Source organism: Callospermophilus lateralis, chromosome 15, assembly GCF_048772815.1.
Source record: "Callospermophilus lateralis isolate mCalLat2 chromosome 15, mCalLat2.hap1, whole genome shotgun sequence".
NCBI lineage: Eukaryota > Metazoa > Chordata > Mammalia > Rodentia > Sciuridae > Callospermophilus > Callospermophilus lateralis.
Genome location: NC_135319.1, coordinates 67,579,106 through 67,722,641, shown reverse-complemented (window position 1 = coordinate 67,722,641; position 143,536 = coordinate 67,579,106). Strand labels below are relative to the sequence as shown.

General features: G+C 47.7%; 1 protein-coding gene across 10 annotated transcripts; it reads right to left on the bottom strand.

Moving 5' to 3' along the window:
* Positions 1-46,247: 46,247 nt before the first annotated feature.
* On the bottom strand, positions 46,248-124,335 carry Pax2 (paired box 2). Of its 10 annotated transcripts, none has more exons than XM_076834377.1 (11): positions 124,230-124,272; positions 120,557-120,725; positions 119,622-119,819; positions 93,163-93,248; positions 91,463-91,582; positions 85,799-85,867; positions 66,389-66,564; positions 64,065-64,191; positions 49,091-49,192; positions 46,843-46,929; positions 46,248-46,369 (listed from the first exon to the last, which is right to left on the bottom strand). In XM_076834377.1, the coding sequence occupies exons 1-11, from the start codon at positions 124,270-124,272 to the stop codon at positions 46,248-46,250; spliced, it is 1,299 nt and encodes a 432-aa protein (XP_076690492.1). The 10 variants fall into 10 exon arrangements, with proteins under 10 accessions (XP_076690492.1, XP_076690495.1, XP_076690496.1 ...); XM_076834378.1 differs by having other exon boundaries at positions 46,312-46,388; XM_076834379.1 differs by having other exon boundaries at positions 46,312-46,388; positions 120,557-120,722.
* Between the last annotated feature and the right edge of the window lie 19,201 nt (positions 124,336-143,536).

Genomic DNA, 143,536 nt, shown 5'->3' with positions numbered 1-143,536 from the left:
CCCCATGCAAGAGCCAAAATTCAGGTCTTCTTGCTCACCAACTTCCACCCCCATCTCAAAGACTCGAAATGCAGGCCGCTATTGGGCTAGTGTTATGAGTTTGAAGGGCCCTTATCTTATGTTTAATCACCTCTTAACTGTTGATTTTTAACCAAGGGCTTCTCTGGGTCCTGTAAGGGATGTTTGCTTGCCCTTTGATCTGGTTCTTTGATATCCTTTGTGAATTCTTTCAGCTGAAGAGGGCTGTCCAATCTGACACACTTATTCATTTGACAAACATCAGTGGCTGTTAAAAGGAACCTATGCTTAATTGATGATTTCCATAAAGGGTGGGTTTTCCTAAAGTGGGGTACACTTTTATTAACCAGAGGCTGGTAAATTGTCAGTTACCTGCATCGGGAATGAGTCACCTAAATGGTAATCCAGAGTTGCTCTGATTGGAATCTAAAGTTAACCCCAAACTAGTAAACTTGCAGAGGCAAAACTTAAGACCAACATCGAATGAAGAAGATTCTCAGCAGCTCCCAGTCCTGAAACTTCTTCTACCACTGATGGATCCCTGGCTTCTCCTGGTGACACATGTGCTTGCTGAGCAGGGACACTTAGGTGTGATGTGAGTAAATCTGTGAGAAGTCAAATGACCCACACACAAGGGGGAGAGCGTGCAGACCAGCATGCATGATGTCATCACATCCTGGGGCTACCCATTTCTACAAGTGGGTCTTCCCCTGCATGCGGACTGTCACCCATGTGAGTGGTCTGTCTGTGTGTGTGCCTGGGAGTGCATATACCCACTGAGAGAGGTCATAGCCCTTTTCCTGCTCTCTGGGGGAGGGATCTGGAGGCCAAAGAGGTTGGGGAGTAATTGGTTTTGGCATTTCCTACCTCCGCTGCCCGGGAAGCTTTCTCTGTTTCATCTTCAGCCTGATCAATCCCTAGTCATGTGCCTTTCCACATGGACGCCCCCGACCCCCCAACTCACTATGCTCTCGGAAACTTCGTTAGTGCCATTAATCTGCTGACCCAGGCAAATCACCAACTCTTCCTGCAACTCAAGCTTCTCACCCCTCCCCTGAGGCTCCCCGGGAGGGGTGGGCTCACTCTTCCCTTCCTCTATTTACCCCTTTCTGTTTGATGCCCCCATCCCATCACTCCTCCTTCCTCCTCATTCAGGTCTACACACTCACTGCTTCCCAGGTCTTTTACCACATATGTGTCCTAGCACTTTGTGTGTCAAGAGGCTAATCCATGTCTACCACCAGCCTAACAGGTCCCTTCCGCTTGGTTCTTAGTAGCGGAGAGTGTGGGGCCAAATTCTGACTGTAGGAAGAAATGAACATGGAAGAAAGAAACTAACACATAGTGAGTGCTTACTGTGTGCCAGACTCTGTGCTAGACACCTTTACAAGGTTAGGTTTTTGATTCTTGGAACCCAAAAGGTAGGCCCTAATTCTCCCATTTCAAAGATGAGGAAAATTGAGGCAGAAGAGATTAATGACTTGTTAATGACTAGTAGAGCTAAGATTGGGACTCGGATCTGCCTGACTCAAGACATTCTTTCAGCTATATAGAAAGGAAGAAGACCTCCATTCTTGAGCCAGGTTCTAGGTATTCTCCCCCAAACTCCCCATGTAAAAAAAAACAAAACCTCTTTTTCCTCTGCTTGAGCCAGATTTTCAGGTCAGTGTGTTGTCTATGTCCTCTTCCTTTCAGATTAGAAAGGGCCCATGGTGCCCAGCCCCCTGCCTGGGGCCCCAGGCTGCATCCGGGTGCCAGGATACACCATCTTGGCTGGCTCCAGGCCTCCCAGGAGAAGGCTCTGCTTCTCCCCTGGCCTCCATGGCTGATGTGCTGGGCCCATTGTCCAGGCAGGAACAAAGACTGCAGATTTAAGCCGAGTGACCAGGCGGCTCTGCCAAGCAGAAAAGACCGCCCCCCCTGGAAGCTGGGCCCAGCCGGGGGTTAGGAGGGGACCTGAGAGAAAGGGGACAGGGAACCTTTGAAAGTAACTAATTAAAGAGTCTTTGCCTGCCCCCTCCCCCTGGGCGCCTAATCTCTCTGGGGCAGCAGCCAGACAATGTGCCCCTCCACCCTGCCCCCCTCACCCGAGTTTTAAAACAAGAGACAACTTGAAGTTAATGAGCGCCACCTGACGGGGGTCCCCTAATGAGAGGGGGCTGCTGGGCGGCTCACACATTCTCTGGTTCCATGAATAGCTCCCCCCACCCCCTGAGTTTTATTCATCTAGGGCCAGGGGCAGGGGGCAGAAAGGAAGGGGGTCCTGCTCAGCCTGGAGCACGTGGACAGTGGCTCAATGCAGGGAGTGGGACCCACACCCCCTCCCCCACAGCAATGCCCAACTCTGAAGCTAAGCCTCCCCAGTCTTTGGCTTGAGCTGGATGGAGGCTCAGGGTCAGTCCTATATCCAAGGCCCTTAGACACTGGCATTGGCTGTTGGCTTTTCCCAACAGGGCACCGAGGCAGTAGAGGGATGGATGCTTTGGGGCTGCTGTACTTGGTGGTGGGGGCAGGGATCAAGGGTCATTTGGGAATGAGACAGAAAGACTTTCTTGCTTATTTGGACCTTTCTTGGATATTTGGACAATTTCTCCATTGCTGCCTCATCCATCCTGACCCCTGCCTGGTTCCCAACCTTGAAGCTCACCCTGTCTCTTGCTTCCCCAGATCTGCTCCCTCATCTCTGATCTTTCCTTGTCATCAACAGTGGTTCCTCTCAGACTCAGTATCTTCTGTTCCCAGCCTGGCTAGGCAGCTTATCAGCCTTAGGAGACAGGCCCAGTCAGCTCCCTTGAGTAGGGTTTGGGTTCCACCACTGTGAGTGTATAACATCACGTGGGTGTGCAACAGTCTGGGGAGTGAAAAGGTTTGGAGCACTTTTGAGGAGCTGGGGGAAATTGAGACTGACTCCAACTTTCTGCCCTCATCAACACCCCTACCTCAAATAGCTATCCCTAAACCCAAGACCCATCCCAAACCCAGCTCAGCCTGCACTGGAGCCTGGGATGAGACTCATTGAATGAGACCTGACCTCAGATGAGGTCTCTGGGAAATGGGCCTAGGGAAGTCTGGTCTTTGTTCTCAGACCAAGTGATGACCAGCAGGGGCTCCTTGGAGTGATGTGGTAGAATTCCCCCAACTATCCAAAAAAGGTAGGAGCCGAGGGGGTAGCATTTGGAAGGCCCAGGGTGAACTTGAGTTGGAGGGGAGGAAGGGACCAGACAGCATGGGGGTCTCCAGCCAGCAGCAAGCCAGGGACAGAGGTGACTAATTTCCCAACTACTCATGGTGAAAATATCACATTTCATGCTTTGTTGCCGATTCATAGAAAAATTCTATTAAAACTGGTTGGATTATTTATACAGTTTAAACAAATGATGATCAAAGATTTTACATGTTTTGAAAAGAACCTAGATTATGCAGCCTGCCTGGGGACTCACCCAGAGTGTGGTGGACAAGTGTATCAGATGTGTAGGTGTCTTGGTAGGAGTGGGTTGGGGATAAGATTAGCAGGTAGGCTTGGTGGCCTGGGTTGGGGATGGCTATAGCTGTTCTTGCCAGCAGGGGGCGCCTTCCCCCAGTGTTGATGCCCCCTCCTTCTACCTAATCAAAGTCCCACAGACGGGCAATGATTTCATGTCCCTTTTTGTTTGGTCATCCTTCCTCACAATTCTTGATTCAAACTCCCCTAAAAGTGTAGTTGTGCTGAATTGGCATTTGTGGGACCGTGATTGTGCTGGGTTGGGGCTTTGCCACTGAGTATGCATAACACTTGTCTGTATGTCCAAGTCCAGTATCTTTGTATGGGTGAGTCTGGCATTTGTGAATGTGGCAGGGCACGAGGGCATGTCTTTATTGGTTTGTCATTTACCTTCCTCTTAGTCCTGAACTGCAGATCATTTCGTCCTTCAGGCTTGGCCTGTTGCTCCTTTTGCACTTGCACATGGGTCACACCTCTGTAGGGGGATGGTTTTTGAGAGGCAGTTGTAGTGGCTTAGTTAGGGGTGGTTGGCAATGGTAGGTGGGTGGCAAAAAGTACAGGTCTCCTTTCTGACCGACTTTGGGGGATCCCAGCTTAGGGGGCATGGTTTTCCCACCTCAGCTCTAAAGGACCCATAGGAACCTCTTGAATCTGCTCAACCCCCACTACCCCAGCCCCTCCAAGGAAAAGCAGGCTAAGTGGTTGACTTCCAGTGGAGGTCAGTCTAGAGTCCCATTGTGAAAACTCAGAACTTGGAATCTAGCTCAGCTCAGGGAGTTGGGTGAGCGGAGTTGGGAGGGAGGGCTGGATGGTGCCTGGGGCAGGGACAGAGCGGCCCTGCATCTGGTGCCCGTGCTCCCTGTCCCTGCCTACCAGGTGGTCCTGCCTCAGCAGTTTTATTACCCATAGGGAGATAACGTCCTGCGGGGAGGCAGCCTGTTCTGGAGGGGAATGTACCCCCCACACACGTTCTAGCCTTAGGGGTCAGGCCAGGGCCTAGCTCAATTTCTGGTCAGATGGATCCTGAAGGGAACTAACTAGTGTCCCCCTGGAGAAGCCATGGATAGTCCTGGAGCTTCCTGCATAGGGAAGGGCAGAGAAAGGGAAGGGCAGAGAGAGAAGAGACAGGGTCAAGGGAGAGCTGGGCTTCCTTTGAGAGGAAAGAGGAGGTTTGGTGGGGGCAGAACTGGAAACAGCAAGGAATGGGGGCCTCTGCTTCCCTGGACACCCCCAACTGGGGTCAGGGAGAGCAGCAATAATTGAGAATACATAGCTTAGTGTGAGGGCTCAGTGCTGCTGATGGGTCTAGGTGATGGGAAATTTCTTCACTGCTCGGTTTGCTTATGTATTTATTGCTTCTTCCTTGAAGCTGGTTCCCACAATGACAGCAATGCCCAGGGCCTATGCAGCTAGCTAAGGAGCAAGACCCGGCCGAGGGGTGTTTAATCATCTCATCATGGAGACCCTGGTCTATTTGTTTTGTTCCCTGACTTGCTTTTCTTTTCCTTCTTTTTTTTTTTTTTTTTTATTTAGAAAGAAAACAGGCTACATTTGGAACCTGAAATAGTGGTGAGTAAAACAATCGCTTGTGACTACAGCATCCATCATGGGCTGAGGTCCTCCAGCAGCCCAGCCCAGAGGAGCCTCCACCATCACCGCTGCCTTCACCACAGCCTGCACTTTATTAGAATTTATATGTTGCCCCTATTGAGGGGGAAAATAATTAACACCCCTACAAATATATCGTAAACAAAATATTTATTAGAAATAAATAACTCATTTATTTTACATATTTCATTTCAACAATAACATTACCCAATTTATCATTTAACATTTTTGCAAGACAACTTAACGACTACTTATTAGCATTTCCATTTTTCACCCGCGCACCATAAAGCACGGGAGCTCCCCAAATGGCCTGGCACAGGCCGAGCCAAGAGCATAGAAGACCCTGGGGAGGGCTAAGTTCCCCCTGGACCTCCCCTTCTCTTATGCACTCCTGTGTATGCAGGAATGACATCCCACGATTAACACAGGTAGTCACCTTCAAACACAGGCATACTCTTCTACATAACCCAGGGAGCTGCTCTCTATAGATTAGTACCCCCAGAAGAGGCACATGCAAGTGTGCAAATGATTCCCTGCCTGACTCCAAATATTCATGTTCACATGGACCTAACAACCACACCCACACATATCCCCACACACAGGTGTGTATGCACACACATGCACAGATTCTCCATGGATCACACTCCACAATACACAGTCAAGGGTCAGGCAATATGCCTGCCTCAGATCTCACATGGGTGAGTAACGGAGACCAGCCACTTCTCCCCTCTTTCTCCACAGGGTGAGTGTGACATACCACAGAGGCCCATGTGTGGGATCTGAGACCTCTCCAATTCCCACCTGTGCCCCTTGGGCCTCTCTCTTTGCCTCTCTTCTGTTTCCCCTGTTGCAAAGGTTTCCTGAAATAAAGTCCCTAATTTGATTCCAAACTTCTGCTTCACAGCGGGTCATCCTGAAGAAACTGGCCTGGGTCTCTCCATCCTTCAACCCCAGTTGTGTTTTCTTAGAAAGAAGAGTGTGAGGACCTGGCTTCTGGGCTGTGAATTCAGGCCTGGGGACATGGGGTACACAGGAGGGATTTGGATCTAGTGAAGTGAGGTCAAACTACCTGATGATATTCATTGTATTTAAGAGTCCTACCTACCCCAAGTCAAGGCCCAGCCTGTCCACTGCCTACTTCCTTCCACAGGACAAACACTCTTCCCTGCCTACAGGAGAAAAGAAGGGAGCAGGGAGTACCAAGTGACAGTCTGAGCTTGGGCACATCTCTCCATCCTTTTACCCTCAGCCCTGATCTGGTGACCTTATATGTTTATGGAATCAAACTGTAGTCCCTACCTCCAACCTCTTCTCATTCCCTAAACGGTACACCTTCTAGTGTATCTGGGTGCAGACAGAGGGAACAGATGGGTGCACACCCCTCAAGGACACACATGGGTGAACATATATGTGCACACGTGTATGCCACTCTGAATTCTGCCCAGGCTGACTCATGCTCCACCCCCAACACCAGCCACAACATCTGGGAGATTAGGACTTGTTTGGGTGTTGAGGGCCAAGGCTGAGATGTTCCCTCTGATTGTGGTGTGCATAGCCTCTCTCTCCTCTCTCGCTGGGAGGTGCATGGAGGTGGGAGGCTGGTGCCTGGCAGGCCGGGGCCCAGGAGGCAGGGCAGGGGGCCCTTTAGAGTCAGCTTAGCTAGGGGCTGGGGGCAGGGCCCAGGGGGAGCATACACAATGCTTGGAGGTTGGAGGGTCTGAAACTGGAGACTTTAATAAAAGCCACTGACAGCAAATAAAGCTGCCAGGGGAGTCCCATTACCCACAACAAGGACCCTTTGTGAACCAAGCAGGGCTGAACTGACCCTTCTCCACCAGCCTGGCTCCATCCCACACACCCTGGGCCCCATCTCCCTGCTTGCAGGCTCCGAAGCCTCCTCCCTTCTCACCCCAGTCCAGCTCAAGGTCTCTCTAATGCTGAAGGAATCCAGATGGATGCTGCCAGAGACTGGAAGTCCTTCTCTATGTCTACCCCTAATTGCCTTAATTTCTGATGCCACCAATCTTTGAATGTTTTGTCCTCTTGATGAGTGCTGAGTGAATTCACTCAGGAGCACCTTCTGTTAAATGCATGTGGGAAACGGAGTCATGGTGTGGATTCCACTCACCCTGTCTTGTGGAGCCAGACATATCCATGGGTGGCCTGATCCTGATGCAGACCCTGATATGGGTCTTGACCCTGACATGGGTCTTAATACTAACTTGTTTTTCTCTGGGTCCTGACGCTGACTCCAGTACCATGGTAGATTAAGGGGCTACTGCCCTGGAGTCAGGAAGACCTAGATTGAGTCTGGAAGCTGCTGCTTCTCAGTTGTTTGGCCTTGAGTGAGTCCTTTCTCCTCTCTCAGCCTCCAGTTTCCTCATATTTATAGTGGAACTGATCTACAAGGGTTCCTCTGAGGATTAATGACCTAATAAGTATACAACTTACAATCTTAAGAGTACCCCATTTTGAAACCAAATTGTGACTTGAACATTGATTTTCATGTGCGTTCTGAGTTCTTCTCTGATGTCCGTCCTGACCACACTATTGCTAAGTGAATAGGAGGCTCAATGACTAGTTAGCTGTTCAGTGCAAAATGGAAGAAAAGAATGCGACACACTCTAACCTCTGACCTCAACCAAGAAGTCCACTAGTTGGTGAAGGGTTTGGGGGAGCCCTATGGGGAAGAGAGAAAGTTGGGGGGTCAGAGCATTGGCCTGGAGTTTGGGGAGGCTTTGGAGGAGAGAGGGAAAGTGGGTTGGGAGCAACTGGGGACTCAGCTGTAGAGCTGGGGACCTGCACAGCGAAACTTCTTTAAGGTTAGGTGCCAAGGCAAGACGTGGAAAGGGGCAACCCATGGCGTTGCCGCTTTAAGGTCGAGGTTGGGTCTAAGATGGTGTCACCACACAGGGGTTGGAAGATGGGGTCCGGCTGGCGAACACAAGTCCCTCCCAGTCCGGCAGGAGGGGATTCTGGCGCAGGGCGGGGAGGGAGATTAGAAGGCGCTCTCAATTGCCTTAATGGGCTCTAAGAGGCGGGATCCTATTACAGCTCGGGGTGCCCCGGGGTGCCTTGCTGGGAAGACAAGCTAATCTGCCATGCAAATTAAATCCTGCCTCAAGACGCAAGGCCTGCTTAATGTGATCCATTACACAGTTTACTTGTTTATATCTAATATTGGAACAGGCAGCCCGGGCGGGCGGCAGCGGCAGGCGGAGCGGCCCAAAAGCAGGAGAGTAAATTACCAGCAAAATGAGCTTTTCCAGCCTCAGCCGCCGCCACCACCCGCGCCTGCCCGGCTTTCCGCGTCCCGGGCGCCCCCTCCCGCCCGCCCGCCCGCAGCGTCCCCTCGCTCCTCTTGCTGTCCCGCTTTTTCCCAGTCGGCCTTCCAGTCTCTTTCTTCCCTTTGTCTTTCTCTTTCTCTTCTGTCGCTTGACCAGCATTTCCGTCTCTGTTTCCGTGTCTCTTTCTCAGCTCAGTTTTCTCTGGAGTCTTTATGGCTGTCTCTCTGTTCTCGCTCCTGGGTTTCTGGGGCTCACTTTTGGCTCTTCTCTGTGTGCTCAATCTTTTTCCTGCATCAGTGATGGAGCTACACCTGTCTGATGGTGGCGCGCGGGGGGGGGGGGGGCTGTGTGGTGCTGTGCGTGGAAGTGGAGGGTGAACCCTGCAAGTAGACTGGGGAATGCCCGGATTGGGCTCAGTGAGCTGCAGAGTTACTATTTTGCTGGTGACACGATCCCTGATTATGAGGGTGTGTGAGAGTGACCTTGAGCTGTGTATCTGGGAAGTATCATGATGACCCAAAGTGAGTGTCTGGAGTGTGCCCATGAGAGTCTGTGAGGGGGCATGGGTGGGCACGTGGGATCTTCCGTGTGTGTGTGTGTGTGTGTGTGTGCGTGTGTGTGTGTGTGTGTGTGTGTTTGGGGAACTTTAATAAGCTTTTAGAGAGGTTGCTCATCATCTTCCCCACCAGGCCTTCTGCAAGGCCTTCCTGTACCTTGTGCCTCCAGGCCAGCCTCGGGTGCAGGCTTAAGGTCTCCTCCCTCCCCTTCCCTTTCTTGACCCACAGCCACTTTCTTTCCAGCTGCTGGAAAAGTTCCAAGGCTTTCAATGCCCTAAGGTCACCTGAGTGTTCACCATCCATGTCCCTGGTGTATAACACTTTGCTCTGCCCTTTCTCTGGCCCAGCTACTCACCCCCACTTCTGGCCTGTACCCCTCTGTGGAAACCTCCCTTTCCAATTGGACAGACAGAGGCCCAAGCCTGTACCTCCTGAAGAGTCAGAGGCCAAAACACATCCAGAGGTAGAAAGAAATGAAAACCAACACAGGTGAGAGACACACAGATACCCTGGCAGAGGTGGCAGACAAGGGAGACAGGCAGAGAGACCCACAGATGTGGATAGACACAGGTCAGAGGCCAGGCCGCAAGAGACAGGAGGGCCAATACGGCTGAGCATCTGTGACTGGGAACTTATGCTTAAGCTCCCAGGGGCCATGGACCTTCTACTAAAGGTCCACTTCAGGCTGAAGCTGCTTGGGGATAGAGTGAGGGGAAGAGGCTTCCCAGCTTCTGGGCTTGATGAGACACCAGCCCTGTGGTCTCATGCTGAGGAGACTTGAGTAAATGAAGCTAAACTCCCGGACTCCTGGCCTGTGGTCCCAAGAGGAGCCTCCCTTTGCAGGCAGGGCAAAGAGCGAGAGCAAGCACCCACAGCCATGGCTGTGCACAGCTGCCACTCTTGTGCCTGTCCCTGAACACACACACACATACACACACATACACGCACACATGCCACGTGCCAAGCTGGCGACTTGCCAATGAGGCTTCCCTGGCCCTGGTCCATCGCCCTGAGTTGATGCCCTAGCCACAGTCTTTATGCTCGGGACTTCTGATACCTTCACCTTCTACTCCCAAGGGGCTCGCCCCCTCCCAAGCCAGGGAGCAATTCTGATTCCTACTTTCCCAGCCCTCAGCCCTCTGGGGCTCCTGGTCTTCCAGTTGCTTCATATTCCCAAGAACATCAAAACCCCCAGTTCTTCAACTTTCAGGCACATGTTTTCTTGTCCCTGACCCCTGGCCCTGGTTGGGGTGGGGGATCCTGCTGGGTGGAGGGTAGGAGGGAAGGTGTGAGTCTGTATGTCTGTGTGGAACGGGGGCTGTTTAGATAAACAGATGGCAACAAATGGCATAAAATTATATACCCATAATGTCAGTTCATAACATTTTGTTCGACATACTTGATTTAATCGCTTAGCTGACGATTTGGCTTTTGGGCCCATATGGTGGGGAATGAAGCTGCGTGGCACCCGCTCCAATCTGGCTCTTTTATCACCGAGGCTGGGGGGGCAGGAATGGGGGGTGTTGGTGGAGGGAGGAGAAGGGATGCAGATGGAAAGAGAATGAGCCAGGGAGGGGGTGACTATAGGGACTGAAAGGGACTGGACCCCAGCAGGGTGGAGGACTTCTAGGGACTTCTAGTATGAATAGGGCCCAAGTGAGCTGGGATGAAAGGGCTGTCCCAAGAGACCCAGACCCTATGGGTACTGCTAGGACTGTGGCCACAAATCTGCTTCCACAGTCTCGGTAACCTGATACTGCCTTTTGCTTTCTTCAAAACCAGACTCAGACCCCTGGGAGTGTCTCTATCATTCCCCCCCAAAAAACTTAATAATTTGTGCATGTGCCTGTGTGTGCACCTGGGTGCGTGTGCCTGTATGCCTGTCTGCTTTTGCATATGTGCAAGGATGTCTGGGAGACTGAGGTGACTTGTAATCGATTTTGTCTGTGTGAATTGCCTTTCACTCTGACCAACTGTGAAAGGGTGTGAATGAGTGTTGGTGGCTATTTGTGACCAAGTGTGACTGAGGGGGTGTCCATATTTTATGTTTGGTGGGACTGTGACTTGTAGATTGAGTGAAAATGAATTCTAGTGGTGATGAGGTGGTGGGTGTGATGGAGTGTGACGGCATGTGTGCAACAGATCTTTGGGGCTATGGGGTAGAGGGTTGTGTGGAGTGTGGCTGAGTGTGCAAACGTTTCAAATGAACTGTGGCATACAATAGGTCCTCAAACAGTGTTGCTGAGTAAGTGCATGCAGCCATTTCCAAGAGACTTGTTCTAGGTGTGAATACTGGATAGGAGAACGCTGTATGTGTGTGTTTGTGTGTCTGTCTAGGCTCTTCAGAGAACCCAGTCTATACTCCCTGTAAACAGAAAGAAGTTAGCCCCTGCATAATATGCACTCTCAAGTGTCCTGGCTGAGGCCCCAAGTCACTGGTCACCTGGCTCTGCTGGGGACTCAGAGAAAAGAGCCAGGTGCTTCCCCACAGAGATGCCCCTCTTTCCCATGGCCAGTCCAGCCTGGTTCACTCTGCCCACTCCCTTTCCAGTCTCGGAGCTGAGCCAGCCCCACAAGCAGCAAATCTGGGCCTAAATCAGCGCCCATCACTCATGTAGCAGCCTCATCTGCCCCCTGCTGGGTGCTGCCCGCTGGCTCTGGAATGGGGAGGGGCACACACCCAGGATAGGGGCTGGCACCTGCAGAGGGTTGGGAGCCCACTCTCTTCTTTCCCCTCCCTGGGCTCCCTGTCCCGCAATCCCAACTTAGGGTCTTGCTGTCTATCTGCTCTCCCTGTGTCTCTGCTGCTGACTCTCCCCTGTGTCCTCATGATAACTTCCCTCTGCCATTTGTTCTGTCTCGGCCTTTCTTCCACACTTTGGTTTCTCCTTTCCTCTATTTTTCTCTTTATGCCTCTGAGGGTCTCTGAAGGTGCAGATCAGGGCTGGGGATGGAATGGGGGTATAGGCTCTCTCCATTTAGCAAGTCCTATTACCACCCTTCCCTGAAACCAGCAGTATTCTTTATGGCAAAGAGACCTATGGGTGGTGAGGGTGGGTGGATGGAAATATGATAGGGCTCTGTCAGGGAGGGACACACTGGCTACTCTTCACTTTCCCAGAGCAAGTGTCCCTAACACCCTGACTCCAGCGGGATGCTGTGGTTTAACCAAACCCTCAGCTCCTTCTCAGATCACTTGGTCATTCATTGATTCATTCAACAATTATGGAGCCCATTTGATAAGCCAAGTACTGGGTTAACCAATATGAGCAAGATGTTCATAGACCCTTGTCCTCCAGGACCTCACTGCATAAGGGAGACAGGCAGGTAAACAGATAAGGATGCTGGTCTTCCAGGGGTGGGAGAGAGGGTACAGTGAGGCTGAAAGGGGGCTGAATTCTATAGGGAGGAGTGTAGAAGAGAAGCTTTAGGGAGAAGGGGATTCTCAGTTGCATTAAAGAATTTTTCTACTAACAAAAATAATACTTGCTTAATTCAGAATGCTTAGAAGACATAGAAAAGCTCAAAGGAAAACAGAAATCAAATAGAACTTCTACAAACAATTTCAGGGAGTTTTGAGAGATGATAGTTTTTGTAAGTGAATGAGGTAGTGGTGGGGAAACTTGGGAATAGTGGAATTAGAGAAGAGCATTCCAGGCAAAGGTAGGGGCATGAGTCCAGGCATCATGGCAAGAGTCAGGATATTTGTGGCGGTAAGAAGACTGCTGTAGCTGAACCTGAGGGTCCCATAGGCTGGCTGAGGAATTTGGCCTTTGCTTTTCAGGCAATGAGGAGCCACCCAGAAGGGTAGTAAGCAGATGAATAGTGTGACCACATTTCCCACTTTCGAACAATTATTCTGGAAAATGGTTGGGAGGTGGTTGAGACCCAAAGCAGAAAGACCAGTTAGGAATGAAACATTAGACAATGAGAGATGACTGTGGTAATGCTGTGGGAGAGAGAAGATGGAAATCCAAGGGGAAGACAGAATGAATAGGAATGGAGACTGACTGTGGGGGTTGGGGTGGGAGACGGGGAGGAGCCAAGATTGAAGACCAGGCCTTTGGCTTAGTCAGTAGCAAGTTTGATGGTGCCATTTGATAAAATGAGAAACTTAGAAGAGAAGGATTGGGGTTGGGATGGTGGAAGGGATGAATATGCTTTTGGATGTATTGAGTGTGCAATGGAAGCATTCATGTGGAACTGTTCAGTTGTTGGTGGAAAACCAGGGTCTGGAGCTGGGCACATAGATTTGGAAGTCATTGTTCATTTCTATGAATCAATCAACAAATATCCCCTGAGCACCTATGATGGATTGGGCTGGGGATGCGGTGGTGTATGAAACAAGCTGCCCTCTTCCCTTGTGGGGCTCACAGCTATCAATGGTGGCATCTGAAGCCATGAGACAGGATGGACTTCCCAGTGGGGGACAGAGGAAGGTGCTAGAGTGCCAGCCTTGCAGGGCTAGTGGCAGGCAGCTGAGGCCTTTCCTCTTGAGTCACAGAAGGCCATCCAGACACTTGCTCCATTACCTTCTCAGACAAGCTTGACTGGATGTCTCCTGTGGTTCCTGTTCTCCAGGTCTTCTCCCTGCCAGTGTTCCATAGACGTTCTCATACATAGACTTTCTCATGTCTGTGGGGCAGCCGGCTCCCTGTGACTGTCCTACTCCGTGTGTGGTGCAGTGGAAGAGAAGTCTGACACACTCTGCTTTTGTCTGCCTTGTAGAGCTTTCTACAGCTTCCAACAGTGTTTGACAAACAACAAAACAAAACAAGTCTCCTTGTTATGGTCTTCAAAGTCCTCCATGATCTGGCCCAGCCTAGTTACCCAGCATCATCCATGGCCAAACCTCCCATATGCCCCAGGGGCGGCCTTTCCAAACTAACTCCCAAACCCTGATCAGCCCTTGCTCTCTCCTGCCTCCAAGCTGTGCCCATGCTCTTGACACCATCTCCCTTTCCCAGCCAGTCAGCTACCTTTTAGTGATTTGGCTCAGGTGTCTCCCATCTGAGAGATTTTGCTGTCTTTCAGAGCCCCTTAGGATCCCTTCTCATGGGCTTTTTTTTTTTTTTTTGCTGGATCTGAATGTTTATGTCCCCCGTAAATTCACGTTGAAATCTTTTTTTTTTTTTTTTAAAGAAAGAGTGAGAGGGGGCTGGGGATGTGGCTCAAGTGGTAGCGTGCTCGCCTGGCATGCGTGCGGCCCGGGTTCGATTCTCAGCACCATGTACAAACAAAGATGTTGTGTCTGCTGATAACTAAAAAATAAATATTTAAAAAAAAAAAAAAAAAAAAAAAAAGAAAGAGTGAGAGAGAGTGAGAGATTTGGAGAGAGAGAGTTTTAATATTTATTTTTTAGTATTTGGCGGACACAACATCTTTGTCTGTATGTGGTGCTGAGGATCGAACCCGGGCCGCACGCATGCCAGGCGAGCGCGCCACCGCCCGAGCCACATCCCCAGCCCACGTTGAAATCTTAACCCTCAAGGTGATTGTATTAGGAGGTGGGGCCTTTGAGATCTGATTAGGTTATAAGGGCAGAGCCTAGTGAAAGGGATTAATGCCCTTATAAAAACGACCCCAGAGAGCTAGCTAGTCCCTTCCACCATGCAGGGACACAGCAAGATGGTGCCATCTATGAGGAAATGGGCCCTGCTGGTGCCTTGATCTTGGACTTCCCAGCCTCTAGAATGATGAGAAATCAATTTCTAGTTTTTTAATTAGACATCCAGTTTATGGTATTTGCCATAGCAGACTGAACAGACTAAGACAGCTTCTCTTTAGGAAAACCTTATTAACTCATTTGATGATTGTCTTGCTGGTCTGATTCTACTTCCAGATAAGAAAATCCTGTAGGGTTGGGCTTGAGTTTTGTTCCTGTCTATGGTTCCAGTGCCTTGTATAATTCCAGGCACATATCAGGTTCAAAATTACAGATGGTGCATTAGAATAGACTGATGTGGAGATGGGGCTGGAGTTGGAGGTAGCTGGGTGTTGGGCAGGGGTGATGTCAGAGACAGGGCTGGAGCCAGGGAGTGTTGATGTAGAGGTGTTTGGGGTAAGGGTGGGTGTTGCAGCAGAGCTGGTGGGAGGTGGCCTGGGTGTAGGAGTAGAGCTGGTGACAGTGCAGGGCTGGGTGTCTGGGATGGGGTGGCTGTTAGAAATGCAATGTTAGATAAATGGCAACCGGGTGGAGGATAAAGGGGACTGGGTGTTGGGAGAGTAGGGGAGGGCTGATGGAGGGAGTTGGATTCAGGAGCACAGGAGAGCCCCCCTGAAACCTCTCCAGGGTTCTGACTTTTAATGCTGCTGATCCAGCGCTTCCTCAGTAGCCAGCTTCTCCCCAGAAGGAGAGAAGGAGAGGAGAGGAGACCCAGGGAGAAGAGCCTAAAAGGGTGAAGAAGGATTTTCATTATGAAGTTAATTAGCTTCAGAGCCGCTGCACCTTTCAGGACGAGGAATTAGAGGGATTTAATTGCTTTATCAGCCTTCCCTTTGATTTTCAGCAATCAGGCCGATTCCATTTAATTTAACTGCCACAGACGAGGAGAAAATTGATGCGCTCACCTGCCTCGGAGCAGAAAGAGAGAGAGAGTGGGGAAGAGGGAGAGGGGGAGCCAGAGAGACTGGCAAACACAGAGTCTGCAGATTAATGAAAACCAACAGCATTTGCTCACAATTGGAGATGAAGTGTGCCCTCGAGGTGTTTGGAGCTGTGTGCGTGGCTGCGTGTGTGTGGCTCTGTGTGAGTTTGTGTGTTCGGCTGTGTGGGAGTTTGTGACTATGCATGTTTGCGTGGGTGTGACTGTGAGTGATTTGGTTGACGTGGAGATGGGAGTGTGGGTGAATGCTGGTATTTGGCTGTAGGTAAGTGACGTTTGAGGCATGTGATTGACTGTCAAAGACTCCTGGTATATTGGAACGACAGTGTGAATGAGGATGATTGTCTCTGCCCAAGTAACCATGAATACAGTGACTATGTATTACGTAGGTAAGAACTACCTACATGTGAGGCTGCACATGTATTTGTTCATTTTTTTCAGGAAGCACAGAAAAAACTCCTGCATAGCATTGTGGAGCAAAGAGGACTGAGATGGGGTCCCTGTCCTCAAGGGTTCAGAATCTAGGGAAGGAGACAGACTGGTAAATAATGTCATGGCTATAGCATGAACTACATGGATTGCTGAGGTGGCACTGTTCTGAAGGCCTCCCAGAAGAAGTGGCTTAAAAGATAAGAAAGTTTGTAAGTAGAGAAGGAGTTGCTGAGGTTAGGATATAGGAAGGACATTGCAATAAGATCAAACAGTATGCATAGCATAAGAGGAAGTGAGGGTTGCTTAGGAGGGCAGACCCTGGAGCATAAATGACTGTGGATTGTGCTAAGAAATGTGTACTTTTCCAGTAGGGTATTGCCTGGAAGCAGCTCTCAGAAATGCTTGCTAGAAAGATTGTTCTGGCTGTTGGTTAAAAGGTAGATCAGAGAAGTCAAGATGAGAGGCAACAAAAACAGTTACAACCATTGAATACTGCAGGGGAGAGATTATAAGGGTCTGAGGAAAGAGGGAAGAGATTAAGTAGAATGGGCAGGATTCAGGAAGGGGAGAGGGCAGAAGGAGGTGCTGAAGGTTTCTTAAGAGCAAGGTAGTGATTCCTTAAGGGACATACTTGAGAAAGAACAAGGTGGAGGATGAAGGTAATGACCCAGTTTTGAATGTGTGGACTTTAAGTTGCAATAGGATGTCAGGTGGATATGGGGCTAGAGTGCAGCAGAGATGACCAACCTGAAGACAGAGAGGAAAATCCTCAGCATGTGGAGGAGGTAAACAATGCCATAGGAGCAGAGGTGACTCCCCAGGGAATGTGTTGAGATCTGGAGGAAGAAAAAGAAACAGAAAGATGATGAAGAATCAGACAAAACAGAGGAAAACAGAAAGTTAGGAAAGAGAACATGACTGAGAGTTGAGTTCGGTTTTTAGAGTTCTTGAGTTTGAGGCTTGCTATGAGACATCCATATATCTGTGTCTAGTGGCTGAATCTAGAAGGCAGCTCTCTCAGCATGAGTGAAGGCCTAGGGATGTGAAAGTTCATGCTGGAATCTGGCACAACTGATGTATAGGAGGATTGGCTTGGATGCAGATGATGAGACAGAAGTGAGTTGGGTTACTGAGGGCTTTGAAGACCAACCTACAAGTTAGTACTTTAACCTGCAGCCAGGTTCAAGTTAGTGACCATCTTTAATAAGGATATGACTTGGTTAGATTTTCAGCTGTTACTCTACATCTTAGTTTGATTTTCTCTGGAATCAGAACTTGAAACAAGGTCTTGGGAGAAGGCAGCTTATTTGAGAGGGAGTAGTAGTGAGGGAACAAGAAGAATGAAAGAGAGGAAAGCTGGTTGCCACTGTGGGCAGTGGAAGCTCAATCTTTGGGAAACCTCTATTCCTGCACTTTGGGCTGGGTGTTGTCGTGTACACCTGTAATCCCAGCAGTTTGGAAGGCTGAGGCAGGAGGATCACCAGTTCAAATCCAGTCTCAGCACTTAGTGAGGCCCTAAGCAATTTAGTGTGACCTTATCTCAAAAATACAAAAACAAAAATACACAAAAAGGGCTGGGGATGTGGCTCAGTGGTTAAGAATCCCTGGGTTAAATCCCTAGTAGTACCAAAAAGAAAGGAAAAAAAATGCACTTCAAAATTGTGCACCTCTAAAGGCCAAGAAGCTGGGTATTTATCCCATGAGGTCTCCATGGGTGGAAGGTTGTTGTTAGGACCATGCCATCCTTTTTCCTAAGCTAGGTTGTTGAGAGTGCTGCTCTCAAAATATATTAACGTAGTTCTGGAGAAACCCTGTATTGATTCTTGCAAGAATGTTGTTAGAAAAAGAACAAGACCAGTCCCTCCCTTCACTTTGGCTTTCTGTATCATCATCTCCTAAGAAACCAAGGGCAATACAGTACAGGAAAGAGAATAGAGGCCACTGAGCCAATACTGGAACTCAAAGAGCTTGTTAAGAGCAACCAGATAACAGAGCCAGCCTGCACCATAAGATAAGGTCATACTAAATTGCTTAGGGCATCATTAAGTTGCTGAGGCTGGATTTGAACTCGTGATCCTCCTGCCTCAGCTTTCCAAGCTGCTGGGATTACAGGTGTGCACGACTACTATTATTCTCCATCATCCCTAACATACTGGCTCCCCAGGTCTGTCCTCATTCAATGATGAGTGACCTCCTCTGCTCCCACAGCTTCAAATATCATCATGCTGATGAAGACTGCTGTATTATTTCACTTTCTGTTACTATAATGAGGAAAGCAATATGTCAACCCCCATTCCTTGGGAAGACAGCTCTTCCCTCTTCTCCCAGCACCCCACCTGTGTTGACTGTCTGTGATTAGAATGTGGACTCTAACTTGGAATTAACCTGATTAATGTAGTGATAGTACTTTGTTAATAGTATTTTGCTTATTGCCTGCAGCACCAAGCCAGGGCAGAGAGATGAGTGTGTAGGATCAAGGTAGAGCCTTTGGGGGTAAAAATATATACTGAGCACAATGAACCCATACCCAAGTCAATAGAAAGATTTATCACTTTATTCCTCTTTGATGCCTCTAAGAAGATGAAATGAATGGATTTTGCTGATCTCATTTTCTATTCACTTTATCCTTATTCATGTGATCATCATGTGATCTCCCACTCTTTCTCACTCCTGCATGTGGTAACACCATTGTGATGTCACCTTCCATGATATCATGCAGCCAGGGAAGCCCTTGCCAGAACCTGTCTAGCCTTCAAAACTGTGAGCTAAATAAATCTCTTTTCTTAGATAAGTTCCCAGCCTCAGGTATTTCATTATAGTAACAGAAAGTGAAATAATACAGCAGTCTTCATCAGCATGATGTTATTTGAAGCTGTGGGAGCAGAGGAGGTCATTCATCATTGAATGAGGACAGACCTGAGGGGGAGGGATGCCAGTGTGCTGGGGATGATAGAGGAGTTGCCACCGGTGCAGGCTGGCTCTGTTATCTGTTTCCTCTTAGCAAGCTCTTTGAGTTCCAGTTTTGGCTCAGTGGCCTCTATTCTCTTTCCCATACTGTATTGCGCTTGGTTTCTTAGGAGGTGGTCTGTAGGACAGCTCTGTACTTTTGTGCCAGTTTTACATAGCACAATTCTAAGGGCACAATTCTGACATAGACTTAAATATGAGTGTGAGTTGTCAGTGTACATACAAACTTGCCAGCAGTACTTGAGAAAGGGAAGGAAGAACATGGTGGTATGGTTGGTCTCTTTAGAAAGGCAACGAATTGAACCATCCTTTGCCTCTAACTATATCTAAATCCTCAGCCCTGGGTTAAATCAGAATGCAAAAGATTTCAGAAGCAAGACCTTGAAATAGAATAGGAGCAGCCCCTGGAAGAAATGGAGTTCTGAGGGCTAGGCTGTCAATCATTCAGGACTGGATCCTCCTGTCAACCCCCATTCTTTGGGAAGACAGCTTTCCCCTCTTCTCCCAGCACCCCACCTGTGTTGACTGTCTGTGATTAGAATGTGGACTCTAACTTGGAATTAACCTGATTAATGTAATGAAGGCAGGGCCGGCTCAGCACCGCCTGGTGATGAGGGGAGATGGATTGGGAGCGAAGGCGCTGGGATGGAGGCGCGGCTGTAATTGCTGCGTTTACTGCTACCTGCCTCGCTGACCCTGCTGTTTAGCCCATTAATGATGATGCACAAGCCTCACTTTCCAGAGATAATGACAGAGAATCTCAGGGGAGGGGAAGAGACCTGGGGGTGTGAAGAAGACATGGATCTGAGACTAGGACCATGGCGAGAGTGAGGGCATGAGGGGCAGGGCATAGACGCATTTGCGGAGAGAGGGTGCAAAGGTATAAGATGCAGGCTTGCTCTAGGCTCTTGCCCTTTGGCAAATTTAGAGTATCTATCCAGCACTGAGCTTTGAATAAGGGCTGTTGTAGCTGTTAGGGTGCTCTGGCCAGGAGGTCAACACTACTGCCTCTAATTCAGGAGGGTTTCTTGGAGGAGGGATCTTGGAAAGAGGAAAGAAAACCCAGAGAATGGGCAAGAACTGATTAGTGCTTTCCTCATTGCCTCCAGCACCAACCCAGGGCAGAGAGGTGAGTGTGTAGGATCAAGGTAGAGCCTTTGGGGGTGGCATATATGTACTGAGCACAGTGAACCCATATCCAAGTCAATAGGAAGATTTATCACTTTATTCCTCTTGATGCCTCTAAGAAGATGAAATGAATGGATATTGCTGGTCTCATTTTCTATGCACTTTATCCTTATCCACTTATATCTTTCCTTCCTTCCTTCAAGATAGATGAGAGCTGTCTTTTTCTGGTACACACCTGATAAGGCAGACCCCTTCCCCTCTCTGGGCCTCAGTTGACCACTCTGTAAATGAGAGGATAGACCTGATGATCAGCTCTGATATGCAATGATGCAAGATGTTGCACATCTTTATTGACACTTGCAGTGTCTCCTGGTCTCTGTGTGGGAGGAGCGCCCTCTCCGAGGAATCTGGAGGACAGTGTCTTTCCAGCCTGCACTGGACTCCATCAGAGTGCACATTCCTATATCCTCGTTTTTAAATAGCTAGTTGGCTTTGTGGACCAACAGAAATCCCCTGCCTTTTTTCCTAGGAACTACTGGCAAATCATGACACGTTCACAGTACACTGAGGCAATTGATTTGTGAAACAAATTTAGAATTTCACATTTTCCCCCTTAAATTCCATTATGTTAATTTTAGCCTATTATTCTGAGGATCCTATGAGGCCCTAATTTTGTCTTTCACCATTCACAAGTTTTACATCTTCTGATGATCTGATGAAACTGGAGGTCATTAACAAAAATAGGGAATGGGAAGAGCGGAGGGTGAAGTCATGGGACAAAACTCTTGATATTTCCTTTTGAACTTATACCCAGCTACCTTTTTGATACCTTTCTCCATTTGAATTATTGGTTCTTGGTGCACCTACAGTGGCTATTACTATGCATGTGCTCTCTATTTAGCACCCATGCACTGTTAATAATGCATTATTCAGGCCAAATGTAAACTCTGTGATGGCAAGAACCATGTTTATCCTGTTGACCACTGAGTCTGCTGTGCCTGGTGCCCTCTGTCTGAGACATAGAAGGTGCTGAATATAGAATCATTGAGAAAATGAACAACTCCTTTACAGAAATGAGGCTGGTAGTTTTGTTAGGGTGGTACAATTAGGAAAATTAGTGCATGTTACTCTTTCTGGCCTCTGATAACTGTCTTTGATGGAAGGGGTGAAGAAAAGAGATATTTGGTAGAAATTTTGGGAAGAAAAGTATGGGGGACAAGGGAATGCTTTTGGGCCAGGCAAACTTGTGTTTCAATTTCACTTTTTATTCATTAGCCCATATGATTGAAAGTGATTTCTTATCATTTCAGAGCCATAGTGCTTTCATTTGTAAAATAGGATGAATAATATCAAATCCACTTAGTTTTGTGCAACAAAAAATGAAGAAAGCCCCAGGCATATTCCTTGGTGCCATGCCTATGAATGGCAGCTCCATTCCTTTTCCCCCTCTCTTCCTCTTCCTTGTGGTGGACACCAAAACTCTCAGGGAGAAAAAAAGAGGGGTGTAAGGCACTTTATTTGTGCTTTAATATAGATAGCTCTGTACAGTCAGGGAGATCAACCTGGACTTTTAAAAAAAATTTTCTCTCTTTACATGAGTTCTGGATGCTAATTGAAGAAAAACTGAAAGATTCAGATATGCAAAATGAAAGTCACCTGCAATCCTAAACCTATATTACCACTGTTAGTAGATATGTTAGTAGATAGCATTCCAGACTAAATTATGCATAGTATATAATAAACCTTTTTGTTTTTTACAAAAATAGAATTATGTAATACATATTGTTTTAGAAACTTTATTTTTTTATTTACTAATGTATTGTGAACAAGTTTTCATGTCCATGAATATAGTTCTATAATCTACATTGACATTCGATAGATGTCTACTGGGAGAACAACTTTATCGAATAATCTCTTATTGATGGACACTTTCCCATGCTTTCTACTTTTGTGAACAACAATGCAAGGAACATTCCTGAGCCTGTATTTCTCACTCCAGTAGAGGCACGGATGATCCAGTGTGACTGCCTGAGAAGTTCTATGATGAGGCCATATTGACTGAGGCTTTGCTTCTGCAAAGAGTGACCAAGAAGAGAGACACCAGATTGACAACAAATTATGAGGAACATCTGAAAGGTGAGAGCTTGAAATTAGCAGAGGCTGGTAAAATTGCCTGACAGGGTGTGGCTAAGCAGACCCAGTATGCATCTATTCTAGAGAGGACTCTTCAGCAACTACAAAATGGGTTGCTGGAAGTCCTAACATAGAGAGCTTCACAAAGTATATTGTTGAATGAGAAAAACTAACTGCAGGGAAAAAAACACCATTTTTATACATACAGGCATCCTTCCCTTTTCAAGGAAAAAATTTAAAAATCAATAAGAAAACATGATTTCCCCTGAATTTCTCCATTTGTGTATTTGGACTCTTTGTAGGACTCAATGAGAATCTCAGTGTTGAAGAGGTCTTAAAAAAATACACCCTGCCCCCTTTTATTGGCACTGAAGATTTAACCCAGGGGAAGTTTATTACTGAGCCATATCTCCAGGCTTTTTTTTTTTTTTTTCATTTTTTATTTTGAGACAGGGTCTCACTAAATTGCTTGAGCCCCATTAAATAGCTTGAGGCTGGCCTTGAACTTGAGATCTTCCTGCCTTAGCCTTCCAAGTCCCTGGGCATGTGCCACTGTGCCCATCTCTACTTTCCTTATTTATTGTGGTTAAAAATATATATAAGAAATTTTCTATGTTTATCATACAATTAAGTGGTTTTATTACATTCACCATTATTACATTCACAACATCACCGCTATTTCAAATAATGTTCATCATACCAAACAGAAGCTATCCATTAAGTAATAAGTTCTCCTTCCTGCCAGTTCCTGGTAACTTCTAATCTATTTTCTTCTCTATGAATTTGCCAATTCTAGATATTTCACAGATGTGGAATCATATAATATTTGTCTTTTTGGTTATGGCTTTTTTCACATAGCATCATGCCTTCAAGGTTCATCCATGAGGTAGCATGCTTCAGAGCTTCATTTCTTTCTATGACTGAATAACATTTGTTGTATGTTCCTGTCACATTTTGTTTATCCATTCATCTGTTGATGTGTAGACATTTCCACTCTTAAATCCATTCCTTCAAATCAGATGTTCTGTGTGAAAATACTAACTGGGAGCTTGTTCTCCATTATTCCAAATGGGAAAAATGATAAACAGATTATGTGTCAGCTCAAAATCTCTCAGTCAATTTCCTAATATGTAACAAAGCCCAGAAAATGCCTATAAATAAATAACAAATTATTATATTGGGATGTAAAGTGCTTAAAACATTTCTTCCTGTGTACCAAACAACAAATATGGTTGCAACAAATGGTTAGTAGTAGTAAGACCTTTCTTAGTACTGACCCACCTCTGGGCTTACATCCCCTCGTCTATACATGAGTCTCACACCCTACATCTTCTTTTTAAAAAAATTTTTTTTAGTTGTAGTTGGACACAATACCTTTATTTTATTTTTTTATTTTTATGTGGTGCTGATGATTGAACCCAGGGTCTTGTATGTGCTAGGAGAGTGCTCTACTGCTGAGCTACAACCCCAGCCCTGACACTCTACAAAATCTATTCAAAATGTAGCTTGGGATTCTTCCTGTGCATCATTATGTTTAGAGTAGTATATTGAGTTTGGGAAATGCAAATATTGTACCTATTTTCCCTATGTAAACATTTGAAAAATGTTATTGTAATATATACCTATTTTATAAAGTTTGGGTATTAAAAACCTAGAGGTGTCAATGTAGTTATAACATAAAAAACAAAACATATGCTTTTATGTACATACATGTGTATAAATATATTGAAAAAATCTGTAAGAACATATACCAAGCTTGCAACAATAAAGAATGGACTAGAATTAGAAGGAGTGGCCAATGAGAGCTTTAGTTTTATCAGTAATAGTTGTATTTTGATGAAAGTGTATTTTTGTATTGCTAGTGTGATGAAACATAAATAAATAAATAATAAGTAAATAAAATGTGTTTAATGCCCAGACAACCTTTGAGATGGAAGTCATTTTGTAGTATTAACCAAAGATGGAACAAGAAGATCTGTTATATTTATTCTTCATTTTTTTCCAGAGTGTCAAGGTAAGTTACTTGAAAATCAGAAATAGTAAGAAAAAAATGGTAAGAGGTCCAAGTAAGTGTCAATGTATGTGATCAGGAATTTGCTGACAGGGACTTTAGGGAAGCCTGGAGAATGGGAGGGGTGCTATGGGGTGGAGCTGGATAGATACCACCGAATCTCCACCAAGGAGTAGACAGTGGATTTAGAAATAAAAGATTTTCAAACTTGATGTTAATTCTTGGAAAATTTTAAGAAATGATTGTTATCTTTTAAGAAATGATTTGTTATGGAGTCTGGCAATACCTCGTCAGGAAAAACACTGGGTGGAAGCCAGAAGGTGTTCTCTATAAACAAATTCCTGAAGGATAGAATGTCATGCTTCTTTCATTGATAAGGCTATTGAATGAAGAGGTTAGGGAGTGGTAAATAATATATTTTTTTTCTTTCAACAGGGCATGAAGCAGTTTGTCACATTATCCTGGTGGATATAATAGGAGAAATATAGTGTACATGATGGCCCTGCTTGGAGGATTCATAACTGGTGACTCACTGTACCCAAAGAGATGTGATGACAGGTTAAATGTCTTGCCAATAGGAGGTCTTTGAGCCTGTGACTCATTCCTGGCCATGTGATAGTTCAGTGACTCAGATGAAGATGTAGATGTCCAGCTCATCACACTTTCAGATGATACCAAGAGGAACAGGATTGCTAATAGGTTGGATGGCAGAACTGAGACTTGAAATGATCTTGACAGACTGGATTGATGATCCTACATGAACAAATGACATTTGGAGGGGTGGATGTGGAGTTCTGCAGGCAGGTTAAGAAGTTTAGAGGTGCAAATGTGGACCTGGGTGCTCTGGCTTAGGAATGAATCATGTGAAAAAGACTTGAGTTTATTTGACAGCAAATTCACTGTGAGTCAATCGCGTGGCACTGTCAGGAGCCTGATGACTCCCAAGCTGCTTCAGTAGATGGAGAAATCTGGAATAAGAAAGGTCAGTGGTCCCACTAGCCCCATATTTTGCTAGATTCAGGGATAAGAACCTTTCTTAAAAGCAATGTCCAGAGGAGGGCAACCCTTAATGGTAAGGAATCTAAACATCAAGTATTACGGGTAGGGTAACCATATAATTTATTACCTAAAATGGGGCACATTTGAGAAGGAAAGAAAGTTTTATTAATAACAGGAATGTGTAATAATCCTATCTGTAAGGTATCATTGGAGGAGCTGGAACTTTTACACCAGAGAAGAAAAGACTTCAAAAAACCAGGGTTGTCATATGAGATGGGAAACACATTTTTAAGCCCATTAAAAAAATTATTTAAGAAGGAATACCACCTGCTCATTGAAAAAAATTCAAATGATAGACAATTAACTTTGTTCTGTCAAGTGGGGATAAAACTAGTATATACCTTACTTAGTTGCTATGAGGATTAAATGAGTGCAAAATGTTCAAAGCAGAGCCTGACATAAGTTTGTAAAATAAAAATAAATAAATAAAGTCATTTAAAGGTTGGGGATTTAGCTCAGGAGCAGAGCACTTGCTTAGTGTACAGAAGGCCTTGAGTTCAGTCCTCAGCCCTGAAAATAAAATAAAATAAAATAAAACCATTTAAAGGAAAAAGTGTACTCCCTTTCCTAGCCTCTTTCATTCCCTATATGCTTCAAAAGCAACCATATTATTGATTTTTATGTATATTTCTTGAATTTTAAATTTGAAGTAATGTTTATATAAAGCAAGTATGCCAAAATCTTGATAATAGCTAAATCTGAGGCATTAGTATAAGAGGATTCACTATATTATTTTTCCAACTTTTGAGTGTATTTGAGTTTTTCATTAAAAATGGTATGTTTAGTCGGGTACAGTGGTGCACGACTGTAATCCCAGCAGCTTGGGAGGCTGAGGCAGAAGGATTGCCAGTTCAAAGCCAGCCTCAGTAAAAGTGGGGCACTAAGGAACTCAGCAAGACCCTCTTCTGCCACACGACCAGCACTGACTTCATGAAAGAAGATTCAGTTCATAAGAAATTACTAGGGAGTTTTAAATTAAAGAGACAGACTCTCATTACCTTTAATACTAGCTCCCAGACGGCTTCTCCTAGCTCCCGCCTCCAGCCATCTAATGTGGTGGCGAGGTTTACAGAAGATACTAGTGAGAGAGGGAGAACACGCCAGGGAGTGAGCTTTTATTGGGGAACAAAAAATTCCACGGAAAATCCCATCCAATGAAGGTTAAGGGGGCAGCATCCCAAGGTCAGGACAGTGGCCAGGCATGCCTCTGCACGGACAAGCCCTCGGACCTGGTAAAGGGTGGGGGATGGCTCAGACACAGCTGTGTCTAAGCGCCTCTCACCCAGCCAGGGAGGTAACTCAAATCACGTTCCAGGATGGCACCCCACACTCTCTAAATAAAATAAAATATAAAATAGGGCTGGGGAAGTGGCTTAGTGGTGGAGTGAGTGCCCCTGAGTTTAATCCCCAGTACCCCCGCCCCCCAAAAAAGGTGTGTTTATATAGCTCAAAAAAAAAGAAAGAAAGAAAGAGATATTATCTGACTACCTCCTTCCACCCCCAAATACTGGGGATTAATCCCGGGAGCTCTATCACTGAGCTACATCCCCAACACTTTTTTTATTTTTTATTTTGAGACTGGTTTGCCCAGGTTGGCCTCAAATTTGTGATCTTCCTATCTAAGGCTTCTGAGTAGCTGGGATCAGAGGCATGTGCCACCATGCCTGGCTAAGGATGTACCTGTCTTCTACCAGCTCCTCACCTTTAAGTAGTTTAGCTAAACCTTCTGGTGCATATTTTCTTATTTTTATAGGAATAACATGCTTATATTGCTATTTTTAACTTTTTATTTTAGATATTATTTATTGACTAATTAATGTACATATTTGTGTGTGTGTGTGTGTGTGTGTGTGTGTGTGTGTGTATGTGTAGTTCTGGGGATTTAACTCAGGGGCCCTCTACCACTAGGTTCCCCAGCCCTTTTTATTTTCTATTTTGAGACAGGGTCTCACTAGCACCCAGCCTTATTGACTGATTATTATGAAAGATTAGGATTGGGGTTTCTTTTTTTAGGGGGGGTACCAGGATTGAACTCAGGGGCACTTGACCACTGAGCCATATCTCCAGCTCTATTTTGTATTTTATTTAGAGACAGGCTCTCACTAAGTTGCTTCGCACCTCACTTTTTTTATATTTAATTTTTAGTTTTAGGTGGACATAATATCTTTATTTTTATGTGGTGCTGAGGGTCAAACCTATGTGCCTCACGCATGCCAGGTGAGTGTGCTACCACTTGAGCCACATCCCCAGCCCCCAGCACCTCGCTTTTGCTGAGGCTGACTTTGAATTCACTATCACCCTGCCTCAGCCTCCAGAGCCACTGGGATGACAGGTGTGTGCCACCAGATTTAGCTAGGATTGGGGCTTCTTATATCACCATCATCTATATTCACTTTATGTTTGGCCATTATCCAAATATATTCATATCACAATTGGAGTAAAATTAAATATTTCATGTGTATATATATATGTCTGTATGTGTATATATGTATATATATTTCTTTTTATTATAACTGAGCCATGTTATCATTTTCACCACATTTAATTTCTCATCTAACCTTTGTTTATCCTAGAGTTAATAATCACCTCAGTTTTTGCTAAATTTTCTAGTTACTTAATAATAATTCATATATAACAGAAGTACAAAACTATTTTTGAAGAAAATATATTGTAAATCTATTGTTAACATTTTTTTTTTATTGGTGGGTATACTTTTTGCACCTAAAATATTTAAATTAAAGGCCACCACTAACAGATGGCTCTTTGGAGTTTGAACAGATGAATTTTTAAAAGGAGCTTCTTCGAATGACACATAAAACAATGCTCCCTTTGGGAAGACCAATTATTATTATTATTATTATTTTTATTTATTTTTCAATTGTAGTTGGACCCAATATCTTTATTTTATTTATTTATTCTTTTGTGGTGCTGAGGATCAACCCAGAACCTCACATGTGCTAGGCGAGTGCTCTACCACTGAGCCACAACCTCAGCCCAAGACCAATTATTTAGCAATTCTTTTTCCTCTAGGTTTGATTCAATTTCTCATCAAGATGGTGGCTTTGTAAGCAATGTGCAAAATAAATAAATAAACAAAAAAATAAAAGGGATTTCAATTGTCATTTATGACCCCAAGCCAGACACATTTAGCCAGCAAACAACCTACATAACTGTATGTGATACACCTGATCTTGTTTCTATCTGGTACTAGTAACTCTGTGATGATGTTGTGAAGCCATCATCATGGAATTTTCCTTCTTTATCGTTTTGGGAACTTCCCTTTTGTCTCCTATGTTTAAATGTTTTGCTCGCCGAGTCTCTAGTATTTCTTTTTCTTGTTTATTCATCCCCCCACCTTTTTTTTTTTTTTTTTGGTACCAGGGATTGAACTCAGGGGCACTCAACCACTGAGAACATCCTCAGCCCTATTTTGTTTTTTATTTAGAGACAGACAACTCAGACAACTCACTGAGTTGCTTAGTGCCTCGCTTTTCTGAGGCTGGCTTTGAACTCTTGATCCTCCTGGCTTAGCCTCCTCAGCTACTGGGATTACAGGCATGCACACCATGCCAGCCATTCATTTTTTTATAAAGAATATTCTCCAGTAACTTTTCAAGAAAGAATGCATGAGAACTAAACTGGTTGGGGGGACTTTGGATGTGTGATAATGACATTATTTTCATCTCATAATTTATTCATATTTTGTTTGGGTATAGAGTTTTAGTCTTGAGACCATTGTTTCTTAAAGCTTTAATAGTGTCATTCCATTACCTTATAATTTCTATTATTGGCATTGAGAAGTCTGCTGCCATTCTTATTTCCAAACTGTCATAATTTTCCTTCTTTTTATTTTCCTTCTTTCTATTATTTGATATCTTCCTTGATGTTCTACAATTTAATCATTGTATACTTTGGTGTGGGAATTTGTAAATCAATTGTTCTAGGTATTTATAAGACCTTTTAAACTAGAAGTCCATACTGTTCATTTCTGAGGAATTTCTGGAAGCATTTAAAAAAATTTTTTTTCACTTTTATTTTCTTCATATTATTTTTCTGAGATTTCTTCTAGTCAGATGTTTAAACTTATATTCTAGTTTAAAATTTTTATATTTCCTAGTTTTCATCTCTTTGGCTATTTGTTTTCCTTTTTCCTGATTTTCTCAACTTTATCTTGAAAAATTTCTTTTTTTCTTAATCTTGAAAACCTTCAATTGAATAGTTTTACTTCTAATATTATAGATCATCTACATTAATTTCTAGAAGTTTGAAAATTATTATTTTCTGCATGTACTTTAAAACACATCCTGTACTTGTTTCATGGATGTGAGCTTCTTTATTTCTCTGAAGCTATTAATTATAGGAGTTTTAAGTTTTCTTCCCTTCCATGAATTGTCTTTAATTATTTCAAATTCTTTTTTATAGTATATAATTCTAATTATTATATTTCATGTTAGAAACTTGTTTTAAATTCTTAATATTCTTTCCTGTCCATCAATACACAAAGTAAGACACAAAAAAGATGGCTTGGAAGCTATATGTTCATGTTTGGGACATGATTAGTGATGTCACTGAAGAGTGATCAAATGGGAGACCTTCATTGCCAGTTTCTTAGAGGCCTTTTCTTCTGGATTGACCAGCTTCTTTGAAGTCTTCAGCTTGGCAGATTGGGCAAATTCAGAAAGCTGCCAACTATATCTGAAAGTCAAGATGAGGGAGACAGCTACTACTAAGTTTAACCAGCTTATTTCAAAATAACAATGGTTTAAGTATTTTTGTTGTTGAAAACTTCAAATATATAAAAATAGAATAGTATAATGAACCCAGATCCAACAATTATCAATCTGTGATCACTTTTATTCTATATATTCATTCAACCAACCTCATATACCAGATTATTTTATAGCAAATTCCAGATATTCTATCATTTAATCTATAAATATTTTAGTTTTTGCCTAAATTATAAAGTCATTAACATGTATGTATAATATGTCAAAATACACTCTGACATGTATATCTAAGTAAAAAATTTAAAAATAAAATAATTACTGAAGAAGAAAGATATTAAAATAATCAGTATCACTAGCACATCTGAAAACTTTATAGCAGCCAATAAATGTAAAGCTTTGCTTATGTAGTCCTGATCGACTCATAACTTCTCCTCCTCCTCTTTTTCTTTTTCTTCCTCCTGCTCCTACTTTACCTTTTAACTACTTGCAAGATTCAAATATAATGTAATCTAACTCTTAAGTCTGTTTCAGTCTATTCCATCCCTGCCTTTTTGTTTATTAAAGGAGCAAGTCATTTGCCTTATTGTTTCCCATGGTCTGGAGTTTTTAAATTGCATACTTGTGGTTTCTCTGTCCATAGTATTTCCTGTAAAGTGGCAGTTACATACAGAAGATTGATTGGATTCAGGCTTTAGAAAAATCTTTCCTGTAGACTTCAATTTTGTTTTATTTTGTATTTTCATTATAAGGCACCTAATGTCCTATTCTCTCTTCTTTTACAAAATTAATAGCCATGGATGATCATTACCTAGCTCCACTGCTTCGTTAGAAGTTGCAAAGTGATATTTTAATTCTATTAATTTTTTTTCATTTATTAGTTGGAAAATTTTTATGAAGAGAAACTTGTCTCATATTATTTGGTTTTCCCAAGGTACAGTTCATATAAGAAAGGTCATAGAGGGTTGAGGTTGTGGCTCAGTGGTAGAGTGTTTGCTTAGCACATGTGAAATACTGGGTTTAATCCTCAACACCAGATAAAATAATAACAAATAAAGTTATGAAAAATAATGTCTAAAAATAAAAGAAAGTCAGTAGAAAAGCTTTATTCTTTCTCTTGTTAGTTTTCCAATAATGTGTTGATTCCCTAGCATCTTTCAAAGAGCAATAAGATTTTTTTTTAAAATTATATGCTCAGGGATTTAACCATGTTTGATGTTTCAATCAATGACAGTTAATATTCTCATTAATGCTCAGTTGTCTCATCTTTGGCCAATGGGAGGCTCTAATTGCTATATAAGTCCTTTTACATGACTCTTATAGTTTTTGATAGCTTCTTTTCTTTCTGATATGACAAGACTCCTGAAGTTATAGTATGTATCATATTTTAGACCTAGAATCTTTCATTTTTCCCAAGGAGCCCTGGTTCCTTTTAGTGCAAAATAGTTCATAAAGACCACAGTCTGGGACCTAGAGGTGCTTACTGTTTCTGAGTTGATTAGTTTATTATCCTTTTTAGAGGACAGAACTACGAAATAGGTGTTTTTAAAAATAAAGTGCATCGAGAGGTATTACTGATATTTCCAAATAAAATCAGGACTATGGAGATTTTGCTAATCTTCATTGATCTACCATCTGTTTTTATTTGTTTCTGTCATACCAAAAGCCTCTGAGAACATCAATGTCATTTCTTATTTGCTTTATCAGTGTATATCCCACTAGGGATGTGTGTAGAGTCAATTATTGGATTTTAAATTACTTGAAATAGTTTCTCTCTATGTGACTATGATATCAACTCAATAGAGAGTTATGTTCATTTATTTCATTTTATGTTTTTAGTGATTACTTATTTATTTGATGTTATTGTGTCATCACGTAAAGTATTCACATAGTTTCAAATTTAAATCTATAAAGTAAGTTACACTCAGTAATATCTATCTTCTACCATGCCATCTTCACTTTGTTTCCTTCTTTCTCCAGGAGATGATTATTCTAAAAAACAATTTGTGTTTATCTTTCCATTTTATGAAATGTAATCAAATAAGCATATACATATATATACATATGCGTACATCCAAATTAATATTTTTCCTTTTTTTGGTACCAGGAATTGAACTCAGGGGCACTTAACCACTAAGCCACATCCATAGCCATTTTAATATTTTATTTAGAGACAGAGTCTCACTGAGTTGCTTAGGGCTTCACTAAGTTGTGGTGAGGCTGGCTTTGAACTTTCGATCCTCTGGCCTCAGACTTGTGAGCCACTGGGATTACAGGTGTGCACCATCACATCCAGCTCTCCTTTCCTTCTTAAATAATTGTCTACTAAATATATTTATTCACCTTAATATTTATTGGCCTTTTACATAAGAGGGAGCTCAACTTGCTCTCTGATTTGTCTCTTATTGGTTTGTCTCTTACTAGTTGATATTAGTAGATTATCATATGATTTTCTTATTTTTTAAAGCAACTACCCATTGGCAAGGGTAAAGATGTACTTTAAAGGTATATGAATCTAAGTTTGAATTTGCCCCTTTCTTGGTATGTGACTTTGGACAAATATCTCTCTGGGTCTCCTTATCTTCATTTGTATGACAGACATAATAAAACCTTCTTCAGAAGGTTTTTTATTGTGGGTAATTCAGGAACAGCACAATGCCCAGAACATGGTAAAGGTTGGATAAATATGAGTTGTCCTTAATAATGTTATGATTAGGTCTAAATTTTCTTTTATATTCTCAATTTTTAGTGATTTCACAGATTTTACAAGAGCTAAATGTGAGTTTTGCCATACCTTTTAGTTCCTGAAGGAGCAGGACCAAGTAGTCAGGCAGACAAAGCCAACAAATTTAGTTAAGAATGCTCAGACACTATTCAGCAGTCTACTTTTTTAAAAAAAAATATATATTTTATTTTATTTTTAGTTGTAGATGGACACAATACCTTTATTTTATTTTATTTTATTTTTTATGTGGTGCTGAGGATTGAACCTAGTGCTTTACACGTTAGGCAAGTGCTCTACCACTGAGCCACAACCTCAGCATGTCAGGCTACTTTTGATTCAAGCCTAGGCCTCTTCATCTTGGCCAATCCCACAGAACTGTCTTCTGTCCTACAAAGCCATCACCACTATCCTTGAATCAGCTCTTTCCTGCCCTAGGCTATAGCATCCCTCCAGAAACTGTTTCCAGACCTCTGTTTGCATCCTGAAGAAGCTTTAAACTTTCAAAGAGCTCTCTTGCTCCATTCTTAGGGTCCTGGGGCTTATGTTAAGGGCTCCATCATCTTCCTTTCCACTTTCTTGAGGCTTTATTGTTATGTGACATCATCACTACGTTTGTCATTGCATCATTATATAGGTACATCATTACTGAGTGAACATGATTACACTGTCAGGTTGTCATTTTGTTGCTGGATTCTTTGCCTCCTCAGACTCATTTCAGCCCTACAGTGTCGTGATTATATACTGCCCTGTACCATTAACCCATGGTGCACTGACTTGTTACTTCCTAGTTGATATTAGTAGATTATCATAGATTTTCTTATTTCTGGACTACGTCATTACGGCACTATACCATCACTTTTATCTTTAAGGTAATACACATTATGATAATACATTTACTGTATTATATTATTATAGGATTCTTTTACTTTACTATTATACTGATACTTTGAAATGGAATTACAAGGGCTCATCTAACTGAAATGAAAATTTAGAGGCTAGGAGATAGGGCAGAAGGGTAAATCTACCAATTCTGGGAAATTCTCAAGATCATTCACTGCTTTGAGACAATTTCTTATAATTCTATCTATGGGGAATCATGCCCAGAATGTCTACTCAATATACAAAGTCACGTTCATTGTTTCTAGTTCCAAATCAGCCTCTCTCACCTCTGCTGATGGCTCCACCAGCCTCATAGCCCCTTGGAACCCAAATCTTGGAGGCAGTCATCTTGGTCCTCTCTTTTGCACCTTCATATTCCAGTTGGTAGCCAAGAAGATGTGCTATCTCAGAGAGGCTATAACTAGGCCTCCTTGGCCCAGATACTTGGAGATGGAGCTCATCTAGTTTACTGAAACCCCCTCTGTCCCTAAAGTGATACTTCTTCATCACAGACCTTCCTTCCATAGGTCAAATTCAATGTCTTTCTCTTGTTCTCTCTTGCTTTCATCCTCATCTCTCCATCCTCCTTTCTCACAATTGTACCAGCCTCCTAGTAGTCTCCTGTCTCAACTTTCCCTTAACCACCCTGTCTATCAGCCAGAATTAACTTTTCAAATAACACGTTGAATGGCCAACAAATATATGAAAAAATGTTTAACATCTCTAGTAATTAGAGAAATGCAAATTAAAACTATACTGAGATTCCATTTCACTCCAGTCAGAATGGCAATTGTAAAGAATACAAGTAACAATAAATGTTGATGAGGATGTGGGGAAAAGGTTCACTCATACATTGATGGTGGGAATGCAAATTGGTGCAACCACTATGGAAAGTAGTGTGGAAATTCCAGGAAACTTGTAATGAAACTACCATTTGACCCAGATCCTACTCCTCAGTATACACTCAGAGGACTTAAAATCAGCATGCTATAGTAACATGGCCACATCAATGTTTATAGCAGCTCAATCACAATAGTTAAGCTATGATACCAAGCTAGGTACCCTTCAACAGATGAATGGATTAAGAAAGTATGGTATATATACACAATGAAATATTACCAACCATAAAGAAGAATAAAATTATGGCATTTTCCAGTAAATGGATGGAACTCAAGACTATCATGCTAAGTGAAATAACTCAATCCCCAAAAAAACAAAGTCTGAATGTTCTTTCTGATATGTGGATGCTGACACACAATAAGGGGATCGTGGAAGAATAGAAGTTCATTGGAGTAGACAAAGGGAAGGAAGGGAAGGGGGGCATGGGAATAGGAAAGATAGTAGAATGATTGGGACATTATTTCCTATGTCCATATGTGAATACATGACAGTGAAACTCCTCATCATGTACAATTGCAAGAATAGGATCCTTATTAGAATAAGTTACACTCCCTGTGTGTATAATATGTCAAAATATACTCTACTGTCATGTGTATCTAAAATGAGCAAATAAATATTATAGAAGATTCAATATAAAAATAAAAATACAGGTTTTTGCAAATTAAAAAATATATAACACTTTGATCTTGTCATTCTTAGAAGCAGTCCAAGAACTCCATAGTGACAGGAAAAGAGGCCAAACTCGACCTGGTCTTCAATGCCCTGTACAAGTTGGTCTCCTTCTCCTTCATTCCTCTCATGCAGTCAGTATCCAAGTCTTGTGAGCTCAACCTCCAGTAAATTCGCCTTAACCAGTTTTGGAAAGTTCCCTTTCAACCATGTATCTCCCACTCCCAAACCCCTGAACCTCAACCAGCACATGGCTCCGAGTAGAGGTTGCTTTTTCTAGACCCTGGGTTTTACTCTTCTAGGAAGTCATCCCAATGGAGGACAATGTAGCCTCTTTGACAATGTAATCTCCAGCTCTCAACAATCTCTCTGTCATCTGAACCTACCCAGCCAGCTGGTTTGGATCAGTTTGATGGGCTCATAAATTAACTGAATATTCTCTGAGTGTTTCTTATCTCTCTAGCCTCTCCAGTCTGTCTTGAGCTGCTAGGAGGGTTCTGATTCTGGGGAGCACAGCCCCCAAGTCAGGCTTGGGGGAGAGCCAAGGCAGAACTAGGCATTTACTCATCCATTTATTCATTCAACAAATATTTTCTTGTGTCCATTAAGTGACAGGTTCTGAGAATAGAGACATGGGTTCTATTCTCATGGAACTTAATATTTTGATGGAGAGACAATACAAACACCCAGGTGACATGTTGATGAGTGGGAAGATTTGGGGAGCTATAAAAGTATATTGAGGGTTAAAATGGAAAGGCTTCCTGGAAGGAGTGGCATTTAATCTGAGATTGGAAGGATGAGTAGGAGTTAATTAAGTGAATGGTAGATGTTGCAGGGTGGAAGAAGTATTTCATGTAGAGAAGTGGGTGTACAAAGGTCAGAAGGCAAGGTCAGTGGGGCTGGAGCATAGAGTACAGAGGAAGCATACTTGGGGAGAGGCTGGCTGGTGGCTGAGACTAGAGCTTATGGATTGAAAGTCAATGAAGAGTTTGGGCTTTGATAGTCCATGGTAGACCACCAGAATGTTAAGCCAGAATTCTGCCAGTCATTCTGACTCCTCCCTCTCACTCATCCCTCTCATCCAATCGGGATCTAAATCTTGAGAGTACAACCTCCCAGAAATATATCAGATCTCATCCACTTGCTTCTACCTTTCTGCCCCCATTCAAGGCTGAGCCATGATCAGTTCTGCCTGCTCTCTTGACTTTAGGCTATTGCTTGTCCCTAGTATTATCCTTGAAAATGCAAATACCATCTTGTCTGCCATCCCCCAACACACACACTTGACCAGACTTGGTATATTTCTGGGAGCCTAAACTGTCAAGATTTGGATTCAGAGGGATGAGTGAGTGGGAGGAGTCAGAATGACTGGAAGAATTCTGGCTTGAGCAGTTGAACACATAATAGTACAATTCCCTCAGACAGGATCAATGGATGAAACAATTGTGCCTTGGGTTCTAGAAGGTTGTGGATAATGATAGGGGCATACAAGGAGTTATGGTACCTAATGTGGTCAAGGGGTTGAGGAAGCTTTCCTGGTAGGCTAGCTGATGGCAAGGCCACGTCTAAGTGCGATTGGCCTTGAACAGGGAAATGGGAAGACCTGGAAGTTGGGGAAGCGGGAGGCCTGCAGACTTGGAAGTGGACCCAGGGTGGCCCAAGGCCTGGGTGACTCCAGCCTTCATTGGTGACAGACGGCTGGGCTAGGCTGGGCTGCCCTCTCCTCCTCTGATAATTAATCCCGCGCGGGGGCCGCGGGCGATGACAGGGCTGTCTAGCGTGCACTTAAGCATTAAATGACCAATTTCTGTCAGACTAACTTCCCCAGCCTCCCTGTCCCCTCCCCTACCGCCCACCCTCAGCTTGCACCCCCTCCTTCTGCTCCCTGCACTCTGAGTTTTTCAGCAACTGATGGCTCCTGGTTCATTTCTGTGGAATTAATTGGTCCCTGAATGAATTCTGTTGACAGGGCAATTTATCATGTGTTTGGGCTGACAGTGCGAGTGTCGGGGGCGGGGGGTGGGGGGGTAGAGGGGGTGGGGAGATAGACCTGGGAGGGGGTGGGATACAGGGGAGGGGGTGTGGGTGGGGTGAATATTGACCATACATAGAGGCCTGAGAAGCACAAGCCCAAGGGCTTGGGGTACCATAGAGTACCCCAATCATGACTTTATCCTTTGCTACACATTCTGATTCCCACAAGTTGGAGAGAAAACCTTAGTTTGGAGAGGACCCTCTAAACTTTGGTCTCTCCTCAACTCTTCAGTCATCACAAATGGGGGCATCTTCATTGAGGAAACTCAGCACCAACCCTACATTAACCCTCTGAAGGCTATAATGGGCCCAGGGCTCTGGGAGAGAATGAGAGAGATAGAGAGAGAGAGAGAGAGAGAGAGAGAGAGAGAGAGAGAGAGAGAGAAATATGTGCGTGTGTTCTGATCCCACTCATGCACTCAAGGAGCAAAGGACTGATTAGTCTTGGGGGTAAGGGGGCTGTTCCCCAGGGAGTTGGGCGCTCAGCCGGCCTAGCTAACAGGGGCCTAAGGGACTGGCTAATTAGGGTATTGGAATGGTTTGGGCAGGCGGGGGCATGGGGAGAAAGCTAGAAATGTAGTTGGCCCCAAATAGCTGCTTCCTTTGTTTGCCTCCCTTGGTGCCCTGTCCTGCACCCTCAAAGGCCCACTCAGATCACCATTCATTTGCCTCAATGCTTACATTCCCCACCCCAGCGATCTCTAGACAGACCTGGGAGGAAAGATAGGAGAACACAGTACTAACTTCAAGATGGAGAATGACAATAAAGAAACAAACCCATGAGTCCTCCTTCTTTAGCATTAAAAATCCCCCCCTCCCCTTCCCCATCTCCATGGACTCACCCCACCTTCCATAGAACTTTTCTGAACTTCTCCTGGCCATGGAGCTTGCCTGAGCACTTACAGTGTACAACTATGGAGGTCTAGAATGTCCAAGCAGGAAGGAGCCCTAGAGGCCATTTGCTTTTACATATGAAGAAACTAAGGCTTAGAGGGAGGAGCTTGTTGACAGTATCATGTGACCTTGTGGGTACCTTCAGCCCTAGGCTTGGAGCTGCCTCCATATATACATGCTTTTTGTTCTGCCTCTATATTGCATGTTTTTTTGTAGGGACTGGAATTTTTCCGTGGGGATGTGTGGCTCCTCCACACAGGTAGCTGAGGCTGAGCATGGGTACTTGTAGATGGACAGTCACAATGATCAGATTGTGAGGATGGGCCCAAGGTGCTGTGGAGTACAGTCAACAGGGGAGGTTTCATAGAGGAAGGGGATGTGAGTCAAGTGCAGGGCAGGATAGCATAATCTTGAGAGGCTTGGGTGCTGTGTTGTGAAGGATAGATCCAGGACAAGGGGAGCCAAGATTCTACCACCACCAGGTGTGTCCCCTGCTGCTGGCCAGCAACACACCTGCCTCCACAGACGTCTTAAAAATCCCCAGAAGAGATCCTCCAAAGTTTGCTATCCTCCCCAAGGTATGCATCCAGCCCTGCTCCCCTCCTCTCAGTAGATAAGACCCTTGTCTCCTGCAATCCCTAGTGGACCCCACGACTTCATGACCCTCATCTTCTTAGCAGGATTCTCTGGTTCCTCCCCACTCCTCAACCTTATGTTTTTACCCTTCTTTCAGGCTTCATTCCACATGTCCCTCACACTCACTCTCAACAGCAACCCTAGTCCTCTCTCCCTCCGCCCCTCTGCCATAGGCTAGCCCACATAGTCCTTAGCCTAAAAGAACTTGCCCTGGAGCTCACCAGCTCACTGACACACTGTCTTCTGTCCTCTCCCTTTCAAAAGAATTGTTTACACTCTCCTTCTATTTCCTCCTGTTTTAGCCTCATGCCCCATCTCCCACCCCATCTCCCACAGCTCTCCCTGCACCTCAGAAAGCACAGTTCTTAGAGGTCATTAGGTGCCTCCTATGCACCACATCCTGTGGCCTTTCCCTCAGTCATAGAACATCATCATCATCATCAACAACAACAACAAAAAGTTCAATTTTGTTTATTCATGAAACAATTATCCTTCTGTGTGTCAAAGGCCTGGTTATCTCTTTACTTTTTTTTTAAACTTAAATGTGGGAAAAAATTTATTACTTTCTCTCTTTCTTATACAATGTGTCCTCTATTCTGCACTTTTTTTTTACTTAAAAATATAATCTTGTAATATTTTCATGTCTGCTTCCTTCCAGAGCTAATTTAATCATTCTTGTAGGTTTCCATCATCTCCTGGTTGTACCACAGAGGTGGTCTCCATGAGCTTCCCTGCGCCCACAGTCTCTCCTTGTATCCCACTTCTCACATTAGGGACAGAACACTCCTCTAAAAATGCAGACTTATTAAACCATTTTATCTTGCTCAAAAAATCTCCATAACTCTCATACCTGTAGGGGGAAGTGTGTGTGTGTGTGTCTCCCCAAAGCCTTTGTTTAACAGGGCATTCATGCTCTCAGAACTCTTCAGGTCAGAACTTTTTTGATTGCAAGTGTCAGATATCCAACACATTTGCTTAAGCCAAAAAAGAGAGGAAATATTGGTTTCTAACCCCAGAAAATTCAAAAGTAGGTCTTGCTTCAGACCTATCTGGCTCCAGAGGCTCTAATGATACCACCAGAGCTCTTTCTCTCCTCTCAGCTCGGCTTGTCTCTGCTTGACTCTGAGTGTGACTCCATGGCTGGCAGGTGCTCTTCACCTAGTGGAGGGGAGCTCTTAGACCATCATTGCAGCTCTCAGACCAAATGAATCTAGTACCCAATAACTACCCTTCTGAGAGAACTCCCGTTGTTTTAAACTTGACGTCTATAGGCTATAGCCAGGGGAATGGGATCCTAGTTAGTCAGATAGGGATCAGGGACCCACAGGTATAGTCAGGAGCTGATGAGGATTGACAATCCCCCAAGAACTATGTAGGATGGTGGAGGGGCACTTTCCCAATGTAAGGAAGGGTGCACCCCTGATGCCCCTCCCATGGGAACTACGACTGCTGCTTTGGGTTATAAGGAATAGAGAGTCATTCAGATAATGATTGGAGTTATTCAAGGAGTTTGATGCTCACAAATCTCAAACTACCCAGCTGCAGGAGGAGCAGGAAGAGCATCTGCCCTCTGAAAGCTCCTTATAGTGACTCAGTTACTCCCTCTGTGGATCACCCTGTCCCAATGATTGAGGGCTCCTGGTTTCTTCTCCCTCACCATCCCATTTGGTTATTTGCCTGTTGTACATCTGCTGAACTGTTAACTGTGTGCCAAGCATGTGACAGGCACTGGAACAAATAGCAGTTACAGAACAAATAAAAATCTCCCCTCATGGAAGTCACACTCTAATGGGAGGGGATGGGAGATAAACAAATGAAACAAGCAATCTGCAAGGTGCTGGCAGACAATATGGAGAAGCAGGGGAAGGCAGTGGAGCATGGTAGGGGATTGTAGTGGTCAGGGAAGCCCTCTCTGATAGGTAATATTAGAATGGAGACCTTAAGGAAGTAAAGGAGCAAGTCATGGTGATGCCCAGTGGAAGAGTTTATTAGGCAAAAAGTCACGTTGAGTGTAAATATTTTCAAAAAGTACAAGCTTGGTGTGACTACAGAATAGCCCAGAGGTCAGAAGGCTCAGAGAGTAGTGTGAGCTGAGAGAGGTAATGAGAAATGGGTGGGAGTGCCACAGGGTAGGAGTATGGGGGAACAGCAGAACATGTAGAACCTGGTAGATCTATCTCAAGATTTGACCTTGAATTTGAAGGAGATGGGAAACCACCTGAGAGTTCTGAGCAGAAGAGGGGCATGATCTGCTGTACTTTTTGGAGGGTCACTCTGGCTGCTGAAAGGAAGAGAAGATTGAGTTAGGATTGAAGCAAGAACAATCAACATTTTTGGGGAGGTGAGGCTTGGACAGGGATAGTACAATTGCAGGGAGTTGGAAGTGGTTCTATTCTGGATCTAGTTTAAAGAACTGTTTGTAGAACTGATGAATCAGAAGTGGCATGCAAAAAACAAGAAGTCTAGGAAAATTTGGGTTTGGGGTTTGAGCATCTGGTAGAATGGAGCTATCCTTTACAGACATGAAGAAAACTAGGAGGCTACCCAGGGCCTCCCTGGGGCTTTGCCTCTCCTGGTGAATGGCCTCACTCTCTCCATACTTCCTAGTTCTGCTTCCTGAGAAAATGGATTGGGTCAGTGTGGATTTGTGCACAAGTCCAATTCTGTACCAGTAACAGAATCACTCATACAAATGTGAGATGACTATGGTAGAGAAGCTTCCTTAAAAGAGCTGGGTGAGTGATAGGTGCCATCCTGACATTCTCACCACAATGTCCTGACTACCAACTACTTTTAACCTTCACCTGTCACTCACCCTCCTCCCATCTTTCCCCAGGCACCTGAGATTCCAGCTACATTTTATCTGGTACATCTCTAGGCCTTCGTGTCTTTGATCCTGCTGTTCCCTCAAGATGGGACACATATTTTCATCTGTCATACTTAGTGTACCTACACCAGGAACTCTGCGGGGGTAAAGTGGGGACAGGGTTAGCAGAATCAAAATGAATTATGGGAAAGGCAATCAAAGTTGGAGAACAGGCCTTGATGGTGTTCAAGATGAATAAAGAGGCTACAGGTAGAATATGCAACTGTCAACGACTCTAGAGTATGTTTTGGGGCCTTAGGACTAATTTCAAGATAAAATCAGCACCGCAGGAGGGACACAGCACAAAGACTTCTATGCAGACCAACTACTGTAAATAATGTGACCCTCACAGTCTATTTTGGTAGGAGGGAGACCAGAAGTGACACAGAAGAAGAGGTTCCCAGGGGACCCACAAAAGTACCTTTGGGTCCCAGTTTGCTGGATTGGGCAGGGCAGAGCTACCTGTCTGGGGAGACCTGGAGGCAAAGTCAGGTGCTGGAGACCAGATGCCTGCTACATATCATGAAGGTGGTGTTCAATGGGCTACTCTGGCCTAACCCAGTGCCCTGGAACTTCTGGGAATTCTCTTGATGCATACCAAGCAATGGGAGTCATGCTGGGTTTTTGTGAGCTGAGTTCTGAGGAGGTTCTCCAAAGTGGAGTGCATACCTTTCAGGGATGCAAGATAATCCAACTGGGTGTGAGAAAAATATATTAGAACCTCTATTTCTTTTTCAAAAATATTTATTTATGTATCTTTAGTTTTAGGTGGTTACATTAGTTTTATGTGGTGCCAAGGATCGAACCCAGTGCCTCATGCATGCTAGGTGAGCACTCTACTACTGAGCCACCACTCCAGCCCCTAGAACCTCTATTTCTATTTTTATGTTTTACAAAATTCCTAATGTGTTTGTCTAGTACATTTATGGAATGTGTGAATGAGTAAATATATATTGGAACGACATGAACAGAATTCTATTGCAGATATAAGACCCCTCTTTGGTAAAGAGGGTGGAAGGTGGGGCTACCATTTGCTGAGAGGGAGAATAAAGAGGAGTCACAAATGAGGAGGGAGAAGGAAGAGGTTGAGTTTCTGCTGATTTGTTCTGCATATTCCTGAGGTGACATGGGTAAGTTTGGGAAAAACAAGGCTTCTGCATCTTGGTGGGAAGGAGGCATCTGGGAGTCACTGCCCCAGGCAAGAAGGAAGGTCACTCCTGAACCTGTCCAGCAGAGGCCCTGCTTACAGCCCTTTAACCTGGCAGCTCAGAGTTTCAAGAATGTTTCAAGTGGAAGGAGACTGAGAGGGAAACTGCTGGGGAGATTTCTTGGGGTGGAGAAGGACAGTCTCCCAGTGTGGAGAGCAGATGAAAGCTGGGGCCTCTGTGTTGGCAAGAATGGGGTAGGATAGATCTGAGAGGTTGCTGAAGGGCCTCTAAGAAATCTTTGTTGCAACAGGACAATCTTGGACAATCGTGACATCCTTTTCCCAAACAGGAATAGACACAAGGACAGACATACAGATCCTTCACTGTCATCTGGCACAAGAACAAGGTGTCTAAAAAGACAGTCTCCTCCTACCACAACCTCAGATCCACCCCAGGGACTCATAGGTCCACAGGGACAAACAAAAATCTATTCACATGCAGTAAGACATCCACTCATCACCCACCACCACCCTCCTACCCGACACAGGCGTCTGTACACGCTCTCTGGGACACACCCAGACCTCAATACAGGACCACCACTCCCAGAGGTTGCTCGCCAGGGCCTGAGACTCGGCAAGACACTGGGGTCGCGCGAGGTCCGTTAGCAGGCTCCGGGGTTCTCCGCCCGGCTGGCGCTCTCCTGGTGTAGAAGTGAATGCAGAGAGAGGCAGGAGAACCGGGTCTCCGCGGTCTCCACGCAGACTACCGGGATAGAATTGCGGCTGCGCGGCTGCAATTGCGCCGGCTGAGGAGTGGAGGGAGGAGACACACAGCACCCAAGACTACCCCCGCCCACGTTTTGAGGGCCTCAGATGTAGCGTTCGGAGATCCTGCACCCTAGTTCCGGATGCGGGGACAGTGGCAGGAGCACAGAGTTGGCCTGGTACAGATGCACAACTTCCAAGTTATCTCTGAAGTTTCAGAAACACTCCTTGACCTGAGGGCCTGGGTGGGTGGAGGAGTGCAGATGCTGAGGGGCAGGCTTGTCTTGGCCGGCCTGCTCTCAGCTGTCGCCTAGAGGAGCCAATAGTTTGGTAGGAGTCACAGAGAGGAGTTGCGGGGATCATTGAGAGGATTATTGGGGATCAACCTAGGCGAGGGGAGGCTGGTCCCAGAGACAGGGAGAGAGAAACCTGGAGCCATGGGGAATGACATACAAAATTTTATTATTATTATTATTATTATTTATTTCTCATGTGCACAAAAAAAAAAGAGAGAAAAGAAAGAAAGAAAAAGAAAGTAAAGGGAAAAAAAAGAAAAAAATAATCAAAACGAACCGACGCATTGAAAGTGGCCAAGGAGACCAGAACCTTCGGGGGACCTTTCAAAGATTAAGCCTGGTCCTTAGTCCCGGGAGCTTCTGCCCGGCCAGCCTTACAAGGACTGGGATGGGCTGGACCTCGGAGTTGGGACCTGGGCGCCCTCACCGTCCTTCTCGGGCCACAGGAGCCTGGCTGGGCGCCGGCAATTCCCTTAAATTATTTTCTCGCTTTCCCTTTCAAATAGAAAGGCTCGAAGGGGAGAGAGATCTGGGCGAGGACTCCAAGCCTTTTCGGATTTGTTCAAGGATTTTTATTTATTTATTTATTTATTTTCACTTTTATTGACTTTTGTTTCTGTTATTTCGAGTTGTCACGATCCACGGGTGAGGAGACATGCAGGGCGCATCGCCGCTACTGAGAGAGCACTACAGGGCGGGGCGGGGCGGCCCAGTCCGGCCCGGCCCAGCCGCAAGGGGCCAGCGGGGGGACTGAGGCTGCCACCTCTGATCTAGCCTGCGAGGGCAGGACGGCCGGGGCTGGGCTGGGGAGAGAGCCCAGGGAGGGGCAGAGACGGAGACCAGCGAGGCAAGGACAGACAGAGACAGAGACGAGGGGAGAAAAGCAGAAAGAGGAAGGTGGTGAAGAGAGGGGAGAGATGCACTGGGGTTGAAAGCGAAAACACGGAATTACAGAGAAATAGCCAACAAAACAGGCGAGAGGAGTCCACGGGACCATGTTCGTCATTTTGCATAGAGATTTCTTTTCTTTCGTAATTTTTTTTTTTTTTTTGTAACATAAAAATGCCCCCCTTCCCGGACGTGCTGTGCTTTAGTGGGCGTGTAGCTGTGTCCCCCCTCCCCCCAGCGAGCGGCGACTCTCACAGCACAGACAGCGGGGCGTATCTACAGGCAGGGCGGGCGACAGGAACTCTACGGGGCGGGACGGAGGGGGAGGGGTTATATACACCGGGGTTCGCCTTCACGCGACACACACCATCTTTCTACAAAGCAGCAGCCTGTTGGTATTTTTGTTTTGTTCCTTTTTGCAAAGATCATATTAAATAATTGTAGACTTTTGCGGTTCTGTTCAGTTCTTGTGGGAAAGGAGGCTAGGGGCGGGCTGGGGAGTAGGCAGCCCCCACTTCCACTCCGCGGCAGCTCGGACTTCAGCTCAGAACCGGCTCCTGCCGCCGGCAGATTGGGAGTCTGTGTCGGGGTCGGGGGGCACTAAGAGACTGCTCGGGAAGACCAGTGCCCGCTGCCGATGGAAACTGGTCCCGCGGCGGGTCGGGGAGAGCGTCCCAAGGGGCGGCAAGTTGGGGACCAGGGACCTCAGGACGTTGAGGGATGGGCAAAGGAACCTCAGGAGGGAAAATTGGGAGGATGTGAGATGGAAGTGACGCTGAGGTAGGGGCAAGGCGGGGCCGAGTCGAGTCACGTAGCAGGAGATGCCTGGGCCCTGGGGAAGCAGGCAGTCCAGGTAGAGGAAGCGCATCCTAGAGTGGGGCTTGGTTGGCGCAGGCCGCTGGGGCTGCATGCCTTGGATCCCAGTCTTGGAAGACTTGACACCCCCAAGCGCCATTCCTAGAGCCCCCTCACGCCCCCTTTTCCACCTTCTAGGGCTAAGCACACCCAGAAAGCAGGGGGCAGTCCGGCTGGCTCAGGGGGTAAGGAATTTTCTCCCAGGGTTCGGCAGGCGGTTTTCCCTTCTTTTGCAGAAAATCCGTTTTGTTCATTATTTCTTTTGCCCAGCCCCTCCAGCCAAGCCTCCCGGCGACCAAGCGTCTGAGACAGGCTGCTCCGGGGCTGGGCCGCGCTGCAGTCCGCGCTGATTGTGTGTCACAGAAATTTATCCGGCGTGTGCGGCGGCGGGCCGGGCCAGAACCTGCGGGATGGCAGGCCGGCTCTGAGACCGCTGGGCGAAACCCAAGCGAGCTGGGCCCGACCCTCCTCAAGGCGCCGCACAGTCCAGGCAGGCGGGGAGGGGCGGCGGGCGGGGTTGGGGGCGGCGGACCCGGGCCTGAGGGTCCCGCCCGAGGCTCCACTCGTCCTGTCCGGTCTTCGACGGGGTGACGTGAAGGACTGCGGGGATCTTGGGGTGGGGTTGGAATGGTAGCCGAGAGGCATCGCGTCGCGTCGGTCCTCCCTCCCTCCAGGGTGGGTGGTCAGACCGGGACGATGTGGAGGCCGAAGCTGTCGGCCTGAAGCTTGATGTGGTCCCCGCGGTAACTAGTGGCGGTCATAGGCAGCGGCAGCAGCGGCAGGGGCGGAGCCCCGGGGGGCGGCACTATAATAATAAGGGGAACCTGGAAGTTAACACAGGAGAAGAATGGGCTGGGTGAGAGGACAAACAGGAGAACAAAAAAGGAAAGAAAAGCAAAGCAAAGATTTCCCCGAGCTGGGGTCCAGCGGGATCAGGGCTGGGAGACCATGGCTGGGCTGCAAGGCCTTGAGGAAAGCTGCGTTCACCGGTCGGGAGAGGTGACGCCAGGCTGAGGACCCTCCAGGGAGAGTGACGTTGGCGCATAGCCTTCTAGTGACCCGGGAGGGAGGGGGAGGAAGGGAAGATGCAGGAGGCGCTGGCGTCCTTGAGGGATCCCAGGGACTTAGTGTTGCACTAACGAGCCTGTCCCCTTGGCAACCCAGCACCCGGAGGTTGGGTTGCCGGGAGTGGGACCCGAGTCCCGAAGCGGCCCTGCGGAGCTGGCGGGCGGGCAGGCGGACGCTCAGAGCCGCCGGCCAGCCAGGTGACGTACTCACTTAGTAAGGCAGGGTTGCTGAATCTCCAAGCCTCGTTGTAGGCGGTGTATTGGGGGTGGCTGTACGGGTTGCCGGAGAACTCGCTCCCTGCGGGAGGTCGGGGGAGTGGGGGTCAGACTCGAGCACGCCGGGGTGGACCCCCGACGAGCCCTGCAGGTGTTTTTGCCCTTCCCCCCAGTTCTGGGCCGCAGGTGTGGCAGGCAAGGCAATGGCTGGTGCAGGCCGGTCGGAGGCGGGACAATCCACTGGGTCCGCGTGGGGCTAGAGGAGGCGGGAAGTACCCATGCTCTCCAGCCCAGGCGCTTCGGGACATCCAGGAAAGGCTTGTTCTGGCCTCGGGAGAGCTCATGCGACTAACTTGGGGGTCAAGCGCTTTTCAAGTGGACACTCCGGTTCTAGGAGCCATAGTCCCAGAGGTTAGAAGAGTACAGGAGAGTGGTGAAGAAAGGCCACTGGGACATTTTGTCCCAGCAAGTCCTAAGAAAGGCATCTCAGCATGTGCCAGTGCAAGGTGGTGTGTGTGAGTGTGCGTGTGTTCGCGCGTGCGCTTGCTTCCTTTGCCTATAGAGGTTCTATACATGGGCCAAGCGGCAGGGGAAGGACACTGTAGGAGCAGGTGGGCTGCCCACTGGTCCAAGAGCAGTGAGCGTAGGTCCCCGTGGGCTGGGAGCCATCGGAAGCTTCCTCCCTCCCTCTGGGGAAGAAAGGCCAGGCCTCTGGGTTTCCCCCTCGCCCTTTCTCCTGTGTGATGACCCCAGACTGTTTACAGTGATCCCTAACCGCGGGTTAAGTAGAGGAGAAGGGGCCCCTCTCTGAGAGGGAGCTGGGGTGGGGGTGGGGGATGCAGCCACTGGAAAGCCTGTTTATTGACGAGGAGGGAAAGCATGCGTGCAGCAGGATAATGAGCTTCTGAGCTCAACTGTGACCAAGAGGAACTGAGCTATCTCCTTCCCCATCGCTAATGAAACAAGTGTAATTTCCTCATCAGCACTAGATTCTGTTTAACGACTCCCCCCTTGCCACCATGAGCTCTCTGCGGCTCGGCTCCCCTCATCCCCACCTCCCTGCAGACTCCCCACCTCCATCTCCCCACTCTTTCTTCACCCCACCTCTCTAAGACCTCCTCCAGCCTCCACCTGCTCTTTGCTAGCACCTTGCCCCCCCAAATTTTCTTTTCCCCAGCAATACTTCTATTTTCCAAAATCTGGGCAGGAATACCTTCACCCACACTCCTACTCCTGTCTATTCTGTAACACTCTGCAGCAACAATCTCCCTTTGCCTTACCCCCACCCTAAACTCTGCTTACCCAGGGCTACCCCTGAAATGCTGAGGTCAATCACCCTCTTCTATCCTCTCCCTCTCCCCCTACCAGCAAGAGTTGAACTTCAGGGACAGGGCACACAAGAGAGTTGCTAGAGGCAGTGGCTTACAGGCCTGGGTAAGGATTTCTCTCTTTAAGAGTTTTTTTTTTTTTTTGGTGTTTCTGCAGATAGGAACTTCTACTCTCTTTGGCTTCAAGCCCTGCTCCCAATCTGGGGTGAGGGGTCTGAACAGCACGACCTCCAGCTGTAGTCTTAGACCCTAAATACAGCCTTTGCCTCCCTGATCCACAAAGCTGAACCTGATGCCTCTCAGGCAAGGGGTAGATCAGCCCTGGAACAATAAGGACCTGGGTTCTTGAAGAGATGTGGTGGTATCTAGCTTGCCTCTCCAAAGCCAAAGTCATTTGTTCCTGTCCTCTGTCCCTCTTAGGGACTATATCCCTCCTTCCTCTGGTTTGGGTTGGTTCTCCTCACTGGTCTTACCCTGTGGTTTGGTGTAGACCAGGGTGGCTTTGTCTGAATGACTGACATGCCCCTGGAAATGGTTCTTGGCTCCAAGTTTCCATGGAAACCAGGACAGGCTCTTCCAAGCAGTATCAGCTGGCTGGGGCACTGAGGGTAAAGCTGAGACTGAGTGCTCCTGGGGCACAGGCTCAGATGGGTGGGTGCTGAGGAGGGGCCATGACATAAAGTGGGGTGCACAAAGGGGGAATTTTTGCAAGCTTCCTCCCTGGGTTACTCATGAGGGAGGATGAGGTGCCAACTGCACCCTCTAGGGAGAGAGGGGAACAGAATAACAGTGATTTGCAGGGAGGGGATCTTGGGTCTTACCTCACCCCCAGTCTCAGACTATAGACCACTCAGCAGCTCACTCACAATTTAATTACCCTCACCTAGATTAGGCAGCTGCAGTATTGTCACCTACCAGGCACCATTCCTGCCAGGGTGGAGGTGGGGTAGCTTCCCTGGCCAGTGGGGGGCACGTGAGGGGGATAACCAGGCAGAGTGGTGCTCGCCATGTCACGACCTGGAAAAACACAAAGGGGAAGGGGTGAGGCCTGGAAGAAAGGGGCCTGCCTCTGCTTGCACCCAGGCACTCCAGGAAGAAGAACTCCTGGAGAGGAAGGACCTCTGTGAAAACATGCACCTGAATGTGCAGGTACCGGAGTGCCTTTGAACGGGTGTGTGTATGTACAAGCGGCCAGGTGTACACCTCTGTGTAGCTCTTTGTGTCTTTCTCTATGCATTTGTGTGTCTGCCTTTGCCTGTGTCTCTGTGTTCCAAACCCAGATGGAGATGGGAGGAGATGACCTGGTTTTACTCCTTCTTCTCTGCAAGATATTAAGTTGTGGTCTCTCCAGTAGCCAAATGTCTTCTATCTCCCTTCCCTAACACACCATCTTTCCTTCAGGTTTTGAGGACATCCCATCACCAACCTTACAGGGGCTGATGGACCTTCCTTGTCTTCTACAAATGGGGCTGCAGGTGCTGGATCTGACAGGTATGGAGGGCCTAGGACCAGCAAGTGAGCTATTTTGCTGTTATTGTTTATGGCAGTTAAATGAGAGAAAATTATCCCAATTTGGATCAAGGGCTTTGAGTCAATAGTGCAAGTAGATCAGATCAAGTTCCAATGAGCAAAATCTGCTTCCCTACCAACTGCTGGGCTTCTTGGACTTCTTCCCTAGAGTCCTCTATTAGCTAGGGCCTGGAGAATGGGAAGCAGGACTTTCCTTGCCAGTGTCCTGGTGTGGAGGTAAAGTGAGTCAATGTTAGGGAAACATCTCTGGTCCATAGACGGTTCCCCTGGAACACGGCTGCATGGACTGGTTTCCCTCCTCCATTGCTATGAAGGTAACGCTGCACTCACGGCAACTTAATGTGTTCCAATCATTAATGACAATATTTGCTTCTTCCCTCCCCCATACTCCCACATGCCAGACTGCTCTATGCTCTCCTGGGGTTCATTTGTCCCCTGCAGATTCTCCTTATCCTCACCATCCAGTGCCTCATGCCTCTGTCCAGACCTTGGAAGGCAAGGCATGTACTTCTCCCAGTTCACTTTCTTTCCCTCAGTTGGGCCTTAGTTGTCATCCTTCCCATGGCTATTCTAAAGCATCTTTCTGGGGCTGGGAATGTAGTTCAGTGTAGAACATCTGCCTGGCATGTGTGAGGCATCACAGGGGGAAGAAATATTAAAGCAGAGTCAAAGCATCTTTCTTTGCTACTGTCCCCTTGAAGATGACCTCACCTCCTGTGTTGCTGAGGTGTGTGTTTTCCTGCCCCTACCTTGACACAACTGAGTGATTCATTCTTCTCTAAGAACAGAGTTACAGCTCAGGATTTTTAATTTCCAGCTTCCTACTGAACATTTTCATTAGCTGTCCCACTGTTACCTCAAATCTAACAGGAATCAAGGCTGATTCATATTATCCCCAATCAGTTCTACCAACCCTTTTATTTTTTTGTAATTCTAGGAATTAAACCCAAGGGTGCTCTACATCCCCAGCCCTTTTTATTTTGAGAATTGACTTGCAATTTTCCCAGGCTGGCCTTGAACTTATTCAAATCCTTTTGAAGACCAGCAACTCTGGGGTCATTGACATAGCCTTCTTCTTGCCCTCTCTACATGAAGTCAGATACCAGGTGTGGTTGATTTTCCTTAGCCAAGTTTGTTACATTTGCCCATTTCCATTTCCTCTACCACTTTTAAAACTCAGCTAAGCACTTGATTTTGGTTTGCGCTTGCCCAGTGGTCTTCCTTTGCTTTTATCCCTTGTCTCTACATTCTTATCCCTCCTGGCTTCTTGGCCAGCCCTCATGAATGTTGCTTTCATCACACCACTTCCCCTGTAAAAGCCATCGTTGATTCCCGTAGGCTACAATTGGAATGGAACCTCTGCCGACTGTCAGAGCCTCCCAGGAACTCTCTCCACCCAACTCTCTCAGCTCTGACTCTAAAACTACCGTTTTAGTTGGACTGTTTTCATTGTGTGCTATGAAACCTCTGTGCTTTTGCCATCCCCTTTTCTTCTTCCTCATTCACGGTTTCCCTCTTCTTCCTGCTCAAGCCTCAAAATTCCTACTATTCTACTCATCAAGGAACCATTTCTTTCCATGGTTTACCACATCATTACATTGTATAAATGTGTCATCCCTGTTATTACATATCCTGGTTTGTTTCTTCAAATAGATCATATGCAACCCAAGGGCAGGACCTGTCTTCTGCTCTCTCCTACATAGTTGGGAACATGGTAAATACTCAATGAATAATTGTTTTTTAGTTCTCTGTCTTTCCATTGCATTTATAGCCAATTCCTAATAAGGTTATGATTGTTTTAAAACTGTTTCATATATATTAATCTCCTACAAAGGGGTAAAGCTGGGCAAAATGTAATGTTTTTATCTTTTTTTCTTTAAAGACAAATTAAACAATTGTTTATGAATCCTTATAGGGTGGTGAAAGATTTGTAGGGAGAGGCTCATCTGTTGTGATTCAATTTTATCATGCCATAGAATGTTTTTCCTATATCCCTACCTAATATAACTGATATCTCACATTTCTTAAAATTCAAGAACAAATAGAGAAGAACTGCCAAACAAGAGATCACTTATAACTCCCAGGGAGGTAGAAGAATCTGTGTTTGCTTTTGTTTTGGATTTTCTTTTATTCACTTTGATTGTCAATAAAAAGTATATATCTCTTGACCATCTTTCAGTGAGTAGACCTGAAGTGGACAATGACAGCAACATTCACTTTGTAAAGAGATTAATAATATGGAACTTACTGGTCACAAAAAGCCTGAAATAGAAGAGAACTAGGGAAGATGTGGAGGTTTTGAAGCTAGGTAGTCATAGGAAACAAATTCCTCCTGTCCCTATGATGTGCATGTCTACAAAGCAGCCAGAAAAAGGAGTAAGGCTTCATCTTAACAAACAGAAATTTAAATGTATCTGAGTTCTGGGTTTTCAACTGCATGGTTCTCACAACCTGTTGCAGATGAATTGCTCAAAATCTAAGGTTTTGTCAGAAAATCTCCTCCCAAGCTTCAGGAGAGAGAAGAAAAGCTGGGTGACTTGAAAGCTGTCCCCAACTAACCCAGAGGCACTTCAATTGCAAAGTTTATTCCTTTTTCTCTTTTGCAAAGTGGTACAGCCAGGGGCTGGGGGTATAGCTCAGTGGTAGAACAATTGCCTAGGATGGGTGAGGCTCTGGGTTCAATCCTCAGCACCACATACAAACAAATAAACAAAAACAAATACATAAAATAAAGGTTAAATTCTTTAAAAAAAAAAGTGAAAAAATTGGGCTTGGGATATAGCTCAGTTGGTAGAGTACTTGCCTTGTATGTACAAGGCCCTGGGTTCAATCTTCAGCACTGCCCCCCTCCCCAAAAGAAAAAGTGGTACAGCTAGCTTGCTGAAAGTCACATACTAAACTATTAATTATAAGGCACATCTCCAAATTCTATTTTAAAAAACTGAATTTGGGAAGCACCAGGCAGCAGTTTTTAAAATGTGAGAGAAGAGGCCCACAATGGAAAAAGCATTCCAGCTTCCTAGTGTTTGGCATACAGCTGTGCTCCATTCTGTCACACATTGTCACTACAAAGAGGTGTCTGTTCAGGACCCCTGAGCCAACAAAAGTGCAAGCCGCTGCATACAAAGCACTTTCAATGGCTTCATTAGTACACAGGTGACACCTGAAGAGCAGGAAAAAATTGACCAAACTCTTCCCAGAGCCATATATTCCTCTGGAACACCATTGTCAATAATGAAAAACACATATTGCAGGAAGTTTTCAAATTACTAAGATCATCATACCATTTGCCCAGCAGCATTCTCTGAGAAAGTCTCCTTTAGTGAGGGAATATAAGTGAGTAATGGAACCTGTGCAAGGAGGAATCCACCGAGCACCTGGTATTGCAGTACTACAATGATGCAGTACTAGAATGATGGACAGACAGGAGTGAAGACAGACTCTAAAACTGTAGATGGGCTGGGTACAGTGGTGCACACAGGTAATCCCAGAAACTTGAGATTGCCTCAAGGTAGGAGGATCATGAGATTGAGGCCAGCCTGGGTAACTTAGAGAGACCATGTCTCCAAATAAAAAATAAAAAGGGCTGGGGATATAGCTTGGTGGTAGAGTGCCCCTGGGTTCAATCTTCAGTACCACAAACAAACAAATAAACAAACAAAACCAAAACCCTCTATAAGACAGCACAGCCACCTCCTTTACACAAACAAACAAAAACTGAGAAATAGGAGAAAATGGCTACACTGCAGAATGGAACGATTATAAAATATGTGCTATCCAACAGGAGACAGGAAGCAGTAAAGTATTTGCTTTGCTCACTGACAATGCCAGTAATATGAAAACAGCACCAGGAATCACAAATGGATAAAAACTCACATGTTACTAAGAGAGAATGGGGCTTTCATGTTGCTGCTTGCTTTCTAAGCTTTTAAAGACAAGAACCTTCCAGATGATTAGTTTAACAGCCTTGTTTTAAAGGTGAGAAAATGGAGGCACAGAGAGGCACAATGACTTTCCTCCAGTTACATAGCTAGTAAATGGTGGAGCCAAAGTTTGAAGCCATATCTATGCCACACTGCCTTTAATGACAACATGCAGCCAGATAATCCCCCAAAGAGCCAAAGAAAAGGAAAAGAAGTCACCTGACAGGCAAGTCTCATACCATCATGCTGTCATTAAGATGAGACAGAAAAAAAAAAGGGACACAAAGAATAAATAACTGACATGAAAGGTCTGTAATAAAACTCCATGGGGTGTAGTATTAATCTCCTTTGAGAGTTTTCTGAAAAAAACAAAGAGGCTCTTCAAGAAACAGTAGTAGTTGAGAATTTTAAAGTACTCAAAACTGTTAGATGCACTGTACTGGATGAGGATGCCTTCTCAGTTCAACTGCAGAGTCCCTGAAGATTCTAAAGCCAATTTCTACAACAATCACCACATCTGAATCAGACAGTGCACTTTTGTCAGACATTCCTTAGCAAATGGGCCAGAGCAAATCAACTGTTTTGGAGAATCTAAGAGCAGCCTCTCTTACAAATACAGAGAAAAGCAAAGCGAGAGACTTTATTAAGAAATTGGAAATTTTTAGTTATCAGATAATTTGCTACTTTGTCAAGTATAAGATCCAAGGCCAGAGTTATATTTTTCCTTGTACCTAGGTTCCATAGCATTCACTGAGCACCTACAATATGCTAAGTTCCATCCTTGATATTTTATATTATCTCATTTGATCCTTATATAAAACCTATGATGACCTGTTTTTAATCCCTACTTAATAGATGAGAAATTGAAACCCAGAGGAAATATGTCCAAGATTCACAGTTAGTAGACAGTAGAACCTAGACTAAAAAGCAAACTGTATGTACACTTGGGAACTGATTTTGGAATGATATTCTCAAATACTGTAGACCTAGGTATTTAGTCCAGGAAAGTAACCTAGGATCATGCCAAACTAATCCTTCCTAGATGAGAACATCCTGCCATTGCTTGTTTCTTGCATGTCTAAGCTTCTTTCATTTTTTTTACAGTGGGGGCTTTCAATTGGGGCTCATGGCCTGAAATGACCCATAGATGCATTTCAGGGGTCTATAGAAAGCTATTTATAAAATGGTATAGACATTCTACATGCATATCTTTCTAGGTAGATAGTTCAGATGTATTCATGATTCAAAGATTAATAATCAGCATTTATAAAAAAAATCAAGAGAACCTCTGGTGAAGCTGACTTGCTTGCAATTGCTTGAATGATAGCAATAAACAAGATCATACAGAAAACAGCACAGTGTGGGCTGGCAATGTATCTTAGTGGTAGAGCACTTGCCTATCATATACAAGGACATGGGTTCAATCCCCAGCAAATAACAAACAGCAACAACAAGAAAACAGCAAAATGTGGAGTAGCAGGGAGGCTTATCTCAAGTCCTAGCAAATGTCAGCACTCAGAAGACAGAGGAAATAATAAAGAGAAAGCTGCCCAAGAAGCAGAAACTGCTGCTCGTGATGGCTTTGGCAACAAGACTTATTAGACACAGATTTATACAGCAAAAGTTATATCCCATGCATTTAGAGATGCGTTTCCTCAGCATCTTTCTCTGAAAATGAGCACTTTTGCTATCCACTTGACACTGTGGAGGACCCTAAGGCCAGAAAACATAACTCTTGTTTTACTATCCTATCCTCAAGTTTTGTCTCCTTCTCATAAGGTGGCAAAAATGAAGACATTAGATTTCTTTGAGGTTGGCAATCTGTGCCTGCATCTGACACAAACATTTATAATACTTACAATAATACAGTTATTAAATTTGTAATTACTGCCTAAATATCCCCTACCTTTATATTTGCTATATCATTATGGCCCTTTATGACCAATCCAAGTTATATATAATACACTAAAGTAACAATTTGAATCTGTAAAAGGTGCTTTAAGAGGAAAGGGAAAGGGTTTTTACATATTTCATGTTTTTTATTTTTATTTCTCATTTCCAAATCCTCCCAAGGATTGTCCCCTGGGACACAGCTGCCAGAGTGAAGATCCCTGGCCCTGGCTCTGTTTTGGTCCCACATTAAACAGGAGGCTCAAAGTTCCAGCAGAGGGGGCTGTGCCCACAGCTCAGGGTAGCTGCTCTGGCTGATCTTGAAGCCCACTGACAGTTGGACCTTTAGTCCCTGGGGTGTCCTAGATGGGGATGCTGCCTGGATCTGCATGGGCTAAGTGAGGTCTGATCCTTGACCACCAAACAGCTGGACACAACCAGTCATCCTGTTCCCAACCCTGTTTTCCTTAGCACACAGCTGTTGAGGTGACTGGTCCAGGGCCTCATGGGAGATTTTTCCTTCTAACTCAGCTGGACCAAGGATGGTGCTGTGATCTCAAGATCCTGGGATAAGACTAGGGAGCAATGGAAAGAGGACGATTTCAAAGGGCTCAAAGGGAACTTGACTATCCATCCCCTAGGCCAACTCCCTGATTTACAGAAGAGGAAACTAGGCTCAGGGAGGGAGAAGAAATCTCCAGTGCTGTCCTCCATTCACTTCCTGATGCTGCCTTCTCTGGCTCCATCAGCAAGTCACAAGTGAAGAGTAGAGCTGGGCAGGTGCTGGTACCTAGGCGATTGGGCCCAGGCTCACAGATGGGCTCAGCACATAAGAGACCCTCATGCTGGGTGGGCAGAGGTTAAGCCTGTTTGCACAGTCTCCTGATACTCCAGGTCTCCCAGTTCCTCTCTGGCTTTATTTTGTTCTCTGAGAGCACTGAATTGTCAGCTCTAATCCTTCTGAAAGCGCAGCGTTTTTCAGGCGCTCTGTGTAAGTGAAACCCTAATCCCAAGGAAAACGGCCACTTAAGCTGCTGGAGCATTAGTCTGCTCTCAGAGCCACTGCAGGATTTCCTCCCTCCCTGCCTGCCAGCCCAGCCGCCACCGGGGAGAAGAGGGGAGGATTCCAGGCTGAAGGCATGCAAAGCCCTCTCAGAAGTGACAATAGTGGCAGAGCTGCCTTCCAAAGCTCAGGGTTAAAAAAGCACTGGCTCGTTTGTCCTAGGCTACAGCTAAGAGTGGGGGAAGAAGGGATTCTGAGAACCCTGGGGAAGGAGGAGGAGGGGTCTTCCTGTCACCTGGGGGTGGCTGGCTCTCTGGGGGTCTTGCCTAGATGGCTTTGAGGCTACCAAGACATTTCTGAGTCCTTGTTCCCAGTTTATACCTGTAACATTCATTCTGACACCACTATTGAGAATTTCTGGTAATTCAGAAAAGATTGGGTTGGTAGTGGATCTTACTTTCCTTTTCTTCTTAGAACATGTCAAATAATGGAGTAAATGGTCTTGTGCTGGAGGATCCCCGTTTTGCAGGACTCTTTGGGACACCCCAAGCATGTCTAAACAGCATCTATAGCAGCTGAGAAGTTCCTTCTCACCTAGCAAATCACAAAAGCAGTGTCCAGTGTGCTCAGACACTACCCTTTTTTAGCCTGAGTTGGCTATTATAGACACTTAAAGATTATTAATTTTTAAAAAATTTTGTGGTGCTGGGCATTGTTGAATGAAAATATTTTGATCAAATTCAGACTGGTCTCTCTCCCTGACCTCTAAATGAATTAAGACTACTGTGAAGGAAAAAGCAGTCCATTTGGAGTGCTCTGCCTCTAGGGTCTCATGGATGAGGTGGCAGGAGGAAAGATGAAGGGAGGAAGTAGAAGAAAGGACCAGGATATGGTCCAAATTTGGGCTTAGAAGACCAGGGGCTGGGGATGTGGCTCAAGTGGTAGCGTGCTCGCCTGGCATGCGTGCGGCCTGGGTTCGATTCTCAGCACCACGTACAAACAAAGATGTTGTGTCCGCCGATAACTAAAAAATAAATATTAAAAAAATGCTCTCTCTCTCTCTCTCTCTCTCTCTCTCTCTCTCTCTCTCTCCTCTCTCACTCTCTCTTTAAAAAAAAAAAAAAGAAGACCACAGAACTGCATCTTTACTAAAAGGTCCCCAAACTTTCATCCCTTCCTCATCCTCCCTGTGACTTTCCTCCTCTGGGTAACCCCATTATCAGCCTGCATGCTGCTCTACCCTGGGAAGGGCAGTTGGTCATTGCTGGGCTAGCTAGTAGACACAGATAGGGATGTGGGGTGGGATGGGGGCTGGAGGTAGGGGTGGTACAGTTTTCATTCTGCTCAAAGTTGACTGCTGTCCATAGTTCTAGAATGGGTTGGTGCCTCTTCTTTTCAACATCCTTTCTCTCTAGAGGTGGATTGGATAAAGGAGGAGAGAAAAGGGCCTGATCCAATAACTCCCTAGGCTGCAGGCCCAGGGCACCCGCAATATCTGTCAATGTCTCATTGCTATGGAAATGCCCCTATAATTAAATCAGAGTGAGATCTGGGGGCTGTAGGTCCTTGGGGATGTGTCTGGAGGCCTCGGGGATGTCTGGAGGAAGACAGCCTCTTCTCTTTGGGTATTCTTAGCCTAAATGAAGGACCTGGGGCCTATGGGTGCAGAGGAGAAGCCCTCTATCTTGGTTTGGCCTCTGCAGTAAGGGCTCTCTGGCTTGCCACATGTCCCAAGTTGCCCTCACCCTCTCCTTTCAAGGTTGGAGAGGAACTCTGATGTGTGTGCCCTAAATTCCTCCAGCTAATCAGGGGCTTTGAGCCGACAGACAAGACTAGGAGACTCCCAGCCTCCTTCAGAAACACTTCTTGGCCTTTATTGCCCTCTCCTCCCCTGAGGGGCTGGCCAAGGGCTAAGTGTTTTATGGAGGGAAATGCAGTTGCATTGGAAGGGGGTTGTTAACTACAGGAAAGAGGCAGTTCCTGGAGGTCCTCAGGACTCCCTGAGCAGGAGGAGGAGGTTTCCCAGGGTCCACACCTCTATCTACTAAAAGGCCACTTTGCTGCTCATTGCAGATGGGGGCAAGAAGTCTGAGCTGGGGCTGCTGAGAGTTGACACCCTCTCTCTGAAGCTGAGCCTATATCCCTTTCCCTGGCCTCCAGGATACAGGGGGCCAATGGTGCTGCTCAACTTTGAACTTTGGCTCACCCGCCTCCCCACCTCTGCTTAAACTTGCCGGTTCCAGGAGACCAGCACTTCTGCTGTTCTCCCTGCCTTGGGCATTTCCCTCCTGCACAGAATCCACAGATCCCCCTGGACCTTAGAGCTTCCATCAGAGTTGCAGTCTCTAGGCATTAAGAGAAGTTTCTCCCTACCTCTTGAACCAAACCACCTTCCTCCTGCCATGGTGGGGGTGTAAACTGTCCCCCCCCCCAAAAAAAAATCACCACACACTGGGAAGAAAACACTGTCCTTGTCCCTAACTCTTCAATGTTCAGACATTTTCCCAAAGAAAAGTTAAGATTCTCTGCTGAGGACTAGCAGTCTAGGAGCTTGGATAAGACAGAAAACAGGCTCTACTCTCAGAGATGCCTGAGGCTCAACTCTCTCAGTTCCTCCAAGACCCCAAAATAATGAGCTATAGGTGTGGCCTTCATTCTTGGTCCTTTTTGATCTCCATTATCACACAACTTGTTGGGCAGTGGTGAGGAAGGGACCCTGGTTCTGTAATAAAGGCAAAACTTATACCTCTTTTGAACCTTTCTAGAATATTAAACATGCTTAATTTATAGTTGCTTTTGGATAATTCTATGATCTCCAGTTCTTGGGGGTAATATTTCTCCTATGTATTGCTTTGGCTAACTTTCACTTATGATAGTTGGCATTCACATGGGATGTGTAATTTTTTATGGTGAGCTCATCTTTAATTGTAATTATTTTTTTTCTTTGTGGGAGTTCCTTGTGCCCTGGATTGTAAAAGGTCCTGATAAAGAAGGTTTTTTTTTTTTTTTTTTTTTTTTTTTTTCAGTTCTCAGGGGACACAACATCTTTGTTTGTATTTGGTGCTGAGGATCGAACCCGGGCTGCACGCATGCCAGGTGAGTGCGCTACCGCTTGAGCCACATCCCCAGCCCGATAAAGGTTTGCCAGCAGCATTTCTGCTAGGATTTCCGAGTGGGTTACTATCCTGGAAAATTTTTAATATAAGTTCTTGGCTTGGGGTTCCTGCAACACACTCATTGCAAAAAATGTGGATTCTGATCCAGGCTCAGGCTTGGGGTCTTTATTTCTTATGTGACATCTCCCCCCCCTCAACCCCCTCCATCCCTTGCTTCCCTGGGCCATTGGTCTGTACTTTCCTGGACAGAGTTGTTTCTCTTCTGTCTCTGACTTTATACAGGATAATACTCAGTTTCTAGCTTCCTGCTTCTCTTGAGCCCAAGGTCATGTTTTCCATCAAGTGTGTTACAAACCCAACTTCCCCTAATTAGGGTCTCCCTCCAGCATGATACCAGCAGTCTCCCACATACTGCTCTGGCATTGACTTTTCTGGCACCAGAAAGTGAGGTTTGGCTGTGTATTAACAGATTTTGTGTTATGTTTTACCCAGCCATGTTTGGCCAAGGTTAGCTTGCCTTGGTGGATGGCTTCTGGACATCTACCTCATTCTTCCATTACCTCTATGCCACTAAAATGAGGGAGGTGAAATCTACACTATACAAGGCTCTCCCAATGCTTGGCAGCAATGCCCACTAGAGGCCAGTGAAGCCCACTCTGTGCAGCAGCTCGGGACAGGTGTGTTCCTCAGCTTCAAGAATGAGCATAGAGGGCTGGGGCTGGGGCTCAGCAGTAACTCACTTTCCTGGTGTGTGTGAGGCCTTGGGTTTGATTCTCAGCACCACATATAAATAAATAAAATAAAGGTCTATCAACAACTAAAAAAAACTATTAAAAAAAAAAAAAAAAGAATGAGCATGGAGCTGTACAATCACTGACTTCCCTTAGCACCCTCTTGGCTCATACGGGTCCAAAGTAGGAAGCCTGGTCTCTCCTCCCAGCTGTACTTCCCCAAGCCAAAGGAGTCTAAATGCTCCAAAACATCTCCAGGAACTTTGGGAATTCTAAAACTAGTTTTCATCTTTACTCAGATCAACATTACTGCCAGGGTCTCTCTGTAGGCTCTCCATCACTACAGCCCTGGCCAGGCCCAGGTAGGGTGAGGGTAAGGTGAGAAAGTCGTGTGGAAGATGGGCTCTCATTTTTACTAGTGATGGGAGATTTTAAGTTGCAGCCACAGTTCTCACTGTAGAGGCCCTGACCCAAAGGGTCCTGGAACTGCTGAGGGGTTAGTGGCAGTCCCCTGCAGGGTCTCTTGCAAGAGTAGGAAGGTGGTGGAAGGCAGCAGCAGGCTGCCAACTTGAGGAAGCCTGGGCCAGAGTGCCCCGGGCCCATTCTCTCATCTAGCAGGTCTCTTCTTCCTTATCACTTAGGAGAGACTCGGCTCCGTTCCAGACCAGCAGCCTAGAGCAGTGGGCTGGAGAGAAGAGATGCCGCCGAGCTAGAGCAGCCCAGCGGCGGAAGGGAGAGTGGGTGATAAATTTAAATAACCAGCTTGACTTGGCAGCTTGCTGAGTTGTGATGCAGTGAAATTAAAATCTCGGCAGAACTTGCAAACACCACTCTGAAAAATCAGTCTCTCGCCTTGGTTCCATGATGGAAGAGCGGGTGGGGGAGGCTATCGGACTGAGCCCTAGCCTCTGGCAGCCACCCTTGCTTGCAATGTGATTAGCTCTGTCCTGGCCCACTGGGCCCCACTCTCCCCTCCACACAATAGTGCAGGCTCCTCTCTCCTCTCAGTCCTGACCTTGTGGAACAGCTGCATCAAGTGGCTGGTGAAGTTTGAAATCAGCCTCCAGTGCCAGGAGGCAGCAGGAATATCAATAAGGTCTGCTTTTCAGGTTGGGCCAAGGCCTTCCTGGGCCATTTCCCTCAGGACCCATCCCCAGAGGTTTGCGGCCTCTGCTGGCTGTGCTCGGGGAGAAAGATGAGCTGAGAGCTGTGATGTCGGGGATAAAGGGGGCTCCTTGAATACCTTGGCACATCCAAGCCAGGCTGTGGGCACAGGATGATCTTGCTGCTTCCTCACCTCAGCACCCACCTGCCCACAATCACCTGCCTACCAGAAAGGGCCTCCCTTCCCCTTCCACCACTGAAGTCCTTAGTACTTTCTCCTATGAAATAAGTTTTTAAAGAATCTTTGAGGGGAAATTCTACAAATACACCAAGAACCTCTCCCACACCCCAGCCCTGTTTGGAGCCTAGTTCTCACAGATGCCAACGAAATCTTTCTAGAAGAACTCACCTAAAGTCTACCTCTCCTGGGTGTCCTTGCATTATTGCTCATTGCTACCCACAGAGTCCTGCCTGAAAGCCACTCTGAGATGGCCTATCAAGTCCCTGGGCAATGCCCAGTTTCTCACCTTGACAGTACTTCCAGCAAATTCTGTTTGTCCCCATAATAAACACATCATGAATCATTCATCTTTAATAGATTATGCAAATTAGGAGGACATAAAATCAACAAAGATCAATAGCTGCAGTCATTTAATTGCCAGCAAAAACATTTTAAGAATGAGCATAATCTGCAGCCCTTTCTCGGGTAATGGCACTATTAATCCAAACATTGGATCTTGGCCTAAGTGTGAAAAAAATCATTCCCTGCCCCCAACTCCACCTCCCCTCCCCCACCCTTCCACACACTTTTCTCTTTTTGGTAATTTCCAGTTTCTGAGCGAGTTTCCCCGTCATTACCACTGGTGAACAGCTCCGAATGTTAATGGTTCTGCTTTTGTTACTCCTCGCTTGATTGAAATGTCGCATACAGATTGAGATGTTAGTGCTAACTTGCCACCTGGGAATGTCAAGCTGGGTCTGAAATGAACTTTTCTCACACTTGGATCCAGATGGATCAGCCGGAGATGTTCCCAGGCTGAGCTGGGACTGTTCCAGGGCCATGGGGGGGAGGCGGGTGGGGGCTGCTCAAGGTGGAGGCACTTTTCTGTACCAGTCCCAGTGTCCCCTGCGGCAGGAGCCCTTGCCCTGAAGATCCACATCTTTACCCTCCTAGGAAGTCCCTGCCTTTTAGACTGTTGCCTTGAGCATAGGGAAGTGTGCTGGGATTAGAGAAAAGTTTCTTGCACATTCTTTCACCAATTGCCTGGAGTGGGCCACCTTTGGGAAGTGACCACTGACCAAAAAGGTGGTCTGGCCTGGGTCAGAAGATTCAGTGGGTCAGAGAGCTCCCAAGTTGGGCTACAGAGGGCTCATGCTGAAGGCCAGTTAATATAGGCTATGTCCTGACTCAGCTGGCACAGCTAAGGTCCTCATTCCCAAAAGTCACCTCTGCAGCACTTCCAGAACTCAGCCACTGAGCCCATAGCCAAAGACTGCAACTTCTTATAGGTTGGACACAGGTGTACCAGGACACCCCTTCAGTAAGGTCTGGGAAAGCTAATAACAGGAGGCTGGGTGGCTACTCCAAACCCATATCAACCTGAGCCAAGCTCAGATCAGCTCTAAGTCACAACCAGGCCCTGTCCTGGAGCAGGGCCACCCCTGCTCCCTGTCTTTGCTTGGGCTGTGATGCTGGCTGCCTGTATCCCTGCTGCCAGGTCCCTAGGCCTCCTCCACTCACTCGGCAGGTAACGCCTCAGTGTCTCCCAATCCCCACTGAGATCCTTCTCAATCATTCTGTCTCCCAAGGAACAAACGGCACATTGGCTTTAGTGTCTCCAGAATAATTAGGTGAATTTTAATAACACCTCAATGTGTGTCTCTCCCACTTGGGCAGTCTCCTGGCCTGGAAACCCTTTGCAGTGCCAAGAGTCTTCTGTAGCCTACAACTCTGCAGCCTGGAACTTCATATGCTGGCCCTCCCCTTCATGATCACTCCAGCTGCCTCTGTGGCTCCTGATTCATGGGGGCTCCTGGTCAGAGAGCCCTTCCCCTGCATGTGACCCTACTTGACCTTAGTCTCAGTGATTTCTCCAGGAAGCAAGAGAAAGGTTGTGATAATTGTGCTCCTCTGTAGCTCAAGCCCAAAGCCACAGCCACCTGTTCTGCCTGGAGGGTGAGGAAAGTGGATCCTCTAGGAGCCTTGGGGACAGAGAAGTGTAGAGACTGGATACTGGGCACCCATGATATCCATTCTCAACAGCCTGGCCTATTACCCTCTGCATTTTTCTGCACAATCCTAACAAGAGGCTCAGTTTGGACACCTTGGGGGAGACAAGAGAAAAGACAGAGGGAGGACAGGAAAACAAGCAGAGAGAATGGGAAGCAAGCCCCTAGTTTCCACCCTTCCAGGCTGAAGTCCAGACCCTTTGACCACCGTGTTTTCTCCCCACATCTGCACACATCTGTTTAGGAAGCACCCTGATTTTTGAAGGCTTTCTCTCCAGATGCCATGTCAGGAGGCCCACTTATCACACTGGGCCCCAGATGGCATGGGCTGAGTAACCCCCACCCTCCCAGAAGCCCCCTTACCAGTCACCACAGGATATGTCTGTGTGCCTGACACGTTGCTGCCCAGCTCAGGGTTGGTGGATGCAGATAGACTCGACTTGACTTCATCAAGCCCAGGGGTCAGGGCTGGGAGGGAGTACTCGTTCCCCTGGGAGGAGAGAGAAAAGCGACAGCTCTCTATTGATGAGCACACACAGAGAAAGGGCTCGGTGTGCAGATGGGAAGGAGGAACGGGGAGCCCTCCCAGATGGGGTGGAAGGAGATAGCCGGGTGGGAGGGGGGGATTGGGAGGGGCAGACACTGCAGTGATGGGGAGTTCTGTGAGGGTGGAGTAGACCTGACATGGTGAGCCAGAGGTGCCACCTACCCATTGTGGGTGGTTTTCCCTGTGCCCTTTAGTCTTCTCTAGCACCACCTGCCTAAGAAACCCCAGGGGAAGTACAGCAATGGGGAATCTCCTTGCTGAGAGACATGGGGTGTTCGGATCCTCCTGGGGTGGGGACCCTATGGGAGGAGGGGCAAACCTTGACATGACGGCAGAGGCAGCAGTTGGGGAAGGGCCTAGTGGGACCTCCAGCCTGGCACTGGTGGGCTGGCTGATAGGGTATGGGTGCCCTTTTTTTAAAAACAAACAAAGGCAGCCCCACAGGCCCCTCGCTCTCTGCCTGTGCACTGGGGTATGAAATTGGGGAGGGGGAGAGTCCACATGGCTAACAGAAGGGTGGGAGGGGGCCAGTCATTGACTCTGAAAGGGTGTCCTGCCCGAAACACTCGGGTAATTGCCTTTTTATTGCAGCCACCGCCAAGCCAGACCCTGGAGCTGGGCAGACCAGGAGCCTGCACAAAGCAGGAAAAGTTGCTCTGATTAATATTACGTTAAATTAAAACTGATTTTCTGCTCTTTCGGGTCCGTTTTTTTCCCTTCCGCTTCCTGGCCCCCCCCAGAGGACCCCCTCCCCTCCCAGGCTGGACGGGATTGCCTCGTCATTTCCAATTCCTTCTCGTATTGATCTTCCTGTAGAAATCAGTTTTGTAATTAGCTGCAAATTAGGCCTTCTACTGGGGGTGAAGCTGCCCCCTGATTTATCACCAGAGTAATTCGCTGTGATCGGAGAGAAATTAAAATGAACTCAATTAGGCTTCGGATTTGCTTTATGGGCCCTGCTCCGAGTTTCAGGGGGAAAAATGACTGTGCTGGTGTTTAATAGTCTAATGAAAGTAAATAAAGGTTATTCATTGTAATACAGCCGGGGACTCAGGGAGGGTGCACCGAGCCGCCCGCCTCGACCGGCTCCTCCTTTGTTGGTTTATGGCTCAGGGCACCTTAAAAAGACTTTTGATTTTTGTTTTATGAAGACAAACAGCTTATGGGATGAAAGGACGGGCGGGGAAAAAGGCAAGTGGCTAGGAGCTGTTGGAGTCTTAGAGTAGAACTGTGCTGTGTGGAGACTGTGAGTCTTCGTGGATGTACATGTGTATGGGTGTACATGCACGTGTGTGTGCGTGCACATGTGCAAGCATGGCAGGCTATACTGTGTTGCAGGCGTGAGTCTGGCCTAGGCCATGTATGGGAGGGATGGTTGTGTGCCTTGTGTGTGGGTGATTGCACTAGGGGATACACTGGTATGTGGGCGGAGGTGTGTGCTAAACGTGGCTTCATGGGGCTGCTGGGGTTATGGATAAGGACTGTGGGCTCTGGGGGAAAGGGAACAAGTGGACAGTGGTGGTGGGTAAGCAACTGTAAAATGTGAAGAGTTAGAAATATGTTTCGGTGTGGTGTGTTTGGCTAATGTGTTTATGTTGCATCCCACGCTGGGTTTTGGTCTGCTCTCTGTAGGAGGTGTCAGGTGTCAGGGCAGGAATCACACTGAATGGCTGGAAACAGGAGCCAGGCACAGGTGGGCTCTCTTCCTGATCCTGGGAAAGAGGAGCTCCACAGATTTGCACAGACTTTCTGTAGGACCCTTGGAGGAGACAGGCAAAGGACATGGCAAGAGGGCATTCCTGGGTGCCTGGGCTAGGACCACAGAATGGTAGAGCTGGAAGGGACCTGATAGACCATACACTGAAGCCCTTCCCCCTACATAGATGGGGAAACTGAGGCGCAAAAAAGGGAGAAGATTTTCTGGGTAACCTTGCACCCAGAACTTATCATTTCTATTTACTGCATACCACAATGATTTTTCTTAACTATATCCCGGTGTCCTTGTGTGAGCATTTTATGCAGCACACACACGGTGCCTCCCATGAGCACATGCGGTGCTGGGTGTTCGGTGTGAGTTCTTGGGAGGCCCTGTTCTGCTCAGTTCCTTTCCACTTCTGCAAGCAGGAAGCGCCTTCCTCACCTGTTCTGATTTGATGTGCTCTGATGCCTGGAAGACGTCAGGGTAGGAAGGACGCTCAAAGACTCGATCCAAAGCCTCCAGCTGCTGCTGGGTGAAGGTGTCAGCTCGCAAGTGCTTCCGCAAACTGTCCACACCACTCTGGGAGTCTCCATTGGGGACCGAGCCCTCAGAAACATCTGAGAAACACAGGGATACTCAGGGCATTAGCATCAGGCCAGCAGAAGCCCAGGAAGAGGGGAAAAAAATGGGTGGGTACCTGGCCCTGGCCCTCAGGGCTCTGCATCCCTGCCAGAACCCCTTACTTCCAGCTTATAGATTGAAAGGGGCTGCCTCAGAGGTCTGGCTAAGGAAGCCAGAACCTAAAGAAGCTGGGAAGAGAAAGGGAGGCAGGAGGACTGGGTAGAGGTGGAGCAAGAGAGGGCTGTCTCCCAGGGTATGTTTTCCTGGGCCCCCCCTCTGTTCCCCAGCCTGGGAGAGCTTAGGGGAGGAGCTGGCTCTCAGATCCGTGTTACTGAGCCTGTGGAGAATTGAACTCGGCTCCAAGATGAATTTCAGTTCCACTGATTCCAAGGGTTGAAAATCATCAAATCTCTCAGGCCGAGTGTAACGCGGAGACTGGGTGAAGTAATTAACTGCCCCCTGAGGGAGGAGGGGCTCTGAGAGCAAAGCTAAGGTACTTGGCTCAGGTTGGGTTGGGCAGGGCTGGAGACCAAGCAGGAGGAAAGAGGAGACATGTGGGCTTCAGAGCAATCACGTGGGTAGACCACAGAGATTATGTGGTTGCTGCTGTGCCCTGGCCACTTTCCCCTAGAGAATTCTGGTTCTGGCCTCCATCAGGAGCCAGCTCCTGGGTCACCTGGTACTTGCTGTGGGTTTCCACAGGGAGCTGAGATCTGTTCCATGAAAGAAGGGCTGGTGGTGTCCCACTGGTGTCTGCTCCCTAGGGGCCACAGGTCAGTCCTGTCTCTGTGTCAAACTCTACCTGGTGTTATCACCACGCTGTTATCCATACCTCCTCTGTCCCTTCCTTCCAGGTCTCTTGGAGCTTTTAAAGTGTATGTGGACCAAATGCCTCTCCCTGAACCCTGACCCAGAAACTCCCCAGTCACTCCTTGGCTTCCTTAGCCCAAGACCAGCTGATAAGCCTTGAGCCTGGGGCCAGCCCATGCTGTAGTCCCCAGGGTATTCCTCTGGGACTGTTATATATATCAGTTTATAGGTGATTATATGATATGATATAATCAATATTGCATTATATACAGTAACACCGTACAGTATCATTTGGGAGACCATAGAAAATATTACATATTGATTAACCTCAACCTGCAGCCATCCTCCCTGGCTGGCCTTCCAGATGGAGCTTGGGGCTCTGCTTTCCTAAAGGAATCTCCTATCTTCCCTCCACACTCTACTCTGGAGAAGATGGGAAAGCGAAGAAAGTGTGTGTATGTGAGGGGCGGGGCAGGTAAGAGAGAGGGAGAGAAATATGAGAAAGCAAGACCAAGATCAAGTCGGAGGCAGGCAGAGGCAGCTTTGATAGTCTGCCTATGTTCCCTGTGGACACAAAATCTGGTAGTTGTGCTTTTTCTGTGTGTAGTTCTGGAATAGTTTTCAGTCTTCAAGGGTGTAGGCATTTCTGTGTGTGAGTTGGGGTGCGGAAAATATTTATTTTTCCCTCTTGTGAGTATTTGCCATGTGTGCACTTGTATATAATAAACATCTGGATAAATAAGGGTCTCTTTGCGTTTAAGTGGCAGAATAAGAACCCTTTTGAAAGGATGTATGTGACTGCATGGGAGTGGGAGCTCATGTTGCCCTTTTCTCCTGTGACTGCTTCTTCCACCAGGATGTGCATCACCCTAATTTGACTCACTGTAGCTATTTGCATGTTCCATTGTGTCTAATTCTCTCTTCCCGGAGCCCTCCTACCTTTTGGGGAAGCCCTGCTGCCAAGGCCAAGGGAGGCTTTGAGGGTCTTTGTGTATTGGTCAGTGCAGTGTCACCAACTGCATCCTAGGGAGTAGAATGAGCATTTGTCTGTGGGCCTGTTTATGCATTATGTGTGGGGGTGTTTCTATGTACATGTGTGGCAGGATTCAATTCCTGCCTCTCTGAGGTTTGCGTACATGCCTGAGTGTAGCTTGTCTCACCCCATGCCTGTGTGTGTGTGTGTGTATTTATGTGTGTGTGTGTGTGTGTGTGTGTGTAAAGGGCTGAACTGAAGCTTTGTCCTCAGGTCACTGGCTGGAGGAGTCTCTTTGCCTTCATTTATTCAGGGGCCCTTCAGATCTTGACAAATCTGTCACTCTAAATTTGCGAGAGATTATGGTGCTCTCTCCCCAGCCCGCAGAGAGGTGATATATGATATCTGCTGCCCCTATTGATTGCCTGATCTGGTGGCAGAGGCCGGCGAAATGAACTTGAAATGAACATCATGCCTCAACTCATTGTGCGTATAATACACTACTTAATCCCACATTTTTCAGCCGCTATGGAATTCAATTGATCAATCATGTTCCACTGATAGTACTGTTTTAGGGGTTATTGCTGCTCCCTCCACTCACTGACCTTTTTATTTATTTATTTTTTTGTGCACTCAGGCCCTGGTGGTAAGACAGGTTACAGAGGCGGCAGTGCAGGGAAGGGGAGGGCAGGAGGGGAAGCAGAAGGAAGAGGTGGCCCTGGGAGGCGGAGGCAGGAAGAAGAGGAGAAGGAAGGTGGGGGGTGGTGGGTAGCGAGAAGGTGCTAGAGAGCACAACAACAAAGTGGCTGATGAAAGCCTGCAGAGAATCTGCGCAGAGGCTAGAGGAGGCCTAGAAACTCCCAAGGGGGAAGGCAGCAGTCATGATGAATGGGGAAGGAGCACAAAGAAAGTTATGGGGGGACAAGGAGGTGAGCCCCAGGGTGAGGAGAGGGCAGTGGCACTACTGGTGGGGGACAGGGACTCAGCCCCCCACTCAGCCACAGGTCCCACAGGCTGTCAGGGGCTCTCTCCAGAGGAGGGGGTGATGCCCTGCCCTCAGCTAGGGAGAGGAGGAAGGAAGTAAGGTGAGGGGAGAGGGTAGGAAGGGCAGGGGGGAGGGAGGGAGAGGCCCTGGGTCAGAGGTGCCAGGAGCTGAAGCTCTGGGAGGAGAAGGTCCAAAGCAGAGGAAGAGCAGGAGAAGGGAGAGGAGAAGAAAGAAGGCTTCCACACCAGAAGCTGAGGAGGCACTGGTTGGGTGAGGACATTTGGCGCAGGAATGACACCAGCTGGCCCTGCTTGTGCTGACGCCTGGTGTTCAGCTACAGAGGGCAGCCTGGGGCCTGGACAGGGTGGGTTGGGAGGTACAGGTTGGAGGAGGAAAAGGAGAAGACAGGAGCAGGGAAGGATAAGGAAAGAAAGAAAACAAGGACAGAAAGAACAGAAAAGGAAAACAAAATGAAGCAGTTGACAGTGCTGACCACCTGGCAGGTCTTCCCAGGATGATGGAGAGAGAACTCAGAGTGGCACTTTCAGAGGGACAGTAAGGGAGAGGAAGAGACGGTGCTAGCCCCAGATGTTGAAGGGCTCTCTGGCAGAGTTGGGATAAAATAAAGGTGCAGGCAAATGGAGGTCTGGATCTGGGTTTCAGAGTGGGCAGGGAGGGAATGTGTGGGAGTAGATAAAATCCACTCCGAAAGATTCCCCACCTGATAGCCTCAGTGCTGAGGAGCCAGGCTGTGAGCTGCTGGCGAGCAGGGATCATCACTAATGCATTTCTATAGCTCCAGTGCCAGACATGGCACATGGTTGGTCTTCAATAAATGATTGAATGAATGAGACTTTCCTGGGTGGCATTCATAACCACAACCTGGAAGAAGGTTTCAGAACTGGCCTTCCGACTTGTGGCATCGAGGATACTCGGTCATTTGTCAGGCAAGTCCCATGCATCCCTGGCTTTCAGGGGATGCAGAAGTTCCTGCATCAAGTCCCTGGTAGACTTGTTCCTCTTTTGCACTCATCCCACTGCCTGTTAGCCTAAAACAGCATCAACTCGGGTCCCCTGGAGGCCCTTCTCACTCTGAACAACACCATCTGGCCCACCTATGGTGCCTCAAGCCAATGGACAAAGAACATTATGCTCTCAGGAGCAGAACTTAGCCTTGGAGCATCAGAGCTGCCAACCAAAGTGGGTGGCAGAGGCTGCTTAAGGAAAGGGCCCTGAGAAGCCCTCTATATTTGTACTCCCTACACCAAGAGGGCTAGAGTAAGGTGGTCATATGTTCCTGTCTGGAACAATTCCTATTTCTGATACTGTTTCCTACTCTTAGGCCATATTTTCAAGTTGCGGTCAGAAAATGTGGCTGCTATAGGTTTAGAAAGACCCCATAGAGCTAGGAAGGGACCATGTGCTGGAATAACTGTCTCCAGCCGTGGAGGACTCGGCTCTGCTCTCCTTCTGCCCCCTGCCCATCTACACTAGCAGCACCCAAGTATCAAGAGCCTCTTACATGCCATGGCCAGATATCAGAACTCATTTAATCCTTCCAACAACCCTATGAGATAAGTACTCTGATACCCATTTTATTTATTTATTTATTTTTTTAATATTTATTTTTTAGTTCTCGGCGGACACAACATCCTTGTTTGTATGTGGTGCTGAGGATCGAACCCGGGCCGCACGCACACCAGGAGAGCGCGCTACCGCTTGAGCCACATCCCCAGCCCCTCTGATACCCATTTTAAACATAAGGAAACTTAGGCACAGAGAGGTTAAGTAGCTTGTCTAAGGCCACGGAGCTAGTAAATGATAGCTAGGATTTGAATCCTGATCTGTTCGATTCCAGAGCCTGCCTTCTAAATTACTGTGCTCTGCTGCTGCTGCTGTCAAACTCAGGGCCACGGCTGAGGGCCACTGGCCTTATCTGGACACAGCCTTCCTCATGGCATTCCCAGTTCTCTGGCTGGCCACCTCCCTATACTGAGGCTGAAACCTGTGGCATGTGTGCTGGCTGAGTACAGACTGCCCAGATGATTAGGGGACATCTGGCTCAAATTCTTCATGCTATAGTAAAGAAAACTAGCTAGGTGAGTGTGAGGTGGGTAGGCCACTTATCCAAGGTCACACAACTGGGTAGCAGGACACTCGGGACTGGAGCCCAGTCTAGGTGCTCTGTCCACACCAGTGTGAGCCCACTCAAGGAGGGTGAGCTACCACAAGTCCTTTTTGGAACATTGACAGGATATAATTACATTAAACTAATTAAATTAAACAAACTGCTGAGTTAAAGCTCACATTTTCTTCTCTGACCACTTCATATTCGCTTAGTACTTAATGCAGTCTTCGTAGACCTTATCTTATTTGGTCCCAACCATTCTTCAAAGTAAGTAGGAATTAAAATTCCTTTTTTATGGTGAGGAAACTAAGACTCAGAATACCTGAGGTGCAGATTAGGTGAGGGTAAATGTCTGACTCGAGGGCATATCTGCTAGGGAGCCTGGCATAGGAAAGGTGCTTGGTAAACAGCTGTGGGCTGAACTGGTGGACAACAGCACTGCCCACACAGCCAACATCCAGAGCCGGGGCTCCCAGCAGTGGGGCCCCAGACTTCATGCAAACAAAAAGAACATAAGACCAAAGATCATCTTGACTGAAAGAACTACCACCAACATGGTGACTGTGGTTATTTCCTTCTGCCCTCTGCCCATCTACACTAGCAGCACACAAGTATCAAGAGCCTCTTACATGCCATGGCCAGACTTCAGAGCTCATTGAATCCTTCCAACAACCCTATGAGTTAGGTACTCTGATTCCATAAGCAATTTTTATTCTCTTCTTGTCTAAGATTTCCATGTTGTCCAGACTTTGTTCAATAAGCATGTACTACTTCTAGAATCGTTTATTAAAAATGTCTTGGGGCTGGGGGTGTAGTTCAGTTACGAGTATGTGCTTAGCATACTAAAAGCCTTGGGTTCAATTCCCAGCACCAAGAAAAGAAAATGTCTTTTAATGTTGATAAAAAGATCTGATCTTCTCAGTTACCCCCCATCTATTCCTGGGTTGCCCTGGAGCAGAACCCTCTTCACACCTTTCACTCTAGGCCAGAACCCTTGCACTAGCCAATCATAAATGGGGTTGTCTAGAGAGGTCTCAGCAGCTCAGGGAAAAGGGTAGTCACTGAACACCATGTCTTGGTCTAAGGCTAAGGACAAGGGACATAAGTATTATTTCTTGTGCATTTACATCTTCTGTGGATTTCCAAAGTGATCACTGCAAAGGTGAAGAGATAGATGGGGTTGGGCATGGTGGTGCACACCTCTAATCCCAGTGATTTGGGAGCTGGGGTAGAAGGATCACAAGTTCAAGGTCAGCCAGCATCAGCAATTTAGTGAGACCCTATCTCAAAATAAAAATAAAAAGGAGCCACGGATGTAACTCAGTGGTAGAGAGCTCCCAGGTTCGATTCCTAGTACAGAGAAAGAGAGAGAGAGAAAGAGAGAGAGAGAGGTACAGATAGGGATCAAGCACTGGCCAAAAGGTAGGTAGAGTGGTGGGAATACACAGAATGAAATGATGCTATTTCCTTATTCAGAAAGCATGAGGACCCCTCAATGTTTAAAAAATCTGGATGAGATGAGCAGGGCCTGCCCACTGAATCCCAGGAAGTATGATTAGGCATTTGAGAAGAATTTTTAAAAAGTATACCAAAAAACCATACTGTCAGGTATGGTGGTATATACCTATAATCCCAGCTGCTTGGGAGGCTGAGGCAGAAGGATCATGAGTTCAAAGCCAGCCTCAGCAACTTAGCAGAGGCCCTAGTGAGACCCTATCTCTAAATAAAATACAGAATAGGGCTGGTATGTAGCTCAGTGGTCGAGTGCCCCTGAGTTCAATCCCTGGTAGCTCAAAACAAAGCAAAACAAAACAAAACACATTCTAACTTCAGTTTTCTAAGCCCAAATACAAATATCTACTAGTCTATGGGGAAACTGACACTATCTGGGCTTTCACCTATATTCATTAAACCTGTTCAACTTTATGAGGCACTTATTATTTAACAAATTTTTTTTCAGTTGAAGTAACAGTCTCAGAGAAATAAAATGATTTGCCCGACATCCTATAACTAATACAGTATGTCTGACTCCAAAGCGCTCTCTATTTGGTCAAATTTGCCTTCCTCCCATGTCTTCACCATGTGGCCATCATTTATTGCACACTTCCTGTGTCCAGGCAGGCTTGAGGTACTTCACACACATTACCCTTAGAACTCACAGAGCACTTACAAAAAAGATGCCATTCGCTCAATTTTACAAATGAGGAAACACACTCAGGAAGGGTCCAAAATATGCGCAAGATCCCGCAGCTGACAAGACACGAACTTGGGGAAAGTAAATCTTCATCCACAGGCAGAAAATGACCTCAAAAAGTGGCTTGGGAAGAAAAAAAAAAAAATCACGGAGGAAGTAGAAGCAGTGGGTGGGCGGTGGCCTCTCCACCTAGGCACCTCTCCACACTACCTTCCCCCTCGGAGGGGGTCACCCCAGGGCTGACCCCCAGTCTCCCCAGCTGCCAGTTGTTGCAGTTTCAAACTCAATTGTTCTCCCCGGTACTGAGGCAAATGGAGTCATTAATTACCTTCTATCGGCTGGGCTGAGTTCAGAATGCGATCAATATCCCCGCTTGTCATTCAGGGCAGCCCGCCTGTGCAGCCCCAGCCCCACCCCCACAGCAGCAGCAAGGCAGGACCTGGAGGTCTGAGCTGCCACCCGGGGCCTCCCATCTGATTGGGAACAGGGAGTGAGGTTTAGGACGCTGAGGAATGCGGGTACTCCCCAGAGCTGGGGTGCCTTCCAGACAGGGATTGATGGAATGGGAAGAGGAGGGGGCAGAAGAGAGGATGGAGGAGGGAAGAAAAATGAAGGGAAGGAGCCTGAGGGAATGAGGAGAGAGGGAGACTGGAAAAAAGATGAAGGGAAGATGGGGCAGGGTAGGGGAAGGATGAGGGGGGAGTAAGGGAGAGAGAGGAGGGAAGGGGTGCTAAGATGCCACAGCATTCTGAAAGGGGGTCCAGAGGGCCAGGCTGAGGAAAGAGATGTGGAATGCCGCTTGTCCTAGGGGATAGATGACACACCCCCATTGCCTCCCAGATAAACTGGACAACCTAGGAGTCTGGCCTGACCATGAACCCCAAGCCAACCTTGGCAGGCATGAAGAAGCCCTCAGAAATCTGGCTCAAATCTTTGGCTTGGGGCAAGACCAGGTCTGCCCATTCCACTAACCTTGGCAAACCACCTGCTATCCTTTACCAAACCCAGCTTCTAAATGTTCACTGCTAGGGTGAGAGGCTGGGGGTGGCTGCAGCCTGTCTGACCTCAAGCTTGCTGTGCCCATTCACAACCACTTGCCTCTGGGGGCAGTAACTGCATTAGGGACCTAACATAAGGCTGGACTAAGAGTAACATCTCCTGGGTTGAATCCTAGTTTGTTGCTCACTTGCTATGTGACCTTGGACAAGTCCTGTGGGCTTCTCTGGACTGAGTGTCCTTAGATATACACAAGAGATGCTAGAGCCTCCCTCAGCAATATTAATTTTTCCTTTCTCCGTGTCCAATAGCCATCTCTCCAAACCTCTACTGCAGAAATAATAACAATAATGACTAAAGCAAATCCAGTTCCTATTATGGTACCAGACCCCTATTATAGCACTGATTTAATTCTTAGAATAACAGCAACTAACATTTATTGTTTACCACACACCAGGCACTTGTCTAAGAATTTTTTACAAATCAACTCATCTAATTTTCACAAGAAAAACTTAAGCAGGAAGCTTCTTATCTCGGAAATGAAAGTGCAGAGGTTATGGAACGTTCCCAAGGTCACACAGGCACAATTAAGGAGTGACAGAGGAAGGCCAGGCAATCAGCTTCCGGCAGCTGAGTGCACTCCTGAGAAAGTGAAGGCTCATGAGGAGAAATAACTTACTACAGCAAATAAGTGGCACAGCCAAAAGTAAATTCTGTATGTGCCATATTTTTAAAAAATGCTTGTTTCTTCATTAAACTGTGAATTTTGAAGGCAAGGACACCATATTTTTCATCTTTAAGAAAAGCATGGAGCCTGATACATGATAGGTGATCACAAACATTGGCCAATTCGTTGAATAGATCTCTAAAAACAAAAGCCTGATGAATTCTTAACTTGACTTTCTCAACGTTTTACCTTTCAGAAGGAAAAAGAAAGAAGAGAAACTACTGCTCTGGATTCCGTGTCATTCACATTTTACAGTTGGAAAGTTTCATGGAGATAATTTAATCTGATTCCCTCTTAGAGATTTAAAATTTAAACCAAACAGAAAACAACAACAACAACAAAAACAAACAAACAAACAAACAAACAAACAAAAAAAACGAAACAACAAAAGCAGGCTCAGAGAGGGCACATAATGTTCCCATGTCACAGAGCTAGGCATTGCTAGAATTAGAACTCCTAACCCAAGGTCCTCTTCACTATTTCAGGTCACTTAATTCTGACCAAGGAAGAAAAATGGATAAAAGGGAAGTGGTGGGTATCTGGGGGCAAAGCAACCATGTCTAGAGTTGACAGTAGTAAAGGAAAGGCAGAATCCAATCTGAGGAAAGCAAACTGCTCTATGTAGAGGAAAAGAATAGGCAAGGGACCCCACAGCAAGAGAGTCTAAAAGAGAATATAACTCCATAAGGACAGGATGCTCTAAAAATGAAAGTCTGCTTTCATAAGCTCAAACAATCAACCTGACAAAGTAAAGAGAGTAAGAATGGGGGAGGGGTGGAAAGAGAAGGACATTTAAGGAAAATCACCACTGTTGCACACGACTAAGCTTTAAAATATGATGAGCTTAGATTTTAAAAGGACATGTACATTGAACAGTGGAAGATTATGCAGCCATTAAAAAATCATGTTTTCAAAGAATATGCAATGATATGTGAAAATGCTCCTATATAAAGTTAAGTGAAAATAGCAAGACATAAGGCTGTGTATACAGTACCATTTTAATTTTGATTAATAATGATATATATGTATAAAGTTAAATATGCACAGGAAAAAAAGCCTGGAAAAATGTATCAAATTCTAACAGTAGTTATCACTTAGTGATGAGATCATGGTTGATTTTTTTTAGAGCTTTATTGTTTTTCCAAACATTTTACAATGAATATGTATTGCACTTATGATCAAACAAAAGCTATGTATTTTTTTTTTCTCTTATAAAAGACAGAACAGCTGGGTGTGATGGCACATGCCTGTAATCCCAGCAGCTTTGAGGCTGAGGCAGCAGGATTGCAAGTTCAAAGCCAGCTTCAGCAACTTAGTGAGGCCCTAGGCAACTCAGCGAGACCCTGTCTCTAAATAAGATATTTTAAAAAGGGGCTGTGGATGTGGCTCAGTAGTTAAGCACCCCTGGATTCAATCCCTGGTACTAAAAAAAAAGAAAAGACGAAAAAGAACAGATGAAAGGAGAGACCAAACTAAAGATGGCATGAAAGTAGCATGCACCTGTCAGGAAGACAAAAACTTGGAATAAGATGAGACAACAAAAAAGGACCTTTGTTGCTATGTATGGGACAAAGAACAAAAAAAGAAGATGAGTTTAAGTTCAGTCCTTGGGAAGAGGCAATACTGAGAGAGGACAGGGAGGAGGCAGAATTTCTAGATCTCTAGCTTGCCTTTGTCTTCTGCACCAAAGGCTGAATCTTCAAAAGGCGATCAGCAGGAAGGTCCTGGTGCCCTGGTGGGAGGGCCTGGCAGGTAACCCTGAGCCATGCCAATTGAGTTAACTTCCCCAGATCATTTGTATGTCAGGACCCTGGGAGGAACTGATAGGGTCCTAAAATTGCTGTTGATAATACTTGAGCGAAGAAATGATAAGGAAAGAGTGAAGCAGTGACAAACCCAATGCCATCCTGCCTTGCAGGAAATGGGGAAAGGTAAGGGTAGGCAAACTACACTACAATAAATTCAGTATCAGGCTCTGAATATCTTTTAGAAGAAATTATTATACAGCTAATTTGTTGACACTAAAGAAGAAAACTTGGTACTCCAGAGCCTGCGCACACTCACTAAGTTGTGGCACATTAACTCAGTATCAATGCTAAGATCAAATGCTACCTTGAGACTTTCCCAAAATTGGAAGCAACTGTTTTTTTTTTCTTTCTCTCTTTCTCCCCTCACCCTTCTCTCAACATTTATCACAGTCTCTCAAGCCTTAATCAGAGCATTGACCACATTCTGCTGGTATAATGAAGTACACATCTCTTCCCTAGATTACAAGCTTCTTGAGGTCAAAGACTGTTCTATTTTACCTTTGTAAACTGATTTACAAAGCAGGCCATTTGCTCATCAACTTAAATTGATTCTTATTGATTGATTAAGGAAATTCTGAGGGTGTAGTAAATGTTAACATCTGGCAAAGAATCTCCTTCTTAGTTTTATGGGCGAGGTGAAGAGAAGTGAAATGGTTAATGGCTATTGGGTAGGCTCAATAATACCTAAAGCATTCGTTTATTGCAACCAGGAGGGAGGTATCTACTGGTTGGCCATGCACTTTCCTTTATTTTCAAGGAAAAATAGCTAAAGGAAAAGAAAAGGAACTACTTGGGTGATGATATAGAAGACATCCTTATGACCTTAATCGGGTAGAATTAAGAATCCAAACCAACAAGATGAAATTCAACAGGGATAAATGGAATGCCCTATGTTTAGGTTAAAAAAAATCAATTACACAAGGCAGAATGGGGTAGGCCTGGCTTGATAGCAATTGATGTGAAAAAGATCTCGAGGTTTTAGTTGACCACGAACTCAATATGAGCTCGAGTCTGACACGGCTGCTAAAAAATCGAATGTAATCTTAGGCTACATTATGGATGTAGAGTCTCCAGACGGAGAGGGGCAATGGTTCCACTGTACTTGGCATTGGCTGAAGTGTCTCTAGGGTTCAGTGTTCCTTCAAGAGTGACTTTAACCTTCAAGAATAAATTCCAAGATGGGTAACTAGGATGGTGAAGGAACTCCGGCAAGGGCAGGAACACGTCATGTGAGAAGCTAAAATCCATACAGGACTTAGCAAAGTGGTCAGTAAATAGAGTTGAATGAATGGAAAGAAAGGAAGGATGGAGGAAGTCAAATGGAGATCTTGACCACCATCTATCACTTCAGTGGCAAACTTCATGGTCTATATGTACTTGAGGAAATTGAGATTTTGAGATTATATAATTAGCTAAAGTTCCCAAAGCAAACAGGAAGTGGAAGTGGAGTCCATTTGGACTCCAACCCCTGTGTTCTTCCCTCAATCCCACAGTGGCTCAGTATAACAGCAAAGCTACAAACAATAGCAACTGTCCATTTACGCTTTATATCCAGGCAGGAGCTGTGCCTATTAGGCAGAACTACCGGAAAGGAGAGTTCCATGGTAAGGATCAGGTAAGATCTGATGACCCTCAAGAATCTGAGACTGTGCCTCGTTTCCACTCTCAGGCCAGCCCCTGGTCTCTTTCCATCCAGGAGGTATCCCTGGAGATGGTCCCTCCCCATCTTAGCAGCGCCCCCCACCAGGCTGAAGTCCATTTCTTGCTGTCTATTCTAGCCAGTTCCCGTCCCCAGTAGACTGGAAGCTCCTGAGATCCCTGCACACAGTCAAACACAGTGGGTGCTCAGGCCCACACTGACACAAAGATCCCGAGAGGAAAGCTACATGTTCTTAACATTCCACCAGCTTACACTCCAAAGTCAAGGTTCTCAGTCTGAAATGCACTTGAGGACAGAAGAATGGCCTGAATGACTATTAGGGCCCTCATGTAGGGAAGAGGGAGAGTCCAGGAAATTTACCAGCAGAGTTACTTTCCCATTTTGAATAAGTTAGCTCTCTCTCTCCCCCAAAGCCCCCAGGTTACCCACTGCTGAGGCATAGCCAGTCCTAATGTGTGACCTATGTGTGGAATAGTGGAAGATGCTGAGAGCAGAGATGGGGGAGGAGGAGACAAAGGCCAGAGGCAATGGGAAGGGAACCCAGGGGTGGTGGGAGAGAGAAAAGAGACTCATGGGAGGAAAGGGAGGGGAGTCCCTGGGTGATCAACTTCCCTGCTTGGGAGCACCCTATGTGCAGTCCTGCAGGCATGCCCACAAAGCTGGAGGGCAAGGAGGGCTCACTGAAAGTCTGCAGAGTCCCCAGATCTCCTTTTGCCCTCCTTGGGCTGGCAAGTAGGGGGTGGGGCTTTCTACCTGGTCCTGCACTGCCCCCCTCAAAGCTGGGCTCCAGCCCAGGCCAGAAACAGTTAGAAACCTCTCTGGAGGCAGGAGGGAAGGGGGCTTTGTTAGCTCAAAGGACACAAGCAAGGCGAAAAATTACATACCAGGCCGCCCTAAGTATGCTTGTTTAGAGAAACTGCTTGCATTTATGAAGTCTTTGGTGCGGAAAGCAGGGTTGCAAATGACTGCATCAGAGCGACAGTAAAGGCCATTAATTTCCTGTTATGTTTTCCTGTGTTGGGGGCTTTATTAATTTAATTTTACACTGTCGAACAACAGCGAGAGCTGACACTGCCACACCGCCACGGCTAGGGTTTTCTTTTTGTGTGTGTAGCAAGGCTTTGCCTGACATGCAAATCAACGCTATTACCAGAACCAATAAAGATGTGTGGAGGGAAGAGGGGAGGGCAGAGGGAGGGAGGGCAGAGGAGAGAGCAGGGGACAGAAAGGGCCAAGGCTATCCTCCACCAGTTTCTGCCTTCCTCTGTGCCTAGTATCTCCTGGCTGCCCAGGGCATTCTCCACGATCAGCAATTTCTGCCCACCCTTCACTCTCCCACTTCCCTTCATTCTCTGTCTGTAGTCCTGTGTCCCAGCTCCTGAACAGAGAAAGACATGAAGTCCCCAGGAAGAAGCAGGAGACAGACTTCTCCTTACTGTCTGTTCCCAGTTGAGGCATTTCACAGAAGCCACAGGGACAAGAGACAGATGCTGCCATACTAAGAGAAAGCTCTTGCTGCACACTTCACTTTGGGTCATTTTCTCTTCCACATTCCCATTCCTCAAAAGCCAAGGATCCTGGCCCACTTACACATTACCGGTGCACACATGCACACACCCATATTCTCATGCACAGGAAGAAGAGTCTGGAAAGGCAGATCCTCCAACTTGCTTACAAGTCCCTCTGAGAGTTCCCATGCTATAGCCCTGTTGGTCATTTATTTCCCTTGAATTCTCAGAAAAAGGAAAAAGGTCTCAAGTTATTTCTCTTTAAAAGAAACTCCAATGGCTGTCCTCAGCAGCCACAATACCCACTTGGTCAGTAGCCACAATATCCACTTGATCAGTATTAAGAGAAAAGAGAGGTTCCTGGAAGATCCAAGAGTACCACATTCTGGTTTTGTTTTTTGTGGTACTGGGGGTTGGAACCCAGGGCCTGGATCATGCTAGGGAAGGACTCTACCACTGGGTTACATCCCCAGACCTTTTTATTTTATGTCAAGACAGGGTCTTATGAAGCTGCCAGCCTACCCTTGAACTTGTAATCTTTCTGCCTCAGGCTCCTAAGTAGCTGAGATTACACGTGTGTGCCACCACACTTGATTTCAATGGTACAATATTCTGATTCCTTTTCCTACATAGGGGCTTGTACCCATTGCCCCAAGACCACCCATACCATCTCTCACCCAGAGCAGCTTCCATGATCCGGCTACCCCAGGCAGTTCACACGGCCCCCAGCTTAGCTTTACTATACCACCAGTCTTCCCAGCACTCATACTGATGGCCACAGCCTGAGTGGGTAGAGATGGCAGGTGGTCAGGGAAGAAGGGGGAAAGCAGCTCCTGGAGCCACTCCTCCTAAACACACCATCTGCATTCTCCCATCCCAGGCTTCTCAGGCTGCTGTGGCCTAGGGTGATGTATATGTGTGTGTGCTTGCTGGTGTCCACACATCTCTCCCTATGTCACTGGCTTGCTTGCTCTCCTGCCCACACTTTCTGCTTCAGGAGCTGTTTGGTAGCCTCGGAGAGGCTACTGGAAGGAATCCAGTTCTCCTGAGGAAGAAGGCATAAACTTCATAAACTGCATTTACTTTAATGCAGGTTCCTGAGGCTGCTTTCCTCCAGCTTGTCTTCCCTCCCCGTCTACTACATCTCCATCACATTCTATCCCCGACCCCGTGTGCACCCAGACTACATGCTATAGCCAGACCTCTTGAAAAGACGAAGCCTGGGGCAGAGAAGGGGTATGAGTATGAGCTCCACTCATAGGAGAACTCTCACGGCAGTCCTGGACAGGCCCCAGGAGATGCCTACACCCTGTCTCCAGTGGAGATGAGCACAAAGGGTGCTTTGAAGCAAGCAGGCAGCCTCAGGGAGGGAGGGGATGCTGACATTTCTTGGGGATGGCCAAATGAGGAGCCACCTGGAGGCTGGGCCACAGGCTTTCAAGAAAGGAAGGGAGAGAAGGCAGGGCTTCTGCCAGGTTGAGGTTTGTGAGGCCTCTCTTGTCTGCTGCTGTCAAGGTCAGCAGGTTCGGGTTCACCGAAGGGTCAGGATGGTTTGAATTACTGGCTCTGCTGCAACTCCGGCTCTGAGGCTCGTGACTATCTTCCAGCCCCTGCACCAGGCCCCACCCTCCCCCAACCCTCCTGGCCTTTCTACCCCCACAGGCAGAGTGAGAGGGTCCCAAAGAGCCTGAAGGCCTGAGAAAGGCAGGGTGGGAAGGGGTCCTTCTCTGGGCTCAGTGGTTCAGGAGCCTGCCAGGACCCATTCCTTTGGTGGGCATGATCCTGGGGTCTCCCTTCCCCTTTATTATCTCCAAACCCATTTTCCAAGGGGTCCTCATGCCAGCTGTCTGCCCTTCTCACTGCCCACTGGTCCGCAGAGGAGGAGGTGCTCTGGGAGGCAAGCCCACAAGCAGCAGGGCCTGGGGGACAGCCCTGGGCCTGGCTCCTCCCTCCTGCGTGCACAGCCTGCTCTGGGGGAGAAGGGCAGAGCTGAGGCAGCGGATTTCTCGCTTGGTGCCCTTGCCAGGAAGGGAAAGGAGAATGATGCCTACCTGCAGGGCTGTTGCCAAGGGATGACCAAAAGGTGAAGATGGATTCTAACATGATGGGTGCTCATGAGAGGGTGCAAACAGGGCAGCGGGGTGGAGAACCTCCTGGCCTTTGCTGAGGAATTTGTAATACCTGTGTTGAACCTACCCAAATGTCTGGGGGTGGAGGGACACATGTACCCCCCTCTACAACAAATCTGTGCATTTCTTCCTAGGGATGGTCCACCTATCTATTCTGGCTTCTGACACTATATGAAAAAATATATGCTCATTTGTACTAAACCTCAAAATACTTCCTCAAACAATCTACTCTTTATCCATAGTAGTATGAACTAGTTGGGAAACAAAGGTAGTTAATAATTTGATTGATCTCTGGTACAAATGCACGGTTTTATAGATAAATTCATGAGCCTGTCAGTCTCACACAGCCATTGATAAACCTGGGTACTTACCCACAGAAAAATACAGTCACCTGCATGCAGGGCCCTCAGTAAAAGTCTTAATAGAACATCAACATAACCTCCAAAAGCATTCTACATCTACCTCTGTAGAGTGACATAGTGTGTTCAACAGGCTCATGGCCAATATTACCCAGAGAGTTTGGCTAAAATATGTGATTCAACTAAGATAGGAAAATTCCCCTCTCAGGTATGACCAGTCGAATTTCCCTGGTTACTATAAAGATATACTCATGACCACGAATGTGTTCATAAGTGGGTTTTTTTTTCTGGTGTCTTAGTGAATTTTGACCTTTGAACCTTAACTTTTTCTTGAACTGGAGTAGATGTTAGCTAGGTTTATAATATTAGTTGGAAAATGAACACAGGCTGAGCTTTGTTAATGCAGTTAAATTCAGGAGCTTGTTTAGATAGATGGTTCCCTTTGTGTAGCTTTCCTTTCTGGACTTTCATAGGACCTGTCACATAGGGGCAGGGTCTGTGACATGTGCTAGGCAGTATAGAACATGTGAAGACATATAATCCTAACAGTAATTCATAAGGCACCTTAGTCCCTACTTATCCAAATTTTACTTTTCAAGGTTTCAGTTACCTACAGTCAAGTATAGTCTATTAAATGGAAAATTCCAGAAATACACAATTCATAAGTTTTAAATTGCATGCCTTTCTGAGTAGCATGATGAAATATTGAACAGCCCCCTCTGTCCCACCTGGTATGTGAATCATCCTTTTGTTTGGCATATCTATGCTGTACCTGTTAGTCACTTAGTAGCCATCTCAGTTATCAGATTAACTGTCATGGTATCAATGTATGGCTACAATTATTCTATCTTATTATTAGGTGTCGTTAATCTCTTACTGAACCTTATCTATAAATTAAACTTTGTCCTGTGTATATATATAGGAAAAACAAAGTATGTGTAGGACTGGGTACTAACCTTGGTTTCAAGTACTCACTGTGGATCCTGAAACATATCTAGTGGATAAAGGGGGGCTGCTGTGTTCTCTAAGAAGGAAATCAGAGGGGTGTGTGTGTGTGTGTGTGTGTGTGTGTATTAGGCAGTAAACAGACATATTCGTGTCCAAGTGCTGGGTTTAGGTTAAGAAATCAGTGAAACCTCATTTTGTTTACCCAATACAGTGCAACCTCATCATGTCTCCTGGGCCCTCCTCAGCAACCTCTCAGCTCCTTCAAGCTGAATCCCATCCCACTAAAATAGTGCAGACTCAGCAAAATTTCCCCAAGCTCTTCTCATTCAGGGTGAGCTTAGGTCCCTCTCTGGTTCCACCAGCTCCCTGCACTGGGACCAAAGGCCACCAGGAGTTTAGGTTAGTGTTGTAGCCTCTGTTTCTAAATGCCCACTCCATGCCCTTTCCCTCTCAGTTCAGAGCAGGCTCACCTACCAAGCAGGGCTCACCTGCACACTTCCCCCACCAGCCTTGGCCAACACAGCAAGCTGCGCCCAAAGACCCAGACCCAGGGCCCCCAGGTGGCAGGGCAGTGGCAGATTTTCCTCTTCCCTGGGGTCTCCTCACCTGCCTTTTCTGATACTGACTCTCCTCCCACTGCTCCTCCAAGGGAGAGCCGGGAAGACAGCTTGGTGACCAGGGCATGCCTGGTTTCCATTAATGAGATACACGGAGCGCAAGCCAGCCATGGAGGCAGCCTACAAAAGGAGGCGATCGGGCGGCCAGGAGCCGAGCTGCTCAGGTAATTGGTTTATCTATCTGGAAGCAGGGGGAGCAATCTCAGCACAGACAGACTAGCAGTAAAGTCTCTTCCTTAAGGCTATTTCCTTTGTCTTTTCAATTGCTTGCACATCCATGTGAGAGAGGGAGAGAGTGTTAAAGAGAGAGGGAGAGGGAGAAATGTTAATTTGTGAATTAATGGCTTTTCTCAGCGGAATTGTAAATTCAAATGTCACCTCACACGGTGACACCACGGCTGGTCTGCTGAAGAAGCAATGATAAGATCCCCCACCTCCCTTGGTGCCCCTCCCTCCCCAAAGATAGCTGTGGAGTGGAACATGCTACTTTTAATTTGCAATAACAACACAACAGAGGTATGCAGTAATGACTGCCTGCTTCCACCCTCCTCCTGGCTTCCTGCCCCCCAGTCCAGGTGGCTCCCCCATTTCCTCTCTCCCCAACCCCTTCTGAGACAACACCTCACCTCACCCTGGCTGGCCCCCACCCCACCCAGCCAGTGCCTGATCACATGGGGGGTGCCTTTGGAATTGACAATGCTGCAACCCTCTCTTCTCCTTCAATAATCAGGGAATTAATGACCCTGAAGTTAAAGTGAGGCTGATACTGAGGCCCTGCCCAGCGTTGGGAAAAAGCCTTCATTGTTTTCAAGCAGGAGGCGGGCAGCAGTGAGGGAGATTCATGGATGGAGATTGAATATGCAATTTTCTTTCACCTTGCCAAGAGCTGCCCCTGGGCTGTGCCTGGCCTAAATTTTTCCTTTTACCATCTCTGCCTTATCCGGCCCTCCCACCTCCCTTCCATTCTTTCCAGAAAATTACCTTCAAAATTGATTTCCACTTTTACAAACAAATATAATGGGAACACAGGAAAAAACTTGGGCCGTGATGAATTAGGGCTGTCAGGTGCTTCCAGGTCTCCTTTGCTTTTGTTTTACTACCCGATCTGCTCTTTGTTTTTCCAAGGGCTGGAAAAACTGCCCCCCATGCACTGAGCGCCTGACCCTCCAGGCCACCAGGGCCTCAGTCCTACACCCCCTCAGTGGCCCACGGCGGAAGCCGATCCAGGCCCTGAGACTCTGTTAGCCTCTTATGTGCCCAGTGGAAGCCTGAACAGCTGCCTCTTTTCTGTTCTCTGTCCTTAGGAACCCACTTTCTCAATGTTCTCTAACCACCGCCCCCAGCTATTTCCCTTGACCCCCACACCATGATCCCTCTGGCCCTCATACCTCTTAAAGTCCAGACCAGATGCAAACCTCCACCTCCTCTAATGTGGGCAGGATCAGTGTATACCTCGACTAGAGCAAATAAGAGACAAACACTGAGAGATCTTGAAAGACAGGCAGGTAGAAGATTGGGGGCCATTCCCTGAGACTGGAAGACCAGACTCCTCTTCAAAGGGCTGCAAGGGTTCTGAGCTGCAACTCCCACACAGCCTGAGCGAGTGAGGGTTCCCAGCTTCAGTCTCCCTAGGGTTGGCCCCAGCCATCCCTGGAGGCAAACTCAAGACATCCCATCCATTTGCCAACAGATGTAGAGAAGGTTCTATGGGCCAAACTCTATTTGCATGTCTGTGCCCAGGACCATGGACACTCAACTAATTCAGGCCTAGCTTAGAGCTCTCCTCAGTCATTGGTGCTGGTAGACACACATATGGTTATACTGGTACTCTCTCTAAGCATGCACACTACCTAGAAAACTGAATACCTTTCCAACACGTGACATATCATATCTCCTTACACCCAAAGATCTCAGAGGAGGTAGAACACACACACACAGAGACTCATACTTGCATGAACTGTGGGGAAAATTACATATGGTCTCTAAAACAAGCATACATTTTTCCAAGGTAAATAAATCAATTTGCATGTAGGAGCAGAAATATATTAGATAGATAGAGGGAGTGATGCCCCCATATTAAGGGGGAAAAGGGTCTTTATTTATATACATAGAAAACACCAACAGGTAACCATAGAGCAAATGAATAGGTAGAGATGGACAAAGGTTGTCCCAGTTACACAGGTGAGGCCAACTGCACTGGTCACATCCAGGTTAGCTTATCCAGCATCAGCCAGAGGCTGCCGTAGTAATAAGAAGCTACACCAAGGTTATGGAGCCTGTGTCCAAATCAGTTTCTTTCTGACACAACTTCATTTCCCCATGAAATCAAAACCCATAACGAGGCTTTCTTTCCCAGATGCAAATCAATCCATCTTCCAATATGGAGTTGGTGCAACACTCTATATCCATGATCTCATGGAATCTTCTCCATAGTACTTGTGAAGAAAGAATTGTTACCATGTCCATTTTATAGAGGAGAAAACTGAGGTGATGCATGTTAAGTGACTTGCCCAAGGTCACACTGATAGTAAGGGGCGCTAAAATTCATGCCAAGCTATGCTCGCCCCAGAGCTCACATCTTCCCCCCTGAGCACTCTGCCCATCCATGCTAAGCTCCTGGGCTGCATGCTGACCTCCACGCTGCACCCTCTTTCCTAGTGGATCTTTGCAGCTTTCTCTTGCCTCCATCCAGGGCTCCTAGACAAGGGTAGGTGCTGCTCATTTCCACAACTTATTCCCCTTCTTTGTTCCAAGACTAACCTGAGCAACACTCTTTGGGACTTATAGGAGGGAAACTAACTAAGGAAATAAACTGCTTCTTTCAGTTACAGCTTCATCCAAATCAGAAGGGAGTTATTAAAGGCAGTCACAGGACTAGGCCATTTGTAGTCACACAACCTGCCCTGTCTAAAAATGCACAACTGTACCAGCTTGGCACCACTTAGCTGCACAAATCATTGTGCATCTAATTAATGGAATGCAAACCCACAGCCTCCCTGCAATCCCACACATCAAAGGATGACACCAACACACCTCCCTTACACCGATCAACAAACTGGCCATGACTTTATTTGGATTTTTGGACAAGTTATGTAACTGCTCTATGCTTCAACATGGCTGCCGATGGACAGCAATGCTCTGGGCCACAGCAGAAAGCAAAGGGCATCAGGTCCCCCCCCCCCGCCCCCGCAGTGCTGAGGTTGGAACTCAGGACCTCATGCTTGCTAGGTAAACACTCTACCGCTGAGCTACAGTCCTAGCCCATACGTCGGTTTTAGGCTGATTAAGGATAGGAAAGTTCAAATCTCTGTATTCCAGCTTCAACCTTCTGAAGATCAATGTCCCTTCAAAGTTCCAGGGAATCCAGACTTAATGCACCCACCCATAATTTTAGTTAAGAAGTAAGGAATTTAGCAGGGTACTGAATGATGATTCTTCCTTCTTAGACTGAAGCATAGCCTGTCTTCTGGGGACTTCATGACATGACTTCCTCATCTATCGCTGGTCTGTCTATCTCCTGGGAGTTTCTGGACTCCTGAAGGAGAGTCACAGCTTCTAAAGTGGCATATTTCTCCAGGGAAAATCTGGGGTTTTCCACACTCCCACAGGCCAGGACATGGCAAGAAGTCTCAAGCAGCCCACAGTCACCATCAGCTTTTCCCCAGAGTCACAGCTGATCGGCCCTTTACTAATATCCCCATGGATATGATTGCTGCAGATACTAATAATGCTGTCCATATTCTGAGTGCCAGTGCCAATAACGCTCTGGGTATTATCACTGTGAACACCAGTAACTACTGCTGAGATTGTCTCCACTAATGCCAGCACATGCTGCAGTCATTGTCCTCGCTAATGCCCACCACCGTGACATTGTTAGAGCTGAAGAATGGGCCGCACTGTACCCAGAGGCAGGAACCGGAGCAGCTTCCTGGAGGGCAGAGAAGTACCCAGCTTGCCCTCAGGATATGCCACTTTCAGGGAGATGCCACAGTGCCTGAGGCCAAAGGAGAACCAGTTTGGCAAGGGGCATCCAAGGTCCTCCTGGAGGGAGATGTGCCTGGCCTTCCATTCCCTCTAGGGTCTAGTCCCTGGACATGCATCCTCAGTCCCATCCCAACATTCCTCAGGCCCCCCAAGTCAGTTTCTCTTTCACCTGCAGTATTGGCCCAAGAGCTGAAGGACATACTGGGTGTCTGCGCAGCCTGTGCCCGAGGCTGCCTCCTGCGACCGGCCTGCCAGCTGCTTTGCTACCTTGGCCTGACTGCAGAGTTGGGCTACATCATCTTGACACATAATTATCTCCCCTATTCTTAATCATCTGAGCTGCTCCCTAATGCAAACTGGGTCTGGCTGCTTGGAGGCATCAGGAGTGGGGGAGGGGGAGGAGGGCTGCCACAGATCTACCTTTGCTCTTCTCTCCCTCCTCTCCCTTCCCACCTGGGTCCCATGGATCAAGAGCAGGGCAGTGGTCAGGAGAAGCTGGCCTCCCCCACAGTCCTGGCCTCCAGTGAAAGGACAGCTGTATCTGGCCTGAGGTTGGTCAAGAGAAGAGGGATTCAGGACAAAAGAACCCCTGCTAAAAAAGGACAGGGCCTCTGCTCCTTCTTGCCACCTGGCTAGGTAAGTGTTTAAGAGGAAACTTCAAGGTCCCCATTATCTCTCACCTGAAGATTTCAACTGCTTCCTCACTGTCTTCCTGCCACCATCACTGTCACATTGCTGGGAAGAGGAGTTTCTCAAATCCAGCTGTGCTTCTGTCCTTCCTGCCTAGACACCTTCAGTGGCTACTCCTGCTTTCAGGAGAAAGGTCCTCTCTCCTTACACAGCTCAGGCTTGGCCTGCTCTCCTGCTACCTGAACCCACCTACTGAGCCTTACCTTGCACCATTTCCCTTCATGCCTGTTCATTCCTGCCAAAGCTGCCCTGCATTTGCTGGTGACAAGGTTTGCTCTATTAGATAGGATTTCAGGCTGCCATTGTATGTAACATCTTCCTCAGCCATGGTCAAGGCCTCTCCTCAAAGAGCAGCCCTACCTGGCAGTGACCTCCCTCCCCACCTCCTTCTCACTCCCAGCTCCCAGGTGGCCAGACCTCTAACATGCACCATATCTGATGGACCTTTCTGTTCTTTGGACTCAGTGTTTATATGCCCCACTGGAAAATAAGCTCTTTAAGGACAAGAATCATATCTTCTTTTACTTGGGGATCCTCTGCACCAAGCTTTTCTTGCAGCTGATGTGCAGGAAGTTTCACTGAATTAAATTAACTCAGAACAATGAATGTGCGCAACTGCTCTGAGAGGACAGCACTCTGTCCTGGGCCTGCCAGGCCTAGCCCTGGGTGGCTAAAGCCTCAGGCCAGTGCCTTCCTACCCCAGCCTCCCTTCATGGGATGTCCGCAGAGGGCATGCATGCCCCCAACCTCAGGCCAAGGGGGTAATGGGGTAGGGTGGACAGAAGTGGTGCCTCCCTGGCCCCTGGACATCTCATACTCTGAATAACACAGGGGTTGGTAGCTAAAGAGAAACGCTTAGGGTTTGAGAGGCAAATTCTACCAAAGCACTCAGGGTGCCAGGGAGCTTGGCTAAGGCCTGAGTATGGGAAGTCCCAGGGAGAGCTGGGACTTAGGGCCTTTCACGCTGCCTCCCACTGCCCATCAGGGGCTGCCGCCAAAACAACCACAATGAAATTTAGTGAGTGGCAAAGGCCGTGGCAGCCAAATGGGTTTGGATATTTTGGAAGAAGGAGAAATAGAGCCAGACAAGCTGTTTCCCTGTGAAACGAGGCTATTAGGGCTTCTGGAAAGAGGCCAGCACCAGGTCATCACTGTCTTGCCAGACCTAGGCCTCTCCTACACTCCATCCCGTCTGCTGGAGGCCCGGCCTCACACTCTTTCTTCCCTCTGCCTGGGCCCAGGAAATCCAGGCTGTGGCCCATGGAATATCAGCTTTGTCCCTCTTCTCCATTCTTCACTTGCTCAAGGGCTTGTCTATGCTTGGGGTAACCACAGGACAAACTGTCCAAACATTGCATTCTTGAGAGAAAGGGAGGTGTTGCTGGGTCAAGATGAAGAGACAAAGACATAAATTTGGAACTTCTTGGGCTAATGGAATATATATGGTCACCCTTTATGCTCATCTTTGGAGGATTCTGTCTCAGAATTCCATGGGAGATTCCTTTAACTACTGCTTTCTACCAAAGCCAAGAGGTTACCACTTCCCCAGCTAGGACCATGAGAAAATTGGGGCAGGAAGCAGGCCTGAGACACTGGGCTCTCTGTTTGTCTGGACGTGTCAGTCCTGTGCCCTGGCCTTGTGCTTCAGAACAAAACCAGATGGTCACCAAAGGAACCCTATTGCCACTTCATTTCAAGCTCACCCCTACCACTCTGTCCCTCCCTCCGTCCCTTCCTTCCTTCTTTCTTTCCTTCCTTCCTTCCCCCGCTGTTTCTCTTTATTCCCCTTCCCTTGAACTCTTCCCAACCTGATGGTCTGGCTATTTCTGGAGTGCTCCAAGGGCATGAGGGGAAGGGCCAACAAGAAAGTGGAGTGGTGTTTTCTCCCATGGAGAAGAAGAAAGGTCCCATGTCCAGTGACACAAGTGGTTTTAATGAGGCAATGTCCTTGTGTTACAGAGAAAGGACACCAGGGTCAGCTGCACCTGCCATCACCCATACCTTCTTATGGGTTGGGATCAAGTGAGAATAAAGTAGGCTCACCTTTCATCTTTGGGTCAGAGACCAACTGTTCCCCACACCTCCAAAACCTTCCCTAGGTAAATGGTTCATGCCTTTCCTGAAACCCCACAGGGACAGCTGGGGTGAGTCTCAGCTGAAGGTGAGGCAGTCAGGGCTGAGCAGATGGTTAAGCTGGTGGCCCCACCAGTAACCTCCCTCCCTCTCTCCAGGAGCCAGCAGGGCAGTGGGGGGACCTGGGTTTTGCTACTAAAACTGATCTCACAGCAGAGCAGCTGCGAGGCCAGGCAGAAACCGGAGATCTGAGTCCAAGGACAAAGCATGCGAAGGGGAAGCCAAACCTCTTCCCTCCTCCCTACCTTCATCACGTTTCCTCTTCTCACCATTGGAGCGAGGAATCCCCAGGATCCCATTGATGGAGTAGGATCCCACTGGGTCATTGGAGGCGCTGGAAACAGGAGGGGAGGCCGTGCTGGGAACTGGGCGAGAGTAAGGAGGAAATGCCATCAGGATAGCAGTCGTGATCGTAGGCCAAAGCCCCAAGGCTGGGGGCAGAGAGAAGCAGAGGACAGAAGGAGGGATGAGGAGCCCATATTCCTCTCTTCCTCTGAGGTTTAAGGGGGGAAATGTGTTACACATACAGTTCAGGTTGTTATTACTTCTGTCCAGCTTTAGTGATGAGCAGTCAACCTAGGCCTTCTCTGCAGACCTGTGGGTTTCAGTGGGTGCCTCAAACTCTTTCCACCATGGATGGATGGTGACAGGCCCAGGAATCACCAAGGCTGACTTCTCTACAAGGTACCTTGTAGCCCTCCAGAAAGCACAGCTCCTGGGGTGCCTTCTGGCACAGCTCGTCCAATCCCCAGAGCTGGGCAAATCCTTCCAGACAAACCCCATCTCATTTTCCTTAGTCTCCAGGGCAGTCTTTACTAACTGTGATTTACAGCCTGGGGCTTTCTAAGAGCACTGTGATTCTGTGGAGATACAGGATGGTCTTGAGGTTCCCAGGAGTACTCAGTTCTTTTTCCCAGTTACTTTGGTGTTAAAATCACTTGAGAAGTTCCTCAGTTCCCCCTCAGGCACAGACTAGTGAGCACATTCACTCCACAGTAACCAGCTCAGGCCCAGCCCAGCCCCACCCTCCCTCCTAGCACAGGTTGTAACCCAGGTCTGGAAAACAAGGGTTCCTGCCAACTCTAGGAGGGCTGGGATCAGCCTCTTCTACTTCCTGCTGGTCAAGAAAAGGACAGCTGCCAAAGAGGCAGCAGGAAAAATTTAACCATGTCCTAGTCCTCGAACCCCAGACCTCATCTATGGCCACAAGAACACAAATTGTCCACGGGCCAGAAAGGAGTCAGTCTGCGTGTGTCGGGGGACAGAAGAGTGTCAGGAGGTGTTCTGGTAGGCCTGGGCCATGTCTATGAAAGACCCTAAGTACAGGCAGAGAACTGAGGAGGCTGGAAAGAGGCAGAGAGCTACAAAGTAGATAAGATAGAGACAGAGATCAGGGATACAGGCAAAGAGAAAAGAGGCCATTAGGAGGGAAGGTGAGGAAGAGGGAAAGATCCAGAGCTAAACGCAGAAGAAAAAAGGAGAGGAGAGAAAGGAAAACTCAGAGAGAGGAAAAAAGAGGAGAAGAGAGAAGGATAATTTTGAAAATTAAAAGCAAAAACAAAGATGGAATAAGAACGTAGACAAGAAAGAAAGAGGGACAGGTAGGGAGATAGAGTCACATAAATAAAAGGTGATAGAGAAGAAGAGAGGAAGAAGAAAAAGAAGAAGAAATGCTAGAAGAAAAATGCTGATGTAAGAGTGAGAAAGGAGGAAAAGGAGAACATAGACAGACTGAGGCAGGGTACCAGGTGGGAACAGAGACCAAGTGTAGTGAACTAATCTTATTTAGGAGACCCTGAGCCTCTAGGAGATGAAGAAGAGAAGGGTTTGGGAAACATGGCAGGTCCTGAATCTCACTGGAGGGGGCAATTCCCAGGGCTGGTCTTTGTTTCCTGGCTTTCCCTGGGTGGGGGGCAGGCTTCCCCCATTCTCTGAGCCCTCTTACCAATGGTATGGCCAGGGGTGGTCACTCCTGTCCCTGCCCCATCCGGCGTTGGGTGGAAAGGTTGCTGAACTTTGGTCCGGATGATCCTGCAACAGCATCACAACAGCATTATGAATCCTATGCCCATCTTGCTCTGACCAGCGCCAGTCCAGCCCGGCAGAGGGGCCCTCCCAAGCTCCTCAGCTCCGTCCTTGCCTGTCTGCTCCTTGTTCTCCTGCTCTCACCAACTGCATGAGTTTTCTCTCCTGTCAGCTCTGTGGATCACTACTACTATAGCTCTGGATGGAGGCTCTGCTCCTGTTCTGCCACAAGCGTCATCTGAATTGTATCTTGATTTTTGCTAGCAAGGATTAGAGCACAGAGTCTTCTCTTCTGGGGGTTGGCAGAGCCAGGTGACTGGTTTTCTACCTTTCCCTCCTCAACCATATACGTGCACTTTCTAGTACCAGAACCCCCTGAATCTGGAGAGATTTTGGAGCTGGCTTTCCTACTGGGAGCATGTCATAGTCCTCCAGAGCCCAGGTGAGGTGGCATGTTTTATCGATATCCTGAAGTAAGACATCAGGCAGGAAATGGCTGGGTAACAGGTAACCCTTTTGTCCCCAGAATTCCAAGGTTACCACATGGTCCCTTTGCCAGATGTCAGGCCTGCACAACCTCTTCCTGAGCCCACTCACTGCTCTCAAACCAGCCAGAGCCTTGCCTCCACCTGGCTGACTGGCTCCATCACCTCTTTATCAGCCTGGCTGAGAAGACTATTGCCCTCCCCACACACCTCTGGGGGCAGAGGGTCAAGTCAAACAATCAGGGGCTGGAATGAGCCTATCTTTTGGTGATCTACAAAACTTGGGCTCAATGATACAAAAGACCAACTCAGGGGCCAGGACTGAGGACTCCATCTGTGGGTCCAATGAAAGGCCCGTGGATGCATGAAATCCATCACCTCGTCACTTTTTCCCTAGTTCCCTCACCTATAAGGGGGTTGTTCTTGCTCTGCATCCTCTGGCACTGACTGCCTGATCCTCTTGGGCTACTCACTTTCTTTGAATATAAATCTTCCTTCCCCAACTTTCTAGCATTAGGAGGAGGAGCCTTATCCCCATGGCCTGGTCTGGTCTACAGGATTGTTACAATCTCTTTCCCGGAAAGATAACACAATTCTAAGATGAATCAACAAGCAGAAGGAAGGGTGTTGTATGAAGAGCTGGAGGAGGGCAGAAGTATAGCAGGGAAGCCAGGGGAGCATGAGGCTTCAGGGGTTAATGCCTACACCTGACAGACGCCATTTATGGATTCATAAAAGAGACAAGAGGAAATAAGGCTGAAAACTTGGATGCAATGATTAAAATAGTTATTTCCCACTTATTGAACATCTATTATGTGCTAATATTACACAATTTATATTACTTATATGTACCTGTTAAGTCTCACAGCAACCTCTGAAGTCAATATTGGGATCCTCATTTTGCAGATTGAAAACCAAGCTGATCAGGGTTACATAGCTTACTTAAGATCACACCACTGTCAGCTAGAGCAGAGTCCGAATTCAGTCTCCCAAACCTGTGTCTTTTGCTATTCTGCCATCCTTCCAACATGTGGGAGCCAGGTTTAGAGGGTCTCCAGCCATGAGTAATTTCTCAAACTAGAAATGGCATGTAAAAACAATCCCAGGAAGGTAACATCTGGGCATGACGTGATAAGGAGCTGGTCTTAGGAAAGAGAGGCAAGGATTTGCAAGACACTGTGAAGACAGGATGGACAGAATTTAGTAACTAACTGGAGGTAACCATGGCTCTAAAACCTCAGTGCTATGCCACTGGGAGCTCTGTAGTCCATGTCATTGTTAAAAACAGGCTGCAGGGAGGTAACTGGTTTTGGAGGAAAGTGGTGATGTTTACCCTAGACATGCAGCATGTGAGGTGCACACATCCATGCATTGCTGATGTGGCAGAAAGGGATTGGGGAGTCTGTTGGGGAAAGGAGTGCTGAGGGGAAGGAGAGGCCTCAGGATAGATACAGGTGGAACCTGGGCCTTGCAGGCAGCCTCCACGGAGAAGAATGTTTTAAGAAGAACATAATTTAGGTTGGGGGTGTAGCTCCCTGGAAAATTACTTGCGTAGCTGGGTTTTATTTTATTTTTGGTGCTGGGTTCTATCCCCAGCACCAAAAATAGAATAAAATGGGGATTTGGGTGTTTGGGTGACCATTAGTGATCCTGGGGAGAACAGTAGTCTCGGCATAGTGTCTGGAGTAGAGTCAGGTAGAATGAATGGAGGAGTGGTCAGGAGGAGAGGGAGGCAGTGAAAGGAGACTCCTGTGTGGAAATCAGAGAATGGAACTGGCTACCAAGTGGAAGGAGAGGGTTTCAGGGTAGGAAATACCTGAATAAGTTTGTGGGCTGAGGAAGAAGAACAAGTGAAGGGGGAGAGACCGAAGTTGCCAGAGAGACTGTGCATGACAGAGGGCAAGGCAGAACAAGGAAGAGATGGAGTGAAGGGCACAGGGAGGAGTAAGCAAGAAACAGCATTCTTCCAGGTGGGCTCAAAAGCTTCAAAAATGAACTTCGGTGGCTTTTATTTCTCAGCAAAGCTGAGAGTTAGGAGAAGGTTTGGAGCCTAACCACAATAGGAAAGATCAGAAAGTAGGTGAGGGCAGCATAGGCTGATCTAACAAGAAAAGTCTAGAAGGATGCTGAGCAGCTCAGAGAAGCTGCCGCAGATTCATTACAGCACAAGTGTCTAGAGCCTCCCGGATCCTGTGAGTGGCTCTACTTGAGAACTGATAGGCTCTGGACTAAGGGAGTCCCAGGGCTGGGGCCGGGTGAGACAGATAACTGGACGGGCTTGTGGAGTTTCTGTCTTTGTTACCCAGAGCCTCTGACCCCTGGGGCACTGGTGCAGATTTAGCTGAGGCAGCAAGTGATGGAAAATCACTACTCCCTGACAGCAGCTTGGTGCAGGGGAGAGGACTTAGGCAGGGTGCCTGCTGCGAGTTACTAATGTTCTTGGTGTCTATCTATGACCCCAAGCAGTAGGCCCTTGCCAGTCCCCAGAGCTAATCACAGGGAATTTAAGAATTAGAATAGTGGAAATCTGAAGGTCATCCAGTGCACTCCTGTATCCTGTATATAACCCAGTAACTCATAGGAATGGCACTAGGGCTGAAAACAAGAGGTAAAGCAGGGTGGCTGCCTGACATTTCTCCTCCCCATGCCTCCTCCTCTTCCTCCAATTCTTTTCCATCCTTGGCTCCACAAGTCATCAAGACATGCCAATCTCCTCAATGGCCCCAGGAAGGTTTATCCAGAAAGGTCAAGTCCCAGGATATGGATCCTTGGAGGATGTGGACAGGACCCTGGAAGGCACAGCTAGGAGGTATCATTTCCCATTTTCATGGAGAGACAGGGTATGGTCCCCCACTTCCTTTTCTAGTAGGCTTTCCTCCATAGGAAGCTCTTTCCTTTCCATTTCAGATGAGGGCTTGCTTTTCCCAGGGTTTTCACTTGTGCCTAGTGCAGGGCTTCTGAGCACTCAGAGTCTCCCACACTCACAAGGATGGAAGTAGAGCAAGGGAATTTGCACAATGAGCTTAGTTTACCTAAAGTGGAATACCAGCTCTATTACTTATTGCCTGGAAAACTCAGTTGTTTTTTATTCACTTATCAGTAATATAAGATAATACTACTAGGCACTTTCTGGAACTACAATAAGAATAATCTACGAAAAGTGATTAATATGATGGCTGACCCCGTATATGATAGCCATGACAATAGTGCCCAATAGTATTATTATTTCTATAGGTGACCCCTAGGCCTGGCTGCTTTCAATTTAGGGGCTGAGCCAGCTGCAGGCAGGAGACCTTCCCATGCAATATATTCCAGTTTGGTCAATGCTGCAAGCTACAAGAACTGGGAAAGAGTACTGTGAAGACAGGAAACAGCAGCAGCTGAGGCCACAGGTTGACCCCAAAAGATGTTGCACAGAAAGACTTTCAGACAGGGTAGGGACCAGATAAAGCCCCATTTGGGGATACGAGGAGGGATCCACAGAGGACCAAAGAGATGATAGAGGTTTGAGGCAGAGCTCTAGAGGAAAGGATGGTGAGGCAGGTGCAGGTGGTGAGGTCACTCTCTCTTTGGTTCCCAGGGGCCTCCACCTCCCACTATTTGGAGATCAAAACAATTTGCATGGGCTATGTGAGTCAGAATGGAAGCCATGAGTGAGTCTTCAGCAACAGTCTGTTAGACTCATGAATGAGGAGAGACACTCTCCTCCATCTCCAGGAAAGCATATGGAGACCCCCCCAATGCTCTTTTACTTCTACCCCCTCTTCCTCTTCCTCTCATTGCTTCCTATTTCCTTCTCTCTCTCTTCCCTCTCTTTCTCTGCCACTTTCTCCCTTTCTCTCTCTTTGTCCATCTGTCCAGTCCTTGCACCCTGAAGTCCCACTATGGCTATGTGAGTTTATTGATTCCTGGGAGCTGGGGGAAAGCAGGAGGCAGGGCTGGGGTGCAGGCTCAGAGATGGAAATAGAAGGCTATAAATTATTTGTGACAGGAAAGCAATAGTGGCAGAGTGCTGAGCACAAGTCCTGTGTCACTATTAGATTCCTTTTAGCCTGATGACACTGTAAAAAAGGTTAAGTGTCTGCTGGAATCGTACACCTGGGGGGCCGGGGCAGCCTGGGAGCAGAACAAGCCACTGAGAGCAGGTATATCAATTCTCCAGGCCAATAATATTCCTCTCATTGATCGCCACGCAAAGTTCAAAAATCTCATTACAGCCAGGCAGACCGGGAACTTTTTACAAATCAATAGAATGATATAATGTATGTATACTTAGTACAAATGTATCTATTCATCTATCCATCCATCCACAGTCTGCCTCAGGGTTTTCAAGTTAACCTACCCATCATATTATGTTATGTTATGTATGATATTATATTGCATTATATTATATGATAATAAATGGTGTGCAAAAACTTCCCCTGAGGTGGAGACAGGAAGAGGTCCTATTAGCATTGAGGCAACCTCAGACAGCTCACCTTGGCAGGAGTGAGGTGGCAGCATTTCCAGGACTATGTTGGTCAAGATTTCTAGGAGTGATGCTTCCTCAGCAGGACTTCAGTAATAAAACCAGTCTACTGCATGTTTACTGTGTGCTAGGCAATGCTCTCAGTGCTTCCAACAAGTGGGTCTCTGAATCCTCACAACAACCCATTTTTCAGATGCAGCATATTATAACTTGCCTGAGGGCATTCATTTTATAAGTGGCAAATCTTGGATTTGAATTTAGGGACCCTAACACCTTCACCACTAAATTATACTGCTTCCAGAAAAAGAATCCCAAAGCCCAGAATCCAAACTCCTGGATTCTATTTCTAATCCCATGTTCTAAGAAATGAAGGCAAGGGACACCTCTGAACCTCAGTATTCCTCAGTAGAAAATGGAACCAGCGCTGAAAATATGTGTACATGGGATCTGCCACATGTCTCCATGAAATCTTGTCCAGGTACTTAGAACAGTCTGCTGTCCCAACTTTGGAAATATTTTCTAGAGAAACAGTAGGTTGGTCTCAAGCCTGGTCATATCATTGGTTTTTGTTCAAAGAGCCTTAGAAGCAAAATGTCAGCTATCTACATACATGTGTTATATACATGTATGAATCAGCATAAATTGTCCTGGGGTTTAGAGTCTGCAAAAAATACTTAAACCCTAGTATGGGAAAAATTTTCCCTGATTTGGTAAATCAGAGGAACTCCAAGGTAGAGAATGTTTTAGGCTAGATGGCCCCACTATCCACTGAGCCAGACAAGTTGTTGGTGAGGCTTCCATCAGTGACTTCAAGTTGCCTGAGTATGCATTATAAGCAGGATCGTTCTAGAGAACTAAACTACATTTACTTCAGCAAAGGATATTTTGCCTGACTAATGCTGATAATAGCTAGGACTGGAGTCTTTGAGAGCTGCCTGTATCAGGTGTGGATCTCAGGCCTGGCCCTGAGGCAAGTCAACAACACAAACAGCTGGAGACTTCTCATAGCAGAATCTCAAGGGAGATATCATAGATCACCCAGGAAGTTTTCACCTCTCCTGAAAATGGTCCCTACTCAGAGAACTCTAAGGAATGAGAATATTCCTTTTTTCATATCCCAGAAACTGAAAACTGAAATTTAGTTTCTTTTGGGCTCCTTATTTTCTGGCAGTAGCAGGACTCAGCTGGGATACACAGGTTGCTAAGATTTCTCCCAAATGTATCAAGACCTTCTGCCACTTTCATCAGCTCTCAGGAGTCAAAATTAAACTCCAAGAAATGAGAACTCTACCAAAAAGATTGCAGAAGGGTGTCCTCAAAGTATTAACTTGAACTACCTGCATTAGAATCTCCTAGGACACTTACTAAAACACAAACCTCTGATCCCTCCTCTGACATCCTGAATTCAAGTTTCTTTTTTTTTTTTTCCAATCATTTTTATTTTTTAAACCAGGGATTGAACCCAGGGGCACCTGACCACTGAGCCACATCCCCAGCCCTATATATTTCATTTAGAGACAGAGTCTCACTGAATTGCTTAGCATTTTTACTGAGGCTGGCTGAGGCTGGCTTTGAACTCATCATCCTCCTGTCTCAGCCTCTGGAGCTGCTGGGATTACAGGCGTGTGCCATTGCACCCGGCCATTTTTTTTTTTTTTTTTTAATCTTATTTTGAGACAGGATGTCACTAAGTTGCTTAGGGCCTTGTTAAATTGCTGAGGCTAGCTTTGAACTCGCAATCCTCATGCCTCAGTCTCTGGAGCAACTGGGATTACAGGCCACCCCACCCAGCCTGAATTCAAATTTATGTACTCTAATATTTGAGACAAGCTTAATCCAGGGGGTGAGGGAACCACCCTACTGGTTCTACATGGGGTCCTTGAGAGAGTTAGGAGGAAATCTTAGTGAGTGAAGAAAGTTCCATACTCCTATCCATATACATTTCTTACCATTTGTTAAACCTGACTCTGACTGATGCTGTCATCCAAATTCAAGAAACTACCAGGCCCTCTGTGGAAACTAAGCTATTGGTCAAAAGTAAAAATCATTTCAAAATAGTTTTTGTACATTTCAGGATGATATATTCCCAGTGGTTTCCTTGATACCAGGCATATTCTATGCATCAGCTTAGCCTTCTCAGACTGGCACTAAGGGCGATAATCCTTCTACCACGTGTCCCTTGGAGCCCAGGCCAGAGACAATTTACCGGGCTAGATGGGCCATGGGCCTGGCCCAAGGGGGCAATAGTGATGGTTTATATGATGAATGGTAAGCATATGGATTGATTTAACTTCAAGATATGCATAGGTTTAAAAATTAAGGGGCAATGTGTTTAACTAACCATTTGGAAACCAGTCTGCGGTGCATGCCAAGCCCAGAGCGTGACCAGACTAGCTCCTCTGGCCACAGGCCCTGCCCTCATCTGTCAAGGCTTCTAGCTGGAGCTGGGGTCTACCAGCTGTCCACTCCATGGTCCTGCTTGGAAGATTCAGGAGGCTTGAGGACTCCACCATATAATGGAGAGTGGGGGCTGCTGCTGGGCATAGGCACCCATTCTGTTCCTCTCCATCCTTCTCCACAAGCCAGTCCACCTCCATGTGCAAGCAGAAGGAAACCTGGAGGGGTGTTTACCTTGGCAGCAGTAGGTATAGACCCACTAGTGACTGCCTGGTCTCCCTGCCTCTAACCCTTTTCACCTCTCATCTTGTTACTCAGGTACTCAAAAGCAATCCATCAGCCCCTCTCTGACTCCCTCTGAAAGAAAGTGATGTGGCTAAATCCCACAATTGCTTCTTATTACCTACAGGATAAATTCAGAATTCCTCAATCTAGTCTTCAAAACATTCCCCAATCTGGCTTCCCCTGAGATTTCCCATCTATTTCTCCCTATTTCCCTCTTCCCCTTGGGCTCCACACAGAACTGAGTCCTGACGCCCTGCCTACTCAGCTCACATTAAGTCCTCCCTTGGACTCTGAGCTCTACAAGGACAGATGTCCCCACCTAGCACCAAGGCCCCAACTGAACATAATACTTAATAATTATTTGTCGAATAACAAATGGATGCTATTAATATCAATAACAACAATAATAGAATCTTAAGGGATATAGTGAGTTAACATAATCTCACCATGTACCAGGCACTGTGGTAAACACTGTACAAAACACAATGATACTAATTTTCACAACTACCTATGGAGATTATTATCTCTGTTCTATAGACATGGAAACTAAGGCTCAGAGAGGTTAAGTAATTTGCATAACACTACACAGCTGTTAAATAACAGAACCAGATTTGTGTTGGGGATCAAACTCAGGGTTTTGTGCATGCTAGGCAAGTGCTCAACTACGGATTTACATCCCCAGCCCAGAACTAGAATTTAAACCTAGGTGTATCTCTCCCACACTCGTGCTACTAACCACTAGGTAGAATAAATCAGCCATATCAGGAACAGATGCTAGAATTCATGAGAAAGTAGGCCTCACTGAAGAGGTGCATATAATAACGGTAAAATAATAACTATTCTTTATTCATATTCACTATCTGATAGGTATTGCTATCAGTGTATTTTCTCATTCAAATCTTAAGTAATACAACTTTCTTCTTCTCTTTTTGGTGTCAGGGATTGAAACCAGGGGCACTTAACCACTGATCCATATCCCCAGCTCTTTTTATTATTATTATTATTTTTTTTAATTTTGAGATAGAGTCTTTCTAAGTTGCTTAGGGACTCACTAAGGCTAGCTTTGAACTTGCAATCCTCCTGCCTCAGCCTCTGAAGTTACTGGGATTATAGGTGTGCACCACCATGCCCAGTTTAACCACAACTCTCTTAAATAGGCCTGCTCTCTATTTTACAACAACAGAGAGGCTAAGCAACTTGCCCAAGGTCACATGCTTAATGGCACGGTAGCCAGACTTTAGATTCAGGTCTGTGTCTCTAGTATCTGAAGGCTGAATGATAGGACCTCTGGGAAATTTCCATGTTAATAATTTTTGTGTTTATTAATTATTTGAGCACAAACACATTTTTTTTAAGTCTTTCCACATGCATGGTCTGCACAACTAAGCAAATGTATCTGTAGACAATTAGCAGCAGATGCATTTGGCTATGATTCTAAACATGCTTGCCCTTTATGTGTGCCATAGTTCATTCAATAAGAATCACATTTGTCACAAATGAATCATAATTTATGAATCATTAATATGATTGCATAATACTGCATATAGATGTGTTTCTTGGTTTCTGTGCTTTTAGAAACTATTTCTATGATTAGTGTATCTTTATATTCCTGTTGGCTCTAATGCATTGATCCAAGATTTATAACAGTAGATATATTTATCAAAATCTACTTCATGAATATCTGCCAAGTTGTGTCTATTTCTGTTAAATATGTTAGCCATGGTGAGACTCCACGCCCATCACTGCTCTCTTCTCAGGGCATCTGAGATTCTCACATCACAACTGTGTTTTTATACTGGTCTGTGCATCGGTATTGACGTGCATAAATGTGCATTTGTATACCTGTGTATCTCTCTGTCTATGGCCAGGATGGGGTGGGGTGGGGGATGTGGAAATGAGAGAATTATTAAATGCCAAGTAGATGTGCAATAAATTCCATTGATTTTATAAACTCCAACTTGTCTTCAGTCTCCTTCCATTCTTTATCCTGGGGGCACTGCAACAAAAACCTATTTTAAATACCTTGGCTTCAACCCTCCCCCGCCCAAAAAAGTGTCAATATTTTATTTGGATTTTTAACTTCGCTCCATAACAGTTGTTTGACCTCCTGACTCGTCCAAGTCACATAAATTCTGGGACTTTATTCAGGAGCCATGTTCCTGCTATTGAATAAGCAATTTGGGAGGGTGAATTAATGACTTGTGCTGTTGCTGGAAAGTCCCTGAAGAAATATTAAAATTGCTTGCAGACTGAATCGATACTCAGTGAACACCCAGCAAGAGGGCTTCGGCTCTGGAATGGCCACAGAAGGCAGGAGTCAGAGGGGAATTCCTGCACCCAGCTTGGCGAGCCACCCCCACCCCCACCTTTCCCTCCATCCCTGGAGCTCTGTCATTTTCAGTAACAGCCAAGTCTTATTAAACCCCAACCAGGATAGAGCTGATTTGTCCTGTCTCAGGAAGGAGGCTCAGGGGACAGTTTACTCTCTTACTAGCAATGAGAGCCCGGAGGCCTTATTGGAGGTGATGGTCTAGACACATCCACCTGCTGGAGAGACAGGATGGTGCTGCTGCTCTCTGGCAGGCTGCTCCCAAGCTTCAGAAGACTGCAGCTGTGACCATTTTCTGCAGGGTGTGCAGAGGGGCTGGGTGTTGCAATGCTGGCTCTCCCTCTGTGTATGTCTGACCAATGTTTACCATTGCTCTGGTGGCCACCTGACTCTAGCTTTTGTGTACAGAGTGCCTGTGGGGTGGGACTGAGAGTTTGAAATGTGCTGTGTGTTACTGTGTATTGAATTGTGTTGACGCATTCTGGCAGGTGGTAGAAGGTTCGTTACGTGGTGTTGTATCAAGGTGACTGTACTTTGTGTAACACTGAGTCGAAGGAATTCGAGTATTGTTTGGTGGCAGTGTCTGTGTTTCTGTTTTGAATTATTGTGTTCATTGATCATATCTGCATCTTTTTATTCATAAAGTATGTCTCAGAGATTAGGTTAATGGGTGTCTCCTTGGTGATGTGGGTTGAGTAATGATGTTGGAGCTGGGTGGTGGTACATGATTAGGTAATTGCTCTAACTGCCTTCTTGGTGTGGTTGTGGGTGAAAGGGCCCATCCTTTGGCTTTTTTAGCCTACTCAGGCCTGGTCATTTGTGCTGCTCCTTTCCAAAGGGAAGATTCTAGAAATGAAAAAAAAAATCTCTTTTTGGGGGAGGGTACTGGGGATTGAACTCAGAGGCACTCAACTACTGAGCCAAATCCCCAGCCCTATTTTGTATTTTATTTAGAGAGAGGGTCTCACTGAGTTGCTTATCACCTTACTTTTGCTGAAGCTTTGAACTCACGATCCTCCTGCCTCAGCCTCCTGAGCCTCTGGGATTACAGGTGAGCACCACCACACCCAGCCACAAATCTCTTCTTGATGATCAAATATAAAGTTCTGTTCTTCTTGAAACAAACTGCTTCTGCTCCACTGAACAGGTCTGACTTTACCACAGGCTGAGGTCCTGATGCCACCCTCCCTATGTCTGCCTAAATTGGAGAGCGAAGCCCTTAGCTGAACCCCTATGCCTGTTCAAAGTCTAAGTCCCAGCAGGGGCTAGAGGAGAATGGATGGGAGTCAACTCTTCAGACCTAATGAGGATAACATGAATTCTAGTTCCAAGAACTCTATTCCTCTCCATTCTGTGGCCATGGCCAGCAGCATCTTCTTCCTTCCTAGTATCCCCAGATGATGTGGCTTAGCAGCAGCTTGCACACAAAGGGAGGTTACAGGTACATATACTAGGTGTGACCTTCTAATAGGGCACAGGGTCCTTGTTCTGAGCTTGTAAGTAAAAGTACGAATGGGACTTAAGACTACAAAAATATGGACTGGGGTTGTGGCTCAGCGGTAGAGCACTCATCTAGCACGTGCAAGGCCCTGGTTTGAACCTCAGTCTCACATAAAAATAAATAAATGAAATAAAGGTATTGTGTCCAACTACTTCTAAAAATTAAAAAAAGACTGCAAAATTATACAAAATATACAGAGCTTTCCAAGAAATTACCCATGCCTGCACTTCCATTTATTCTGAGTGCATATGAAGTGTGACATGGCAGACAAATGAGTACTTCATGGGTTCAAGTCCTAGTTCTGCTATGCAACCGGTGACCTCCAGCAAGTTATTAACTTCTCTGTTCTCCAGTTACATCATCTGTAAACAATCCCACAAAGCCCTGTGGGGTTGTTCATGAGGCTTAAATCAATTAATACAAGCAACATGGTTAGAACAGTTCCTACTGCAGTAATCACTGGTTAGCTATGACTGTGAGGAGGAGGAGGAGGGTCAATATTAGGGCTTGAGTAAATTGAGTAAATCAGCCCTAAGATTAGCCAATGTACATATACAAAGAGTTTTACAAGTGTGTTGATGTACATAAGATCCTAAGGCAAATCAAGAAGAAAGAGAGAGAATGTGTGTGTGTGTGTGTGTGTGTGTGTGTGTGTGTGTGTTTTAAGCAGAGAAGTTCAATAAAAAAGCAGTCAGGTAGCATGGGAAAAGGAAGCAGCTCCTTTCTGGTTTCTGGTCTATTTGGGCAATGCAGGGGCTAGGGGTTGGTGGAGGCCACCATTGCCCATCTCCGTCTTGAGGTGGCAGCCAGCCCTTTGGTGATGAATAGGCTGAAAGGAAGATGGCAGCCCTCATGCAGATTTTACACGTATAAAAAATACACTTTGAGGATAATTCAGCTCTCACAATTCCAATTCAGCTCATTTAAAATTTTTTCTAATTAAAAAAATCTGAACTTTCACCAGTTAATGGGTATAAATGAGAGATAGTAGAATGTAGGTATTAAATTTGACAACAAATAAAAGGGTAATAAAGTGACCATTAAGACATCAGACAAATGACCATTAGAGCTGTTAGGATCCTTGGAAGTTCCCCAAGTTGAACTTGGTTAACTAAGCCAAAGGGGCAAGGAGAATTTCAGGCAAGAATGAAACTAGAACTCAGACTCATTCTATAGAATTTCCCATGGAGCTGGAAGAAACATCATTGTGTATTTGGGAAACCTTTGTTTTGATCTTTATTCTTGCCAGACACAGAGTAAATAGGCGTAGCAAATAGATTAAGTCCAAATTAAATTTTGTTTCTTGAACTCTTTTTTTTTTTTTTTTTTTTGGTGGTACTGAGGATTGAACCCAGGCACACTTTACCATTGAGCTACATCGAAGCTCTTCTTGTTTTTTTATTTTGAGACGGTCTTGCTAAGTTGCTGTGGTTCTCACTAAGTTGCCGAGGCAGGCCTTGAACTTGCAATCCTCTTGCCTCAGCTTCCTGAGTTGAGGTGATTACAGGTGCACCTGGCTCTTGACTTTTTTTCTTAAAATTATTTACTCCTTAGCAATGAAAATAACTACAATGATTATCAAATTCCCATGCTCCCTGGGAATATCCAGATATGCAAGACCCTTGTTGACAGATTTAGCTTGAATTCATCAAATATTTGTTTGCTGCTTCCTCTCCCTTTTCATTCTTTCTCTTATCTCCATTTTGGCCCTCTAATCCCCTACTCTTCCTGTTTACCTCCCTCTCCTCTCCTGTCTGTGACATTTAAGAATCATAGAAACCGTTCAAACCCATCACAAGAGGATTTTTTTCCTACTATCATTTCATTTTATCTTTAAAAGAAAAAAAAACCCTACAAAATGCAAAACACCACAACCCATGAAAATGCCATGCAGTTGGGAAAATGCCAACCTTCAACTCCTCAAGCCACAGCAGGCTCATCCAGAGGAGGAGTGTGCACTTGTACACAGTACACACTCACACACACACACACACACACACACACATACACACACACAGGTTGAGCTCACAAAGTGAACAAAGGGGACAATTACCTGCCCAATTCTGTTCAATGGTCAGAGAACTGAATTGCAGAGACCCCCCCACTTCCTGCCATTAAAAAGCACACAGAACAGATCTGCTTCTTAAATCTACTGGGCTCACAGGATACCATAATTCTCACTGGCCTTTATGATACACAACACTATTCATAGAATATCCTTGTGGTTCTTCAAGTTTTCTTTTTAAAAAGATTTCAGTGTTTATGCAAACACAAACCAGAATGCACACACACTGATATAGACACATAACAAGAAATACACACTAGCTGGGTGAGGCAGCACATGCCTGTAATCCTAGCAACTTGGGAGGCTGACTTGGGAGGATCATAAGTTCAAGGTTAGCCTCAGCAACTTAGCAAGTTCCTAAGAAACTTAGCAAGAAGACCCTGTCTCAAAATACAAACATAAAATGGGCTGGGGATGTGACTCAGTGGTTAAGTGCTCATGGGTTCAATCCCTGGTACCAAGAAAAGAAAAAACTTATAATAAAAGGAAAGAAACACACACTTAACAATTACTACTACAGACCAAGAAAAGAAAAAACTTATAATAAAAGGAAAGAAACACACACTTAACAATTACTACTACAGTAAGAATAACATTTGTCAAGCCCTTAATATCGGCCAAGTGCAAGTCTAAGCAGGTTTATGTAGATTAGTTTATTTAACCCTCATGACAACCTATGAGAGACCTACATGATTATACCCATGATATATGAGTGAGAAAACTGAGGTCCAGAGAGGAAATGAGATTGCTCAAAACCATGTGGCCAGGGAGTAATGAAGTTAGATTCAAAGTTTTCCCCAGAGCTTCCTTTCTTACTTTATCCCACACAACTGTATGTGAATTGCCTAGCATATAGTAGGTGCTTAGCAAAGGTTTTCTGAATGTATAAATGAAAGAATAAATCAATAAAAAATCAAATCTATTAAGAACCTGATTGTCTCCTTAAGATGGCAAAGTGGACCCCCTGATGAATGACAAATAAGCTTCAGCTTATGTGTACAAAGTGATCTTCCTGACCAAAATATTTGTGGAAGCAAAGTTCCTCTCAGCTGCCCCCACTAACTTCTTCCACTACCCAGTAAATGCCAGCCTTCTTTCAAACTAGAAATCAGACCCAAATGCAGCGAAGATACTTTCTAGCTGGGCACAGTGGGGCATATCTGTAATCCCAGCTATTCAGGAGGCTTAGGCAGAAGGATAGCAAGTTTGAGGCCAGCCTCAGAAACGTAGACTGAATCTCAAAATAAAATAAAATCAGGCTGGGGTGTAACTCAGTGGTAGAGCCCTTGGGTAGCATGCTTCAGTCCTAGGATTCCATGCCCAGAACTGGGGGGAGAAAAACTAACCACAACACTTAGTTTCCTAGAACATTTTTCTCTGAAAACAGGTGTTTCCCAATGTGTTGTTTCTGTGCCTGCATAAAAACTGGGAGATCCAATCAATTAGGTGAATATTTCTAATATACCAGATCTTTGGCATCATATGGACAACCTTTATAGATGATTGACTAAAGTTTTTGGTTTTCATCCAGATGTTTGGGAGTTGCCACAGTCATTAACCTGTTTGTCAGCAAGTGCTCATGCATTTCCAAGACACGTAAGTGAACACTAAAGAGGAAAAGAATAACCCAGAATAAAACAGACTAAAGAGGACAGGGGTAGCAGCTATTCGAAAAATCAGTCAGGCAAATGGCATTGTGGGAATGGGTTGCTACCTTGGAGATCCATTAGAACATGGATCTAGCTCACAAGAGACTCATGTACTTAAAGACCTTTAAAAACCTCATACAGCTGTATCCTTGGCTGTCTAAAGAACCATACCAATCAGATCCCTGCACAGCAAAGCTGATGGATCAATCCCAGCATCCAGCACAGCAAGCAGCCTGCCCACGGTGCAACCAATCCACCCTCTCCACACTGCCTCTTCTCCAAATGCCTGTGTGTCTGTGTACTCAGTGTCTCTACGCATTGGCAGTCTAGGCTGTAGATTTTGCAAAGCTTGGCGTAAATCTGGTTTGTGACTTTGTATATGTACCTCTATTTGTGATTTAGTGTTCTGCCTTTTCTCACTTCTCCTACCTCCATTTCCTTCTCCTCTGTGTTTTAATGCTGTTTACAACTTCCCTAATCATAGAGCAGCAGAGCTATCTTTCAGTATCTCTGATACAGCCAAATGATTTTTCTTACTCAGGTTTTTTCTCCCCTGGACTTAATTTATGTTTTTGCAAATAGGAATTTTAGATTGTTCTATTCAATAACATTTAGGGTTATTGCTTTTATCAAAGGGGTTATGGCACTAAAAGACTCCTTTCAAGGGACATTTGTTTATTCTCATGAGCAACTGGCTCTCCCTACGTGTAAGAAGGCTGAGTGCGTGCGAGTGTGCATGCACAATGTCCTCTTCAGTTTGTGCCTCTATGCTCCACTGCTCAGTGTCAATGCCACTTGGCACTGGCAGGAAGAGCCCAGCAAAACCATGATGTAGACAGCAGCCCCAAAATGCCAGAGACAAATCCAGGTGGTGGGCCCATCCTATAGATGACCACTGAGTCCTCTTAGGAGGGGATCCACATATAGCTTATAGGGCCACTTCCTCCAAATTCCCCCATGCACTCCTTCATCTCAGAGAAGGCTTGCAATGACATTATTCACAAGCAAGGTGTTGGGATTTTATTCTACAGGTGTGAGTTGGAGGGAAAACAGGACCATGATTCTCTTTATCCTGGGCCACTTATTGCCCTTTTTCCTTCTCTTTAATTCCTTTTACACCTTTTCCCCTTTCCTAACTCTATTTGACCTTGGATTCTGGTCTCTCCCTTCACACAAAAATCTGTCACAAGGGGCACAATACCTCCAGAGAAGCAGTTACCTGGCCTGACAGGCCTGGAGACCAGTAGCCAGAGAGGCCAGCCCATCACTCCACTCCTGGAAATAAATCCCATTGTATTTGCATTTTAATTTTCCACATAAACAAAGGCCCAGAGTACTCGCTTGGGCAGCATCACTGGACGAATTTAATTAGAAATGAAAAGTTTATAGGGCCCTCTTTAATGCGATTAATGCTCAGTTAACATTTATCACATTCGTCTGCTGGAATCGCCTTTTCTAAGCAGCCACTAGCCATGAAATGAATTTCTCTCAACTTTTTTTGTACCTGCCCTGGGAGGTCATCTCCTAAGGAGTCCGCATGACCTTCCGAGCTGTCTCTTAACAGTCAAGTTAACGGGCGATGAGAGTGGAGGAAGAGGCAGATGTCATCTGCTGAGTGGGAGGCAGGAGGCTGAGAGTGAGGGCCAACACTGTTCTAAGGAGCAGCTGGCCCTGAACTGGGGTTGTCCCCTCTATAGGGATCTGAGTGCTTAGTTCTGAAATCTAGGTGAAAGCTTTCAGAGTGTGCATGCTTCCCCCTTCCCAGTCTATTTTTGTGGCCCAAACTGACAGTGTGACTGGTCAGTGTCGCTCCAAGTAGGCTCTCACTTCTCTCTCCCTGTCTTCTGCTGTTTATCTTCTACCTCCCCCAACCCTTATTCAGGATCCTCTTAGGCTTTCCTTCCAAGAACCACAGTGATTGGGGTCAGAAAGCCAAGCCCCAACCTCAGTATACCTCTGTCCTTCTGGTTCTCCCCGAGGCCAGACAGTCACAGTCAGTCGGAAGGCTGTCTGCCCTTAGAGAAGCAGAGGGGAGAGGGAACATGAAACCTCTGTTGGTCCCTAGAGGAAGGATGGCCTTCCTTATCTTATCAAGTTCTCCTCACTCTTCAATTAGAATCTACCGAGATTGGCTCCTGAGTGTAGAGAAGGAGAGAGGAAGGAGAGGGAAGGAACTGTGGAAAGGGGGTGTTCACTCTGCTGATGTTAGAAGGAGATAACTATCCCAGCCCTTGTCCAAAGCACTGTCTCCCTTTGAGGTGACACGGCAGATAAAATAATACAACTGCTACCAGTTTACCTAGCAGGATATTATACACACTTACCACTCCAGCCATCATACACAACTTGACACTCTCACCTCCAATGAAGAAAACACATGCTGCTCACCAGTGGACACCCCCAGGCATGTGCGTGTCCACAGACTAACAGTGTCAGGACCCTATGTGGACCTGCCCTGACCCTTACCTATTGACCCATCAGGATGTCTACTGTCCTTTTGACCCTGTGCTCTCTGTATTGCATTTGCTAACACCCAAACAAGCAGGCCCTCCAAGTGATGGCAGGGACTCTTGTTTGGGGACCAAATAATCCTATCAACTGGAAACCTGAATAGTAGACCACTTGGGTTGACCAGACTGACTCCTTCCAGGAGCTCCCTGGAATGCTAGGCCATTTAGACATGGGCACAAAAGCCAAGCTTGGCTAGATGCCACCAGCCCATATACATTTTCTAAATCAGAGCTACACAGAGGCCCCCACCACATGTTCACCAGCTTCTCTCAGGGTAACACACTAAGGCACACACCAGAGCTCACCCTCTAGAATTATAATGAGAGCTGGCAGAATAAGGGGCCAAATGAGGGGCTCCTCCCTGACCATCTCCATGGTCCATCAGGCCAGTACTGTCCATAAAGCTCCTGGCCTCTTCAGCTTCCTTCATTTACCTACCAGACACGGGCAGGGCAGCAGAGCCCAGCCAAGACTCCAGGGTCAAGAGGGAGCACCAGTATTATGGAGCGCTGTCCCCAGCACTTGCTTCTATTTGCTTGAGCTCTGGGGATTCTTTGTTCTTCCTTTTTACCCCTTCGTTCTCTCCCAGTCCTCTCTTCTCCTTCCTCTCTGATTTCTTAACTCCACTTTTCCCTTCTCAGCCTGCTGCCCTGTCTTGCCTCCCGCCAGGAGCTGCCCAGCATATCAGCTGGCTTCCTCTGTTCCTGACCGCTGCAAAGGGAGATGGCTATGAGTGGGGCAGGACTGAAAGCAGGCAGAGCAAAAGTCCAGAGAGAAGTTACCAGAGGCTCTGAGTTGAGGGGCCTCTAATGTGGAAGCCCCAGGAAGCTAGGCTGCCCCCTCTTCTTCCGGGCCTTTCTCTCACTCTTCCTTCTCAGCCTGCTAGGGACCAGGCTGGAGCGCCTGCACTGCAGCAGCCCCGTGGATACTGTTGGTGTTGTGCAGTGTGCCGAGGGGGCAGGGGGCAATATCCACCTCCAGAGCTCTGGTGAGTCCCTCACAGAAGGCACTACACCACTCCCAGCTCTGCAAGTTTATCCCCCCAATGTCACTTCTTTTGTTCCACTCTCTTTTCAGAAACTTTCCTACTTTCTCTTCCCTGGCCTCTACTCTTTTATCACCTCTGAGCTGCTCCTCAATGTCCCATCAGTCTGGACTACCAGCTGCCTGGAGCTGTTGCTCCCTTCAATCACCTTAGAGACCTTGAAGGGTATCAAGGACTCTGGCTCAGATGAGCAGGATCCAATTCTCCTTTTCAAGCTCTGTGGATGCATTCTCTGACCCTGCCACATGCTCCTGTCCTAAGGAACCCCAGCCAGATCAAAGCAACTCCCAGACAGCTCTTTTTCACCTTTCAGCTTCCCACCTCCCTCCTCACTCTTGCAGTCCACATCCTCACCTCCTGTCCCCTTCCCGTTCACGTCTCTTCTCCTCTCCTTCCCATACTCCCTTCCCCATGACCTTCTGGACTAAGGGGCTCAGAAAATGTCCTATTCTCTTGCACTTGCACTGAGGTTACTGCTCTGGCCTAAAGCAGAAAGACCAGTCAGTGCATTGAGTTACATAGACCAGAGGCTGCCTATCTAGGGCCAGGATGAATCAAGCCCTATGTCTAGCACGGAGTTATCAAAAGAGTCTTCCTGGGTTTGGGATGTAGCTCAGCAGGAGAGAGCTTGCTTAATGTATGCAAAGCCCTGGGTTCCATCCCCAGCACCCTCCTCATGCTTTCCTATATCAATGCCTACAGGTCAGGCTCCCATAAGCCATGGATCCTCCCAGAGCCATGTACCCTCCTTGCCAGAATCTGGAAGACATTTGTGTTGTAAGTAACTGCCCCTTCACCACTTTTGGCAAATAAAAGTCTTGACAGTCTGGACTTGTGGGCACTAACCTCCTTCCCCGACATCCTGATAATAAAATGAATAGAATGCTGCCCAGTGACTCAGTGCTGCTCCTCTCTTTAAACACAAAACTTCTCATTGTGTCATCTCTCAAGAAATGTAGGGAAGGATCCTGCTATTTTTATGATTGAGGACAAGTTATAAGGTGATCCTAGCTCTGTGAGCACTCTCATCTGCCTCCTACACACCTTCCTCTCTTACCAGAGAATTCCCTGGTACGTGGGGCCTGCTCCTTTTCCTCCAGGCAAGGCCATTTTCCTCTTATTTCCCATATGCTCATCAGCTCTCTGTGCCCAGCCCTCCTCAGGAGGCCCCAAAGCAGCTGCCTCTGCCACCATGCCCTGCCTGGCCTCTTAGCCAGGTCCAATCATGCATTTCTGACCCAGAGCCTCTTCCTCATTTCTTGGCACCCGGATTATTGGGGGAGGCTTTGAAGACTAGGCCTGGGCCTGCCCTAGGGAGAGCTCTGCCCATGACTATGTCCCAGTGCCATGCCTCCTGTTGGAAGACCTGGCTTGTGAGTCACTGAACCATAGCTTGGGAGGAAGAGTTATACTGGAAGAGTGTCTTCTTGGTTGCTGATGTGGTTGGTCCCTAACTAGCATTGCCAATGGATCTGGGGCTGGAGTGTTGAAGCAATGATGGACAGCTGGTCACACAATTGTATGTCAGACAGTGAGATGGCATTGGTTCAGTAAATTCCCTCTGATTGGGAGCTAATTGAACTATAGAGTATTACTATGCAAATAATTTTTAAAAAAATCTGGTCCCAGTTTGCTGAAATGAGGCATCCTTAGTTCAGCCTTATTACTGCTACCACTTTGCCCACAGCCCAATGACTTATTGGGCCCAAGTACAAGGTACCAGGCCTTTGCCTGTGACTATAGGTCATGTCCTGTGGGCCTTCCTCCCTTTCCTCCTCTTGGCCTCAGAGGTCTGCACCTAACAGCAGACACTGGTGGGCACACAGAAGACCCACACGTAGAAGACATTGACCTTTATGTCTATAATCCATCAAGAATATATTCAAGCTGTGCAGTGGTAGTACCACAACAGAAAACATGACCAACAGGAGAAAACACCTCAACCCAGAGGTTCAGTGGTAGATAGATAATCCTAGGTGATGTCACTTTTCCCCACCTGGTATGTCTCCTGTGCTATGGAGATTGGTTGGGAGACACTGTTTCCCATTCCTCAGATCTCAGTTCTCACTCTGCCTTCTCCAGATGCACCCAGAGTGAGTGAGCTGTGCCTGCAGCTGTCTCCCCTGCAGGAATCTGAGCTCTGGACACTGGCTTGGCTGGTCAGAAGGTATGAGAAAGCAAGTAGGGAGCCAGAGAATTGGCAGGTCAGGTGAGTATCCTTTACTGCATTCTTTTAAGGAACAGGAAGTGAAGAAGGACTTCTTTCTAGTATATTCATTTTCTTCTTAATATAAGAACTGCAGCCCTAGTTAGCAGTAATGCCAGACCTGAGCACCAAGAGGCAAAACTGCTAGAGATGCAACTGGAGATGCAGGTCTAGGAAGCTGGGAATGGACAATGGGCACCTAGATTAAGGTGTTCCTTCATTAGTCTTGCTAAGAGGACTAGGGAGCAGGACCCCCATTCCACATGGGTTTATAAGAAGCCCCCTTTTCAGAATACAGGCTTTGGGGGAAGTGTAATTAATCTTCTGCACCAGTTACTATGATTGCTACTCTTTGTCTAGAAGCTATCATGTAGCCCGTGAGCAGATCCTGTCACATTTACAATTACACCATCCTGTGTGCCCCCCAAAAATACCCATTTCCCAACTGCCCTCCAAAACAGGTTCCCACCACCCCAACTTCCAATGCTGCTTCTCTATCCCTGACTCTACTCTGCACAACAAGCCCCCACCTTATGTCAATAGGCATATGAGGCTACTGCTCTCCCTTGCCTCATCCTCACTGCCTCCCCAATCTTCTCTTCTCTGGTCACCCCTATTTCCCTTCTGTAGGAGCCATTCCTGCCCTGCCCCATCTCCACTTGGCTAATTCCCCTTGTGGCCCTTCTATTGAACTGTTGTGTTGTCCATTTCCCTGTGACAAGGGCTCTGGTTACAGAGTTATTGATTGGTTTTCATGCAGACAGATGGGCCCTTCCCGGGTTCCCATCGAAATCCCTGGCTGTATGGGCTGATTGTTGCCTCTCTGGGTGTAGGATTGCATTGGAGACCACCCTCCATGCAGTCTCCTTTGCCGGGGCCATGGACGGTAATAAATGGAGGCAGCCTGAGCGATAATAAAAGCAATTGAGTAGGTTACCTGTGCAGACACAAGATTTATGCCTCTTCATATTTGATGTGATTGTTTTATTGAGTTCTCGGAACAGTTGGGACACTATTTATTTACTTATTTAGGGTCTCCCTCTCTCTTTTCTTTTTTGCATCATCCTCCAAAACCCACCTGGGGCTTTTGTTAGGAATAACCCTTCCTGTGTGCCTCTTCTTAAAAGTTGCCAGCTGACATAGAACTCAAGGCGACCAGTCATTGCCCTCAACCAGAGGCGATATTGTAGCCTGAACATCCACAAGCCAGTCAATAGGGAGACAGACAAATACAACTGCTGGCCAAGAAGTCCAGGCTAAAACAACTGAGGAAACAAAATGGGCTTTTCAAGAGTCAACTCCAGCTCAAGTTAAAGAATAGGATGGATAGTCATGCCTGCTTCGCATGTTCTAAGGATAGGAGACCTTAACAGCTGGAGACACCCTCTGGGGTGGGCATGGCTTCTTAGAAACTGCTGAGAATAAACTGTTACTTGCGGCCCCAGTGTGCTAAGCCTAGTGCCCCCAAAGCAGGTTCTCTGTCCTTATTTCTCTCACTCCTCTGTGGACTTTTTTTTTTTTTTAACTCATTGATCCACTCTGGCTTTTTGCCCTGAGTCCAACAGCACTGACCACCAACAGCTATGAGGATATGGAGATAGGGCAGGCAATGCCACCATGCTAAGCCAGAATCAAACATGCAATGTTTTGGAATGTGAGTTTCAGAGAAAGAGAAACAGACCCTAGCCCTGAAGTCATCTTCAACATTTCAGGTCCTGGAATGACTAACTCCCAGCTTACTTGAAAGGACAACTGGTAGACCACTGTCACCCCCACTGCCAGACCTTTGATAAAGACCTGAGAATGACACAGTGGTGTTAGGAGGAATCAGAAAACACCTGAATGACAGACTGGAATTTTTTAACACGTGTGCTGGGGCTATCACCTTGTTGCAGCCAGCGTTGCCACAGCTAGAAGGAATATGCTTATTTTGAACCAAATAAGCTAAGGGAGAGCACCAATGGTTGGTGGGCAGTAAGGAGCAGACTCTGGAAAGGTCCACTCCAAAAAATGTAGGGGTGAGGAGTCACTGGTTCCAAAGAGTGTAGGACAGCCTCAAAAAGTTAGAAAGTGGTGCCCTTATTGTCATTTCACTCCAAGAATGCACCCTCAGGGGATCTCCAGTAACCCTAGACTTCATCTGGAGTTCATGTTATTCTTTCAAAGGAGCTGTATTCCCTGCCCAGAGCAACAGCCAAACCAGAAGACTCTGGCACATAATCAGGGAAATCCTCTCCGCCTAGTCAATTGCTCAGCCATGTAACTTAGTGACTTTTCCCTCCTTTGGTAGCAAGGATCTCCCTCCATTTCTCCCTGCTCCAGGCAATTTCCCATGCCAGGTTTCAATCCAAAGAAACCTGGTTATAAATACCAGCCCTCCACAGCAGTGGCGTACAAGCTGAAGAGCTGGCAATTCTGTGTCAGCGATCAGTAACCCAATATTAAGAATGATTCGGATAAATTCCATGTGTTAAGCGACCCAGTCAACTTGAGGTTTTGGACAGTGTTCTCTGGGAGTACAGAGGCCTCCCTGGCACACTCCTTTGGCCCAAAAAGGCAATTCCAAGAGGATTTGCTGATGGAGAATGGAGATTGGACACTAAGCTTTTATCGCGACAGGATCAGAGAATGCCAAAACCATTTTTAAACACAAAAAGCAATTTAATTTATAGCCATAACAGCATATTTCAAGTGCGGCGACAGCATCTGTTTTGGGGAGGAGAAGGTGAAAAACCTTTGGCTCAGGTGGGTGAGCATGTGTGAACTTCTTTTCTTGCCAATGCTGGCTCCTGCCACCCTTACTCAAAACTGTTTGAAAGGACCTAACACAAGTGGACAACTCTCCAACAATAAATCTCTGAACTTAAAACTCCCCATTTTCCCATGCACTAGTCTCTGCACAGAGGAAAATCTCTATGTTCTTCCTACAGAGACTGAGAATTCTCAGAATTGAGAAAGAGCTAAGTTTTTAAAAAAAAAAAAAGCACCAGTAGAAACATCCTGTCATTATCAAGTGTTAGGGTGAAGCACATCTCAAAAAAACCCTCTCCTTAAGAGCAGAGCACATACCAGAAGGATGCTAAGGATGGGGTATCCTAGCAGCTCCTAGAATTCTTTCCAAAATATGAACTGTGGGAGAATTCTGCCCAAAGCAAAATCAAGAATAACCTGACTGCTTCTTGTTGACAAAAGAAGCCATGAAGCCTAATTTTATACCCAGGGCTTGCCACCGTGCTACCAGTGGCTTCCCCATTCCTTCCTCATATTCCCTCTCCATCTCCAGCAAAATCTAGTTATTTCTCTGCACCCAAGGAAGCCTCTATGCCCCTCTGGTGATAGGGCCCTTTGCTGGGTAGTTTCTGAAGCTGTCAGAGATGTCATGTGAGGCCATGCATCTCACAGATGGCTCGCTTGTCTACTTTTTCCCCCAGTTCTGGTGAGTGTTCCTCAAGGTCTCCAGAGCTTGATTCTCAGGTCACCTGTTGCCTACACTCTATGGCTTTTGAGGATGAAACATCCCACACTTGTGCCTAAGCCAGCTTCCAAAAACATCTTTTGTGTTAGATAGGGCTGCCACCACAACTACTTTGTTGTTCCACTCCTCCATGCCACACAAGGAAACGAATCACCTTAATTATACACATCTTGGGTTCTTCCAAATGCTTGAAAATCCCATCACTGACAACAAGCATTTCTCTGAAATATTACCCAGATGTCACCACCTAGTTCAGCAACGCAGGTCCTCTACTGGGTCACTCTTGGCTCCAGCTGCTCTCGTCCTAAGACCTCAGTTCCAACTCACTGTCAGGGCCAGTAGCCAGCTGAGACAGTCTCAGATGGCTCAGAAAACAATGCTTTGTCCCCTTTTTTTCCCTAACCAGCACTCTTGCCTCAGCCCTCAGCTTCCTTAGCCTCCTCCTGACTTTCAAATGCAAAGGACTTATTCCTCTCCCAAACCACCCAGCCTTTTTCTCCAGCTTCTTTGGAAGGTATCTGAATGTCAAACCATCATATATTCAATACCTGGCTGAGCCAGACCCAGGGAGCTGGAGGGTTTCGGAGGGTGTATAATTAGCTGATCAGTATTATGTTACCCTGTTCATAACTGAATAACCATTTTAATACAGATGGCACACACTGGGATAATTTCTGGGGTCGCCTTGCAGTACGTTACAGCACGAGTGTGGCAGAGGGAATCTTCTTTAGCCAAGGTACATTCTACCAGCTAATTCTACCTGCTGTTTTCAGGATGATTTGGGATAATTCCATATCATTTGCAAAATATTTTAATAAAAACCCTGTGATTGGTGATGCCAGTTTCAGAAAAAGGCACCATCTGAATTATTAGTCGCCTTGATAGTGAGCCTTTAAAAGAGTGCAAAGAATAATGGGGTGTGGAATTCTTAGCCCTCTTCTCTTTTGGGGAGAACCTTAAAATGGAGGTCCAAGGCTATCTGAAACTTACTTCTGATTGGTGAATGACTTGTGCAGGATCTCTGTGTATAACTGTCAGGTTGTACAGTTGCACAACGGTGAAGCTGTCCTGGGGTTCCTAAGCCCAACTGCTGCTTGTGTGTTCTGCAGCCACCCAAGAAAGGCATGCTGACATACTGGCTGTGATATATATGCATGCAGCATGCCCATGTATTCTCCCAGAGAACACACTGAAGGAGTTTGGGAATTAGAGTTCTAACTATCTTACATGTTAAGCTTACTCTGGCTTGTGTCATCCCTACTCTTGAACCTGTCATCAGTGCAAAGACTTCATCCTGGAGATATGTACCCTAGGTGGTTGGGGCATCTCCAAAGCTTCAGTCTCAAGGTCTGATTTCTCCCTCCCTGCGTGGCATCCTACTCCTTGTCCAGATCCTCAATCCTGCCAATAACTGTCTGGTGGTTGGCATTTGCTCTGCAGACCTGGATGCCAGTACTTCTAGGCCGGAAATTTGTGCAGAGCTTGCTAGCAAAACCTGGGCTCTTGGGAGGCAAGCTTTGTGGGGGTTGGCTAAGAGGGCAGGGGAGCCAGGACTGGTGGCTGCCCCTGGGGAAGAGCGCATGCCTTTAGAAAGGGAAGTCTGTTTGAAGGCAATGAATAGACACTGGTCATTTTAAAGGCTTTGCTATGGGCTGTGATTGTCTCTAGATCCCGAGGCGCATAATCTTGGAGTCTTAATTACCACAAACACTTGGATTCATTTCCAGGACGCCGGCAGGAGAAGCCTGGCAGGGAATACCCAGCTCTGAACTGGAGACAACCCTGTCTGTTTGTCTATCTCTCTGTCTCCCAAGAATCCTCTCCCTACTCAAAGGACTTCAAGCTGGGAGCTGGAAGACAGGTTGGAGGCTGGACAGACAGCAGAGACCTGGTTCAGGGAGACACCCCAGAAGGCGAAAACTGGGAACTGGAGTCCCATCTGCAGACCAGGGAGCTTGCTCACCTGTTGATGGAAGAGACGCTGGGCACTGTGTCGTTGTCGCAGATGCCCTCAGCCAGGAGCCGGTCTCGGATCTCCCAGGCGAACATAGTCGGGTTCTGTCGCTTGTATTCAGCAATCTTGTCCACCACTTTGGGCGTTGCCACCTTGGGCTTGGAACCACCGATCACACCAGGCTTGATGCTGCCAGTCTCGTAGTACCTGCGCCGGGAAGGCCGGCGGGGTCAGCAAGAAGCAGGGTGGTAGCAGGGGCAGGGGGGCTGCAGGCTCTGAAGCCGCTGAGCCACTCTCCCGCCTGAGGCAGCAGCTTGGAGGGAAATGGACCACTGTGGCTGAGTGGAGACTTCCAGAGGAAACTTGGCTAATGTGAGAAATGCTGCAGAGGCAGAGGACTAAGGAATGCTCTCTCCTAGGAGACAGCCACACCAGGGGTGCATATTGGTCAGAATAAGCACGGGGGAGTGAAAGCTCAGCTTTTCACTTGGGAAGAGCAAGCCAGGAGAGGCCTCAGGTAAAGCCAGGGCTGAGGCACCACCTCCAGCCCTTTCCTACTGAGCACAATGCCCTATGGGAACCAGGACCCTCCTGACTCCCGAATGCTGTCTTTTCTCCTCTTGGGGACCCATTTTGCTCCCCACCCCATTCCTCCAACATCTTTCACATAAACTGGCTGGGAAAAGTGTCCCTCCCTTTCTGAAGCCACAAATGGAGCTTCCTCCCCTTGGAGGTTCCTGAAGTAGGGCAGGCACTGGGTTGACCCTGCTCCACTCTTCCTCCTAGGGCTGTGCCACCACTTGATTTCCCTTTCCAAATGAAACAGCTCTTTAGATCCCTTCTAGCTGGGGGTCTCCCTCTCCTGCTTGGCATCCTCCACTTTTAACCAAGTCCTAGGGCCAGGGAAGGAGGAGGTCGTCTCCAGGGATAGCTCCGGCCCTCACCTGCCCAGGATTTTGCTGACACAGCCGTGGCTGACCCGCAGCTGCCGGGAGATGTCACAAGGCCGCACACCCTGGTGGGCCAGCTCCACGATGCGCTGCCTCACCACGTCGGGTAGGGGCCGGCCGTTCACAAACACCCCCCCGAGCTGGTTCACACCCCCGTGCCCTGCTGGGGAGAGACAAGAAAAAAACACAACACCCCACACACAGCAGGGACCAACCATTAGTCAGGGTCCGCGGCCCCAGACTTGCTAAAGGAGCAGGTAGGTCTGTGGGGCATATTCCTGAACTCGAGAAGGAAGGGGCGGGGGGACTGACCACAATGCGGAGGATTAGGGGTTGGAACTCCAGGGGCCCTAGAGAGGAAAGCGCAGACGTTGGACAGAGGGCTGGGCAGAACGCGACTCTCAGACCAGGTCTATGCGAAGGAGAAAGTGAGGGAAGGAATGGAGAAGTCAGGAGAGAAAAAAGAATGGGAAGGAGGAGAAATAAGGTAAAAGGGATTAATGCCAGTTGGGAACAAATACAGGACAGTGAGGAGATGAAGTGCCTGGTAAGACGGAACTAGCTGGAGAGGGATCCCGCCTGCGCCGCATGCAAGGGGCAGATTCAGTGCGTTCGAGGGCTTGGAAGCGGATGGGAGGTCCGGGTCCGCTTAACTCTGCTCAGCCGAACCCCAAGCATAGAGAGGGACACACAGACACACAGACACACACACACACACACACACACACACACACACACCTTTGCTCTCTACCTCTTCCTTTGTATTTATTTTTAATCGGGATTGCACTACCTCTTTCCCTGTGCTTTTTGTTTGGTGTGTTTTTGGCAGGGAGTTTTTCTTCCCTTTATGTTTTCTATCTTTAGATATTTGGGAAAAAATCTACCTTCTCATCTCCCCAGTGTCTAAAGTGGAACGAAAACCAGCTGAAGAAAGGAGAGTGGAAGAGACAGGGGTCGGGCATCTGATGCTGTCAAAGACAAGATGATGGCCTGAGAGCTGCCTGAGAGCTGCGCGGTTCCCCGCTGCAGCCGAGAACACAGGCTGTTTGGGTTCGCCTGTCAGTGGCTAACTGCTTGGGGCTTGGTGCAAACCATTTCACCCAGGTCTTACAACACAGGCTGTCCTATCGGCTGAGGACTCACCCGGCACCCTTTATAGCCAGCCCAAGCCAGTACCAGTCCCTCTGACCTCTTAGAGCCCAGCCGCCCAGAGAGCCCAGGGAACCCAGCAACAAGAGCGTTTGCTCTTCTGGCCAAAAGGAGGATTCTGGGTTTCCAGTCCTACTAGCTGGGTTTCCAATACAAGAGGCAAGGTGGTCACCGGGTGCCAGACTTGAGGGTTCTGCCCGGTGCCCCATTCTCCCTGGCCTACCGCAGACTAGAAATCCTGCACCCAGAGCGATCAACCTGCAGCGGCATTTAGCAAGCAATCCAAGCTCAGAGACTTGTAGCAGCTTAGGCCAGAATGGGCCAGCAACCTGCAACCCCTGCCATGCTGGCCTCAAGCGAGTTCGGAAAAAGCGGGGGGGCATCTTGTGCCCCCTTCGCTTTTTCTCCCGTCCCCTTCTGGGGAAACCAAAAGAAATCGGGTGAAATACCTGGGAAGAGGCCTCTGATTAGGTGGCTCTTGGGAGGCCAGAACCTCTTATTTTGCCCCCATCCCTGTATCTCCCTATCTCTAGTCCCACTCCTCACCCCTCCCCTCCTTCCAAACCCCAACCATCAATAATTTAGGCCCCGGGAGAACTCGCGTTACCAGCATGAAAAGGCGGCAGCTGCGGGCAGATTAAAGATGAATAATTCAGCCTCCCCGGGCTCCGGGCCTGGCCCCTCAGCCCCAATTTAAAGGGTGGAGATGGGAAGGGGGCACGGCAGAAGTCCGGGCCGGTGGTCGACCGGAGGCCTGAGGTCTGCCGGGCTGGCGCTGAGTCAGGCCTGGAATGCGCCACTGCCGGCGGTGCCGACCCGGACTGTAGCTGCTGGCCCGCGAGTCAGCCAGCCCGCCGGCTGCGCGGCAACTCTCTCCTTTCTTCTGACCACCTTCTGCTGTCCTTGCTCCCTTTTGGGTTTCAAAGTGGCTATCAGTGCGCGGCCCAGGCGCAATCTTCCAGAGAAGAGAGCCAAAGCAGTGGCAGCCGGCTGCGAGACAGGCGGGCTGGGTGAAGACGGCGTGAGGACCTAATTCCACTCCCGAAAAGGAGCAAGGCTTTCCGGCCCGGCTTGCAGCGAAAAGCAACTGCCTGAAACCCTCGGCTTGGGTTTCCTGTACTCAGAAATTATTTAGGGAAATATATTTTATCCCAGGAGTAGTTTTTAAAGACCCCCCCCCCAAAGCTAAATATATGCCTAGAGAAACACAGCTCTTTCTTCTTGGCTTTCTTGTCTTAAGCACAGAGATAAGCCAGGTCTAAAAAGTTTCCTTGTGAAAAGTTGCAAATTATCTTAATTATTAATTTACAGATGGGGAGGGGTTTTCTACTTAGAATCTTATTTATCTTTTTATTTTAAATGTCTGCTTAAATATCTCATGGTTTTCCAAGCTAAAAAACATAATATGAATTAGATAAATTTAAATTTCATTAAAACAATTCTTTTTCCTGTTTCTTTTCTCCTTTTCTCTTTTTTTTTCTGTATCATCCTTTCAATTTTCTGTCTTTGATTTCCTTTCCCTTGTTTTGACTTCTCTTTCATTTTCCCCCAGTTTTGGGGATTTGCCTTCCTTTTGTTCTTTCCCCCTCATTTTTCCTTCTTTGCTGACCCCCTACCCAGGACACTGACTGCAAGATCCTTAACAGGGAGTGGGAGGCAGGCAAGAAGGCTTCAGAACTGAGCAGAGCTGCACTCTGCCCAGGGGCCAGCTTGGAAGGCTGCCCTGCTTGCTCTCTTCTTGACTTCGATTTCTCCTCTAACCCCTTTTTGTTTTAGAACATCTCCCAGGGCAGAGGTAGGGAAAGACAATGCCACGTCCTGCCAACCTTGGATTCTCAACTCAAAGGGAAAGGAGATGGAAGGGAAATGGGAAAGAGAGAGGAAGGAAATATTTCAAATCAGCCCAGGAGAAGCTTTGACTAGGCTGGAAGGGCCAAAAAGATGCTGAAAGCGGAGGGTCAGAAGGGGGCACCCCACCCCCACTCTCTTCTGACCAACTGTCCTAACACTCAGGTTGTCCAAGCTAGAAGTCTCCTCCCTGACACCCACAACTCCAAGTCTGAGAAAGGTAGAGATGAGGGAGCGGGGAGAAGAAGACAAACTGAGAGAGGGTGACAGAGTGAGAGAAAACAGAGAGGGAGAAAAACCACAACACCCTAAAAACTGCCTGTCAATTAGTCCTCCAGTCTAGGGCAAGAGGCTGACTAGGGAGCTGGAACCCCCGCCTAGGGCTGTGGGTCCCACGACCTAAGAAGGAGCAGGTGGAAGGAGCAAAAGCAGGTGATGAGTACCAGGGAAGGTAGGAAGGCAGGCAGAGGAATAAGCGTGGGTTACAGAAGGAAGAAGGGAGAGAAGCTAAAGGCGTTAGAAACACCGGGCAAAGGAAAAGAGGTAGAACGAAAAGAGAGAACGGGAAAAGCCAGTGTGGCCTCCGAGATGGGACCTGAGTGCAGGGGCCGGGCTGCGTTGGGATTAGACAGGGTTGGAACCCGAGCAGAAGCCGGGCGCCGGTACTCACGGTGCATCGCGGAGAAGGGGTCTGCTTTGCAGTGCATATCCATGGGGAGGCAGAGGAGCGGGAGCAGCGCGGCCGCCGCCGCCGTGTCGCCTCGCAAACTCAACTTCAGGACTTGAGGAGAAAAGGGAGGGACGGTGAAGGAGGGAGGGTGAGCGGGCGCCCGGCAGCTGTGGGGCGCGCGGGGGCGGGGGCCGCTGCGCTGAGCTCCCCGCCGGGACTCCTCAGGGCCAGCGGGGGCTTGCAACCGCAGTGGCCGCAACTTCCCACCGTCGGGGCGCGGGACTGGACGATCAGCAGAGCGGCCCCGGGGAAATGGGCCGGGCCAGGGGGCACCGGGGGCGCATTGCTCGCGCAGCAGCTGCTGCCAGGTCTGAGGCCGGGCCGGGGAGGCGGTTAGCTCAGCTCCCCTGGAACCCGGTCATCCGCGAGGCGTTGGTCGGAGAGGGCGTGGGGCGGGGGGCGGCCCGAGGGCGCCGGGATGGGAGCTGGGTTGCTCCAAGTGCCGGCGAGTTGGCGAAGTTGGCAGAGAAGTAGCAATCCCCGGGATGTCCGAGCGGGCGCCCGCGGGAGGGGAGCGCGCGAGCGGGCCCCCGCCCCCGGAATAGGCAAGCGCACGCCGCCGCGGCCGAAGGGCCGGGAGGGAGGGAGGGAGGTAAGCGGCGCCGGCAGCGCTGGGCTGGCCCCAGGTGGGTTGCGGCTTCGAGAAGACTCGGCCGGAGACTGGAGCCTCGGCTCCCGGTGTGTGTCTCTCTAAAAGCTGCAAAGCCCCCTCCAGACCCCCTCCCCCTCCCCGCGCCGGGAGATGGATGACTTGTCAGACAAAGGCAATAGATTCCACCACTCTGTGATTCGCCAGCGCCAGAGCCCCGAGCTTCGGCGAGGAGGGCCCCGCGCCTGTCACTCCGGTGCCGGCGAGGGGAGGGTAGGGGAGGGGGAAACGGGGGGGAGGGAGGGAACCGCGGGCGAAGGAAGAGGGAGGGAGGGGAGCGAACCAGGGGGAGGAGGAATGGGAGCCCAGGATTAAAACTACACTGAGAAACGAAACTCGCTGATAAGGTAAACGTTAGATAAGGATAAAGAGCGGCCAGTCTAATGAATATTCAGGCAACCACAGAGGACGGCGGAGCGCGCCGCACTCAGAAGCCGGGCTTTCAGTCCCAATTCGCCCAGCCTTGCCATCCACCACCGGCCAGTGCCCGCATAAGCCACGCGGCCCGGGTCGGTCCTTGTCCCTAGCACTAACCCCACTACCCTCAGCTCTGAGTTCCCTTCCGTTCCGTCCTGACTCTTCCTTCCTCTTTCTCTGGTCCTTCCCTTTCCTTTTCCCTCCAGAGGTACCTTGCCATTCACGCACCATCACCATTCTCATTCTGGGGCAAAGTGCCCAGCAGTTTGTCCTCTCCTGTCCCACACGCAGTTGCGGACACTGCCTCCCGCATCCCCTCGCCCACCCGGATCTGGGCAGTACAGAACACTTGCTTTAGAATCGAGCTGGAGACCTCCGGCCCGAACCCACCTGCCTTGGTGGGACCCAACGGATGATAGAAAAGCCCGGGGACCTGGCTCCTGGACCCTCGGTAACCGGGAGGAGATTGGGTAGAAACACTGCGGAGTGTCTGTTCGCTGGCGGCAGAGGATGCGGGAGACCAAAGCTCTCTCTCCCCGGCTGGGGAGAAGAGGCGACTGCTAACGCGGCGGAGCGCCGCCCGCTGCCAGCTCTGCGGATCCGAGCGAGCGCAGGAGGCGCAGCACGCCGGCCCTGGCCCCACTTCTACCGGAGTCGCTGGCCCGGACTCCGCAGCCTTCGCCAGCACTCGCTCCCTTGCTCGCTGGGGTCCGCTCTCACGCACTAGGCAGGAGAAGCCCTTTGTCTCCTAACTGGTTAAGTACAGAATATCCGGGAGATCTTTATGAAATATTTTCCCTCGTCTCATAAATCATCTTGGCACTTCAGCTGATGTTTTAACTCTCTCTCCCTCCTTCACTCCCTCCCCCCGCTTCCCTGGGTCTGCGAAAGGGCGGCTCCACGAAGACCGCGCTGTGCTGCGATCTCGCCGCCTGGACTTAAGGTTCCTCCGGCCGGTCTGCAGCCTCGGGTGCTTGGGGGAAGGGCCGAAGACTCGTGCCCCAGTCCCTTTGGCTGAAGCCTGGGCGGCAGATAGTATCCGGGTCCGCACCTGCCTGACTCAGCCCAACTTAGCCTGACTCCAGCTGGACCTCTGGAACTCTGGTTTTCAGGACGCCCTTACTCCTCTGGTGGGTCTCAGGCCAAGCTCTGCCGCATGAGGTTCTGAGACTCTCACTCCTTAGAGGCCTGGGTCTGCTGGGATCCTGGTATTTGCCCTCCCTCCTGGATTGTTCTGAGACCAATTCGCTTAATCCATCTGCGGAGTAACTTCTAGAAGATAAAAAAAAAAAAAAAAGAAATCTTCTCCATCTGCTCCCCCCAGCCCCTGCCCCCACTTCCCTTGGGCGGCGAAGCAGGTTCCCTTGGGCAGGAGGTTGAAGGCGCAGGGTCCAGCCCCGAAGGTCAGTCTCTTCTTCTCAAGGCCTGCAGATGGCGCTCCCGGGTTTCCTTTGGCCTCAGAACCCCACGAACACGCACTAACTCCGTGTGGATAGCGAAAAAGAAAAACAGCTAAACCAAACAGCTCCCAGACCAGGAGCAAGAGACTCTCAGGTGGTATTAGCTGATACAGACTTGAACTTCTTTCAGGGAGGTAATTACCCCAGAATTGGAGGTGGGGAGGATTGAAGAAGGGTCCTTATTGAGAAGGGCTCAGAACTAAAGGAGCTCTTGTCCCAAGTCTCCATATATTGGTTATCACAGGAGTTAAGTCTTGAGAAGTCTGAACTATTGGAAGAACAAGACTATGGGTAGACTCCCCCTTTCCACACAGATTCAGATTTTTTTAGAACCCAATAGGTACCTCAATGTTACACATACTATAAAGTGTGGGTGTAGATAACAGGCATTTTTCATATATTGGGAGAGAGGGATTTTCATATTTTGTGAAAATCCACAAAGTGTGCTGGAAGTTGTACTCATACGTCTGTCCTCTCAGGAAGGAAGACCTTTCCATGATAGTCCAAGTCCCAAATAGCCTCTGAGAGCCTTGGTATATCCCCTGCTTCCTGGACACTCTTCCCAGCACCGCACTAGCCAGACACTCACCCTATTGCAGGACCAGTCCCTGGCAGCTTCATCCTTAGCTCCAGCCCATTTCTGGGCTAGAAAGTCAAAGAGCAATGATCCCTGGTGATTTAGAAGCCCTGTTAGCCAAGGCTCTGCTTTCTCCTAGGCCTCCAGGGTTGGCCTGCAGATTCCTCTCCAGTCACTGGCCTCTCCCTCTAACTCCCCCTTTCCTGTTCTTCTTTTTCTTCTTCTATAGAGGCTAGTAGAGGGGAAAAAGTAAGAAAAGAAAAAAGGAAGAAGAGGAAAGAGGGAAAGAAAGAAAACAACCCAACCCCAAACACAACTTGGGCTCAGACCTGTCAGGGTTGGTTGCTTTTCCCGTCTGCCTCTAAATGAACCTTTTCTCTCTGGTGTTTTCAAAGCGGCCCTTCCACCCCCCAACCTAGGGGCATTTACACTTCAAACAAGGCGCCCGCCTCCCTGCGGAAATTTAAAGGCAAATAAACTTTTGGGGAGTTGCTCTGATACCCATCTCGGGATTTGCTTCATTAGCCGCCTCTGTGCATCTGATCTGCCCAATAAATCTTCCTTGTGGATCTCGGCTCCTTCGCCTTCTCCGCTCCCTTTCCTGCCAGGCTTGCCTGACGCTTGGCGGCCCCCACTCTTGCCTCCTCCCTCTCAGCCAATCTAGGGTCAGCCTGGTTCTGTGGCAGGGCCTCGCCTGCTCTGCTTGGGTGCAGGTGTCCCAGAGGCGCTGGTCCGGGATATGCATCCCACCTCTAGTGTACCTAAGCCAAGCGTGACTCACCCGCCCCAAGCTCTAAAACATGTTTCTGAGTAGACTGCAGAATAGTGAAGTGCCGGTGTAGACCCCTCGGCTGTTCCCACTCGCACCGGCTCCTTTCCGTTTACTGGTTTCCCATTCCCAGGCCCAAAGCTTTCTGCCTGGGCGAGAAAAGGCAGAGGCATTGGCTGCCTTCCTCTGCCGGCAGGGCGCTGACCCGGGACCCAGGAGCCCGGCCTCAAGCAGTTCAGGAAGGCTGCTGGGCCGCGGGGGGCTTGGCGGGGGCCTTGGACTGCAGCGGGAGCAACCCAGCCGCGCCCCTCCCCCGTGGCTTGGCCTGCCTTCCTCCTCCCACCTCCCGGGGAGCAGCACCGGGAGCTAAGGCCCGGGCTCTGAGGGAGGGGATTAGAAATTCCGAAATTAAATGTATCTCCCTAGGATATGCTCCCCACAGCGCGGACCAAATTAAACGCATTAAAGTTCAGGGGGGGAAAAGCTGTTTAGAATCAAAGGGGAAAAAACTAGTCCGAAGGGAAGAGAAGCAGAACCCGAGGAGGGAAGAGACCAGGGTAGAGCAGAGCAGCTGCTCCGCAGCCGAGCTCCTTTCCTGGATTATTCCCAGTTTGGTAAGTCACCGTCACAACTACCAAAAAAAAAAAAAAAAGGAAAAGAAAGAAAAGAAAAAGTTCTTCTGACAGACTCCGGTACTGGCACCTTCGGCCCACTTGCCCCTAGCGTCCCGCCGCAGCCCAAGCGCATACCCTTGGCGGCCAGATCCCAGGCAGCCGCTGCAAGCACCCCGGCCCCCTCTCCAGCTCGGCCTGACCAGCTCCCGCCCGGCCCTTTCCCTCCTCCTCCCCATTCTCTCCCGCCCCTCCCCCTGCCTAGCCCTCTGGTCACGTTGGAGGATGGTTTTTTTTTTTTTTTTTGGAAGAGCTTCTGGTACAATATGGAGCACCATGGGCTGCAATTTCACACTCCACAGCACATTCCCCCTAAAGCTACTTTCTTTTTTTTTTTTTTTTCATCTAAGACCCCCTAATTTCTGCTTCCTCGCTCTCTCCCTTGCTCCCTCCCTCCTGCTCTTACTCTTCTTTTCCCGCTTTTGTTCCCAATATTTGGGCACCCCGCGTGAAGCCCGGGAGGCCTGACTCCCGCCTGGCCCCGCCCGCCGGGACTGTTGGTCCTGTTGAGGCCGCGCACGTGCTGGGCTTTTATCCTCCCTAGCCCCTCCCCCTCTAACCCCGCTTCCCCTCACTAGAGGTCCCTGCGATCCGCCGGACCCTTCGCAGTCCCTTTGAGGGGCAACGACAATGCAAGCCACTTGGCCACCAAAGCGGCCTCTTAGCGGCACGGGTCAGCCAGGTGGCTGCCGCCTGAGGGCCACTGGACAAGGAGGCTGAAAAATAGTGAATCCAAGAGAAATCTGGCCAGCAGGGAGGGTAGGAGAGGAGGGCCCACATCAAAGAACTAGATAAATGAGTGTGTGTGTGTGTGTGTGTGTGTGTGTGTGTGTGTGATGTGTCAGAGAGATCCTAGTCCTCCTGGCTCAGACCTGACACCGCCTGTCCCCCCTCCCCAGACATGCATGGACCTCTGTACAGCTAAAGGGATCACTCATTCCACAGCCTACAGGAAGGACCAGCTACCCCTACAGGCATAGTCCCTTTTCTTCTTTATGCCTCAGTTGTTTCACCTGTAAAATGGGGATACTTGTCTACTCTATGGAGCTAACCAAAAGGCATTTTGAAAAACAAACATTTCTATAGTAGATTAAGGAACAGCTTTTTGAATCCTTGGCCTTCCACAAAAAGGAAAAGGAAGGATCTGAGAGAGGTGTTTTCCATTGAATTCCAATTCTGTAAAGCTTTCTGGGGATTCTTGCTGCAGACCTTTCCTGTGTTCTTCTCTTTTGGATCTTCCCTCTTTTCCTTTTGACTATACTCCATCCAGGTTTATCACTCTGCTCTATCCTTCTTGCCACTCCTTGGTTCCCACTTTCCTACCCCCCTCCACCAGCAGCTGGAGGATCAGTTAAATTCCTCACATACACACACACCCAACAGCCAGGTTAATTGCGGCCTGAGGCGCGGTCCCCTTCGGCCAGTCCTCCAAAACCTCTGGGAGGAGCTGGGCCATTGACGGAAATCCCGCTGGGTCTGGTTGCAAACAAAGAGAGTTGGTCCTCCCAGGACTTGAAGTCAACTTGCCAAACACACAGGGGAGATGAGATGGTGGGGAGAGGCCTGACTGATGGGGGAGACAGAATGGCTGGAGAGAGGAGGAGGAGAAAGAGGATGTCAAAGGGACAGGGACGCTAAGGGAACTGAGAAGGCACCTGTATCCGGAAGGCCTGAAGAGGCTGCTTTGGGCAAAGCCAAAGTCCCCACCAAGCCAGCTCCCCTCCCCTCCCGGAGCTAGGGTGAGAAAGTCCGACCCAGGCTGAGTGTTGGTGGAGAAGTAATGATTAACCCTCCTCTCAACCGGGCCGAGCCAGCGGCCTGACTCGGCAGCGGTCGAGGGATGCAGTGAGGGCGGATCCGAGGCGACCCTAGCGCTATCAGCCACCGCCACTGCAACGGTGGGGACTGCGGAGGGAGGGGACAGACAGCATCAAGAGGCAGCCAAAAGGGATCGGAGTGCAAGGCAAAGGGATCGCAACTGCGGGAGTCAGGAAACCAGGGAAAGCGAAATAGCCACAGACGGTACGTAGGGAAAGTAAAGGCCAAATGCGGGCCTGGGCGCGGGGTTGGGCAGCGCTGAGGAATAGTTGGAGAGGGGCGGGAGCACCCGGGCTGAGTTTCCCCGGAGTTGGGAGCAGACACCAAATCTACCGTCTCGGATCCATCCGCAGCGCGCGCTCCCTCCCTTCCTCCTCTCCCAGCTGCTGTTTGGACGCGAGGAGCAGGCGGTGCGCGTGCCAGAGCCGGGAGCGGGCAAGGCAGGGGGAGACCCGCCTGCGAGACAGGGAGGCCGGCCGAAGAGCAGGGCCGCCCAGGCGAGGACAGGCTGCAAGGTGGCTGGAGACAAAGGACCGGAGCGAAGGGGAGAGGGGACACCGAGTCAAGAGGGGCTGGCTGAAACAGGGAGAGGCCCAAGGAAAGGGGGTCTCTCAGGGGACCCGCCAAGGTTTGTATATTCCTGCCTTCTCTCACGTCCAGCCTAGAGCCAGGACGCCCTGGGGGTTCTTGGCTCGCCGTTTGTGGCCTGGGGTTGGGCTAGGGGTGTTGCTGCAGCTATGGGGGCCGTGTAAGTGTGCATGCGTGTGTGAGCGCGAGTGTGTGTGTGTTCGCACGCGACGCTTTGGGCAGGCGAGGGAAGGGATAGGGAGGGGAGGGTCGGGCCTTCGCTGTAGGGTTAGACCCCTGCCCCAGGCGACTGCAACTCTCTGCCCTCCACCCTCCGGCGGCCAGAGATTCCCCGCACTTGAAACAAAAGGCCTGAAGTGAATCATTCAAGAGACAGGGCAAGGAAAAAAAAAAAAAAAAAAAGTGCCTTGATTTGAGATTTTAAGGGTTACCCGCATCCAGAATTATCGCTTAACTTTCTGTAACTGTTCCTAGAAAAGAAAGGGTGCGAAATAAATCTGGGATATTAGGTCCAGGCCCCGTAGTTTGTCCTGCCACGTCTAGACCTGCGGTAGGGTCTAGACCCGCGGCTAACGAATATGTTGAAGAAACTGACTAGTGGAAGAATACTCTTGCAATTTCTAAATCAATTAAGGAGAATTTGGAGGCAGCGCATCTTTTGGTGAGGGGATGGTGTGAGTGTGTGTTTAAGTGTTGAGGGTGCATAAAAAGTATGTGAGGGGGGTGGCCAAGGGTGTTTAGGCAAACAGCTGTGTTCCAGGCGGGGCTGAGCTGGGAGCCAGGCCCCGCATCCAGCACCTCCCCCTCCTCTCTCTGCCCTCAGCCGAGGCTGCTCGGAGGCCAAGGCCTCCTCAGCCTCTTCCAGCGGGGCCGCCAATCAATCCTGCAGGTCAACACAGCAATTAATAACGGGGTGAGGAGGCCTGGCAAAAGAGGGCGGGAGGCATCAGGCTGTGTCTCCCCCAGGCTCTGAGGACCCGGCAGCGGGACCAGGGAGAGGGAGGGGTCTCTGAGGGTAGAAAGAAGCCTGGGAAGTCAGCGTGAGTCATAGAGTGGGTTCAGAACCCCAGGAGGGAGAGGCAGAGGAACAGCGACGGGGAGCCAGAGAACCAGAGAGCCACTGGGACAGATAGCGGAGAAAAAGGGTGGACATAAATAAACGTCTTATTTTTATGGCTCTGGGGGTACAGGCTACACTATCTGAAGACCACAATTGACCTAGTTACTGAATCTCTCCCCTTTCCCCTTCCTTCACCCTTTCCTGATGGTTTTCGCAGCTTAGAAACAGGCTCAGCGAGACCAAATAAAACCCGCATCCTTCGCAAACCCGGCTGCGGCGGTTGCGCCTGGGTGTCCGGCAGGCAGGTTGGTTAGTGCGTGTCTGTCACTGTCATTTTGAACTCATGGGGAGGGACCAAAAAGGGCACGGGGCCAGTCCAGGGGACAGGGCCCCCAGGGAGTGGTATCCCGGCCAGACGCGGCTTTGGTAAAGAACAGGGAAGGGGAGCCGGAGCAGTGAAGAGAGAAAGAAGGCGGCGAAGGGGCGAGGGCGGAAGACCCTGCGGCTCGGCTGGTGGGGGGCGCCTTAACCTGAGGGGAGATTTCCTCCTCTCCAACACCGCCCTGCCTCCGGCGCGGCTCCGCGGCTCCTCCCCGCCCTTGCCGAGCTGCGCCTGCCAGAAGTGGGAGCCCCGCTTGGGGAAAGGAGGGAAGGGAACCGGAGTCTGGTATGCAGGCTTGTCCTACGGTCAGGGGTCAGGATAGGCACAGGTTCCCCGGGTATGCGGAAAATGCCCTGGTCTCTTCTAAAGTATCCCAGGTAATTGAGGATGAGGACCCTGACACTTGCACAAGGATGTCCCCGTGCTCTGCCTCCTTCTTCCTGAGAGCTGGGGAGGGGGACTCCACACAACTGCTGGAAGACTTGCTGAGACTGGGAACCCACTCCATGCACCTCAGGCCTGCCTAGAGGGAAAATAGAAACGTGGTAGTTCCAGGAGTCTAAGCAAACCGGACAGAGGAAAGGGCATCAGAAGGCAAAATATATTCTGAGAGACAGAAGAAGAGAGAAGCCCTGGACAGGAAAGGAAGGAAGGGGGAGAGAGGTTCCCAGGAAGACCCAGCCATTAGGTCTGTCCTTGGGCTGCATATTTATACGGTCGAGGGGGTGCACAGATGGGCTCTCAATTGAATTCCATCTTCAACACCATCAGAGATTGATTTTGTACTCGCTTTTAATTTTGCCATAATTAATTAGATCATTACAACTGTTTGCTATTGATCTCCCTACTTAAACCTCTGGTGCAGAGGGTCTGCCCACAGCCCTAAAAACCCAGGAGGCCACAGTTTACACTTCTAAAGGCCCAGGTTCTTCCGGTCAGGGCAAGACCTGGGAGGAGAATGGGGACAGCCCAATCAAGAAGCTAGAGCAAGGGTAGTACTGGGGGGCGGGGGGCGGACATGAGTTATCAGCTGAAAAAAAAAACACACACACACACAAAAAAAACGGGAACTTGAGCTGGGTGAGTGGGGAGGGGAGAAATGAGATTTGGGAAAGGTGAGGAGTGAGGCTTTGACCTCTATGGAAGTATTTGGAAAACTCTGGAAACCCAACCCAGCCCTCTTCCTTCCCACCAGTCCCAAACTAAACTTGGGTTCTTGGCTTGCTACCCCTACACTACACCAGGACACCTAATGGGCAGTCAAAGCTGAGTTGGCAGGCCTGGGGGTGGAGGAGAGGAGAAAATCAGCCTTCAGTCAGCACTTGAGTAGACAGTTTCAGATTCTCCTCCCTATCTGGGTCCCCTGGGGTGCCATCTTTTCCCTAGGCCTCCCTTGAACCTCTCCTGATTTGGAGGGCAGAGCCTCCCCCCCCCCACCCCATAGGAGCATCAACACTAGTGCTCATAATCATATACAAGACTCTTACAAGTGCACACAGGTATGTGCACTCAGTGTTTCCTACCCACTAGCATAGGCACAGAGGCCCACACTCACATCTCCCTTCCCACTAGAAATTAAGGCCTTCCCAACACTCTCAACTTGGAGGAAGTTGGGCAAAATATATATGCTCTGAGAAAAGTTGAAAGATCAAGTCCTAAACACCCAAGAGGAAGGAAAAACCAAGTACTCCAAAGACGTATGAGAAGTTGTAAGACTAACGTTTTCTGGGTGGAAAGTTTTCATTAGAAGATTTAGAGGACACCGGGAGGGAAGGCCCTGGAAGTCCCAGGGGTGAGAAGAGTCCGCAGGGATTCTGTCCCCAGCCCTTACGGTACAGCTGGGTACCAAGCACAGGAAAGAAAAAAGAGTGGGATGCGTTCTTGATTTGGCCGCCAGAAGCCCTCTGATGCTCCCCGCACCCTTGCCCGAGACGCTGACCAGTCTCTCCTCGCTCTTACCTGCCCGACCCGCGTGCTGTTCCATACTCTGCTCCCGGCCGCCTGGGCCTGGCTTCCCGGCTTCTCTGCGGCGGGACAGTGCGTCTCGCCTTGGCCGCCGCCGCCCGGAGATCTGGGATCAGCCACCCAAGACCGAGGGGCTCAGATAACCCAGGCTGCCCGCCGCCTCGGCGGTGCGCTTGGCTTGCGCCCGCGCTCACACAACCCGCGGCGCCGAGGCACAGCAGCCAGCAGAGGGGCTCGAGCCCCGGGCTCTCCGCCTCGCGCACACGCGCGTACACGCGCGCAGAGGCCCCCAGCCAGCCGCAGGCACCCTTGCTGCCTGAGGCGCCTAAAGACCGAATCCCGGGTCTAGACGCCTGCACAGCCTCTCACCCCACCCCCCTCTTCTTCACTGTCACACGGTCCCCTTCAGTATACAGCCTCGAGCGCAGGGGCGTCCTCGCTCCCCAACTTTGTGCTGTAACCCTTCCCCAGGACTCTGGGCACTCTCCCCATCCTACTCTCTGAACCATCAGGTTCCACTGCCTGTCACGCGCCTTCAGGTCTCAGGCTCAGTCTCCAAGATACAATAGTGCTCCAACTTTCACAGGCCGTGCAGTCGTTCCCAGAGGTCCCTGTCACCAATACATTCATTGTGAGCTGCTCACGAAATCCTTCATAAGCTCTCCCACTCTGAATCACTTTTCTTCTTATTTTTTTAAAACAATCAAACGAAAAGAAAAAGTACTGGCTTCCTTGCATCTGAAGAGATGAGGAGGACCAGGGAAAGAGGAGGAAAGTCCCATCCCTCTCACACTCATTTAGACTGCCACTTGAACATACCCTTCCACCATATTCTGGAATCCCTTACCCTAAGACTCCGGGGCCCTTGGACTCACACCCACTCTGAGCACACTGATGTTTTAATCCCTTTCAAAAGTCCAACCCTATTCCCTACACCAAACCCTCCCAATCTGAAATTTATAACTCTTACACCTTGGTCTAATTCTCCTTCAAACCTTCCATACTCCACTTTTTTTCATAGGTACCAGCTTGTAGTCCTTCCTACTTTTTTACACACACATACACCGCTCACGAGCACTAGTGTTTCCATACCTATCCTCTCCATGGTCTCCCTATTCATTTGTTCCACTTTATTCTGCCACCCACTCCAAGAGGTTGTCAACTCTGAGAGGTTGTCAAGGAAAATGTGGGGTAAGCCCATGTGCAGACAGAGGCCTGTGGCTGGCTTTAACTCTCTCTCTCTTCCTCTCTTTCTACACACACACACACACACTGGCCCAGAAGACAGGTTCTAAGGCAAGGGGTGGAGCTCAGGTTCACAGGGCTCACAGGCCCATTTCCCTCAGGAACTGAGGTTGTCTCCTGGAACTTCAACTGAGCTTCTTCTAGAAAGATTATGCATCTACTAACAGGAAGCTCCAAGGCAAAACTTGTATCATGGTTCCTTAACTTAAGTTTTAAAAAACCCTTCCCACAGGAACATGACTTTCTGCCATTTCAGACAAATCCAATCATGGTCAATTGTCATCTGACCAATTTTGTTTTTAAACAGTGCTGGGGATTGAAGCCAGGGCCTCCAGAATGCTAGGCAAGTGCTCCACCACTGAGCTACACTCTCAGTCCCATCTTACCAGTGTTTTAAAATTTAAAATGTTAGACCTCGGTGTTTTTTTTCTCTTTTTTATTGGTGATTTCCCAACCCAAGTGCATAAAAATAAAATGATTTTTTTTCTTTTTGTTATAACTGAACAACATTTCCAAGGGCAAGGATAAGAGAACAGCATTAATAAATGAAACTTTAAGCACACACACATATAATTATCATGTGATCATTCCATTATATACACATGAGAGGATCATACATAATTAGTGTCTCATTGTCACCTATTCAGAACCACACCCAGTCCCACACAAGGGATGTGACCTGAGCATACCTCTGCACAGCTCTTTTTGCCTTTGTTTCTTCTTCTCTAAAATAGTGATAATAATTTCCCTTTCCCTTTTCAAAAGTTTCTTGGGAGAGAATGTGCATGCACCTGATTCATAAAATGTAAGGTATGACCATACTTAACATCAGGTGCTCTTGACAGAGACAGAAACTGAGACCCAATGTCCTTGACTTGACACATAGGGAGGTACCTACTTGGGAACCAGGTGTTTTGAACTGGGGACACACACACTCAGCTTAGTGCCTCCTGCTTGCTCCTGAGCTGTCTGGTCACAGTTACCTGAACACAGGGCCCAGGGTTGGGGCAGTGCCAGGACCAGGGCCTGGGCCCAGGGGAAGGCAGCTGAGGCCATTGTGCTAAGCAGCCTGTCGCATACCAGAGGGACTATGAGGAGGAAGGAAACTTCTTTGCTTTTGGATCTGACACTCTTTCTCCAAAGCCAACAAAGTGATGCTACAATGTTGAGCCCTATATCTCAAGCCCCTCCAGCCTCCTCCCTCGGACTGTGCTTCTCTTTGTCTCCTAGCCCTCACCCCTGTCCCACACTGTCTCTGGAGCCCTTTTGCTCATTGCCCGCCCCATTGATTGAAAGTCTCTCTCAGGTTCTCCAAGGAATCCCAGGAAAAATGATCCGCCAGCCTATTGATTCTTCATTAGAATTACATTTTCACGTGTGCTAAATTGGTTTTAAAAGCTTTTTCTGTTGTTATTGTCTTGTCAGACCCTGCGGTCCAGGGCAAACCAAGTTTAAACGTTGTGGCTTCTTAGGGGGAAAAAAATCACCAGGGCCGGGTCTGTGATTACCTACTTTTCTGCCTTATTGTTGTCATGATGACAATTGTGATTTGGTTTAAGTATCTTTAAGAAAAGGGCCCTGTAGGAGACTACTCAGGTCAGGCTGGAGCTGGCTAGTGAGAAATCTGAAGCCCCTGGAGGAAAGACATCAGAGCAATTTTTCTTTTACTGAAATTAAACTTAGCACTTGAACTTGTATCAATTGCTTCTGGGACAAGAGGAAAGGCAAAAGTTTAAGAAATCATTTTTATTTCCTTATTCCCCTTCCAGAAAGAATAGAGAATAGAAAACACAGCCCCACTTATTCTAGCTCTCTTCCTGCTCCTTTAAGTAGCTGGTGTGTGTACTTGTGTGTGTGTGTGTGTTTTCTACCAGGTGCAAGAGAGTGGCCACATCTCCTGCTTTTAGCAGGGCAGAAGCCCAGTTACTAGGATACTGGTAAACATTATATTCAGCACTGGCCAAGGAGGAGAGAATCTAAATAAGGGGGAAGAAGAGGGAAGAGAGAGGCAGAGATGGGTAGAGTAAGGAAAAGAGAGACCCAGAAATGCATGGATTCTAGCCCCAGACTGAGGGGTGGGGAGATAAGAAAGAGGGAGAGAGAATCAGGGACAGTCTGATGGACAGAGGCAGAGAAGCAAAGGTCAGAAGAGGACAGGAAAGAAAGGAAGGGAAGGAGGGGCAAAGGGAAAAGGAAGGAAGATGACATCAGAAGAAAAAAAGGGGGGAAGGAGAGACCAAGGAAAGGAAATGCACAGAGGAAGGGAAACAGAAAGGAGAATAAGAAAGGGAAAGAGGAGGCAGAGGAACAAGCCCCAGGGAGCTCCCAGCCTCTGCAGCCTGCCCTGCCCCCAGCCCCCTCCTCCCTCTGGCTTGGCAGCAGGCAGGCCCTGCCGGAGAGTGGGCATTGGTGGCGACGGAGCTGAGGCAGGAGAGCCGAATGTCTCCGTGATGTGTTTATCCCCTAATCAGTTCATTAGTTATAAACAACATGACATTAGAAGTTAGGAGGCAGTTGATATTAATTTTTATTTAACTAGTTGATGTTTAATCCGTCACGCCAGGCTGGGTAGCAGCGAGAAAGATCTTCCTGACACAAAACCAGTTAGAACTTCATAAGGCGCAATCAGTGTCCGCGCATTGAAACAAACAAGAGAGACAGAGACTGAGAGACACAGAGAGACTGAGGCAGCCCCGCCAGAGACAGAGACAGAGTGACGGGTGGGGAGAGACATAACCCAGGGAGAAGGCTGGGGGAAAATCAGCTAAGAAAGGCTGAGAGCCCCGAGATGATGGCTTGGCAAGGGACTGGCAGCCCTGAATTCCCGCTCCAAATCCAGCAGGGTCCTCGACGTAACAATCGGGGACGTCAGCTGGCCCCTGGGAAGGCCCGGGAGGGGCAGCGGAGAGGTGAGGCCAGGGCCCCATCGAGGCCACTCCAACTACCAGAGCCTTTGAGCGAAGAAGGCGTCCAGTGTCCGGAGGCCTGGCGGGTGGCCAGGGGCTAATGTACCAGCAAAAGGAGGCTCCAGCCCTCTCCCGGGTCTTGAAGCTGAGAACCTCCTCCCTCTCTGCTTCAGAAAGAGCAGGCCTGGCAAGAGAGGAACGGAAAGGAGTTTGTGTCCAGCCACTCAAGTTGGACAAAGTTTGAATCAGTACACTCAGAACAGGGTGTCTGTGCGTGCGTGGGCTCCAGGGTGCTGGCAGTGGGCAAGGGGACAGTCTGGGGGTTCTACAGGTCAGAGAGGGCTTTTCCTTGAGTTTGCCTATGGCTTCACGAGCGTCCCTCCGTGCGAGGCTTGGCGCAGGCTGTTGGCTGTGTGCTCCCGGTGTGGCCGCACTGGCCCCAAGCCTGAAGTCTCCGGCTTGCATGGGCTAAGCACCCCCTCCCCATTCAACTCCGCCCCTGACCAGGAGCGTTAGGCTTTTTCCACCTTCCTCCGGGCACTGGCCGGGCAAAGGCTTGGTCACGGCTTCCTGGGCAAGCAGGGGTGGGGGGCCGGCTGTAGTTTTCCGCTGTCGCGCAGGACACTGTTTGGCGGGGCAGAGGCATCCTCGCCTGCGCGCAGACTCAAGCCGAAGGTCTCACCGTTTGCATGTTAATCTACCTCCACCAGGAAAAGGAAATCGCTGAAATTCCGAAGAAAATTGCCTCTTGCCAGCGGTTAATAGTTAACTCGGACAGGAAAGTTCCCAGGGATGGGCGAAAGCCAGGGTGAGAGGCGCAGGGGAGGCGCCCAAGGAGGCGCCCAGGGAGGGCCGCGGCCGTCCGGCCTCTTCTCCAGCGGGTCGCGCTCCGCATCGTGCGCCTCCCCTCCTCTGGCGGCGGGTCCCTCACCCCGTAATTAGCATCGTTTAGTTCACAAAACCTTTCCTGGGAGAAATCTGTTCCCTCATTCCCGGGCTCGGCTCAGCACCTGATTCCGCCGGGTGAGGGGAATAAATCACCACCGCGGCGGGGGAGCCGGACTCAAGCCTGCAGACCGCGGTCGCCAGAGAAGGAACAAGTGAGAAAGAGGCGGAGGAGCTAGGAAGACGGTGCAACCTAGCCCAGGGAAAGTGAGGGGCCGCGAAGGGTGACCCAAAGACAGAGAGAGACCTGGAGGCGGAGAAGAAGCGAAAATAGAAGAGGGAGATACCGGAAGAGAGAAGAGGCAGGAAAAGACCGAGAAAGAAAAGCGACAAGAAAAATGAGGAAAGAGAAGTTAGAGAAGAGTGAGGAGGGGATTTAGGGAGGAGGAAGCAAGAGAATAAAGAAAAATAAAGAAAACCCAAAGAACCAATGCTTTTGTTTAACTACAAAAACTCCAGCTCAGGCTCTGCAGTGAGAGCGCGCCCCGCGGCGGCCAGGGTCCGCACTGTGGCCTGAGGCCCCGAGGCCCGGCGGGAGCTCCGGCGGCGCGCTCCGGCTCTGGGCAGGGTGACACCCAGAACTGAACTCCCCTCCCGAGCTGAAGTTCCGGGGCGCTGGGCGCAAAGGGGCATCTGTGGGGGAAGCGGCGGTGTCTGTGTGGGGGATGCCATCCCGGGGTCCACGGCGGGCGGAGGGGACGGGTAAATAAAAGGCTCCGGGGACTTTCGGCCCCGCTGTGAAGCGGGCGGGGTCCAGGGTTGGGCGGGCGGCGGCCGCGCACTGTAGACCCCCTACGTCCCAGCAGCCGAACTCCCCACCCCTGCAGCAGGCCCTGGGAGAAGTTCTAACCTGAGCATCTCCAGCGCCCGGGGCGGTGTACCGGGCCACAACTGTGAGAAAAAACTAACGCAGCGGGAACCGCGACCCGGCACCAGCGGAGGGCGCATTTCCTGAGTCGCTTCCGCGCGACAGCGGAGAGACGCGGCGCAGATTCCACCTGCTCTCGGGCCTGGTCCAGCACTGTCCAGGCCAAAGGGAGGGAGGAGGAAAGGAAAGGAGAAAGAAGCAGGGACGGGCGGTGTGGTGGGAGGAGGAGAGGAATGAAGAGTGGAAATGCGGGCTGGAGGGGAAGGAAGGCAGGCGTGTGGGGGGGTGTTAGGCAGCATCTCCCCTCGGCTCTCCTCGTGGACCGAGTGGGAGTGCCGGTTCCCCTGGCCTCAAGATTGAGAGCCCCTCTGCTTTGGCTCCCATAGGGTGCCACACTGAAGACTGAGACCTCAGCAGGGTTGCTGGAGGCCTCCACCAGTGCGTGGGACCAAGAGTAAAGAGAGAAGGAATTCCCTACCGGCCAGGCAGTCCTTGGGATGACGAACGCCCCCAAATTTTTCAGCCTTTGCTACTTCTTGGTGGATATGGTCCAATCCACTCTGTTCCTCCTCCCTTTTCCTGCCCCTCCCTAGTCGAGTCAGCACAAAGTTGGAGTGGGAAAATTAGTTTTCCACATAAGAGATGGGCGGCTTAGTCAATACCTACTTATGCCCAGAGGCAGAGCTGCAACTGATGCCTAAAGCAGAATTTTTTAGGCTGGGGAGAATTGGGAGGCAGAGTCTCAGCTGGACCAATTCAGATAGGCAGGGCACCAGTTAGTTGGTAAACCTGGATCTATGTTGTACTGAGCACTGTAGTTTTAGAGGTAAATTCCACACTGACCCTGTTTGCAATGACATTACCTGGTGGCAAAGAGAAATTCTAGGAAGTGTCAAGACGTGAGACACAGTGAAAGACAATTGGGGGATGTCAGGGAGCACTTGAAACAGGGGGGACTTGCAAAATTACTAAATGTACCATAAATGCAGGGGAAAAGTGAGTGACATTTTTTTGCAGACAAAAGGAGCACCAAGAGAAAAGTTATAGAGCTGGGCGGCTGGGCGCCATGGCGCATGCTTGTAATCCCAGCAGCTCTGGAGACTGAGGCAGGCGGATCCTGAGTTCAAAGCCAGCCTCAGTAAAAGCGAGGCACTAAGCAACTCAGTGAGACCCCGCTCTAAAAAATAGGGCTGGGCATATGGCTCAGTGGTTGAGTGCCCTTGGGTTCAATCCCCGGTAACCCCGAGCCTCACCCAAAAGAGAAAAGGTATGGGAGCCAGGAGTATTGCTATAGGCCTGTAATCCCAGCTACTCAGGAGGCTGATGCAGGAGCATTACAAATTCCAGGCCAGCCAGGAGGGGCATACAGCTCAGTGGTTGAATCTCCAGGCATTCCCACACACACACCAAGAAGAAATAGAGAGAGAGGAAGGAGGGGTATGAAGAGGGGGCAGCAGTCCACCTAGTTGGGGAAGTTAATTTAAAGGATTCTATGAAGCTAACATGGGAATTAGGGGTGAGGCAAGAGCAAAGATGGGGAGGTAGGCAAGGCCTTAGATAGAGAACTTTTGCTAAGGAGTTTTAATTTTCTCCTTTGTACCATGAGGTCCCATTGCAGGATTTTAATCAGGAGAGTAAAAGGATCCAATTAGGAAAGGAAGGGCCATTTTGGAGGTATGGACAGTGGCAACAGACATTCTGGAGGTAGAGAGAGCAACAGAGATTGGGTAAGAGGTTTCTGCAGGCAAAGATGTGGTCTTAAAGCAAGACAGTCTGAGAGAGGGGAGGTTAAATGTGAGAGATGGAGGCAGGATGATTTGATTTAATATGTATGGGAAGAGATGCTGAGTTAAGGTCCACTTAGGTTTCCACTTACTCTCACCTCTTATCTCTCCCTTGCACTCTCCACCCCATCCCTTTGCAAACCCTTCTCTGCAGTGGCTAGGAAATGAAAACCCATGTATCATGTCTGGGGCAACAGCTCTCTGCCAACTCATGGACCCTTTATAAGGCAGTCTCGTCGAACAAGACACATTATAGAAAAGGACAACTTTTCACTAATCCCAAGACATCAGAGAAAGCAGCACCGACAGAGGAAAATGGAGCCAGTTTAGTTCTGAGGTGGACTCAGAACTACTCAGGTCAGAAACATCAGTTATTGATATATTGATATCAAGGGATTGGGTGAATCCCTTGGACACACTGTGCCTAAGTATTCACATCTGTTAAATAGAAACAAGAACTTCTGTCTTAAAGGATTATTGGGTAGGTTAAATAAGTTAGTATATCCCTGGCACAAAGATGTTTGGCCAGGTTAGTGTATTTCCTATCCACCTCTACCCTAGCCATAGACTTAAAAAAAATTTTTTTTTTTAAAGGTACTGGGGATAGAACTCAGGGCCACTCTACCACTGAGCTATGTCCTTACATCAGTTCCTTCCTCTCTGTTTTGAGACAATGTCTTGCTAAATTGCAGAGTCTGGCCTTGAATTTGTGATGTTCCTGCCCCAGCCTCCAAAATAGCTGGGATTACAGGCCTGTGCCACTGCACCTGGTCTAGCCATGGACTTCATGAAAGGGGGCGGGGCACTGTCTCCTGTGTAAGCACAAGGTGTTAGGGGCCTAAACAGCAGGAATATGGAAATGCTCTGGAGAAGTTATCAATCTAGAGAGAAAGCCTTGTGACTTGCTGGGGCAAGGATAGTGATGATAATAGCAAACAACCAGCAGGCCTAAGGGTTCATGGCATGCCAGGTGTTTTTTGACTGCTTTATATTTAGTACTTCCTTTTTAGTACTTCACCTACTAGTATGAATCCCATTTACAGATGAGGAAATCTAGGCACAAAGAGTTTTAATAACTCTTCCTCAATCACACAGTGAGCTGGTGGTAAAAGTAAGCTCCACACTTGGTGTGGTTGGATACTG

Bases quoted from the DNA above. Each gene is read 5' to 3' on its own strand.
- Pax2 (XM_076834377.1), bottom strand. From the start codon at position 124,272: ATGGATATGCACTGCAAAGCAGACCCCTTCTCCGCGATGCACC. The intron at 93,249-119,621 runs GTGAGCAAGCTC...ATGCTGTTGCAG, and splicing joins AGCGTCTCTTCCATCAACAG to GATCATCCGGACCAAAGTTC. The intron at 85,868-91,462 runs GTAGGGAGGAGG...TATTTGCTCTAG, and splicing joins GAAGAGGAAACGTGATGAAG to TCGAGGTATACACTGATCCT.